General features: G+C 36.4%; 2 protein-coding genes across 4 annotated transcripts; both read left to right on the top strand.

Moving 5' to 3' along the window:
- The first annotated feature begins 7,894 nt into the window (after window positions 1-7,894).
- LOC115980952 (exopolygalacturonase-like) lies at window positions 7,895-9,997 on the top strand. Its single transcript, XM_031103146.1, has 4 exons — window positions 7,895-8,014; window positions 8,218-8,526; window positions 9,142-9,657; window positions 9,761-9,997. Exons 1-4 carry the CDS (start codon window positions 7,895-7,897, stop codon window positions 9,995-9,997), a joined length of 1,182 nt encoding a protein of 393 aa, XP_030959006.1.
- A 20,743-nt stretch (window positions 9,998-30,740) lies between these two features.
- Window positions 30,741-96,332, top strand: LOC115981886 (importin-9). 3 transcript variants are annotated; one of them, XM_031104310.1, is made up of 33 exons: window positions 30,744-31,054; window positions 33,021-33,082; window positions 33,724-33,816; window positions 35,860-36,031; window positions 46,591-46,706; window positions 59,393-59,479; window positions 59,580-59,696; window positions 59,793-59,856; window positions 59,986-60,128; window positions 63,134-63,181; window positions 63,262-63,330; window positions 68,210-68,285; window positions 68,821-68,951; window positions 70,028-70,087; window positions 70,257-70,326; window positions 70,425-70,489; window positions 70,570-70,631; window positions 70,713-70,836; window positions 70,913-70,970; window positions 71,218-71,330; window positions 74,598-74,675; window positions 74,773-74,835; window positions 74,980-75,075; window positions 75,171-75,280; window positions 77,000-77,189; window positions 77,644-77,758; window positions 93,179-93,291; window positions 93,417-93,494; window positions 95,049-95,114; window positions 95,197-95,328; window positions 95,447-95,503; window positions 95,595-95,675; window positions 95,795-96,332. In XM_031104310.1, exons 1-33 carry the CDS (start codon window positions 30,931-30,933, stop codon window positions 95,843-95,845), a joined length of 3,084 nt encoding a protein of 1,027 aa, XP_030960170.1. In that variant the 5' UTR covers window positions 30,744-30,930; the 3' UTR covers window positions 95,846-96,332. The 3 variants fall into 3 exon arrangements, with proteins under 3 accessions (XP_030960172.1, XP_030960170.1, XP_030960171.1); XM_031104311.1 differs by lacking the exon at window positions 59,793-59,856 and having other exon boundaries at window positions 59,580-59,733; XM_031104312.1 differs by lacking the exons at window positions 95,049-95,114; window positions 95,197-95,328; window positions 95,447-95,503; window positions 95,595-95,675; window positions 95,795-96,332 and adding an exon at window positions 93,899-93,990 and having other exon boundaries at window positions 30,741-31,054.
- The last annotated feature ends 47,847 nt before the right edge of the window (window positions 96,333-144,179 follow it).

Raw genomic sequence — 144,179 nt, forward strand, 5'->3', positions numbered from 1 at the left:
GTTTCAATTCTTCCCCCTCACCGCCGGATCAAGGGTTTGCTAAATGGAAAGGTTCTTCCAAGGTGTGGACGGAAAAAGGCTCCAAGTGATTTAGTCATTTTTTCTCTCTCTCCCCTTCTTGTTTTTGTTTTTGTTTTTGCATTACTTATGTGTTTTTCTCTCATGTTTTGAGTCAGTCTAGTTTTATGCTTTACTTTGTTTAACATGTTTTTTTGTTTATTTTTTCAATTTTGCTTTATTTTGTTCTTCATAAAAATAAAATAAAAAATTGAAAAATCAGAAAAATACAAAAACAATGTGTGTTTGTGTACATTGGTACTTGTGTACCTTGGATGGCCATTGAAATAAAGTTTTCTAAACTTTGTATCTTTTGTAACTTAGATGAGCATTTCTATGCACAACTAAGCAAGTGAGCTTTGTGTCTCGTATTTGTGATGAGTAAGATTAAGTAATCTAAAATCTTGTACTTAACACTTGTATCACTCTTTTTGATGGGAATGGCTAGAATGATATAAATAATATGCATGGTTTGCTTTAAAAAAAATATATATGCAAAGAAAAATAAAAAGCAAAAAGAATCAAAATGCTTTATAGCTGATGAGGAGCTATGAGAGATTAGTCCTTCTCTTGTGGTATGGTGTGTCTTGGTGTGTTGATGAGGAGCTCTATTTATAGCTGAGTTTAAGGGGGTATCTAGCAAAGAATCTTAGCTAAAATCTGTCTCAATTAGCAATAAACCTTTAGAAGATCCATCCTAGGATTTGGCCAAGAATGGTATGTCTAGCTTTAAGAAGTATTTGCTGTTTTAGGCAATATCAACTAGAGGTTCTAACTTAGCACTAAATGTTAGATTGTCCTCAGCCAATGAGATTAGAGCATGTATTATGGCTAGTGATCTTGGTTATCTGCTACTGGTATCAAAGTTCCTAGGGCAGATTGTGTCACCCCAAGTCAGGTGTCAATCTTGGAGCCTCTTGCTAGAAACTCTGCTGGAGATCTCCTTGGTACCCTTCAAACCACATTTCCCTAAGTTTTCCCATTAAGGTTTATGTGTTTGGTTCATGAACCAAATAATACATATTTTTAGCAAGGTAATAAGCTATTTAGCAGTAGTTCTAGAAGCTTCTAAGGTCTGGTTATGGTTTCCCTTAGCCTCTTGATCAAATTTGTTGGAGAAGAGAGAAAAGGTGGTTGACTTCAGCCTTCATGGATCAATATAGCCTTTATGTCTTGTCAAAATCATCAAAAATCAGCTTTCCAAATAAGGGTTTAAGCTCAGCTTGACACATGTCCCCCTCTGACTTGATTTGACAAGCTAAAAGTGATTGTAGTCAGTCCCAGCTGTCAGTCTAGTTGTGCTAAAACTGAATTGTAACCGGCCTAACCATTTTAGTCACCTATATGAGCTTTAGTTGCTGAGATTTGGCATATGGGCTAGACTATTTTGGTTGGGCCTTGTCATTAAGCTCTTGGGCGTGCATGTCCCTATAAAATAAATAGTCTTGCCATGGGTTTGTAAGATACATGGGCTTTTGTAATTGTAATTTCTTATGGAAAAAATAAGTATGATTCTCATAAATTTTGTAAAAGAAATAGTTTTATGAGATGGGTAACATGTCATAAATAATTTATGTTTCCCATGAGTTGGCATATTTGCTAGGGAATTTATCATGTCAAAATATGTTATTGCCAGAGATTATTAACTTTGGACTTTGAGCATAATATAATATTTTTGTCAAATAAAATTTGGGCTTTCATGGGATAATAGTTTGCCCAAAATTAATAGTTTTGGGTTTTTGATAAAATGTTGTCAAAGTTGTATTGGGCTTTTGTAAAATATTACCAAAATAATATTTGGCTTTTTAATAGAATATTGACAAAATAAGAATATGGGCTTTTAATAATATTTTTGGATTTTGATAAATATTGCCAAGTGTTTCTCCTAGGTTTTGTAAGAGGTGTCGTGTAGCAACGGGCTTCATAAAAGGTGTCGTGTAGCAATGGGCTTTGTAATAAAAATTTTGGACTTTTTTTGGGTTTTGCCAAAGATAAATGAGTTCGGGCTTTTATAGAGATGGTATAATTTTGTGGCCCAATTTTGGTAATGATGTGAGAAATATTTGTGTGGGCCCAATTTGGGTAATAATATGGGAAATATTTTTGATGGCCCAATTTGGGTAATAATATGGGAAATATTTTTGATGGCCCAATTTGGGTAATAATATGAGAAATATTTTTGAGGGCCCAATTTGGGTAATAATATGAGAAATACTTGTGAGGGCCCAAAATAATTATGGGTATTTTTTGGTGAGTGGGCAAATGAAATTAGGACATGTGGCATGTGAGAAAAATTGTACCTCAACACTCGGCTACCTGGTAGTTTTCACGTATAGCCAAATTTTTAAGGGGGTTATCATCAAATATCATCTAAATACCACATATAACAAAGAAAGGTGCTTTTGGGATCTCCCACTATGGCAATCCTGAAAACAAATTAATTGGGGTACAGGCCCAATCAACCCAATCCAGCCTAGCGTTTTCAAAACCTTTTAGAGGCTTTTGGACATTCTTAAGGGTTTAGGGTGGCCCAACCCAAAGCTTGAAGCTTTGGGTCCTTAAAAATGAAGATATGACCATAACGCATAATGTGTCCAAACACAGGCTTGCAAAACCCTAAATTTGACTGCACTGCTAGCTTAACTTCAAATGGCCATAACTCACTCATTTTAAATATAAATTACAAAAAATTATGTTCAAATTAAATCTTAGGATGTCTATGTTCAAATGAAACAAAATTCACTCAAATATGATTTGTGGATCAAAAGTCATGGTCAAAATAGTGAGCAATGATCATTGGAAGGAATCAAATCATAATTGAAACTAGAACATAAGAGACAAAAAAGGGAAAGATCTAGGGAGGATTTATACCAAGTGCCGATCAGAACTTGGACCAGATCCCCCAGAATCTCATCCTTTTTTTGCCTGGTTGACTCCTTACTCAAGTTGACTTTGCCCCCTACATTTTTCACTCAAAACACTCTATTTTTCTAAGTCTCACATTGTCCAAAGACTTATCCCTGGCTCCTTAACATCCAATATAAATACCCCCCCTCCATCAATAGCTCAAAGCACTCCAAAAATCCTCAAAACTTCCTAGTAAACTAAGATCTCTCTCTCTCTCTCTCTCTCTCTCTCTCTCTCTGTTCTTACTCTTTAGAGTTAGTAGTAGTAAGGAGCCTTTGGTGCCTTGGAGCTCCTGGTTCCAATTCACTAGAGGAGATAGCTTGGACCTCCTAGTCTTGAGCTACCAACTTCATATTCATAAATCCTCTTCAAGAGAACTCTATCCCTATTCTCTATAGTTAGTAGTAGGAAGGTGCCTTTGGTGTCTTAGACCTCCTGGTTTCAAGTCACTAGAAGGGATAGTTTGGATCTCATGGTCTTAGGCTACCAAATTTCTACTTACAAATCCCTTTATAGAGAAACTTTTTTGCTGCGAGTGCTTGTAAAGCTCAGGAGTGCTAGTGCATGCAGGTAAGGTTTCTAAACCTCTTCCTTTTTTAATTAGGCCCTAGCTTTTAGATTCAAACATGTTTTATTTTCATCTTCTTAGTTAGTTCCTATTTGTTTAGCATGCAAGATATAGGTTTTTCTTAGTTTTTCCTACTTTTCATGTTTTTAGGGTTCTTAATTCAAATATTATGTTCACGTGTTTAGAATTAGGATTTTTCCTAGTTATAAATGTGTTTCCATACTTTTGAGTTAAAATACTAGAATCATGCAAGTATATTAGATCTAGGATTTTTTTTTTAATTAAAGTTAGGTTCATAGATCCAGTTTGTTAAAAAGATCTTATAGAAAACTATTTTTCTACATTATTCACTACACTATTTTTCTACATAAAATTTTGCACTATTTTTTGCATTAAAAAAACTGTACTATTTTAAATAACTTCCTACATTAAATATTTTTCAGCATCAAAATATTTTTTTAGCACCCATGATGAAAACAGTTTTCTGTTTAGGGTGCATTTGTTTCGCTTGAAAACACTTTCAAGAAATTATTTTACACCCTTGTGTGTGTTTGGCAGCTACGGAAAATACGGTCAACAGAAAATCATTTACGCTTTGACCGGAAAATAAGTCACTTTGAGCGTAAAATCATTTACGCTTTGATTTTACCCTAAAAAAATTTCCGAAAATCACACCTGAATAGAGAAAGCTCGAGCACACACCTCACACAGTCCAAAACCCATATCCAAGCTCACCTCAGCCAAGCTTCGACCAGCCCAGATCGTGCTGCCCCACGGTCCAAAACCCATCTCCAAGCTTACCTTCAAACCATTTCTAGAAGAAAAAAAAAAGGACTGAACCAAGAGCAATAAGAGAGAGTAGAGCTAGCGAGATCGTGCACACCACAACCCCAGATCGCACCACCGCATCCAACCCCAGCGTGCACCACAACCCCATATTGCACCACCGCATCTAACCCCAGATTGCACCACCGCACCCAACCCCAGATCGCACCACCGCACCCAACCCCAGATCACACCGGTCTCGTCGCACCCCAGCACTGACGAGATCGCATCCCCAGCACCGACAAGATCGCACCCATGACCTACCCATGCCTGATCTCTCTCTTTCTCGATCTACCTCTCCTTTTCCCTCAATTGTTGATCACTCTCTCTTCCTCCCTCTCTCTCTGTTTCACCAATTTTTTTAGTTCAATGAATGTTTTGTTCTGATTTTTGTTTCTTTTAAGTTTATTATTGAAATTTTCTATTATGAAATTTGTTTGGAAGCTGAGAAAATGTGAGAAACTAGTAGGAAAATAACATTTTCAGAATGCAACCAAACACTTGAAAATATTTTCTAAAATTATATCCATAATGCAACCAAACACTTGAAAATATTTTCTTTTCCCGAAAATATTTTCACCTGAAAATATTTTACACCCGGAAAATATTTTACACTGAAACAAATGCACCCTTAGTTTCAAGAATATCTTTTTGATCTAAAATTCTCAAACCTATTTTTAAGATTAAAATATTTTTCAAAATCAAAACTTCTTTTAAAAATGAAATCTCTTTGCAAATCCCATGATCTTTTTCCAAAATAAAAACTGTTTTCAAAATTTATTTGGATCTATGAATTAATCTTAGTTTCTAATTTAATTCTAGCTCTAGGAACTTAATATATGCTCACATGCTCTTCGATTAGGGTTTATCACACATCACACATACATTCACCATGTATTTCAATTCTTTCAATATCAACTCTTTGAATGCCTAGAATAGGGTTTCATCACGCTTTTGCTTGTTTTAATATCTTTGCAGTCATATATTGGCCACCAAAGTCTGGAAGACTGATTTCACCAGAAAAGTTGGGTGCCTAACACCTTCCCAATCCTATAACCTAGCTTCTGAACTTAGATAAAGAGTTCTAGATTAATTCATTTCCATGCAATTTCATCTTTGTAGAAAGTAAACCAAAGTCATGTAATATTTAGTTACTTCACAAAGGTATACAATTTCAATTCATCAATAAAAATGCACTTTTCAATTCTTTTGGCTTTCTTATTTTTCCAATTAAATAAGTGGTGACTCTATTGAAAAACTCTTGACCTAGAAGGGGAGATAACATCAGTAAAGCCGCCACTCTTAAGAGGCAATTACAAGACTCCACCCATTCATGTGGCTTATGCGAAAACCTTTTAACTTGAAGGCTAGGCTAGTGGTGCAGTCTTTCACAATATGAGGGAGAGAGACATAATTAATGGGAGATAGAGTTAGGTCTAAGCATTTGCGCTTACTTATTAAAAAGAAAAGCATTTACATTTGGCTTAGTTGGTTTATTATTACTTATACTATTGAAATTTGAGAAACCGATAATTGCATCAAACAAAGTTTCTCTCCAAACTAGTTTTTAGAGAAACCCTTCAAAGTACTCATATATCTCTATATTGAGTGTGAATTTTGAAAATCTAACCATTGGTTGCATGTTCTTATTATATCCTTCATGCTTACGAAATTTCAAGAAAATCAAAGATTAATTACTATGTCATCAAACAAATGTTAAAATTTCAAGTTTTTGTGATCTAAAATTTTGTACAAAAATTGGTTGATTGATCAAATAGTAAATAACATTCAATTTGATATGCATGTTAAGAACATAAGGAACATGAAATTCAACAGTTAGATTTTCAAAATTCACACCCAAAAAAGAGATATATAAGAAGTTTGAAGAATTTCTCTCCAAACTAGTTTGGAGAGAAACTTTATTCAATTGCATCATTTTTTGTTTTCTTATTTTCTGATAGTAAAACCTTACTCAAAATTTGATTCTCAGCCTAAAAAGGCTAAGTCTTCGACTTAAAATCACAACTCCAATAGCTTGTTGGAAGTTGAGCTTAGTACTTTTTGTTCTTGAGTTTGAGAGAAAATAAATGACTAAGAGATTTTCTTTGTGTTTGGTTGCTAAGAAAGTGAGAGAAAAGAAAATATGATTTAAGAAAAAAACCTTGATGTGACATTTTTTTTAGAGATTAAATCTGTAAAGATGTGTTATAAAACTGAAGTTTTATACCTTTAATCCCAAAATACCACCACATCATCTTATTACATATTAAAAAATAAACACAACCACACCCAACCAATTCTGATACCCATTTTGAAAATCCAACCAAATTGGGAGTTTATTGAGATGCTATTCGGTGTGGTAGGATGTATTCAATCTCTTATTAGATGGTGTAAAACATGGGTATTACACCCCTATCCTTACCATATTCGGATTCTTTTTAATGTTTATTAAAACAAATTTGTTATTATTTTATTAGCCACGTAAACTTTGGTGCGCGTCATTTATCACATGAGTCCGAATTTGATAAGGACGTGGTGTAAACCCCACCTGATCCCTAACCCATTCACCCAATCAAATCAAGTTAAGCGGTGGTTCATCCCCAATACTAGGGGTATCAAATGGGTAGGTTTGGGGAGGGCTGTTGGTTTGGTTAAAACTCATTTACTCATTTAGTACCCATATAACTAATTACTTCTAACCCAATCCCAACCTAAACCAATTATTATGGGTAAACCCCAACCCACCCAATTACCTAATAATCTTAATTACCAAAATGCCCCTTAAACTTGAAAATGACTAAAGTACTCCTAAAATCCTTTAAAATTTCCAAAATACCCTCCAAACCTAAAGAAAGACCAAATATGCTAAAAAAACACCACTTAAAATTACCAAAATACCCTCAGAACTTATAAAATGACCAAAATAACCCTAAAACCTAAAAATGGAACAAAACATCCCCCCTAAACCAAAAAAATGACATAAATACATCTCAAAACCTAAAAAATGATATAAATACCCCCCCCCCAAAAAAAACAAATAAATTTACCAAAATACATCGAAAACTAATAAATGAGCAAAATATTGGTGGGTTTCATAATTTGCTATTGTAAAGCGTAGACAACCATGCTGCCTATGCTAATTTTGGACAATTTTGGTAGATTTTACTAGACTTTTCCCCCCTTACTAACGGAAGTATTCACTTTGCTTACATGATAAAATGAACATATTTCAGGTTGCTAACAGCGTGCCATTTAAAGCAAAGAAGTTAAGATGATATACAAAAGTAAAATAATCTTACCTTATACAATAACAAATGATAATTAATTAGTGGAGGAGAAAGCACAAAAACTAATAATAGTACAGAAGTTGAAGTATATACATGAGAGTTCTTAGCAACCTTAAATTAGTTAATATTAGTTGAGTAGTTTCAATGGTGTAGAATTCAGGTATTGAAGTATAAATAGCTTCAAACCAAATGGGGTTACCATCATTTCATACAACAAACTGGTAATAGAAAGAAAATAAAGAACAATAAGATGGGAAAGAATTTAAGCATTGCAACAATTTTGTTGCTATTGGTGTTGGCATCCACCAAAGCCCAACAGGTCTTTGATGTTAAATCATATGGAGCACAACCTAATGCTGATATAACCCAGGTATAAATACGCAATTGACAAGAAGAGTGTGTTCTAGTTAACATCACTAGTAAAGCCTTTTAACTTTAACAAGAGAACTTAGGTTCAAACTCCGTTTACACTAGAAACGGATCGATGTCATGACCAAATGATAAAACATTAACATGCAAAATGATTATTATATACTGATCTTGATTTTTTTTTTTTTTTTACAATGTGTTTAGGCTTTGACAAAAGCTTGGAAAGCTGCGTGCGCAGTAGCAGGAAGTAAAGTTGTGATTTCAGCAGGGGTATACAAACTAGGTTTTGTGAATTTGTTGGGTCCATGCAAAGGTGCAATTGAGTTTAACCTTCAGGGAACCCTACAAGCCCCATTAGATGTTGCCTCCCTCAACGGTAAAGATGGTTGGGTTGTTTTTGAACATATCGACGGTCTCACTGTGTCAGGTGGTGGAGTTTTTGATGGCAAAGGACAACAAGCATGGCAAAAAAATAAGTGTGACAAAGACAAAAACTGCAACGTACTTCCTATTGTAAGATTTCAATCTTAATTAATTAGCATTTATATTCCATCATTTTCTATTAGATATACATAGACACTACAACTTTACAAAATTTACCCGTTAAAAAAAAATTCAAACATTTATATGTTAAATGATGTTTTACTAATAATTTGACAAGTTTTGTATAGTGATGTGTCACAACTCAAAAAAGAATTAATTTTAAAATTTTTATATGAGAAAGTTTATGGAGTACTTTTTGTGCCACAACACTAACATGTGCGACTAAAAGCGATATAGAAAAAACAATGGTTAAATATAAAAACAATAATTCACCAATTACAATTGCACATGTAATCTTTTGACAAAGCTTGTGGTCTCTGAAGAATTGTTTATATAATATAATATTATTGAAGTAGTACCAACCACGTTCACAGAAACATTAGTTTGTAAGTTTTTATGTAATAATATTTGCTACAACTTTACCATTTTTTTTTTATATTGATTTAATGATCACGTTCGTTTCCAAACAATTTTTTTTATATATTTTTGTATAATTCGAAGAATCGTTACCATTTTACTAATTAAAATGAAACTCGAGCGCTCATATTTAGCATTTTAATTTATCTAACTTGTAAACGTGAACAGAATATAAGGTTCGATAAAGTCACAAATTCAATAGTCCAAGACATTACATCGAAGGACAGCAAATATTTCCACATCAACCTTTTGCAATGCACGAAGTTGCAATTCCAACATGTTACCATAACTGCACCTGCAAATAGCCCCAACACCGATGGAATCCACGTGGGACATTCATCTCAGATCACCATTACCAATGCCAATATTGGAACAGGTGATGATTGCATCTCCTTTGGTGCTGGAGCCCAAGATATTACTGTTAACCAAGTAACTTGTGGACCTGGCCATGGTATCAGTGTTGGAAGTCTTGGAAAGTACCAAAACGAAGAACCTGTTTCAGGAATCAGAGTTACTGGTGCCACACTCAGCAATACAGATAATGGTGTTAGAATCAAAACATGGCCTGCTTCCTCTTCTGGAGCTGCTACTGATATACATTTCGAGGATGTTGTCATGAACAATGTTGCCAATCCTATCATCATTGATCAAAACTACTGCCCAAACAGTCAATGCTCAAACCAGGTTATTATAAACATCACAAATATATACACAAATTTTGATGTTAAAAAAAAAGTAAAACTACTAATATCGAATTCTTGGGTGCGCTTTTTTGTTTTGTTTTCAGTCTCCCTCTAAAGTTAAGATCAGCAATGTTAGCTTCAAGAAAATTAGTGGCAGTTCTTCGACACAGGAAGCTGTGAATCTTATTTGCAGTAAGAGTGTACCATGCCAACAAGTGGTGCTTTCTGACATTGATCTCACATACAAGGGAAGTGGAGGATCTGCTACTTCCACTTGTACTAACGTCCAGCCTGCAGTTTCGGGCAAGCTGAACCCTCCTGCTTGTGCCAATAAAAATTAATGAAATGCTTCCCAAGCTGTTAAAACTAATGTAGAATGAACAAATACAATTTGCAGATACGTTATCGGAGTTCTATTCTAAATAGAATCCCATCTAACATGTTCCCTTTTTCTTTATTTAAATGAAACTGGGGAATTTTTTAGTTATTTTTTGAGTTGTTTAAGTTCAGCCTTTTGTTGAAATCTGCTATGATCTGTAGTGTTGTTGTAGATAGTAATTGTTCTATTATTGCAATTGAGATCATTCTTAATAAAAATAAAAAAATTTATTCATCTCTTCCTAAATGCTTTTTGTTCTTAAGTAATATTGTCCACCAATATTGTTAAGCATCTACTACCAATCCAATTTAGTACACAATCGGGTAAGTAAACAAAAACAAAATGAGCAAAATTTTAGGTTTCAATAGAATTTTGACCGTTTTTTAGGTTCCGGGGGTATTTTGGTCATTTTTGGGTTTTAGAGGTATTTCGTTCAATTTTTAGGTTTAGGGGGGTACTTTGGTTTTTTTTAGGTTTTGAGGGTATTTCGGTCATTTGATGGGTTTAGGGAGTATTTTGGTCATTTTAATGTTTTAGAGGTATTTTGGTCATTTTTTAGATTTAGGGGGTATTTCGGTCATTTTAAGATTTCGGGGGGTATTTATTTCATTTTTAGGTTTAGGATGTATTTTGGTAATTTTGGAGGTTTTATGGGTATTTTGGTCTTTTTAGTGGTTTTGAGGTACTTTAGAGTTTGGTGATTTGTAGAAATGATATTTAGGCTTAATTGGGTACCTAGTTAAAACCCAATTAACGTTAGTTATAATTGGGTCTAATTGGGTTACTACCCATTTAACCCAATTAATAATTGGGTGGGTTTAGGTCATATTTTAGTTGGTGGGTTTGCATGGGAAAATGGGCATGGGTTGATTTTGCCAACTCGACTCGACCCATGGATAGCCCTGGACATCACCATCATCAACCAAAACCAAAAGCCCATTCAATTGTATCTCTTTCACAGAGTCACTAAATTACATGCCAATCCTTCTGTAAAAAAAATATTTTGAGGCTGCTAGATTTATCCATTTAGCTTGGTACTTACACACCTAACACGTATCTATAGTACTATTTAAAGATATTGCCCTGTTTGGGATCGTCTATTTAGATGCCCAAAATACCCTCAAATTCATCTGTTTCTAAGGCTTAAATCATAGGGTTAGACATGTAAAATTAGTACTTCAAAACCACCTAATTTTTGGCCAACTTAAAAAAAAATAAAAAATAAAAAGTTTTTTCTCCCAGCTCCACATTTCTCTCTCACATTTGTTGTCAAGTACTAATACAACTTCTTCTTTTAGAAAAAATAAAAAATAAAAAATAAAATTTTTTTTTCCTTTTTCCACAAACGTACCATTTTTTTTATCACTGAACTGTTTTTATCCCACCTCCACATTTCTCTCTCGCATTAGTAGTCAAGTACTAATACAACTTCTTAAAACAAAAAATAAAATAAAGCTCCCATGAGTAAAACGTGTGGACCCAAAAAATAAAAAATGAAAAGCATCATCGCACATGTAAAGCACATGTGATGAGGCTAGTTACTTTTAATCAAGCTTATGAGAATCATTTCTAACTTAAAGAGTAAAGACTTTAGAGTTTCTTTATCCGCAGCAATCCTAGAGTTTTCAGTTATCACAGACTTTAGGCAATGCCTCCAACACGGAACTAGAAGGAGTTTGCAACAGCTAGGCTTTTCCCCTCTAAGAATAGGCTTTTCATAGGAGAACTGAAATCAAGTAAAGAGTTGGTAACACTATCAAAATGCTAAAAAAAGGTTTAAGAGATTGGATGTAGTTAAATTAGTCTACTTTTGTGACAAAATGAATCATATTTATCAAATTATGAAGCACTGACGGTTATTGGGAAATATTTATTTTTATAAATATACTCGTTTAGAATACCATGATTATAACTTTTAGCATCTACTCCAAGAAACTAGCAAATTAGGTATAATAGGAGATATATAGGACACATACAAACTTCCAAGATAGTAAGGAAAATGATAGAAGTCTTATCATCATAACCTTCTTTCGCTCTAGATATATGGTAGTTTCAATGATATGATTTGGAGTAGCAGTGCATTCTAAGCCTAACAAATAAGGTGGTTCAAAAGAGGTGGTGATACTAAGCGAAAACCCAACCTAAAGGTGGTTCAAAAGTAGACTATCTGCATGGAAGAACTATGCCCCTAAGAGAGTCATGGCAATAGAAGGGGCTATAAGTACAATGTCTAAAGATGATGACTTGAAATCTTCAGTCCTTCTAGTGTACAACAATGGTCTACGCTCAAGTACTCGATTAGTGGAAGTTGAGAAAAATGATTGTGGAACCACTTCTCTGTTATGTTTGGTGCACTAACTTTTAACATTCTCAGATTATTACAAGGGAGCAGATTGACCTCACATTGTTCAGGCTAATGTGTAATTACAAGACAAAGATTTGATGCTTTCAACTCAACTCTCACAAGATCATCGTTGAGTTCCACCTCAATCAACTTGGCTTTAATAAGACCGGAGAACTTTATACTTTCCAATTCATGGCACTTCATAAATTTCATTTCTTCTATCACATGACTCCCAGCAACTAGTTTTTGAATAGTTTATCATCTGCATCAATGCAAGCTAAAGACAGTGTTTTCAAAGAGGATAAGTTTATATTACCACAGTTTGTGTCCAACTTACACCAACATAGAGTCAACACAGTTATGGATTCTGCATCCAAAACACTTTGAGGTAATTGATACCTTTCATAATAGTAATCTTGATCAAATATACAGTATCCAGGAACAAAGATTGGGGATAGCTTTTGACATCACTCTTAACCACATAGTTAATCCAACGATCAACAAGAGAAAATGATTTGCGATTATCAAAGTAGTGAATAAGTGAAAATTCCTTTATACTTAGCCTCCTTACAATGCCTTCCTAAAGTTCTTTCCCCCAAGATATAAAATTCCCATAACTTTCTCTAGATATCCATATTTTTCATCACCTCGAAAGAACCAAACAAGGTTGTGTGAACTTTTAGAACTGGGATTGCAGTCCACACATGTTTCCATCTCTTAAATAGTATAGAGGATTGAAAAACTTCATTGATGGAAAGCTAAGACAGAATATGTTGTTGAAGATAGTCTAGTAGTTCAAACACCCTGTCCACATCTATGTTGTTCTTGTGATCCATAACGTGGGAAGCTTCCTTTGCATGTATTAACAAAGAATACAATATTTTCTTTTGTGTTTACCAATGAAATAGGAATAGGATTCCTATACCTATAGGAAATAAAATAGATTTTGTCAATGGTTGTTTGTTTGTTTGTTTGTTTGTTTGTCTGTTTTTTTTTTTTTTTTTTGGTGTCAATGCTTCATTTTTTTAATACACTAATTTTCAATTCAGGTAACATTTAATTTTTTTTTTTCCATACAATTACTATATATTTTAAAAGTCATGTGTCGGGTCATAGATTGAACCCGATTAATTAATTCAATTACCCAAGTTGATTGATTAGGTCAAATTACATGCCAAATCATGGAAGTGCACACAAATCATCAAATAAACTAAAGTGCAGCGGAAATTAAATTATCATGGTCATTTGTTGACTAATGGGAAAAACCTCTCGCAAGGCAAAAACCCTATCGGGTGATTTTCAGGTTGCCACTCTCAAGAATCCACTAATCAATAATCAATCAGTTACAAGTATAAGGAATCTTACCACTACCATGGCCTATCCCAAAATACCAACTTACAATTGACCTTTACTCCAATATGCAATTGGACCTAATCTTGTAGAGACTTATTTCCTTTTTCATGGATCACAGTACGTGACTAACTTCCCAGCAATTGATGTTTGTTGTTGAATGCAATGTTCTTCACTTCAAAGCACGTTGAAGATCTAGAAGCACTCGGTTACAAAAACCTAAGGAGCACAAGAACGCAGTAGCTTCTCCAAAAGCATATGAGTTCTTTAATGAAAAATACAGATTTTGTTTCGTTGAAGAAAAAAATTCTAATCTATATTTTAATGAAAGATACAGATTTGGTTTTTGTTAAAGGAAAAAAATTCAAATCTGAATTTTAATGAAAAATACAGATCTAGTTTTGCTAAAGTGAAAAAATTCAGATCTATATTCTAATGAAAAACACAGATCTTGTTTTGTTAAAGAAAAAAATTTAAATTTGTATTCTAATGAAAAATACAGATTTGGTTTTGTTAAAGAAAAAAATTCAGATTTGTATTTTAATGAAAAATACAGATCTGGTTTTGTTAAAAGAAAAAAAAAAAAAATCAGATCTATATTTTAATGAAAAATATAGATTTGATTTTTATTATAGAAAAACGACTGAAGCTTTCAAAATAAATTTCTTGCCAATCTAAAAACCTTAAAAAGAAAATTAACCCTAGATCTATGTTAATCAATTAATGTATTAGAACCTAAACTATGCATGTGAATTTAAAAGAAAGGATAGAGGGAAAGTATACAAAAACAATTTAAGAACATGACTAGGTGAATAATGAAAGATACAAAACACACATTCATAAGAAAAAATCAAAACAAACAAGAACATGTTTATGAAAAGAAAACAAAAACAAGATAAAATTGTGAAAGAAAGAAACAAAGTAAGAAAATACCTGCATGAATGTATTCTACAAGAGGGGAGTATTTTAGAGATCTAAAATATTATCACTTACAGAAAATAAATTCCTAAAGTAGAGCTTCTAGAATTTCTTTAACGTAAGGGGAGAGAGGGGTGCTGAATTTTAGATTTTCTCCTTTATTTATAAAGGCGTGTTTGCTTAAAAAACAAGTTATGGTTGCCTAGAAAATTGGCAAATACAAAGTGCCGATCGGCACTATTGGAGTGCTGATTGGCACTCCTCAGTGTTCAGCCCAGTTTCCTCTTCTAGTTCGTTTTGGACTCTTTTTTGGGTTGGGATTTGTACTTGGACGCTTTTCAAACTTATATTCTAAATAAAATTCATTTCAATTTGATAATTAAGTCCTCAAAAGAATAATTATTTGAAAGATAATTACTTCTAAAAGCCTAATTATGAATAATTCCCACATTATCAGATTATCCCTTTTATTCCTATGCAACCAAACTCATTTTAACCTATTCAACAACCAATCTCATAAATTATTTAATTAATTTTAATTATTGACTAATCAAAATTAATTTCAATTAATCATGAAAGCTCGAATATGTGTTAAAACACAAGAGCTGTTTAGACCCCCAAAATAAAAATTACGGCTAGATTGCTTTTACTCTAACTTATCTAAGTGCGGAAACAAGAGTAAATAAAATGCAATCAACCGATACTACTCTAGTGCATAAACAAGAACAGTAAACAATACAAGTAAAGCACAAGAGTAAGGGAAGAGAGAATGCAAACACAAGATAACATCCTGATGTGTTATCGAAGAGGAAACCGAAGAACTTGGCGAAAAACCTCTTCGCCGTCATCCAAGCGGTAAATTGATCCACTAGACAATAAGTTGGGATACACGAATAGCAAGAAACCCTCCAAGCCTAATCAACCCAATGTACCTAAGCCCTCCAAGTTCTTACTCCAACAAGGCTTCTCGGAACCGTGTCTTGTCTAGCTTTCCGGATCCCGCAATACGCCCGATTACATCCGCCAAGCCTCACCGACTTCTTTTGGCTTAGTCCCCAAAGCTTCCCAAGCTCCAAAACACTCTCTACGCTCTGAAAATGTGTGAGTTGTGTTTGGGTACAAATCTCCTCTCAAGGTATGACAATGGGAGAGGGAAGGAGAAGAGGCTAGAATGATTTCTCACTAAGGATGAGTAGCTCTCTCTCTAAAAGATGGGTGTGTGTGTTGTAGAAAACCTATCTAGGGTTTTTCTCTCTTAATGGCCTCTTTTACTTTTGTGGGTAATGAGGGTATATCTAGTATGGGTGAAGGGTAAAAAAGTCACACTTAAAATTCCTCCAGACAGAGAGTTTCGCGGCTACCTTGTAGGAAGGCCTTACCTGCGAGACACTTGCAAAACTGACAGCCTGACATGACTCTTCAGCTTCCAGTCATGTGCTTCTCATGTGGCTACTTCACAGGTTGGCTTCTTGCGAGCTTCTCACGAAATCCACTTGATCTTCAATTAAGCTTGAGTCTTCACCAACTTAATACTAAACCCAATACAATAAAATCCCACAAAATACAAGGAACAAAATTAAAGCGATTACAACACTTTTTGTCATGGAATAAGCCAACATTAAAACGTAGTTGCAAATTACAACTTTACAAATCACATGTGATCGGTTTCACCCAAATGAAATGCATTCAAACTGTGAAAACTTGATCTCGTGATACCTTTCAATTCAATGGTCAGATTTGAGAACCGGACATATTGGTCACAATCGTTAGAATCTCAAGATCATTTTTATAATATGTGATGAAAGATTTGATGCATGAAATGCATTTATAATTTTTGGGGTACTTAGAATGATCATTTCAATCATCTTCTAAAATTAAATTAAGAGCGCAAAATTTAGTGTCTACATATATATATATATATATATATAATAAAATAAAAAACACACACACACAAAATCATGGTTTCATACCAGCTGAAACTTCAATTTTGGCTGGAATTCACCGAAACAGTCTGGAATGACCCAGAATTTCATCCGAGGTGGAACAAGCTTATTCTGGTTTGCATACCGAAATGGTATTTTCCTGCCATTTAGACTGAAATGGAATGAAATTAAGGACATTGCTAAAATAAGAACAAAATATAAAAAATCTGTAATCATGTTAAGACATCAAACAAAGATCATAATAATCATTGAACAAATATGAATATTCAAACTAACATCACACCAAGAACATGTTAATCTAACATAAGAACAAAATAAAGACACAAATAAATAGAACATATTATATCAACCCAAGATCATATTAATACATATCAAAATGAATAAAAATCATAAAGCATATCATATATAACAATTAGAAAAACTATGTTAAGAAACTCATGTGAATCTAATTAAACAAAGAAAGAATTCATGGAAAGAATACTCACCTTGCTTGGGATCACGAGTTTGAGATTGTTTAACTGGCCCCTTAGTGCCTACAATATTGAAATTAGATTGAGATTGGAAGAGAAAATAAAGAACACAATAGCACTTCGTTAATCACAACTCAAGAACAAGATTATAATTGAAAAGGTTTTAGAAAACGATTTGAAAAACTAGTTACTGCCTTAGAAATCTACTTAAGAGATGTTTTTAATACATTAAAAATGTGCTAGTGTGTTGTGTATGAGTTTAGAAAATTTGACCTAGGGTTTTAGAAAAGATGGAGGCAAAAAATAAACTTTCTCTAGCTAGGGTTTTCATTAGAGACATAATATGAGTGTCTGTGTGTGTGGGGGAGCTTGGTTTGTTGTCAAGCCAGGCCAAGCTTGCCCGAGGTTAACCAGGCCTAGCCCAATCCATACTGACTAGATGGGTGCTCGGGGTTAACTAGGCCCAGCCCAATCCATACTGACTAAATGGATATCTGAACACAACTAAAGGGATAACCCACCTCAAAGGAACATACTGAGGATGATTTTCCCTGCCTAGGACATAAAGCATTGCCTTAGGAGGATTTGCCTGCCAAGCATGAGATTTGACATCAGACATAAGTTACTAGAAGATCTTTTCAATAATAGAGTTCTGAGCCCCACCTCTGGCAAATGATTTGACATGACAGAACAATAACATAGACCTAGAGATCCACTCAGGTCCCAAAAGTGGAGGCACCCACACACATGTAGGATATTCCACCATTATAAGGGCTCCACTAAGAGAAGGGTATAAAAAGAGGAGGGGAAATTGAAATAGGGGTTAGAACCTAATTAAAGGGAGAGAAACATGAGAGAAAAGAGTGAGTGAAAAGCATAGTCTCAGTGTTAAAGGAGTCCGGCTCGGACCTCAGAAAGGGATACTCGGTGTCAGGGGAGAAAGTTTTCCTTCCGACAAATGTGTGGTAATTGGGTGGGGGCCAAACCAAGACTCGATGATGGGCTTGAAGCACAACCTAAAGGCTATTAGTGAAACCTGTAAGAGATTCCCTTTTTTTTTTAATGCTCTTTTCCTAGGTTAGGCCCGACAAGGATTATGGGAAGGCCTAAAACATTTCCTGCAGCAAACAAATTAGCACAAATGGAAAAGTCCATTGCAACAAAGAAACGTCCCAGGAATAAAAGAAAACAGAATTGTATAAACTTCTAGCAATTAGTGATTTCATAAATTGAGCAAAGTGTCTACATCTCCAAAGTCATTATCGGAGGGACCCATTAAGAGAGAGTCCCCATTATAACAACATGAGGGAAAAATTCTATAGTCATAAATATATTATAGCCTTCAGTTGTATGGGATCCATTATGACAAATGATGGAGAAAGCTTAATATGAGATGAAGGGAGAGAGATTCCAGCTAGAACAGCAAGATCACTTTTATGCTAGGGTATGCTCATAATAGTTGTATGTGTAGTGAGTAGTAGGGGTCATTTTGGTAGTATGAATGAGTAGTGAGAGAATATTTAGCTATGTTGCTTGGATTTTCTATTGGAGGTTGGATAAGCATTTATGAGTAGTAGTGTGAGGTGTATTTATGAGCCAAAAACTGAAGAGCTTAGTTAATAATTTGAGAACTAAGAACTCAGGAGCTCAGAACCTCATTAAAGAGCTAAGAAGATAATTAGAGCAAAAGAGTTAGTAGAGAAGCTATGAGAGATTAGTCCTTCTCTTGTGGTATGGTGTGTCTTGGTATGTTGATGAGGAGCTCTATTTATAGCTGAGTTTAAGGGGGTATCTTGCTACTTTTGATACATGTGCAAGTACAATGTGATTTGGCCATCACAAAGAATATGTGTGTTGATGTATGCTCACTAAACTGCCTTAACTTGTTTTTGAAATATAAAATTGGTTAAACTTGTTTAGTGTGTGTGTGTTTTGGATCTCTGTATTTGACATTTTTCTTGTTGAGAGATGATTTTAAGCGCTTTAAATGTTGTTTGGATATTTGGTTGTATAGCATGCTTGATTGCATTCATGTCTGTGTTTTTCCCTTCTTGAAAAACTATTTTTAAGCAACTTCTGGACACCTCTCGACAGCTAGGCTATCTATCGAGCCCTTTCAGCTTCTTTTTATTGCATTCTCGATAGTTTCTCGACAGCTACTTGATCCATCGAGAAACTGTCTAGATGCTCGATAGCTTCTCAATCCATCGAGATCCTTTTGCTATGGACACCTCTCGACAGATCCTCGACAGCTCTTTGACAGCTATTTCATGCGTTTTAAATCTTGACACCTCTCGATCTGTCAAGCTTTATGATTTTCTATATATACATTTCAATGCGATTTTCTCTCATTCCTCCCCGATCTCTCTCGACAGATCTTGTCTCTTCACCTCCCAAAACCTTTCTCTCTCACTCTAAACTTCATTCCCAAGTGATTTTCGGCCTAGATCTTCTTCTTCTTCACTGGTAAAGGTCCTTAATCCTTCATTCTTCATGCATTTTACGCATTAGACCTAGGTTTTTGGGTTTTTGAAAATTTTTTAGGGTTTTTTAAAATTGATGAAGTTTTGGTGAAATTTTTGGGATGGGTTTTGTGTAAATGATCCTAAATGTTCATACATTGCATCACATTTGCATTTTAACTATATGTTCATGCATTTTAGATGTGTGATTACTATGTTAAATTGTTGTGTTCATACATACGTATCTTCAATTCTTTATGTTCTTTTATATTGATTTGTTTGGTGCTTTTTTGCGTGTCTCTCTCTTTCCCTCTTTCTCTTTCTTGCATTAGTTTGCTCTATGGCACCTAAATGCAAATCCACTCCGTCCCAGAACCCTCTTTTGTATGGCTAATCCTTTGACAATATTGAATTGGCTAATCCTTTGACAAAATGCACTTTACTTGTAATTGGGTAGATCTAGGATGTGTTTAATGCTTCAAGGAACAAGGTTTCAAGATTAAGTGTTAAAACCATGCAAGTCTGTCAAAGAAATAAGTGAAGAAATGCTGGATTTTAAAGCTCGACAGCCAGTATCTATCGAGGTTTAAAAAGCTGCTGAAACTCAATGCTCGACAGCTAGCTCAACAAATAAGCTATCTATTGAGGTCTATGAAAGTCAGTTTTTCAAAATTGATTTCACTTCAATCCGTGAATACTTGTTTGGGCTTTCTTTTCTCACAACCCTAAACATATATAAGGATTGTTTTAAGGGCTGTCAAAGGTTGCGCAAGTGTGAAGCAAAGTTGTGTTCATGCAAATTGTGACCGAATATAGAATTTGCCCTAGTTCATCTTTCTCTTGAAGAAGTTACTGTGTTTGTACACCGTAGGGTTTTGTAACCAAGGAGTTTCGTGATTTTTATCGTGTGATGAACTGAAGAACTTTGCAGACAACATCTTCCTCAAGTTGGTGAGTAAGCCACGTACTGAGATCCGCGCATCGAATTGGTTAGTCATGTACTAGGAGCCGTGCATTACAAAGAAAGATTGTCACTGCAGAACAAGTCCAATTGGGTAAAGGTTTAACTGTAGGTTGGTATAAGGTACTGTGATTCCTTTACTTGTAACCACTTTTTGTGATAATAGTGAATTCTCAGGAGAGGTGACCTTAAAATCACCGGGTGGGGTTTTTGCCGTGTAGGTTTTCTCCATTCGTAAACAAATCACCTTGTCAATTTATTTTCCGCTACATTTTAACTTAGTTGGTGATTTGTTTGTACTACCACGCATATTGCATGCTAATTTGAATTAATTAATTAACTTGGCTAATTAATTTGTTAATTCATCATAAGGGGTCAATACATTCTTGGCCTATCAGATGAGATTGTAGTAGATGTTTAGTCCTTTTCAAATAGTCACATTGATGTGGTAGTTGACCAAGGAATGCATGACACTTGGCGTTTCATGGGTTTCTATGGTAACTTTGATACGGGCTTGAAGACTCTCATCCATCTACTATGGAAGCTTTGTATCATAACTCTTTATCTTTTTAATGAATTATATCTAGATCCGTTTAAATAAAAAATAATAATTAAAAAAAAAGGTATCTGAGTCTTGGCTTTTTAAAAAAAAGAGAAGTATATTTTGGATTAGAAGATCTAACAACAACAACAAATTATAATCTAGAGTGAACTGAAGGGAATTTTTTTGCAAAATAACACCATTTTGCTAACAAATTTGTTAGTTAGCACAATTTTCAAACTATTTAGCAAACTAACATCTCGAGTCCAACATACTCATGTTCAGTGTAGCAACTCGAGTCTTGAAGACTCGAGTTCCATGGAACTCGAGTCTGTATGAGATGAAATCCACAAACATTGAGCTTAAATGAAATCAACAAACGCAGAGGCAAAAATACCCAAGCAAATTTAGAAACCCATAATGAAACAAGAAACTCATTTCAACTTTAACTTGTAAACCCAGATTGGATGGCATTGAGAAGAAAACCTCTGCACAAATCTGATTCATGCAATAGAAAGAAGAAGAAGAAAATGAAGGAATTAAAGGAAAACAAAACCTTCTCCTTCATCACCGTCGCCACAAAGGGTTTGGGTCAGGGAGATCTAGGTTCGTGGGGATTTGAGTTAAGGAGATCAAGGGTTTTTGGTTAGGGAAATCTAGGTTTCTTCTTTGTCTTCATTCTTCTTCTTCGTCTCTCTCTCTCTCTACCTTTTTCTTCTTTTTCCTTAGTGCTCTGCATTTCTTCTTCTTTGTTGTTGCTCCCTTTAAGGAAAGACTCAAGTTCTACGTCCAACTCGAGTCTGTTACACTCAAGTTGCTAGGTAAAATCGAGTCTAACAGACTCAAGATGTTAGTTTTCTAAATAGTTTGGAAATGATGCTAACTAACAAAATTGTTAGCAAAATGGTGTTATTTTGCAAAAAAATCCAAACTGAAGGACTGAATTGAATAAAGTTAAAAAAAAAAAAAAATTTAGAAGACTTGAATTGAACCAAATTATAATTATTGATGAGGAACTTTTTAATTAACTCCATAGCTAGTCTTCCCAAATACTCTCCATATCTAGTCTTCTGAAATGAGCTAGTCTTCTCAAATGAGCTAGTCTTCCCAAATGAGCTAGTCTTCCCAAAAGAGCTCCATATCTAGTCTCCCCAAATGAGCTAGTCTTCCCAAATGAACTTGTCTTCTCAAATAAGCTAGTCTTCTCAAATGAGATAGCCTTCCCAAATGAGCTAGTCTTCTGAAAATACCTACCTATCAGAAATGGAAGACTAGATGTAACTAATGCAAGTTATCACAACTACTCCAACAAGATGCACGTCACGTACAAAAGCTGACGAGTAAGCACTTGCAAGCTCGACCTCTACACTTGTCCATCACCATAGGGATAGACGGGTAAAAATGGGCACACTGAGCCCACGTTACAACACTTGCATCATTTAAGACTTTCCTACATTCACACAATTGCCAGTTAAAGGATAACTCTCATCTTCTACAAATCAGTTAAGGGATAACTCCCATCTCTTACAGAATAGCTATGGGATAGTTCACAACTCCTATAATTTAGCTGAGGGATAAACCCATATACCTACAATTCAGGTAAGGTGGTCATCAATAGACCCCTATATAAACACCAAGACACCCCAATTTCGAGGTACACAAAAAAATACTATTTGGAAACTCCTTCTTTAAAGTTCATAGAGATCATTGTGAGTTTCTAACTTAATCTTCGAAGAGTCTTAGGCCAGCACCACATCGGTGCTTTTTGAGGGTATTTCCATTTTTTATAGATTCATTACTCTTCACCTTTCACCAAAGACTGTGAGTTTGGGTGATAGACCTACTGACGATTGTAAGCATCATCAGTTGGCGCCATCTATGGGAATTGAGTGATTAGCCATTGCTTTATCCCTGAGATAAAAGGTCATATTGTCCAAACACGATTAATAGCATCAGTCAACCTAAAAACTAGAAATACCCCTATCGTCGTAGAAAAGCCATACAAATGCACTTAGTCGCTATCGAATGAGCGCAGCTAGTCGTGAATAAGACGAGGCTAAGAACAATGCTGCTAGTCGGCGAACTAGAAGGGAAGACGCACCACCTCGTAGGCTCGAAGCGGGCACCACACGATGGGAGGTTGAGATGAAGGCAATGGATAGAATGAATCTTATGATGAATGCTATGAAGGGATGAATAGCCACACTTAATGGTCTGGTACATTGTACTGACTCTCCCTTTATAGCACGAGTCACATCTTGCCCTTTACTGCCTAAGTTCTGAATGCCATCCTTGGAAACTTATAATGGGACGAAAGACCCACTTGACCATCTTGAATCGTTCAAAACTCTCATGCACCTCCAAGGCATCCCTAACGAGATAACGTGTCAAGCCTTTCCTACCACTTTGAAAGGGCTAGTGTGAGTTTGGTTCAGCAAGATCACGCCAAACTCTATATCAACCTTCAAGGAGTTGAGTTGGCATATCAAACGACAACACAAACCCCTACAGGTGAAACTCCATTTGAACTTGCATTTGGAACCAAAGAGGTAATACTAGTAAAGGTAGGATTTACAAGCTTCAAAGCATATCACTAAAATGAAAAGAAGAATGACAAAAAGCTACATCTCAATCTTTAGTTACTGGACGAAGTAAGAATAGGTGTTGAACAAAGGCTAGCTTCGTATCAAAACCTTATGGCCAGGCATTACAATAAACAGGCGAAGCCAAGACACTTGGACATAGGTGAGTTAGTTTTGAGAAGGGTAATGCTCGCCACCAGGGAATCGGCACATGGAAAGCCAACCAAAACTAGGAAGGACCTTACAAGGTTGTCGACTGCTTCAGGAGAGGTACTTACCACCCAAGGGACACTTGACGGGAAAAAACTACCTCACCCTTGGAACGCCGAGCACTAAAGGGAGTACCACTTGCGATTCGCTTCCCACAACTACGTTTATATTTACTTGGCTTGCATTTCCTTTCCATACATAGCTTATAAGTATCATGTTTTGATGCAACTTACAATTTGATGTTATTTGCTTATTTAAGACTTAACTTATTTTCCTATAAACTTACCATTTGAATAGAAGCATTTTCTCCACAGGTGATTTATTTATGAATGGGGAAAACCACTGAGGCAAAACCCCACCAGGTGAATTTAAGGTTACCACTCCCAAGAATCCACTATTATCAATCGCAAGCAGTTACAAGTAAAAAGGAATCCCAGTACCCAATAACAACCTACAATTGAAGCCTTACCTCAATACCCAATTGGACTTGTATTGTAGCGGCAATCTCTTTGTTCAATGCACGAATCCCAGTATGTGACTAACCAATGATGCACGGATCCTAGTACGTGACTAACACACCAACTTGAGGAAGATGTTGGCTGCAAAGTTCTTCAATTCATCCAACAATGAAAATCAGGAAACTCCTTGGTCATAAAACCCTTAGCGTAAAGATGCAGTAGCTTCTACAAAGAATTTGATGAACTAGAGCAAGTTCTGTCTCCGGTCACAATATGCATGTATTATCACTTTGCATCATCTTGCATCCATGTGACGACTCTTAAAATAATCACCTCTCAAGGAGAACCTCAAAGTGAACATCACCTCTCAAGGAGAACATCACTTCTTAAGGTGGCCCTCACTTCTCATAGTGAACATTACCTTTCAAGGTGAACATCACTTCTCAAGGTGAACTCCATTTGTCAAAGTAGTCCTCACTTCTCAAAGTGAACATCACTTCTCAAAGAGAATCTCACCTCTTAAGGTGACTCTCACTTCTCAAGGAGACTTTCACTTCTTAAAATGACCTAACATCTCTCAAGGTGGTATAAGCCTCCAAGATGAGGGAACACATTTCACTTCTAAAAACGATCATTCAATTCTTAAAGTGACATAAGTTATCCGACATTCCTAAGGATTGAAAGGACAAAGCCCTAAATCTACTTGTTTAACCTAGGCACTCTTCCAAGCAACCTTGCCTAACGAGCATTGGAGCTCTCCTATGAGTGGATGGTCATACACAAGTCATCCTTAAGAAGGAAGGACAAAAAAATTAAGTTTTTCCACCTATGGGCCAAAGCCACCTACAGGTGGACAGTCCAATGTAAAGTCATCCCCAAAAGGGAAGGGCGAACTAAGTCCCTCTACCTACGTGAAGACGTACAACTGAAGCCTCTACCAGGCAAGGGGTCTAACACAAGATAAACCTAAAAGAGAAGAACAAAATTTGAATCTTCCCAATTATTAGAGACAAGACAAGCTAAAGCTTAAATCCCAAAGAATCGTTCTGGTGGCACTCGCTTGATCTAACTCAGATGAGCGAAAAAGACGAACGACCAAAAAGAGACTAGTAAGAGAAAAAAAATCTCATCAAGCCACTCCTAAGACTCATCCACCCAAAAGTGGAAGAACGAGCAAAAGGAAGTGGTGAAATGTGAATTTCGTTAAGTCTTAATTCAGATGAATAAGAAGAGACGAGTCACGCTACCTTCAAGTCTCAATCCAGACGGGTGAGAAGAGACGAGTCAAGCTACCTTCAAGAACCAATTTGGACAAGTGATAAGGTGCAAGACAAGCTACCTTGACTCAACTCGGACAAGTTGAAAACTCAACTACTCCTAGTCCCATAAAACTCGACGAGTAGCACGAGGGTACCCTAAAGTAGACGAGTAAGGGTTAAGCTACTCCTACATTTCGACTTGAACAAGCCAAGCTATTCTACCTTGATTAGGACGACTACGAAACGGCAAGTAAAGCCTCAAGTCCCAAAAATCTGACGAGTGGTTAAACCCAACGAATGTAAAAGTAGACGAATTAAAGAGTTGACAAAAATCCATACATTTGATAAAAGATTATACATGTCCAAAAACAAAGGACCCATTGTCTGAAATAAAAGTATTAAGCATGAATGTATGCAAATGAAAATACATGGAAAATAAACTAAATCTGATGCCCAGTTTAGTCGTCTCCCTTAGTTCCCTCGTCAACAACACTATCCACATCTTGTTCAGCACCATCACTTATCATGGTTGTAGTAGAGACTTCCTCAGTATTAATTTCGATCTAGGAAAAGTTTAAGTCTTTGAAGGCTGTTGAAGCCTAAGCACAGAAGTGTTCAAACCCCTGCACATACTAGATGCCCAAATCGTTAAGGTACTTTTGCAAAGTGGAGTACTTAGCAACATCCCTCATTTCAGCATTACTTAGCTCCCCTTGAAGCTTTCCCAACTCCTTGGAGAGGCATACTTTCTCTTCCTTTGCAGAAATGAAGAGGTTTTCCTGAGGAGAGCATCACTCCTCAAGCTCCTTCACCTTGGCCTCTAATGTAACAACCTTCTCTGTTAGTGGGGAAACAGATTCATGTAACTCTTTGATGATCTCGATGTTATGCTTCTAACACTTCCTGAAACCAGCCAGTTGGTCATCATAATCTCCACACCTCAACTCAAGAGTTTTCATCCATACCATTGCTTGAAAAGCAGATGAGAAGCTAACTCAAAAGTGGACAAATAGAAAATAATCGAATGAATTGGAAAAAGATGAGTGTTACCTTGGCGAGGTCATGTAACCCAAACTCCCTAATGGAGGTTGGGGCGTACTCGTCACAATCATCGATGTCCTCCTCTCTGATGATGGACAAGGCTTGCTTCACCGCAAAAGAAGCGTCATGGATGAGCAAAGGAGGCTTAGGAGGAGGAGTAAAGGGACCTTTTCCCCTACTAGGAGCCCTTGGATGATTTGAAGAAATTGGACGAGTAGTGGACGAAGAGGGACGATTAGAAGTTTCCATCGGATGAGTAACGGTCCCAAAGGTTTGTGGAGAAGTGTCCATAAAGAACTTCCTTTTCTCCCCAGGCCCGGGAAGTTGAAGCTTTCCCTCTCTAATCGCGGTTGCAACAAGGGCAGCTACCTTCTGGACATTCTTTTGCTTTTTATCTGCACCCGCCTCCATCTCTGCAAAGTACTTGTTAGCCAAGGTGGTTAAGAAGAAACAAACAAGTGAAGTAAGAAATACTTACATCTATGAGAGATTCTTTTACAGTGATAAGCAACTACAGAAGGAACAGGTCTAGAATAATACTTATGAATATTATCTACTGTGACCAAAACTCTCTCCAGTTGCATTTAGCAGCAGAGAAGCTTGTAGCCCTTTCCACTCTAGCTAACTGATCTGCGGGCAGCTTCGGTAAAATTTGAGCTGAAAAGCAACCATAAATAAGTTAGATAATATTTTAAGAAGAAAAAGTAGACGAGCAACCTAGACTGACGACTAACCAGACATTGGTAACACCCCTCAAGTACAATCTATAGGTTGCACTCCACTAACTTCCTCTAGATTACATACCCAGTTCGAACCATAAATAAAGAAAAATTTTCTCTTCCAGTCCCTATTGGAAGATGGGACTGTAGACATCAAAATTTTATGATGAATTCACAACCATCCGATTGTTCATGATGAAATATTTGTGATCAAATTAATCTCTAAATGATGACGTGGACGATCAGCAAATGAAATCAAGCCACGTGGCAACATCAAATGAAGAAAGCCATATGGCAACATCAGAAGAAAAGATCTATATGGAAAGTTCTTATAAATGAAATACCAAATTAAATTCATATATAACTCAACTCTCAATAAATGCTGGGAGAAAATTCCAAATTAAATACCATTGAATTTCCTATAAATAAAGGCTTCTCATATGAGAAAAGGAGAACACTTAGAGAGAAAATATTACCGACATTCTGCCAAAATAGAGAGTCATCTCTAAAGTTCACAAGAATTCCATTGTTCATCAAAGCTTATTCCTACTTCTTCAAATCAAAGTGGGGATTCTCCTTTAACCTAGTTCGAGATCAAGCCAACGGCCCTCGCATCAAATCAAGCACGTTCAACTATTCATTCAACTTGGAGACATCAAATCACGATTCAAGATCAAGCTTCATAGCCCCTTTGGATTGTAACGTTTCTTGGAGATTGAATCAAAGGAATTTATTGTACTCTTTCATTGTAAAGATTCATATAGAGAATTGTACTCACACACATATATACAAATCAAATACAAGTTGATTATTTGTTACACTATTTCGTGATCGTGTGATTTATCTTTTACGAAAATTGTGTGTATAGGGACCTCAGTGACTAGCTTACGCTCTTCTTTCCTACACTTAAAGTAATACATACCCTTAACTTTGGGGACTCGAACAGGTCTATAGTAGTATAGAAACTCATTTAAGGAAAGAGTTTCTTGACTTCCACTCATGATTCCCCATAGTACTTGGGCCCCCATAAAAGTATGCCAAGAGTTAGGCGCTAGTTGGGATATTGCTATGCCTAACCTCTATAATAACCTCCTAGTAAGGTGATTCAGTAGGAGCCTTAACCCACTTGTAAAAGAAGCCTCATAAAATCCAACACCCTTGCCATTATGGGAGTAACACTATTCTCCAACCTTGGCTAACCTAGTAGGAACATTGTGGGGGATCTGAAATTTAGACCGTACTTTAAGTAACCTCTTAGTAGAAAGGGAAGAATAATGCCTGTTCACCTTCCAGTCATCAGACAAGATAAAGGGACGATCAAAGCCCTTAAATAAAGAAGAATCATCATCTCCACTTGCTGAAGTGGAGCCTGACGACCTAACTTCTAAACCGGACTTAAAAGACTTAACATCAGACAAATCCTCCCTCGGCTCATCTTTAGACGGGCCAGTATAAGACGACTCTAAAGATAGAACGTTGTCAAGAGATCTGTGCTTACACTTGGAGGCAATCCTCTATCGTCCAGTTTTCTACGTTTGGACGATGGGAAGCTATTGGTGGGTCCAAACTCACTCATTCTTACACCTATAATGATGAAATAAAGCTAAGTCCACTCTACTTGTCTGATTTCACAGACCCTATCCAACAAAGACGATAGAGAAAAGTTAAAGGGACTTATCGATAAAGTTCGAATGTAGTCCGAAGGAGTAACAAAGTTGACGACCATGAGCACTTGAACTTGAAAATTCAGACAAGTAGAAAAGTCGACGACCACAAGCATTTGAACTTGAAAATTCGGACGAGTAGCAAAGTTGAAGACCAAGAGCACTTGAACTTGAAAATCTGGATGAGTAGCAAAGCTAACGACCACGAGCACTTGAACTTGAAAATTTGGATGAGTAGAAAAGCTGACGACCAAGAGAACTTGAACTTGAAAATCTGAAAGAGTAGCAAAGCTGATGACCATGAGCACTTGAACTTAAAATCTAGACGAGTAGAAAAGCTAATGACCACGAGCACATGAGCTTGAAAATTCGGACGAGTAGAAAAGCTGATGACCATGAGCACTTGAGTTGGGAAATTCGGATGAGTGGAAAAGCTGACGAACATGAACCAAGCTTGAAAATTCAATGAGTATAAAGTAGACGAGTATGAAGCGGACGACTAAGAAAGCTCTAAAGATGGTTCAAACGAAAATCTCAGAAATAAGTAAGGTTTGAATTTTTTTTTTGAAATACCAAACAACGTGACTATTAGCCAATCATGAGCCACCACGTGTCACCATTAAAATAATAATAATAATAATAATAAAAAGAGAGTGAAGAACAAAAAAGAAAATTCTGTGGCTCGCCCAAAAAAAAGGTCGAACATGGAATGGGGGGCAGCTGATGAGGAACTTTTTAACTAACTCCATAGCTAGTTTTCCGAAATGAGCTAGTCTTCCCAAAAGAGCTCCATATCTAGTCTTTCGAAATGAGCTAGTCTTCTCAAAAGAGCTAGTCTTCCCAAAAGAGCTAATCTTCCTAAATGAGCTAATCTTTCGAAAATACCTACCTATCAAAAATGGAAGACTAGATGTAACTAATGCAAGTTATTACAACTACTCTAACAAGATGCACGTCATGCACAAAAGCTGACGAGTAAGCACTTGTGAGCTTGACCTCCACACTCGTCTATCACCCATAGGGATAGACAGGTAAAAATGGCATATTGAGCCCACGTTACAACGCTTGCGTCATCTAAGACTCTCTTACATTCACATGATTGCCAGTTAAGGGATAACTCTCATCTCTTACAAATCAGTTAAGAGACAACTCCGATCTCCTACGGATCAGCTATGGGATAGTTCCCAACTTCCACAAGTTAGTTGAGGGATAACCCCATATCCTTACAATTCAGCTAAGGTGGTCATTCATAGACCCCTATATAAATACCCAAACACCCCAATTTTGAGGTACGCAAAAAAATACCATTCGGAAACTCCTTCTTTGAAGTTTATAAAGGTCATTGTGAGTTTTTGACTTAACTTTCGGAGAGTCTTAGGTTGGCACCACATGGTGCTCTCTGAGGGTATTTTTATTTTTTGTAGATTCATTACTCTTCATCTTTCATCGAAGACTGCAAGTTTGGGTGATAGACCTATTAATGATTTTGAGCATCATGAGTTAACGAACTTAATTGAGTTTAAGTCTGCATTTGTGCATTTGGCTGAAAAAATGTGGGTCTTACAACACTGTTTATGGACTTACAAAAGTCATTTAAACACAAATATCAATATAAATTTGAGTCTTACAATATTATTTACATATTTAAAAATTATTTTATTACAGTATTTTTAGTTTTTAATTTTCAGTTTTTAGCAGCATCTAAACACAAGCAAAAAAAAAATTGGGAATGCAGTTAGAAATGGGAAAATTTTTCAAAAGTGCCACTGTTTCAAACAGTACCACTACCTCACCAGATCTCGCCCCCTTATATAACATGTGAGTCCCTTCATCCCTTAAACCCATTTCCGATTTTCACTACAAAGCGGGAAAACTCTTGAGAGAGAGGGAAAACCAAAAGAAAAAGAGAGCGATAAAATAAAAAACTTTTGCAGTAGTAGTTAGGTATTGTTAGGGCATTTTGGTATCTGGCGATGGCGAATGTAATCGATCAAGATCAGCAATGGCTTCTCAACTGTTTGTCCGCCACACTCGACCCTAACCACGAGGTCCGTTCCTTCGCTGAAGCTTCCCTTAATCAGGCCTCTCTTCAACCAGGTTTTACTTCAAATTCCTCTCTCTCTCTCTCTCTCGCTATTTTTCGACTGAGCTCTTAATTTTTCCTGTATTAACACTGATCTGAATCTTCCTTTGTGATTTAATCAAATTAATTTGGTTATAAAAACCACATTCTCATATTCAATTATACATTTTAGTATTGATTTGAATGCTGTGTTGTCTGGAATAATAATGTGGTTATCATAATTAATTTAGCTTCAATTAGTTGGTTGAGATGGAATGTTAGTGATACAGATACGAGTGAAATGACTGGCTTAAAGCTCTATGTTGGAAACTCTCTTCCCTGGAAGTCTTTGTGGAAATTGAAAGTTCCAACAAATGTCATTGTTTTTCCTTTGGACCGTGGTGTTGGGGAGAATTTTAACTGTTGATAATTTGTGGAGGGCGTTCTCACTTTTTGGGGTACATTGGGTGTTAAGGGGCCTCATGTGGGGTATTTGGAGTGAGAGATTGATTCATGACTTGAAGCTTTCTTTTTTCCATACTTTGTTTGAGTGGACAAATGCTTTGGAAGTTTTTACTTTTACTTCATTGCCTGATTTACTAGATAATTGTACTTTCCATACATCATAGTTTTTTTTTTTTTTTTTTGGCTTCTACTCCTTATAGCACATTTGCCTGTGTGCTTTGGGCCTTTGGCTCATTGTATTCACTCATCTATTTTTTTTTGGAATTAAGTGTTCTGTTCTGTGCTATGTAACTTGAGTTTGTGTTGTTTCTTCATTGGAGGCCGAAATCAGGACTGACTGCTAAAAATTAGGGGTTGGATAGGGTTTGGGTTGCCACAGGCAAGAGATTCCAAAGTCACTTAGGATGTGCCTGATGTAAATTCTATTTCCTTTGAATGTTAAGAAAGTTAGTCCCTATGTATAGAAAGATTTACTATTAAATGGATGATTTGAAACTTTTTGTAATGTGATAGAAAAGCCCTTTGTTTTGAGCCTTAATGAGCATCCTAGTGAAATTATGGTCATGAATGACAGAGATACAAGAAGAAGTGCATTCTATAAATGATCATTAATCAGTCACTCGATGTTCCTATTGTTTACCAAAAGAAAGAAAAGAGCTTCAGGTTGAACCAGGGATGAGAGGAATGCCGAAAAGCAGGTAGACAGGGAGAGGCTGAATGGAATGTGGATTAATACAGAAACAAAGTCTATGTTAGTGTAGGACTTAATTGAGGATATGTCCTTTGACTTATATATAAAAAAAGAGAGGATATGGTCTTTGTGGATGGAGAAGTTGAACAGCTGTTGCTGACTCCAGATAATTTGGTGTAATTGAAATGCTGTTCTTATATATAAAAGATTCTGTTGTTTGCTAGCCAAAAAAGATTCTGTTGTTGACTTGAGTATAAAATTTATTGTTGATATAATTCCACATCATTGAAAACAAAAAGCTTTTTTCATATAAAAAAAGAAAAAAGGAAAAAAAAGAGAAAATTTATACACATATTTTTCCCCTTTTTTCTTTCAAGGTTTCAAACTGTAAAAGCTTGTATTGCTTCACGGAGAAATAGGGTGGACTATGAAGAGAAAAATATACATATTATGTCTAGGACTCAAGATTCAAATGAAATATACCACAGTGTTTCTTTGAAGCTAATCCTCAATGGTATACATTGCAGTTACACCAATATGTTTTGTTGTGGCTGCTGATAAAAATTCTGATCATTTACAGAGTAATTCTACGTAATCTTTCTGGCAGTTTTAGCTGATCCATTTTACAATGGGTGCGGCTGTAATTTGTTCTTATTATGTTTTCTGCACATAAATATTGTTGTTTGCCACTTGCCTCACCCTGATTCTAGGTTCTCATAATGGAAGTGGATTGTCATGCCCATGGAACAAAGGGATTTACATTCATTATCTTCTTTTCTATTCATTCAAGGATGGTAACTGTGGTACATGTAAACTAATTGATGATTCTATGATTGTCCATGAAGGTTTTGGAAGTGCACTATCCAAAGTTGCTGCCAATAGGGAGCTTCCACTAGGGTTACGCCAGATATCCTTTTTTTTTTTTTTTTTTTTTTTTTTACAATCAAACTCATGCCATTATCTTTTGTTTTTTTTCATCCCCCTTGCTGGTTAAAGAAAAGAATCATTGTTTTGTGCTGGTCAAATATTCTTCTTTATTTAGATAAGAAGACAGAATGCTAGTTTCTTGTTCTCTTGTTCTCATTATAACGGAAAAGTGTACTGAAGCTAAATTTTGAATCTTGATCCTCTTGAAAATTCTCTTATGTTGTATATGTACAGAGTTTTTTTCTCCTGTTGGAAATGAAGTTACAAACTTCAAAAGTGACCCTTGAATATTGTATTTTTTGTTTCTTTTTTGTTTTATTTTAAAAGTGGGCCATCTAGAATCCGCAAATTCTGTGGGAGAGCATTTGGTGTAGTAAGGTCCCTCAATGTGTTATGCGGATTAATATGTTATTGAGATTAATTCTTTTTGTTTTATTTTAATTATTGTACTACAATTAGGGGTATCTTGTAATTCTATAGTAGATTTCATGAATCTCTTAGACCAGATTCTTTCTTTAGGAGACTGCCATTTAGAGTTCTTCTTTATTTAATAAAACCCGCTATTACTTATACAAAAAAGTACAGAGAATTTTTATATTGTAAGATTTGACATACTTTCACCTAGCTGCCGTCCTTCTGAAGCAGTTTGTTAAGAAACACTGGCAGGAGGGTGAGGATTCTTTTGAACATCCTGCTGTTTCAAGTGATGAAAAGGTATATATGAAAATTCACCATTGTAGATCGCATTTGTGTATCTTTGTTAGCTTTTATACACCTTGCATTTTCATTAATTTAGTTTTTTAATCCTACTTGCACATTTCATAAAAGGTTCCCTATATAATGGAACATTGAATTTGTTGTGTTCTTTTTACATCATTTCTCTACTTTATTGGTGATTACCTTTTGAGATTTTAATCCTTTTGTTTTATTGTCCCTGAAGTTCTCTGTACTGCATTTCTGCACCACCAATGTTGTTCAATGGACAATTTAAAAGTCATAGGTCCTGAAGATTGTTTCTTGAGTTTAGTCCACAAAAGCAGGAGTAATTTCCAAGTAAAGTAGATTTTGGGTTGCAGTGCCTCCGTTGCATGTCCTCCTTTGCTTGACATGCACTACAAAATATTGTACTTGCATTTGTTTGTTAACATCACAAAATCTATAATTATTTGAAACCACATTATGGGTAAGTGGAGATTAGATTTTCCACATTGCTTTTGCTCGCGCTATATATTTGCATGGATGAAGACCATGTGATTGTCTTCTTAGTTGGTATCACGTTACTAAGTGCACTACGGAATGTGAGATATGTTGATTCTATTCTTATTCATACTTATTGTTCTGAATAAAGGTTTTTTTTTTTTTTTTTTTTTTTTTTTAATAATTTAAATTTTTTTTTAAAGAAAGGAAAGCTCAATTAGGAGAGCTTCCTAATTAACTACACACTCAAGTTCACGGGTCATAAAAATCAACTTACCAAAACTGCCCCCCCCTCCCCCCCAAAAAAAAAAGAAAAGAAAAAGAAAAAGAAATACTCACAACCCAAATGTAGTCTACCATTTAAATAGAAGATGTAAAGTCTAGACTTAGGTTCATGATTGATCTCTCCATGCCTTTGAAAGTACAGTTATTCCACTCTGTTCAAATCAAGTCACATTTCACGTTGCTATTGCTGTACTTCCCATGCAACCCTTGCCAACACAAGTAGACATCTATGATCTAACACGGATGCCTATTCTCCCCTCTTACACCCACAAATGAAGATACTAAAGCATCTTTGTCATCTACAATCAAATACAAATCTAGATACATCTTTAAAGCCTGTGCACCACACATCATGCCAAAATATTGTCGTCCTACCATCCTTGCTTTAAAAAGATATGAGAATATGTAACTTATTCCAACCAGCTCTAATTCCATTCCAAAGACTACTCCTGTACGGTGGTTGCACAACTTAAGAAGTTCATTCCGTCCATTCAATGTCAAAATTTCACACACGTGTGATCACACACACACACTCCCACCAGCTAGGAAGCACGGGTGCGGCAATCTGGTTGCTCTTAAATTGATATATGTTTACCATTATATGAAAAAAATACTTAGCAATATATAGAAAATATAAATAAAAATATATTTAATTATTAATTAATAAACGTGTCCCGCTGCATGTGTCCTATTTTTTCAAAAATTGCCATGTCGCCACACTCGCACCCGAATCCGTGCAGTTGCTTCCTAGCCCACCAGCCATACTCTTAACTTAATTTTGCCACTGACTGAAAAGAATCAGTTTAGCTCATGCTCTCTAGAACTTTTATCACATATTACTAAATATAATTGTACAGACCAAAAGCCCAAAAGACAACTTCAATTGTGATATATATTCTCAGGGTCTTGGACAAGCTTTAGCGACCTTAGTCATTTGTTTGGTTGTCCATGATGCACAATATATTCTATTATTTTTGTACACAATGCACAGAATATTCTATTAGGATCCTTAATGATTAGATTGACATGCATGGTCATGGTTTTGACTGATAACATTTCCGTTAAATGATGTATCAGTGATTAAGTCATACATGTGGTAACTGTTAACCAAAATTTGTTTCTAATTCCTTTTTATGTTGTAATAATTAGTTGTCTATCATTGTAGACCATTCTTATTTACTACTTTTCCAACACAACAGCTCACTCTTGTAAAGAGTCTTATTTTTAATATGCTTTTCTTTTGTATGTCTAATGAAATTATGGTAACATTATCAGGCAGTCATACGCATACTTCTTTTAATGTCATTGGATGATCCTCAGAGAAAAATTTGCACGGCAATTAGTATGGCTGTGGCATCCATTGCCGTCTATGACTGGCCAGAGGAGTGGCCTGACTTATTGCCTTTCCTACTAAAGTTGATAAGCGATCAAACTAATATGAATGGAGGTGAGTCTTCCATACATTTGTGTAACACTCAACCTAATGCCAATTTATTTATTTTAGCTTTGTATAGGTCTTCATATAATTAGTTTATTAGATTTCCTTCAAGAAACTTTATCCCTTATCCCTTTGTTTACATTTTTGAAACTTTTACTTATCAAATAAATACATTGTTGAAACCTTTCCTGATTAAATGGTATTAATAAAGTCAGATATTATTGTTTAGATTGTTAAAGACCTAAGAGTCACTTGTTATTTTTATATTAGTTTGTTATTTTGTTATTTTTATATTAGTTTGTTATTTTATATCAACAGTAAAGGTATTCTTGTAATTATGCCATATCACTCTAAATATTGGCGACGATGAGGGACTGCTTAACATAGCCCTAAACCTAATTGCCTTATATTAAAAAAAATGCCCTAAGCCTTTTTATGTATACTCTCTCTCTCTCTCTCTTCTGCCCTTCTCTTTCTCTCCCAAACAATATGATGTTTAATGGGAAGTAAATTAGAGAAGTAAGATAAATACCAGATATATGTTTGTTAGCACCTGAGCCTATGACCTAGGATGGAGGGGAATCAGCCACACATGCAACATTACTTGAATCATCTAATGTAGCAATAGAAGAGGAAGTGCAGTGCACAATTGCTGAACAAGCTTGGTAAGCTGAGTAGTGAGTGCATCATGAGAACCAGAAGTAGAAGTGTGCCTAGGTGGAGTAGAAGTTGGTTGTGGCTGTGCACCACCATCAATGATCTGATTCCTATGGCTACCCATATTTCACCCAACAGTAGGGTTCAGTATGATTAAACCACAACAATGTTTACACTTGTCACCATGATCACTGGTATGGCCACCACCATGAAAACCATGGCCTACACTACCGCCACAGAAACCACAAGAAGAATTACCATGAGCTTCACTACTTGAGATTAAAGCAGAGGACTTCAAGGAAGTGACAGTGGAGTTTTGTCCCAATGATGAGCACTATAGTTGAGATTAGGCATGAACGTACCTTTGAAGGGAATGAAAGATCGATTCGTGAGTTGAAGCTTTCCTTCTTTTAGACTTTGTTTGAATGGGAAAATACTTCAGGTGTTCTTACTTTTAAATCTCTACCTAATTTGCTTCATTTTTTGTACTTTCATTGTTATTTAGTTTATATTTTATGTTGTCTCTATCGAACACTGCCTGTGTGCCTTGTTTTCATTGTATTTTCTTATTTCAACTTTCAATGAAGATTTTTACTTATAAAATAAAAAAAGCTTGGGATTAGGCATTAGCAGTAGTAGGTAAGGTCTCACTGGATAGAAAATAAGCAATCAGTTGTAAGAGGCCGATACTATAATAATTGTTCCCATAAATTTTTAAAAGAACTATAATACTTTAACAACGGCTCCCAGATTGCTTAGTAGTGAAATTTTCATGACTTTAAAAACCGGACCTGACTGACTGGTTCAATTGGGAGGCCTCAATCTAGTCCAATTCTCTTTGAAAACCGGAAATGCTGAAAAAGGAAAAACAAAAAACGGAAACAGCAGATTCAACCATCCAAACCAGAAACCAGAACAGTTATTGAGCGGTTTGGTTATGATGCCAAAATGCGGCTGTGTTTGGCAAAATTTTCTCATTCTGTCCTCTCTCATCTCAAGTCACAGTTGTTGAAGTAGTCAGAGGCACTTTTGTTCTTGTTTTATCTTATTTTATTTTATTTTTCACTCCTAAAATAATTTTTAATAGAAAGAAAAAGAAGTTTTAGTTGCAGCAGTCATAGCAGATCTGCAAATGTGGAGAGAGAGAGAGAGAGAGAGAGAGAGGTGGGGGTTAGATTTGGTTTGAGTGATTGGGCTGCACTTAGCACTTGCTTATGGTATATCTTAGCATTTATAGGGGCATTCAATTTAGGGCTGTGGAGGATTTTTAATTTTATTATTTTTAGGGAAACGTTTGTCATGGTCTGTGGAGGTCCTGGAGGATTGTTTTGGACCTTTGGTAAAGTAGCAAAAGCAAGTCACTGAGGGGGTGTTTGGATTTTGTGTTTTTTATCACTCATTACTCTAAACTCATCACTCAAAAATTGGTGGGTCCCACGCATGCGATGAGTTTTCATTTTTTGTTTCCATCACCCAAAACTCACCAAATTGAGTTATGAGTTAGTGAGAATAAAAAAAAAAAAAAAAGGTGTTTTTGAGTTATGGAAATAGAGTTACAATGGCACTTTCGTAATTTCACTAAACTAATGGGCCCTATGTTTTGTGTGTTGTCAAATCCATGCCAACCCACTCCTCAACAGCTCTCTTCTCTCTCATTACTAGACTTCTTCTTTTTTGCTTTGTTCTTTGATTTTCTTTGCTCTTCTTCTTCCCAAGCCACACATCATAACTTCGTCTCTCTCTTCTTCTTCTTCTTATTTTTTTTTTTTTTCATATTGGGTTTTTGGGTTTGGTTTCTATTATTATTTTTTTTCCCTATTTTCTTTCCTTTTCACTGGGTTTCTAGGCTTGGTTTTTCTTTTCTTTCCATGGGTGCTGGGTTTGAGTGGATGAGGATGGAGGCGATGAGAGCTTCTGGTTTTGGTGAGTGGATGAGGATGGAGGCGATTCAAGCTCCACGGTTTGGTGAGTTTGAGGAAGGAGGCGATTCAAGCTCCATGGTTCGATGAGATGATGAGAATGGAGTCAATTCAAGCTCCATGGTTCGATGATTTTGGGTATTGGGGGTGAAGAAACAAATTGGTAATAACAAAGTAGAGAGCACTGGAGGGGTTCCTTTCCACACACGGGTAGCCATTCTGTTTTCATTGCACCAAATCAGTTCGTGGGTCCCACAAAAAGTTGAGATTTTTGAGTTTTTAGAATGAAAACTCAATTGGGTTTAAGGGTCAAACAGAGCTGGGGATAAGTTGAGGATTCTCAAGTGATAAAAAATGAGTTATAGGGTGATGAGTTTTGAGTGATGATTTTTGGGTGATGAGTGATGAGATATCATTCACTCACCATCCAAACAAGGCTTGACTCACGTGACTTTAGCTTCTATTTTTTTTTTCCTAAAATGATTATTTTTATATTAATTAAATGAAAAAAAATTTAAAATCTACTTAATTTTTCTTTAAAATGAATTCATAAAAAATCAACTGCTATCTACTTAATTTTTCTTTAAAATGAATTCATAATATAATTTTTTTGAGTTCATTGAGGAGCTTAATTTGATAGATTTGCCGTTGGAAGGAGGGAGTTATACTTGGTCTAGTGGCTCGGATCAGCATTCGATGTCCAGGATAGACAAGGCTCTGGTTTCTCATGATTGGGAGGATCACTATCCGGATGTGATCCAGCGGGTTTTACCTCGTCCTATTTCAGACCAATTCCCTATATTAGTGGAGGCCGGGAGGATGTTGAGGGGTAAGAGTCCTTTTAGGTTTAAGAACATGTGGTTAAAGATAGATGGGTTCACAGAGAGGGATCATTCTTGGTGGAATCAATACTCCTTCTCAGGTACTCCCAGTTTTGTACTTGCCAAGAAGCTGAAGGCTTTGAAAGGAGACATTATTCAGTGGAACCAAAGTGTGTTTGGAAACGTAGGTCGTCAAAAGAAAGAATTGTTGGAAACCTTGAAATTATTGGATGCTAAGGAAGGGGAGTATGGCCTTTTTGAAGTGGAGATAGGTGAGAGGGCTGTGATGAGATCTCAAATACAGAACCTTCTTTCTTTGGTAGAAGTTTCGTGAAGGCAGAAATCGAGGATGCTTTGCATTGAGGAAGGAGACAACAATACCAAATTCTTCCATAATGTGGCTAATTCCCAGAGAAGGTATAATCATATTAGTATGTTGGAGGTGGATGGGGTTATTTATGAGGACGAATTAGAGATGGCGGACCAAGTAGTTTAGTTTTATAAAAACTTGTACAAGGAGACAAAGGAGTGGAGGTCTTTTGTGGAAGGATTGGAGTTTGATCAGATTGAGGGGTTGGAGAGGGACTGGCTTGAACGGAGGTTTGAAAAGGAGGAAATTCTTCGAGTTGTCAAAGAGTTGGAAGGAGATAAAGTTCCAGATCCTGATGGTTTTTGTATGGCTTTCTATCATCACTGTTGGGGAGTTGTGGAAAGGGATGTTTTAGCTGTGTTTGAAGAGTTTTATTAACACAGTAAGTTTGAAAAATCTCTTAATGCAACTTTTATAGCCCTAATCCCCAAGAAGAATGGTGCCTCCAATATTGGAGATTTCAGACCTATTAGTTTGGTGGGGAGAGTATACAAGATCTTAGCTAAGGCTCTAGCAAACCGCTTGAAAGAGGTTTTAGATCAACTGATATCTGAGGCTCGGAATAGTTTTGTGGGCGGTAGATAGATACTTGACTTAGTTCTTATTGCTAATGAGTGTTGATAGTAGGGTGAAGAGTAAAATTTGAGGGGTTATTTGTAAGTTGGACATTGAGAATGTCTATGATCATGTGAATTGGGGGGCTCTTCTAGATTTGTTGAAGAGAATGGGATTTGGGGTGAGGTGGTGTAGGTGGATCCGTACGTGTATATTTACAGTCCAGTTCTCTGTCTTGGTTAATGGGTTTCCAGCTGAGTTTTTTGGGAGTTCGAGGGGATTGAGACAAGGGGACCTGCTATCTTCTATGTTGTTTTTGGTTATGATGGAGGTTTTCAGTAAGATGATGAAAAGAGCTGAAGGTGCTGGTTTACTTTGAGGTTTCAGGGTTGATTGTAGACGGGGCGGAGGCGTATGTGTCTCGCATCTTTTGTTTGCGAATGATAAGATTCTATTTTGTGATGCAGATGTGGAGTAGATTCTACATGTTCGGATGCTCCTTTGTTTCCAGGATGTGACAGGATTAAAGGTTAATGTCTTGAAGAGTGAGATGGTTCCCATTGGGTAGGTTTCTAATATCCATGTCTTGGTAGAGATTTTGCCGGATTGGGTCTTTACCTATGACCTATCTTGGTATGCCACCGGGGGTGTCCCATAAATCCCCTACTATTTGGAATCCTATCTTGGAGAAAATTGAGCGTAAGTTGGCTGGGTGGAAAAAGATGTATTTGTTAAAAGGTGGAAGACTGACATTGCTTAAAAGCACATTATCTAGTCTTCTGACTTACTTTTTATCTCTTTTTACTATCCCTACGCATGTGGCCAATAAAATTGAGAGGTTGCAAAGGGATTTCTTGTGGCCATTCCAAGACACATTTGGTGGGATGGGATAAGGTGTGTGCACCTCTGGAAAATGGTGGGTTAGGAGTAAGGAAATTAAGTACTTTTAATAAAGCCTTATTAGGGAAATGGCTATGGTGGTTTGGGGATGAGAAGACAAGGCTTTGGAGAAGGGTTGTAGCTCTAAAGTATGGGGAAGAATGGGGGGATGGACCTCCAAGCTAGATAGAGGAGTACATGGATGTGGTTTGTGGAGAAGCATTCAAATGGGTTGGGAGGTTTTTAGTAAAAATATTCGGTTTGAGGTAGGGGTGGGGGATAGAGTGAAGTTTTTGGACAGATCAATAGTGTGGGGATTCTCCACTTCAATTGACCTTTCCAATTGTGTATGGGATTGCCACCAATAAAGAGGCATTAGTGGCTTTTCTCTTGAATGGTGGGGGATAAGAGAATGGAGAAGCTGGGATGTCTGTTTCAGTTGGAGACCAAATGATTGGGAAATGGGTGTTGTGGATGAATTTCTCTGTACTTTGGATTCTAATTTACTTCCAACTGAGAATGGAGACTGTTTGCGTTGGAAGTTGACGAAGAATGGGGATTTTGATATTTGATCGTTTTATAATAAGTTAAGAGATCCCTTGCCCATTATCTTTCCTTGGAAAGGTGTTTGGAAGGTTAAGGCCCCTTGGCGTGTTTCTTTTTTTGTGTGGACGGCTGTATGGGATAAGATACTTACAGGGGACAATTTGAGGGGTAGAGGGATGGACTTTGTTGACTGGTGCATTATGTGTCGTTGTAATGTGGAGACTGTGGATCATTTGCTATTGCATTGTGGTAAGGCTTATTGGTTGTGGAGTTTGGTGTTTAGATCATTTGGGATTGCACGGGTTTTGCCAAGATCAGTTGTGGATACTCTCTTTGGTTGGTGGAATTGGCTTGGAAAGCATTTGTCTAGAGTTTGGAATTTAGCTCCGCTTTGCTTAATGTGGTGTCTTTGGAGGGAACGAAATTGGAGGACATTTGAGGATATGGAAAGTTTTGACGACCAGCTATTGGCTTCGTTCAGTGGCTCCCTTTTTGACTGGTTTAGGGCTTAGGGGTTCACCTCTAGTAATTCTCTACCTATGTTCCTTAGCTCTCTCCTTTGTAATTAGTATATTTTCTTTCTGTTTTTTTATCTTCTTTCTTTGTATTTTTTTAACTCTACCTTATGACTTTCTGCATGAGGTAGTGTTCTTGAATATACATCTTTATTACTTATAAAAAAAAAGAAAATAAAGAATTCTTTACAAGTTTTCAAGATGTTTAGTGAATTCCAACTTTTTTATAGTGATGGCCGTATAATGCACTAAAAAAGAAGGCTAGGCCACCAATTGTTTAGAGGGTGATATGGTAATATTAATATGTTTAGTTACATTTTCTTTTTAATGTGTGTGTGTGTGTGTATATATATATATATATAAAAGAGATGAAAATCACTTAATTTTCTTAAAAATTATTTAATTAGATATTATTATATATAAACTTATTATATATTCGTATAAGTTTAAAATTATTTATTTATTTATTTATGATGTCACTGGTTCGACAACTAGAAAATTAGTAACCACTCTTTTCCAGTACTTCGATTGGTCCAGTTTTCAAAACCATAAAAAATTTTCTCATAAATCTCATACACCAGAGAAACATTGCTTTGATGGGAAAAAGATTCTGCAAGAGTCTTAAATCTTCTTCGAAGAGTCACAAAATTCTTCTGTAGTAGCAATGTGGGGTTCCATACTATGCCATAGCCATCCCAAAGCAATAGAATCCTCACTCACCAATCCTCATAATTTAAAGCCCCAACATTAGGAGGTTTATCGGTCAAATATTTCAATTTCTTTTTCCATTTAAGAAAACTTTCACATGAACCTAAGCTAAATAATTCAAACCATTCAACTTCTTGAGGTAATTGATTGAGACATATCATCCTCTTTAATTAGTGATGGTTTGTCCTTAGTCATGATAACAACTTTTTCTTAACTCATACCAAACTCAAATTAGAATAGTAAGGTAAAAGTAGCTGTTCCCCTCAAAACACCAAAAACAATTCGAATCCTCAACTAATCAACAAAAGAGCCTCATCCAATCCGTGCTAAGGCTTATTCAGCACCTACAGAGAGATGCTTGTCAAAAAATGCTGTCAGAAAGCACCAGAAAAACAGATCTGAAAATGGGTGCTAAAATTCAAAATAAAATCCTTGAAAAATTCAAAAACCACATCAGATGGCTTCAAAAAATTATGGAAAAATCATCAAAAAGATCCGGGGAGGCTGATGATTTGAAATATGTGGTTGCCAGATTTTGATTATTGTATCGATGCTCATATTAGCGCTAATGATGTCGTATAGACATTGACATTAGTGCTGATGTCATCGTACAAATGCTGACATTAGCGCCCGCGTCATTGTACAAATGCTTATGTCATCATACCTCTGTCATTTGAGGATGATCTCTTAGCTGTTCTAGGACATTTTAAGTTCGGATTGGGATATGCCCTGATACCAAGTTGAATAGTAAAATATGAAATTTTAGGATTTGAAATTGAGAGGGAAGAAGAGAAGCAGAAAGAGAGAGAGTGAGACACAGAGAATAGAAGAAAAGGTTTAGAGCTTGATCATTTAGGTCCCGCCTTAGCATATATTTCTAATGTGATTTATAGCATGTTTACAAAAATAACCTTATAAGTATGCTTATATAAAAAATAACTAGAAGTAACTCTAATATCTATTTTGAATTTTGAATGTGGTTGGTGACTCATTTGTTGAATTTGATTTTTTTTTTTTTTGGATAAGTAAGAAAGATGTATATTCAAAAGGCTACTTTATGCATGAAAAGCACAAAGCAAACCAAAATTTACAAAGAAAAGAAAGAAATAAAGAAGAAAAGAAAACAAAGAAGAAAGTTAACTACAATAGAGGATAGAGCAAAGGAAAGGGAGAGAGAATCACTAGATGTGAGTCCCCAAGCCTGAGACTAGTCGAATAGAGATCCACTTAAAGGAGCAAGCAACTGATCTTCGGAGCTATCCAAGTCCTCAAAAGTCTGCCTATTACGCTACTTCCACAGACACCAAATTTGATTCTTATTATGCTTTGAACATGCTGGTATGTTGGGTTGTGTTCTTGTCCTAGTTTGAGCTAGTTTGAGTTGGTTATGTTCATTATGATTGAGGAAAAATGTATTTCATGGTTGGGTAAAAACAATCACTTATTAAGAATGATGATATGCCTAAATTGATTTCCTCTGAGTCAAATGGTTTAAATTATCTAGTTTGGGCATGAGTGAGTCCTTGTGTGAGAAGTTGAAATTAAAATATTTGACATATAATCCCCTTGATGTGGGGGATCTGTCTTATAAGGATTGGATAAGTGAGGATTATGTTGTTATGGGATGGTTGTGGCGTAGTGTGGAACCCCACATTTCAGCTACAATTGGATTTATCATTCTTCTAAAAAGATTTGGACTGTGATGGACTGTTTTTTGCATCCAAGTTATGTGTCTTGGGTTTATGAGATATACGAGAAGATTTTAACTACTAAGTGAATTGGGTAATCATTGTTAGAGTTCTATGGCACTTTTTTGAATGTGTAATCAATTTCTCTAGTATTGGACTTTTACTAATGATTTGGAGAAACATAAACAACATTAGGAAAAATTTATGATTGTTAGTTTGTTATCTTGTTTATACTATAATCTATTGGGTTCAAGGATTAGATTCTTGCTGGTGAGACCTTATCTTCAGTTGCTAATGCTTATTATCGTTTATTGTGCTCATCCTTGGGACATGGCTCTAATGTTCTTTCTTTAGAGTTTTCAGCTTTAGTTTCTAAAATTTGATGCTTGTCGGTTCTTGTGGTGGTCGTGGTTTTCAAGGTATTGGTTGTAAGCGTGGATGTTGTAACAAGAAGTGTAATCACGGTTCTTGAAAAACCTATAGTAACATGACTCTCCTTTTTTTGTAGCTCAATTAGTTGGCACCTCTTGTTGTTTTCAACAGAGACATCTAGGGTCAAATCCCCCACCTGCAACTATTGAATTATCAAAAACAAGAAGTGTGATCACGGTGGTGATATCAATCATATTGATCCTCTTTGTTGGGTGAAATATGGAAAGCCAAATTATGTTTATTAGGTCATTGATGCTATTAGACAATCAAAACATACTTTTATTTCTTATGATGCACTCCCTACCTACTCAGCTTAATGAGCTCGTTCAAAAAATTGCATATTGCTCTTGTCCTTGGTGTTCTTCATCCCACTAAGTTGTTATATTTACCATCAAGTCTATATGTCCTTCATTGTCTTTTTAATTTTCTTTTTGCTAGTCAACTGATTAAAGCCTTACGCTATTCTATAACTTTAGAACCCACTTGTGTCTTTCAGGACCTCAAGACAAAAAAGTGGGAGTTTTGTGCATTGGTATTACATTGGTTTGAGCCCAATTTTGTGGTGGGTATACTAACTTCTTCAGGTGGGAATTTTGGTAGTGGGAAGAGTTAGCTTGAAAGAGTGTGATCTAGTTCTATATAGAGTATATACTTGGAGAAGAATTGTAGGGACTTTGGTGACCATGTCAAAGGGAGTGATCAAACCTATTTTTCATGGACTTCTTTGATTGGGTTTATTCATACTTTGTTTGGCTCATTGATCTCCTATTTTAGTGATGCTCTTAGTTTTGGGGTTTGATTTATATCATTTTCTTCTCCCTTTTCATTCTTTCTCCCCCTTTGTTGGTGCTAGTTTGCATGCTTGGGTTGCACCCTCGTTGAACCATCTTAATGGATTTTTCACTGATATAAAAAAAAGGGTAACATTTATTTTTCAAGACGAAAAGATATCAGCTTTAGAGTGCTGAAATTCCAGTCATTCAGTGAAGTGGACCTATGATAAGGGCTTAGTTTGGAAGGAATGTGTTATTTATCAATGGATATAGGCTGTAAATGCGTAGCTCAACAAAGTTAAAGGTTCTAAAAAGCCAAAGGGGTGAAAAATACTGCAATTGCTTGTTATAGACTAAGGCATACTGGACAAAGAAACGTACTTGCTATCAATAGTGGCATTAGGCTTAAAAGTAAATCAAATTCTATGCGATTTAGTCACTTTTTGTGTAAGCCATTAAAACATTTATAATTATTTCTCATAGGTGTTATCAAAAGAGTTGAAATAATCCTATATGCTTGATTGATTTTAATAGAGATGGAAGTTTGTTAATGAGTAGTAACATTCACATTTCCAATTAAGAATGTTGGGAATGTGAACGTGCTAACTTTTTCCTATGATTATTTTTGTGCGTGTTTTGTGCTGGTGATGGTGGTGACTTTTGCATTTTGCTTCGAATGATCAAATGTGTACAAAAATTTTCTAGTGCATGGAGCTCTAAGGTGCTTAGCTCTTTTGTCGGGAGACTTGGATGATAAGACGGTGCCAGCACTAGTTCCTGTTTTGTTCCCTTGTTTGCTTACAATTGTTTCATCTCCGCAGGTTAGTTCTAATTAGTTTTCTTTACAATTTTGTCATTACTTGTAAAAGCTTCACATATTATTTTTTTTTTCATAAATATATTTTTCGTCCAATATTTTGTTTGATAGATTATTGTTTTTCCTTTTTTGTTTGATAAGAAATAAAACTTTATTGAAAAAAAATCAAGAACACAGGATCCTAAGTACATAGGCCTTGTACTAAGGAAACAATGTACTCAAAAGATGCACAAAAAGTAAAATCAAAGTAAATTAGGAAAATAAACAGAAGTAAAAGCACTCGAAGCATTTATCCACTCAAACAAAGTATTGAGGAATAAAAGCTTCAAATCATGAATTAGTCTCTCATTCCCTTTGAAAATCCAAGCTTTCCTCTGCTGCCAAATACCCCATATAAGACAATGGGGAATCATACTCCAAATCACCGCATTTCTATGCCTACTAGACATGACTGACCAAGTAGCAATAGGCTCCGCAACCTTTCTTGGCATAACCCAATTAATCTTGAATTGTGAAAAAACCATGTTCCACAACTCACTATTGATAGGGCAGTGAAGGAGTAAATGATTTGTAGTTTCCCCACTCCTCTTACACATACAATACCAGTCATTCACAACAACTTGACACCTCCGCAAGTTATCAATAGTCAAAATTTTCCCAATGCCACCCTCTAGAGGAAGAAACTAACCTTTGTTGGCTCCTTAGGTTTCCACAAATTCTTCCATGGAAAAGGAGGTCGACTATGCAACACCTTGTAGTAAGATCTAACTTCAAATACGTCAGGATAAGTAACTAAGGATTTTATTAATAGAAACCAAACTAAGTACACCGATTAGTGCAACATGGTAGATAGTAGGCAATTTTGAGAAACGTTAAATTTTTTTTTTTTTTGACTTATGGGGGTTCCATCTTTATCTTCATTGAATCGAAGGCTTTTGAATTATCAATAGAGGAAGGGGGTTCTGTTTTCATTCTCCAGATTTACAAGCAAGGTAGAGACTCAATATGGTCGGTTTTAATGGGCAAAGAGTGTGCTAAGCGATTGTTGTTACATGTTGAAGGGTTAATGTCAAATCAGTCACCCGATCCTTTTGTGAGAACATTTAGGGAGGGGATGAGGTCTTCATTTTCCAGCTATGGAGCCTTTTTACGGATTATAGAGCTGATAAATGGCCATCACAGGGGTTCTATAGTTGTTTTGGAGGGTAAGTTGGGCTGTGGGTGGAGAGGTTTTGGATTTCATTTGAGAAAAGTTATCGCATCAGATTTAGTTCAGTTGCAGTCTATACTCACCAAAAGAGGCCTTTTGGTCTCATCAAGAACAGCAAAGATATGTCTTATATGGCAGTGGTGGCAGAGCTAGAAAGCACGGGCATGACATTTTGCTCGCCGTGCTCGTGTCGGACACATACCAGACACAGGGTATGCATTGGTGTCCTAGTCGTTATTTATTTTTTTTATTTTAAATTGTCAGAGACTGCCTATGCCAAAAAGAGTGATGCAGGGCATTTCAAGTTGTTGCATCCTAATCCTATTGTGAATAGTTAGTTAGTTAGTTAGATGATTGCTTAAGCAATAGCCAATAGGATTTAGACACTTGTCAAGCATCTAGAAAGCTCCAATGCCAAACAAATAGTATAAGTACCACATTGTAGTTACTTTGTGATTAGTTTTTGAATGCAATTACATAGATTAGCCTAGTGCTATTTTCAAGAGATGGATTTCTCTTAAGAAGGTTTTGTCACACCTTGTTCATTGTTCTAAGCAACTCTCATTTTCCTTAATCAATTCTAAGCCTAAACAGCAGCCCCCTTAGAATCCCTGCATCAAATTGGTATCAGAGCTTGAGATCCTTAGGATTTAAGTTCTTGTATTGTTTCTCATTTTCTGTCATCAAGAACCTGTCAAGATCCTATCTTGATTTCATTCCCAGCCTTAATACCTTACCTTTATCAAAATAGAAGCCTTCAATTGTGCTGGCAAGATTCTCCAGTGGTGAAAGATGGTGTTTGAGAAGGAAAGGAAGGACAAAGGGATGAAAGTAGTGGTTCAAGAGGCAGCCTTGGAGACTCATGCAGCCAATAATCCAGAAGTTTTGGAGCTGCACTTTGCCTTAGAACATGAAGTGGAAGCATTGAGGAGGCAAATCCATGCCTTGACTGAGCAGATTCGAAGAGACGAAGTACAGCAGCCAAACAACCACGATTATCATGGAAGTGAGGCATCAAATGAAGAAAGCAAGAGGATCCTTTTGCCTACAACCCAAGGATACGACATGGAAGGCAAATTCCTGTTCTGCAACCAAGGGATCATGAGCAAAAGTGGGAATCCAACTTCAAGATTGAGTTATCTGAGTTCTATGGTAGCTTTAATCTGAAGAATTCATGGACTGGCTCAACCAAGTGGAAAGAATCTTTGATTTCCATGAGGTACCAGACTACAAGAAGGTGAAATTGGTAGTAAATAAACTCAAGGGCAGGGCATTTGTTTGGTGAAGGCAGTTGCAGGTCCAAAGAGTGAGAATGGGAAAAGGAAAGGTGCAAGAATGGTTCAAAATGAAGAGACAATTACAAAAGCAATTCCTGCCTTTCAACTGCTTGCAAACTATCTTCCAAAATTTGCATAGGAAGTCATTGCAATCTGAAGCCTCAAGAAACCAAGTACCAGCAAGTGCAAGTCCTTGGCAGCAATCTTGGCCAACCAAGAATGATTATTGGCAGACCAAGAAGGACAAGGGAAATGGAGCAGAGTGTTTTTCTGTTAATGCAGTACCTGGTCTATCAAAGGCAGCCATTGCATGCAAGCATGGTGCAAGCAATGGAATTTTCAAGTGTTACAATTGTGGAGGGCAAATCTATGAAACCCCTAACAAATGGAAGTCAGCCATGAAGTTGGAAGGAAAATCCTTGATGGCGGAAGGGATTAAAGAAGAAGGTATAACTTTGATCCTTGATAATACCTTGCAAGCACCCAAAGAAGATATGCTAATGAATGCACCCATGTAGAAGTCAGTGATAGCATATTGCTGATTGAAAACAATAAAGTGAAGGAATGCATTCTAGAACCCTTATATGATCCATTTGTGGAAGAAGTAGATGCTAATATAGAGCAAGGAGGTGAAGTTAGAGTTTCAAGAGGGTGCTTGGGGTTCTTATCAATCAATAGCTTTCAAGATTGTGTTCTTTATGATAAGAAGACCATGAATGTTTGTCATCTCTTACTTGCAAGTGGAAGGCCATGTCAACATGATAGGAAAACCATCCATGGTAGAAGGTGTAGCACACACATTATGTACAAGATGGTACGCCCCTACTATTTGCAACCAAAGAACAGGAAAGTGAACCCCAAGCCAATGGTCAAGATGAAGGTTGGTTCAGTTGTGGGACTTTGCTGTGCAGAAGCAGCAGCCTTTGGTGTGCTGCCAAGAGTAGAAACTCATTACACAATGCAACTACATCATCCTAGAAGGCTAGAAATTCATACAAATCTTGTGGCAATCAAGAGCACTTGAGGTCAAGTGCATCTTAAGAGGGAGAGTCCTGATGTAGGGCATTTCAAGTTGTTGCATCCTAATCCTCTTGTGAATAGTTAGTTAGTTAGATGATTGCTTAAGCAATAGCCAATAGGATTTAGACATTTGTCAAGCATCTAGAAGGCTCCAGTGCCAAACAAATAGTATAAGTACCACATTGTAGTTACTTTGTGATTAGTTTTTGAATGCAATTACATAGATTAGCCTAGTGCTATTTTCAAGAGATGGATTTCTCTTAAGAAGGTTTTGTCACACCTTGTTTACTGTTCTAAGCAACTCTCATTTCCCTTAATCAATTCTAAGCCTAAACAGCAGCCCTCTTAGAATCCCTGCGTCAAAAAGAAAGAAAAAATGAGGGAAAAAAGAGAGATCTGTAACCTTGCATCTCCATCTTTAGTCTTCCTCATGCTTTTCAGTTTCTCCCATTCTGTGTCTCTTCATCTTTAACTCTCTCTCATTTTTTGTTTTCAAAACTAACTTTTTTTTTTTGAGAGTTGTGGCTGACTGCCTCCTCTTTTTCAATTTGACTTTTAAGAGGCTAGTTAGCCACTTCCCCTCTCTCATTCACGCCTCCCTTCATTTTTTTTTTTTTTTTTTTTTTCAATTCACATATCAGGATGGCACTCAAATAAAGGGCTTTAATATAATTGGGACGTGGACTTAAATATAATTAGTACATAGGCTTAAATTATTAAGGGAAGTAATATTTTAGATCTTTATTATATATATATACACACACCCTTAAAACTTTTAAAATGGCCAAAATTTCCTCTAAAACTTCTAAAATAGCAAAAATACCCCTTAAACCTCTAATACGATATTAGCTCTAAATTGGACAAAATACCACTGAAAACTTATAAAATGACCATAATACCCCAAAAAACCTCCAAAGTGGCCCCCATAAAACCTTTAAAATGACCAAAATACTCAAAAATTTTAAAATGGCCAAAATACCCCTTCAAATATCTAACCCAAAATGTCCTTTAAATCTTCTAAAATGGCCAAAATACCCTTTAGAACCTAGAAAACCTCTAAAACGGCCGTAATACCCCTTAAAACCTCTAAAATGGCCAAAATACACCGTAAAACATCTAAAATGGCCTAAATATCTCTAAAAACCTCTAAAATAGCCAAAATATCCTTAATATGTCTAATATGGACATACAACTCTAAAAAATCTTTTTCCAGATCTGTATGCTTGTTCTCGGTCCAAAGGAACTTGGATTTTTGACTTGATTTTTTCTGCATCCGAAGGGGGAGAGAGGAGTTGGAATTTACAGTTCTGGAGAGCTCCTCATGTTTGGGAGTTGGAGGTCGTAGATTCTTTTTTTGAGCTTCTTTACTCCTGTATGCCTAGAGGTGCTCAGGTGAGGGGGGAGGATAAGCTATCTTGGAAGTTGACTCCAAATGGTGTGTTTGATATGTGCTTTTATGATTGGTTGTTTGGTGATCTTACTGTTATTTTTCCTTGGAAGAGCATTTGATGTGTAAAGTTGCCTAAAATGGTGTCATTCTTTTTATGGATAGAAGCCAAGGATGGGATACTTGCCATTGATAATCTTGTTAAGAGAGGTTTGCCCCTTGTTAATTGGTGTTGCATGTGTCGGTGTGATGGGGAAACTGTGGGCCATCTCTTACTTCATTGTAAGTTGGCTCATGCTTTATGGTGTGAAGTTTTCAAGTGTTTGAAGTCCATTGGGTAATGCCGAAGACGGTTATCTCTTTTTTTTGCCGAAGATGATTCTAACTCTAAATCTTGAACTAGTCTAACAAAAATGACATTCCAATGGTACTTGCCCTTGAAAAGATATTAGCTCTACCACTGAAGTGTCCCTCTCGTGTGCAATACTAGATAGTTTGGGGAAATTCTCTTTCAAAGGAAGCCTCCCACACCATGAATTGTGCTAGAACTTAACAGAAGAGCCATCTCCCACCTTATAACTAACAAACGAATTAAAAGTGTCCCAGCCTTTATTGATATTCTTCCTCAAGCATACCCCATATTTTCCATTGCCCTTCTCCAAAAGCATCCCTCTCAACTACATAATGCCAGTCATTTCCCCAATAAAGCTTGATTAAATAATACTAAGTCTTTTTTTTTTTGATAATTAAGAAAGATGTATAATCAAGAAACTACCCCATGAAAACATAAGGTAGGACAAAGAGTACAGAGAGAGAAACAAAAAGAAGAAAGAAAAAAGACAAGAAAACAAACGGAAAACAACAAAGAGCTAATTACAAAGGAGAGAACTAAGGAACAAAGGGAGAGAGTCACTAGAGGTGAGTCCCCAAGCCCTAGACCAATCAAAGAGAGAACCACAAAAATAAGCAAGCAATTGGTCATTGGATTTGTCCCTGTCCTCAGAAGTCCGCCAATTTCGCTCCCTCCAAATACACCACATCAGGCACATCGGCGCTAAATTCCAAATGCTAGAAGAGTGCTTTCCAAACCAATTCCACCAACCGAAAAGCATATCTGCAACCGATCTAGGCATGACCCAAGAAATCCCAAAAGATCTAAACACCAAGCTCCACAACTGATAAGCTTTTTCACAATGGAGAAGCAAATGATTTACCGTCTCCCCATTACGACGACACATAATGCACTAGTCAACAAAATCAAAGCCTTTACATCGCAGAATGTCCCTTGTAAGAATCTTCTCTCAAGTTGCAGTCCAAACAAAGAAAGAGATGTGCGTAGGAGCCTTAACCTTCCAAATACCTTTCCAAGGAAGATAATAGGCAAGGGGCTTCGAAGCCTATCGTAGAATGAGCGGATGTTAAAATCTCCTTTCTTCGACAATTTCCATATCATACGGTCACCTTGCTCAGATTGAGGTAAATTAGAACCCAAGGTGTGAAGGAAATCATCCACATCTCCCATCTCCCAATCATTAGGATCCCTCAGTAAAAGAACCTTCCAGCTTCTCCGAGCCTCGGTCCCTAATCGTTCGAGAGATGAGGCCACAGATGCCTCTCTATTAGTGGCAATCCCATACACTACCGGGAAGGATAGGTGGAGTGGTAAGTCCCCACACCACTGATCTGTCCAAAACTTCACTCTATTCCCCACCCCTACCTCAAACCAGATATATTTGCTAAAAACCTCCCAACCTTTTCGGATACTTCTTCATAAACCACATCCATGAACACCCCTACCTAGCTTGGAAGACCATCCCCCCCACTCTTCCCCGAACTTCAAAGCTATGACCCTCCTCCAAAGACGAGTCTCCTCAACCCCAAACCGCCATAACCATTTTCCTAATAAGGCTCTATTAAAAGTAGTCAACTTCCTTATCCCCAAACCTCCATTAGCCTTAGGAGCACACACCTTATCCACCCCACCAAATGAACCTTCGAATCCCCCCACAGGAAGTCCCTTTGAATCTACTCAATCTTATTAGCCACATGCGAAGGGATAGTAAAAAGAGATAAATAGTAAGTAGAAAGACTAGAAAGCGTACTCTTAAGAAGCGTCAGTCTACCTTCTTTTGACAAATACAACTTCTTCCACCCGGCCAACTTCCTATTAATTTTCTCCAAGATAGGATTCCAAATAGAAGGGGACTTATGGGAAGCCCCTAACGGCATACCAAGATAGGTCATAGGCAAAGACCCAATCCGACAACCAAGAATCTCTGCCAAAGTATGAACATTATTAACCTCCTCTATTAGAACCATCTCACTCTTCAAGGCATTAACCTTCAAACCTATCACAGCCTGAAAACAAAGGAGAAGCATCTGCACATGAAGGATCTGCTCTATTTCCGCATCACAGAACAGAATGGTATCATCCACAAATAGAAGATGCGAGACACATTCCCCTTCACCCCGTCTCCCATCAGCCTTAAAACCCTTGATCAAGCCAGCACCTTCAACTTTTTTCAACATCCTACTTAAGACCTCCATCATGACCAAAAACGACATTGGAGAAAGTGGATCCCCTTGTCTCAGTCCCCTCAAACTCCCAAAAAAATCAGCTGGAGCTTCATTAATCAAAATAGAAAACTGTACAGTAGAAATACAAGTGCGAATCCATCTATATTTCTCCCCAAAGCCCATTCTCTTCAAAAGATCTAGAAGGGCCTCCCAATTCACATGATCGTAAGCTTTCTCAATGTTTAGCTTACAAATAACCCCTGCGATCTTACTCTTCACTCTACTGTCAACACACTCATTGGCAATAAGAACTGAGTCGAGAATCTGTCTACCTCCCACAAAACTATTCTGAGACTCAGAGATCAATTGATCTAAAACTAGTTTCAAACGATTTGCCAAAACCTTAGAAAAGATCTTGTACAAGCTCCCTACCAAGCTAATAGGCCTGAAATCTCGAATATTAGAAGCATCATTCTTCTTAGGAATAAGAGCTAAAAAGGTAGCGTTCAAAGACTTCTCAAACTTACTATGATGATAGAACTCCTCAAAAACTGCTAGAACATCACTTTCCATCACTCTCCAACAATGATGGAAAAAAGCCATAGAAAAACCATCTGGACCTGGAGCTTTATCTCCAGCCAGCTCATTAACAGCTAAAAGAATCTCCTCCTTCTCAAATCTCCTTTCAAGCCAACCCCTCTCTGACCCATCTATTTGATCAAACTCCAAACCTTCCACAAAAGGCCTCCACTCCTCTGTCTCCTGATACAAATTTTTATAAAAATTTACTACTTGAGCAGCCACCTCGGATTCCTCCTCATAAATCACCCCATCCACCTCCAAAATACTCAGATGATTAAACCTTCTACGGGAATTAGCCACCTTATGGAAGAATTTAGTATTATTATCTCCTTCCTTAATCCATAGCATCCTTGATTTCTGTCTCCATGAAATTTCCTCCAAGGAGAGAAGTTTCTCTACTTCAGATCTCACCGCAACTCTTTCACATGTCTCTGCATCAGAGAGGCCAAACTCCCCTTCCTTGGCATCTAATAACTTCAAAGCCTCTAATAGTTGAGTCTTTTTGCGTCCGACTTGACCAAACTCCAAACGATTCCACTGAACGATGTCTTCTTTCAAAGCCTTCAGCTTTTTGGCAAACACAAAACTAGGAGTACTAGAGAAAGAATGCCGATTCCACCAAGAATGCACTCTATCAGTAAACCCTTCCGTCTTTAGCCACATATTCTCAAACCTAAAAGGGTTTTTCCCCCTTGCCATTCTCCCTACCTCCACTAGAATTGGGAAATGGTCTGAAATAGGGCGAGGTAAAATCCGTTGAATCACATCCGGATAATGCTCCTCCCAATCAGGAGACACCAAAACTCTGTCTAACCTAGACATCGAAGGCTGATTTGATCTGCTAGACCAAGTATAGCTCCCTCCCTCCAAAGGCAAGTTTATCAAATTAAGATCCTCAATGAACTCCGAAAACAATTCCATAGCCGGAGTAAGACGAGAATTACCCAACCGTTCACTAGGGAAACGAACAATATTAAAATTCCCGATACAACACCAAGGGACGTTCCAGTAATGTTGAACACCAACCAACTCCTCTCACATTAGCCCCCTCGCATTGTTATCAACTGGGCCATAGATCCCAGAACACGCCTAACTGAAGCCGTCTCCCAACCCTTGCCACCGAACAGACACAGAAAAAGAACCCACCAAAAACTCCAACCTCTCTAAAACCCTACTATCCCACATCAACAACACCCCACCGGTCGTCTGGACAGCATCTAAAGCCACCCAATCCACAAAAGGACAACTCCACAGGTTGCCAACCATCTGTCTGTCCAGACCAGAAAGCTTAGTTTCTTGAAGGCAGATTACATCACACTTCCACTCACGCAATAAATTTTTCATTATCGAACGTTTCCGACAGTCATTCAGTCCCCTAACATTCCAAGAAAGAATTTTTAAATACATAAAGACATGAATTCCCCAACTGAAAAATTAGCTCAGCAGCCAGCACACTACCTACAATCATAATTAATCGAAGATTGCAAATTCCTCAGCTCTCTCTTCCCCTTATCCTTATCGATGACAACTTTTCTAGAAGCTGTAACTTTCCTATTCAACACTTTGGCAGCCTCCGTCTCCCTCTCAATCTTTTGTAACAAAGCAATGCATAACTCCTCATGTCGGCTCAAAGGCAGCCCCACCAATTTACTAAAACTAGGAAGCCTGTTCTTTACCCATCTAGAAATATCCAACATATTCTCACACTCCACAGTCTCATTACCACAATCCAATTTAGTTGACGAAGGTAATCCAAAGGGAGTGTTAGACAACAGAGGTAAAGATAAACTTTCCTTTCCACCCAAACCCATGTCTGGACTAATCAATCCTTCCTCCGCCAAAGCACTCACCCCAGGGACAACACACAGTGTCTTCGAGGGTATCACTGCTAGATTGGGTTTCACAAGATCAAGGACAGCTTCCGTCCTAACAATGGCACAACTGTCCCAGCCACCTTTATCCCCATCATTGTTACCAAAAACCACAAGCCAAGCCCGGTATAAGCTCAAAAAGAAATCAGCTAAAAAGCATTCAATCGGTGACCGCGAAAACCCCTTAATTGACTTACCCAGTGTCACCATGGGATCATCGGAGCTATTTCCAACGGAGAAGGGACCGGCGGCCTTGCCCGGTGGTTACGAAGGCACGACGGCGCTAGTTCCGGCAGCGGAGGAGTCATCGGCCTTACCCGGAGGCAACCAGGGCTCGTCGGAGCTGATACCGGCGGAGAATGGGCCGTCGGCCACCAATGGGACCTCTGCGCACTGGACCGACACTTCTGGCTCGAGATCGAAAGACTGGGAGAAGACCTTGGGGTGCGCCAGTGTCAATGGGTTCTGGGCTGATAATCCATCTCCAGTCAGAGAACTCTCACCCACTTCAAATAGACTTGGGCCTGAGAAAACTGAATGAAAATGGCCCACACCTGCTTCGGTCAACACTGGGCTTATACCTAGGCCCAAAGCTGGGTTAATTCCAGCCTGGTTGGTTCCCTGTGGAACCCATTTAAGGGTCTTAGAAGCTTCTTTATTGCATTCCCATTCTCCTGCCCGTGAATCCCCTCTGATCTTCATATCTCCTCTTTTCTTTCTAACCCAGAAAACCCGCCTCCTCCCTGTCACATCAACCTCCACGACAAGACCTCTCCCTGTCCAGCAAGATCTCCTAACTTCACTCCTTCTCCCCTTTTCATAATCTTTTGAATTCAAACACAGACTTGGACTTGGGAAACAAATCCTATCTGCTAGATTTTGCTCACCTACCTCTACCACCTCATTAATACGTTGCTCCCTCCTCACCCCTCCCACCACCTCCATCTTATCAGACTTACCCACCGGAAAATCCCCTGCTTTTGCCCCTGCAATTCTCAGATTCAACCCCATCTTCTTCTCTCCTAACTGAGTAATCTTCCCCTTGGCTGTTAATCCTAGTTGCTTTAGCTGCTTTCTATCCTCTGTTCTTCCATGAAAACCTTGCACAACTTTAGCAAAAGTTCTAGAATTTTGAGCCTCCAAGTTATGCCTCCGCACCTGAGGAATGAACTTAGGAAGACCTTTTCCATCCACCACATAATGAGAAGGATTCAACAATTTTCTTAGTTCCAGACCAAAAGCCCTCCAACCATTTCTCTCTTTGCCTTCCGGTATAATAAGCGACCTCCTAGGCCCACCAGCTTTGAGTTCAGTCAACAGCAATAACTGACCAGAGGAGTTAGAGCTCCATTGAAGAGTAAAAGCAGTGTCACCTTCTCTAAAAGTAAAAAACTGTTTGGAGTTCTCCCCAACGACAAGGTGTTCAATGTTAAACATCAGCCATTGTGCTGCATTCTTGCCCATAAAAACAGATCTCATAAAGAATTTACCCTTCTCAAAAATCCTTAACAAGAAATAACGACCCCCTTCCTCTACTACTAATTGAAAAAATTTGGACTCAATGAAGAAACTACGAACCCCCCCCCCCCCCCCCATGCAGAAAGGATGAAGAGAAAAGCTACACTGCTTATCCCACAAAAAGCTACCAACAAAAATATCACTGACTTTGAAAAATCAAAATATTGATGGTAAAATTCAAGCTATCCTCCCTATAGTATTCAGGTTTGTTTATAACATTTTGTTTAACATTTGAAGAGGATAAGGATCTACTGGTTGAAATTTACATGGAATGGTCAGGAAAGAAGAGACTTTGAATCCAAGGTTTACTTGAGCTCTCAATGATAGAGAGTTGAGAATATACCAATTCTTAAATTCCTATCCCCCCACTTTGGCTTGGTTCACATACATTTTTTCAATTAACCAAGTGATACTTAGCCCTTATTCCCCAGCCCACCCGACAGAAAGTCCCTTTGTATTTTTTCAATATGTGGGCAATGCTCATCGGGATAGGAAACAAAGAGAGGTATTAGATGAGAAGGCTGGATAAAGTACTCTTTATCAATGTATGACTCCCCCCCTTAGAAAGGGTCACACATTTCCAACCCGCCAAATGCCTCTCCATTCATTCTAGAATACCATTCCAAATAGCCATTGCTTTTGAAAGTGGATCCTAAGGGAAGACCCAAGTACGTCATGGGAAGCCGAGTTACCTTGCATCTCAGGAATACCATCTAGAGCTTCAACATCCAACACTCACCAACAGGACTAGCTTGGATTTCCCTAACTTTACCTTCAGGTCAGAAATAGCTTGAAACCACATGAAAACTGCCTTCAAATGCCACAGTTGCTCTGGATCTGCCCCACAAAAATATCAATGTATCATCTGCAAAGAGAAGAAGTGAAATCATTTACTGATTAGTGGCTGGACCACCGACTGAGAACCCTGAAATATAATTGCATTCCTCATCCTCTCCAACATCCCACCAAGAGCCTCCATCACAAGAAAGAACAATAAAGAGGACAAAGGATTTCCTTGTCGCAGTCCTCTTGAGCTCTGAAAAAAGCCTCACATGTTGCCATTTACTAGCAAATACATGAGCAAATCCACTTACTCCATCTATAGGACCAAACCCACATCTTCACATAGGAAAACAATCCATTTTTTTGGCAGAATTTTTCCCTTTTCAGTTCATCTTGTGCATGTGTAATTGTACATTTATTTGAATGATGATATTTTCCCATTGCATTTTTGATCTTGTATTTAAAGGATCATATTTCTCTTGTTTACGCTGCTTATGCAATTATTTCTGGGTCTTTTATGTTCAGGTATATGAAAAATACATACGCACTAAAGCACTTTCGATAGTTTATTATTGCACCTCTATGCTGGTGGCAATGAGTGGTGTATATAAGGTATGTTCTTGACACTAGATCTTCGTTGTGCATATTTTTGGAGTGTGGTCGGATTTAGCTTGTTTTATTATGATTAACAGATCAAGATGTTTATGTCCAGACAGAAACCACTGCATTAATAGGACCTATGCTTAAACCATGGATGGATCAATTCTCTATTATATTAGAACATCCAGTGCAATCTGAAGATCCTAATGATTGGAGCATCAGAATGGAGGTTGGTGTGGTGCTTTTATCAAAATCTGCATCAAAATGTGAGTACTCGTTGTACATCAGTAAGAATTAGTAATTGAATATCGCTCGTTGCCATTAGGTTTTGAAGTGTTTGAATCAGTTTGTTCAGAATCTCCCTGGTCTTACTGAAAGTGAATTTATGGGTAAGTCAGCTGCTGTGTATTAGTCGATGTTGAAACTAATAATTTACTTATTTTATTTTTAAGTTCTTCTCATTATATTTGTGAAAGGTATGTATGTATGTATGTATCTAACACACTTTCTCTTGCCAGTAATTATCAGACCATTGTGGAAAACATTTGTATCATCTCTTGGAGTGTATGTGAGGTCATCTATTGAAGGTACAGAAGATTCATTTGAGGGTAGATATGACTCTGATGGTGCAGAGAAGAGCCTTGATTCATATGTTATCCAGGTGACAATAATGACGCATCTTGCAGGCAGCAACTTCTATAAATATTTCATATTAAGTTTTTTTTTGATAAGTAATAAGATATATTGATATAAAGGGGACACCCTAGTGCATAGGGAGTGTACAAGGGAAAAGAAATCAAATACAAAAGCAATAAATCTTTTTAAGAAGTGCTTCATAGGAGGGTGGAAGCCAAATACATAGTGACTATATGAAAGGGCATAGGAAAAAAAATGAAAGCTATAGTGAATATATGATAGGGCATAGGAAAAAAATGAAAGCTATTAAAGCAAGAGAAAGTAGTAACAAATCAAATCGTAAAATTTAAATGTCAATAAAAGCTGAAAAAGAACTTGAATATCCTAAAGTTCGATGAATAGCAACCAATCATACAAGACCATAAAAAAGCCCATTTGATCTCTCCTATGGACTTCTCCTTGCCTTAAAAAGCCATATATTTCTTCTCCAACCTCTTTAAGCAATTAAGGCTTTTCCACTGCTGACAGTCCAACTTTCTGCTCCAACACTCCAAAATATTGATTACTGAACTCAGCTTACCCAAGCAATTTTTTTTTTGATAGGTAAGAAAAATATATTAAAGACACTACAGTATGCTGGAAAAGCACAAAGTAGTCAAAAAGTACATGAAGAAGAAGGGAAAAAAAAGAAGAAAGAAAACTAGTTAAAAAAAAAAAAGAACAAAGGGATGGAGTGACAAGATGTGAGTCTCCAAGCCTAGGAACAATCAAAACAAATACCATTGAACGAAGCAAGCAACCGCATCCTCAAACATATGACGATTACGCTCCCTCCATATTCACCACATCAAACACAATGGTCCTAAATTCTAAATGTTTGACGAGTGTTTCCTCAGCCAATTCCTCCAACCAAAAAGAAGATCAAACACCGTTTTTGCTTTTTTGGTAAGACCTAGGAAACCCCAAAAGATCGAAAGGCAAAACACCATAATTGTTGAGCCCTCTCACAATGAATCAACAAATGATCCATAGTCTCCCCACAACAGCGACACACGCAACACCAATCAACAAAATCAAATCTCAACTATTCTCCAGAGAAAGATATGTTTAGCTGAACAATACAGCCTCTGTTGGAATTTGTTTTTGGGCAATGATCTCTAGCTGAAATGGCACTTCCTTCAACAAGGCTGGGTGGGGTGAGATTGTGGGTTCAAAACCACTGGCCTATTGTAATTCCCATGCATGATTTCTTTACCAACGCTACGTTTTGCACCTCATATAGCAGTCAAGAAAGAGCATTTAGCTCCAGATCCCAATATTGAACTGGCTGAATAAGAATCAACTTCCAATGTGACACATTTCCTAAAAAACTATGTAACTGGCCTTGTTTCTCACTTTTTGGAGCAGCAGAAAATATTTGGAAATTGTGTACTGTGCAATGCAACATTGCATCTCCATAACATAGGATAAAGGAGAACACAGTCAATTCAGATTTAGAATTCCTAGGTAAGGTCTGGAAGTTCTTGGATAGTTGATATTTTGAGTAAGTTAGGGTCATTTCAGATTTAAAATTCCTAGGTCAGGTCTGGTAGTTCTTGGGCAGTTAATATTTTGAGTAATTTAGGTTTAGGTTTTGGTGGGAACAAAGGCTGGAAAAGAATAAGGTATATAGGGCTTTAATGTTGAAAAGGAATTGTAGGATTTGGGGTTAAAATAAAGGGGAAACGCCAAAGTCCGGGTTGCTGTTCCTGGGCGATAACTGTGAACATTGTTTTGGCTTTTATGGGGTATTTATAGCTATTTGATGGATGAGTGGTTTAGGGTTTTGAACTTTTATATTTTAGGGTTTAAAAGGCGACAAACATATGTGTGTTTGCATGGTTTTAAGTTGCTAGGGAATCTAAGAACGAAAAAGAAAAATAATAAACTTCTAGGCGTCACACTTTAGATTTTTGGCACACACATCTAAGAAGTTGTATCACACAAACCTCAAACAAAGCTTCATAGCCACTGAAAATTTAGAGAACTTATGCTTCTCCTCAATAGAAAACATTGCTTCCATATAAATATATTTTATATATGACTGATAACTTACCCTAGTAGGACTTGGATTCCTTGATATTTGATAACTTAGTTCACGCTAAATAACTAAACTCACAAATGAAACCCAATAAAACAAACAAATCCCAAAATATGACCCAATGGACCAATAGTACACGCCTTGCCCAGAAACAGTGGAAGCTTCCTTGGTTAAGCCCCCTAGGAGAGTGGCTTTCTTTTTGTGGATAGAAGTGTGGGGTAAAATTCTCACTATTGCCAACTCCAGTAAGAGGGGTTTCTCTTTAGTGGGCTGGTGTCATTTATGTCGCTATAGCAGGGAAATAATGGACCATTTATTGCTCCATTGTGATGTTGTTTTTCTGTAGTGGAGTAAAGTCTTTCGGATGTTTGGGGTTCACTAGGTGATGATCCAACAGTTGTGTCACTACTTAGTAGTCGGAGGAATTGGTTTGGAAAATACTTCAGGCGTTTCGAATATGGTGCTGTTTTGTTTGATGTGGCTAGTGTGGAAGGCATGAAATTCTCGCACGTTTGAAGACACCGAGAAATCACTAGAGCAATTGAAATCCTCTTTCCTATGCACCTTGTTTGAGTGGGCTTGGGTTTGGGGATTCACTCATTATACTTCCATTTTTGAATTCAGAATTCTCTTTTTTTTTTTTTTTTGTTTGATTATTTGTAATTTCTAGGTAACTTTGTGTTCTTTCATTGTGAACATGAAGTAGATCTTTTTCTCAATAAAGTTATCACTTATCAAAAAAAAAAAAAACCCACGCCCAGAAACTAGAAAATTACAAAATTTCCACACTTAAAAAAAAAAAAAAACTAAAATTAAAATGAAATTGGCTTCTTGCAGCCTGCGTCAATCTCCAACTGCATATTAATCCATTACAAGTGATGCATTTGGTTTTCATGCCATATTGATTATTTTGTATTAGTTCAAAAGATTGATTTCTTATGCATGTACAGCTGTTTGAGTTTCTGTTGACCATCATGGGTAGTGCAAAATTGGCAAAGGTATGGTTATGTTTTGAAACCTGATTGTGCTTCATCTTTATTTCTCTTTCTCTATTATAAATCAAACATTGCTGATGTAGGTTGTTGCAAATAATATCACGGAGTTGGTGTATTATACCATTGCCTTTCTGCAAATGACTGAACAGCAGGTAATTCTGTGTATTATACTAGTAAACCACATTTCCATAGACATAATTGTTTTGATTTGCAGCAATGTTTACATTTGTTAAGGTTCATAAAAAAATATTCAATGAACTCCCATCATAATTTGCTCGTAAACAGAATATGACAGTATATGACTTTCCCAAACCATTATTACCTTATGCACAATGGTTAGGCTTTACATGAAAAATACTAACAAGTTGTTTGATTTGCCACAAACCTAATGTCCGGGGGGTTAATTGTTCAAGTCAAAAGTCAATGGGCCAAATTGACACTCACATCAAAGTCTAAGGGTGATATTTGTAAAATTTTGAGCTTACAGTGCAACTGACCTTGTAGGATAGAGGACTGCTCATTTTTAATGTTTAGGATAGGATTGCAATTGACTTTATAGCTTGTGATCCCCACATGCACACAACCAAAAAAGAAAAGAAAAGAAGAAAAAATAGAACCCACACACCAAAACACACTCCTTTTTTTCATAGGTTTTGAGTGTTCTGGCCCTTGCTGCAAATTGTGGAAAAATAGTCTGTTTTGTTCAGAATGTTTTTAAATTGTAATTTAAGGATTTCTGTTTAGTGACTACCGTTACAAAATAAAAACATACAGGGGTGGTAAACGGTCTGGTCTGGTCCAGTTTTTGCATTTTTTTGGTACCAGACTGATCTGTCTAGTTCCATAATAGCCTGGACCAAATCTGACTGGACAAGTGACTGGTCTCAACAGGTCCCGGATCCAATTGGTCCTGGTCAGTCTGGTCTGGATTTCGGTCCTGGGCTTGCACTGTTGGTCTTCCAATTTTTTGGGCTTTTGCTAATAATTTTGGTTTTTTTAAATTAAAAAAAAAAACTAATTGATTCAAAAAGCTCAAATATATTTTCCATTGTATTAGAATAGAATGAGAGGAGAGAATGGGAGAGGTAGGTTATAGAGTTTCCAATAAATAAAAGATAAAGATAAACAAGTAACTAAAAGATAAAGATAAACAACTAATCCTAGTTGAACTCAAATACTAATCCAAATAATAAACTAATCCTTATCTAAGAACATGAAATTTAGTCCATATCATAACTCAAACTAAACAAATAAAAACTTAAAATATAAAATTATCCAATGAAAATCCAAAATTAGATATTGAAATAATTTCTGGTTGCACTCCTGCATCAATTGGTTTATTGTAATATATATATATATATATATATATTTAAAAATGATGATCTGAATGTGTGCTTCTCTATTTATTTATTTTTTTGTTTTGATAATTCGATAATTACAACAAGGTAGGAGGGATTTGAACCTAGATGTGTCTGTTGGTTGGAAATACTAGGAGGTGCCAACTAGCTACAAGGCTCTTGGCAACGTTTATATGCAAAAATGAAAAAATAGTCTATTTTGTTTACAATTTGGGTGCTTCTCTATGTTGTTATGAAAAACTGAACAAATTTTTCATTTTTTATTTATTTTATAAGTAATAAGATTTATTGATATAAAAAAGGAGACACCTAAGTACACAGGATGTGTATAGGGGGTAAACAAATCAAGTACGAAAATTACATAAATTAGGTAAATCTAGAATAGACGATAAGAATTGGTTTTGCAAAGTTGACAACCAATCCAATAAGGATCTAAAGAAAAATAACTAGAGGTCTGGCATGGATCTCACGTTATCTTCAAAGCACCTACTATTTCTTCCCTCCAAAGACACCCCAGCAAACCATGGGGAACAACTATCCATATATGTCCAATTTGAGGACGACTAAACCAACCTTGCCAACGAGCTAGGAGCTCAACAACAAAATTAGACATAACCCAACTTGCTCTAAATAAACTCAAAACTGTAGACCACATATCTATAGCAACTGGACAATGAAAGAAAAGATGGTCAACCTATTCACCATTACACTTGCACATATAACACCAATCCAAAATCCAAACCCTCTTTTTTCTTAAATTGTCGAATGTCGGACATTTTCCCAAAGTAGTAGTCCATAAAAAAAAAAACCACTTGAGAAGGGATCTTCAACTTCCATATGCTTTTCTGAGGAAAAAAAGATCACTTGGGCCAACTAAAATACGATAATAAGCACTATCCATAAACCCCTTATTCCTATTTGGGTTCTAGCACATTTTATCCACCTTAATCCCCCTTATAGAAGATCCTTAAACGGTATCCTTGAAGCTTGACAAAGCCTCCAATTCCCAATCATGAACAACCCTAAAAAAAACTTACATCCTAATAAAGGACCCCATTGTGAACTTCATAAGCTTAGCCACACTTACCTCCTTGTCTCGGAAAATTCTGAATAATTCAGGATAACTAACAGCCAAAGATGTCTCCCCACACCACTGGTTTTGCAAAAATTCACCCTTAACCCATTGCCAATATCATACAGAATACAATGAGACAAAGAAGGCCAACCCTAGCTAATATGTTTCCACAAACTAACACCATAGGGACCAAAAACTGAACTAGTACACTAGTCACCCCGTACACATCCATACTTCACCTTTATCACTTGCCACCAAAGAGCATCCCTTTCAAGTCCAAATCTCCGCAACCTCCCTAGCAAAGCTTCATTAAAAAGTCTCAAATTCCTAATTTCCAAACCACCTGAAGAAAGAGGAGCAAATAGTAGCCCATTTAACTAGGTGAAATTTAGGTTTATCCCCCAGACTACCCCATAAAAAGTTCTGTTGAAGTTTTGCAGTTTTGGAATTCGATTAGCCACAAAAGCAAGGATAGGGAATAAGGATAGAAAATAAGTAGGTAGATTTGATAGAGTACTTTTAATTAAAGTGAATCTACTTCCCTTGGATAAGTACTAACATTTCCATCCCGCTAATCTCCTTTCCACCTTTTCCATATTTTCTTATCCTTGAATTTTGCACCCAAAGGAAGACTCAAATATTTCATTGCAAGAGTACCTCACTTACAGCTAAGGACATTCACCAGTAACTCGATGTTATGAACCTCTCCCACAGGTACCAATTTGGACTTACCCAAATTTATTTTTAGACCAGAAGCTGCCTCAAACCAAATGAGCACCATGCGGAGAATCAAATTCTGATCAAGGTCGGCATCACAAAAAAGTAGAGTGTTGTCAGCAAAGAGAAGATGAGAAACCACCAAAGATCTTCCCTCTAAATCACCCACTCGAAAACCTAACAAGCGAACCTACATGGACAGCTTTATCCAACATTCTACCAACGGCTTCCATGACCAAAGCTAATAACAAGGGAGACAAATGATCGCCTTGTCTCAACCCTCTAGAGCCCTTGAAAAAGCCGTAGGGAGAACCATTAATAAGAATTGCGAATGGTAGAAAAAAGAAAAAGAAAATCCACCTCCTCCTAACAAGGTTGATAGGATGGAAATCCTTGACTTCCACTTTTGCAGTTTTTTTGTTTTTTTTTTTGGAATGAGGAATGAAGGTTGCATTCAAACTTTTTTCAAATTGACCTTTAGCATAAAAATGGTGGAGCACAGCCAAAAGAGCTGATTTGAGAACCTTCTAGCAGATTGGAAAATTGCCATGGGAAAATCATTTGGCCCAGGTGATTTATTGTCATTAAAATCCTTGATTACTTCAAAGATCTCTATCTCTTTAAAAGGTCTCTCTAACCAGTCCGCTTTAGCTCCTGATATCCTTGGAAATTCCAACACATCTAGGAAAGGCTGATCAACTCGCTGCTCAGTGTATAAGTTCATGTAGAATTGAGTTATACAATCAGCAATCATATCTTGATTGGAAGACAAAATCCCATTAACCATAAGATTCCTCAATACTGTTATTTCTTCTATTAGAATTGGCCATCTTGTGAAAAAATCTTATATTGGAATCCCCCTCCCCCAAGTATAGCACTCTAGATTTTTGTCTCCAACTAATCTCTTCTAATAAAGTGGTCTTCTTTATTTCTGTATGGAGTTATACTTGTTCTAAATTTTCCTTAGTTGTTAGAGGGTGAGTCTCCCTTCTAACATCTAAAGCATTCAAATTACTCCTTGGATGCTGCTTCTTAACCGTGACATTACCAAACTCCGTTTCATTCCATTTTTTTAAATCCAAAACGGCTAACTTCTTTGACACTATGTAACTAGGAGTTCCCTGAAAATGATAAGCTGCCCGCCAAGCCTTCACTTTGTCTACAAACCGCTCCCTGCCTTCAACCACATATTTTCAAAACGAAAAGGAATTCAACCTCTATGTTGACTCCCACCCTCCAACAAAATATGAAAGTGATTTGATAAAACTCTAGGCAACCGTTTTTGGGTGAAGTGTGTGAAATAATCTGCCAAAATTGGAGAGAATAGAAACTGATTTATTCTAGATGCTGAGGAAGAATTAGGCCAAGTGTAAAGGTCCCCCTCCAAAGGGATATCAATCAACTCATGAAGAGAGATACAGTCAGAAAATTCATACCTAGAACGAGTATAACTTTCAGCCCCTAACCTGTCTTTGATGGAAAGTGGATTACATTAAAGTCTCCTCCCAAACACCATGTCAAATTCCACCAATGATAAGTTTTGCCAGTTCCTCCCACATTGTTTCACGCTTCTTGTAAAGAATGAATAGATATTTTATGAAAAATTTTCCAATCAAATCATTTGCTTTCTCATTGTCTCATTTTAAATAACCGGCTAATCATACCCTTCTATAGATGCCAATAGCAATAATAATGAAATTAATAGTAAGAGGAAAATCCATTACTTTTGAATATTCTACCAGTTTGGAGTGGATGTTTTTATGAAATCTCCTATTTTCTAGATGTATCTAATCGAATCTGAGTCAATATTTAAATTTTCAATTTGAGTTTGCTTTTTATAGAATTTTTCTTTCTTTTTTTTTCCAAATAACTTGTCATTAGGTACATACTTGGTCAGTGGATGCTAACCAATTTGTCGCTGATGAGGATGATGTCACTTATAGCTGTCGTGTTTCGGGTAAGAATTGTCGTGATATTTAATTGTTCTATATATATATATATATATATATATATGTCTATGTAGACTGAAATAAGGGTTTTAATATATTGATCTAATTGGATATGTTAATTATTATTTTGTTAAGACTGTTGTGATCATTTTGGGTATGGAGACAAGATGAACACAAATTTGGTAAGCTATAAAATCTATTATAAATTGTTGAAATCATGGACAATGTAGAATTATCATGAAAGTGACGCATGATGTTCTTTTGAACAATCTCATGGACATATACATCTTTTGAAGGTTGCCAAGAGCCTTGTAGCTCAATTGTTGAATTTCGAAAATAAACTTGACTCTTAAGACATTAAATAAGAAACTAATAACCTCACTATCTAAATAACACCTAAAATAATATCCAATGGAATAACGGTAATAATACAATTTACTTCTAAAAATAAATATACCTAAACTAGAATGAAATTGTCTTCATGCTCCCTTATGGCATGAGCTTTCGTGGAAGTTTTTTTGTATAAGATATTGCTTCTTACAGGTGCACTTTTACTGGAAGAGGTTGTCAATGCTTATGGTAGAGAAGGAATTGATGCCATCATGAATGGTGCAAAACAACACTTCAGGGAGTCTCAACAAGAAAAAGTTTCTGGCTCCACAGTTTGGTGGAGGGTAAGTGAAATGTATTTGTCTGTGTATATGTTAACAGTTAGGAAATTATCCTGTAGTAGGGCATTGCCAAAGACCTCTAATAGGATTCATAAGTAGACTATGCCGATATACACTATTTTGATATCAATATTGGGTCGTTAATCAAGATTTTGCATAGTAATTAAGAAATGCTGCCACCAGATCTGCTTAATAAAGTTTAGTAACCAAGGATCTATTTCCACCTTATGTTGTCAGAGCTTTATTAGAATATGGTTTCTTGATTTCACTGGCCGTTTATCCCCTCTGTGCAATCTTCTTAAAGGTTTAAATTCCATTAAAATAGATGCTGTATTGAGTCTTTTCCAGTCTATTATGCTTATGATTCTCTCGGAAGAATGTGTTTTCCAAGGTATTAGTGGCAGAGCCTGTACTCTCTTGTAATACTTATGGACTTTAGAGAACTTTTGAATATTTCATTATAAAGATAAAATGGTATAGTCCAACTGCCAATTCAAAACAGTATGCAGAATTTAAAAAACAAAAAGAATAAAACTAAAATTTGAAATTACAAATATCCAAACACTTAAAGACATATAAGCTCATGTATTTGGAATCCCTGTAACTACAGCAAAGGGTCAAAAGGGTAACGCCTGCATTTGTGCCTTTGTCAAGCCCCTTCCCCTTATTTCCCTTCTCAAAGGGGGATGCTAACAAAAGGTAAAAAATGCTATCCAACTTCTTGTGATTTGAGACTTGGGGGAATATATACCATTCAAACTGGGGGATGAAAGAGGCAAATTGCGGTATTAGATCCGCCTTATTCTTTTGCAAACCTTTAATCTGAATTTGGAATTTCATTTCCTTCAAACGTCCCAGTGTTCCTCTCATTTCAAATACCCTACATGAGGGATGAAGCTATGGCTTTCCACGTGATATTACTCTGACTTTGGCCTAACACAGGGTATCCCAAATAAATACTAGCAATTATAGCCATATAAATCTGTGTATGTATTTATATGTATATGTATGTATTATATTTTAATGTGTTAATTTTAGGCTTCTCTCTTTAACTCAATTTTGCTTGGTATATTGCTCAGATGAGGGAAGCTACTCTATTTGCATTAGCATCTCTTTCAGAACAATTGGTTGATTTAGAGGTTTGTGCCTTTTACTTTATACCTCTAACATATGGTAGGTTTTGTAATGTGGTTGGGTTCTAATGTGTGTAGCTACTACCATCTTTCACTTTTGATAATATGATTTTTTGTTCTTGGTGGGATCTGCTTCATATATTTTATTGATATATTTATTTAACATACTTGTCAGGTATCAGGACCGAGCAGAGTTGATGTTGGAAAGCTTGTGGAGCAAATAATCACTGAAGACATTGGAATTGGTGAACTCTCTTGTCTCCCCCCTCTTCTCCCTATTTCAGTACTGGATTCAAATTGTGCATCAGTGAACACAATTAGTTGTTATTGTTCTGTTGTGCAGGGGTACATGAATATCCCTTTCTTTATGCCCGTATATTTACATCAGTTGCTAAGTTCTCCCCTCTGGTAAATATTAAAATACTTCCTTCCCTTCTTGAAGCTCATGTATTCTAGAATATTCCTATGAAATTTATGATCTTGTATAGATTAGCCATGGAGTTCTTGAGCACATCCTGTACGCTGCTATCAAGGCAATTGGCATGGATGTGTAAGCATTCAGACCTCCTTTTTAATATGTAAATTATTGAGAGAGAGAAATTAAGCTATGGTGATGGTATTCTTTTCACAGGCCCCCACCTGTTAAAGTAGGTGCCTGCAGGGCACTTTCCCAGCTCCTACCTGAAGCAAACAAAGAACTTATTCGATCCCAAATGATGGGTTTATTTTCATCACTTACAGATCTTCTTAACCAAGTAATGTACCTCCATTATATCCTTGTTTGATTTGGTTGAAGTGCCATTTACTATTAGTTCTAATGCTGCTTTTTAGGCATCTGATGAAACCTTACACCTAGTGCTTGAAACACTGCAAGCTGCGATTAAGGCAGGTGGGTTTAAGTATATGGCAAATCTTTTAATTTCATGGCGAATATGGCAATTTCGTTTTAGGCTGGTATAACAAATTTCATATTCTTTCTGGTTAAGTACCGATTTCTTTCATTTTAAGTATGAGTAGTATCATGTTTTCTTAATTCCATGGCAAATATGGTAATCTAGTTTTAGGCTGGTGTAACAAATTTCATTTTCTTTCTGGTTAACTGTACCCTTTTTTTGTTGTTGTTGTTTCTCATGTAGGCAGTGAAACATCGACTTCTGTGGAGCCCATCATCTCTCCCATAATTCTTAATGTGTGGGCATTGCATATTTCAGATCCTTTTATCAGCATTGATGCACTTGAGGTTCTTGAGGTAAAAATTTTTAGTGTTATTGATGATTGTCATAGTATGATGGGATGCCTACATGCATCTTGTCTGCATGTGCTTGATATGTTTTTAATATACTTCTTTCAGTTTGTTACCGATTGGGGGTATAAGGTTCTGTTAGTGGATGTATTAAAGATTCATATAAGCACCTCTTTTTTACTGGAAATCTACCTCAGCTTTCTATTCATTCCTTATATAAAAAAGGGTAAACACAATAGGACAGGAATATTCATGAAAGGGACAGCTGGTAGGGACAGCTCAGCCCTTATGAAACTTCCGAGCAACTTCCTAGCCCTTTCTTGAAGGGTTCCACGTATACAACAGAAAGTACAACCATATGTATTCCTAATTCTAACACTTGCCTTCAAGTAGGGCTCAAATCCCCCCTCTCCTAACCTTTGAATTATCAACAACAAAATGTGACCTGAAATAATTAACATAATTTTATTACTTAAAAAAAAAAAACACTTTCCCTTAAGCTGGGGAATGTTTGTCATATACGCCCAGCTTGGAACATATCAACTCTAGATGACTTCTACATGATGCCTTAGTAAAGATATTAGCAAGTTGATCTCCCAGAGTTCACATATGTAGTTATATCCTCACTTAGAATCTTGTCTTGGACAAATGACGTTCTACTTCAATGTGCTTGGTCCTTTCATTGAATTCCGGATTGGATGCAATGCATATAGCAGCTTAGAAAACTACAAATTTGGGTGTCTTCAACTCTCCAATCAATATATTTGGGATCGATCGAGGTAGGGGGATTTGACACCAAGTACTGGAATTTTTTTTACCTAGAAAGAAAGCTTCTACTGACTTTGTCAATTGAGCATAATTGCTATTATTTATTTAATTGAGGTCATTAACAACAATTCAGTTGAAAACAATTAATCGCAGTCCAATTTTATCTTTGTTTCCATGATAACAAATAATTAGAGGATCATAAATAGAACCAAACTTTACAAACAACTTAATCGACAACTCACAACTCCATAACTCGATTGACCAATTCAAGAAACAAATGAAACCAACATACATACGCACTTGCTATTGGAATAACACTATTAAATCAGGGGACAAACAGAAGGAAAAGCACTTGAGAAGGTCAACATGTAATCATCTTGGTCAATCCATAAAGAACCCGACCCGTAACAGTGACAGATTCGAGTGGCGATGGGTTTCAATTGAGAAACAATTGGACAATGAACAAGTCTTGCGCTTCTTATTGTGTGATTTATCTTGGGTCTGATGAGGTCAACAGCGGTTGATTTGGGTTTATGGGTCATCGATTTATGGTCAGTGATGGTTGAACGGAAGGTATTCAATGGTAGTTGACTATGACTGGTGGCAATTCGCAGCTTACATCGATGGTTCTGATACTAATTACCATGTAAACTAAAATTTCATATTATGTATTTTGAGTTAAATCAAAATTAACCCTAATACGCATGTAATATTTTTAAGTTCACCTCCATAATACAAATGACCCAATTTACCTTACAACTAAAACAATATTACATGCAACAATTGATATAGGTTAACTGAAGCGAAGATTAGCAAGTTGGAAGCATTTGTATCTATCAAAAGGTGGTAAGGTAACTTTACTTAAAAGCACTCTCTCAACCTTGCCTACTTATTACCTATCTCTCTTTCCTATCCCGGTGGATATTGCAAATCGCATTGAGAAACTCCAGTGGGATTTTTTATGGGGTAGTATTGATGAGTCTCATAAATTGAATCGGGTCAATTGGGCTTAGATGTGTAGCCCTCTTAAGTCTGGTGGGTTGGGTGTGCGGAATTTGAGAAAATTTAACCAAGCTCTGCTTAGTAAATGGTTGTCGAGGTACTTTGGTGGCGGGTTATCGAGATCAAGTATGGGAATATTTGGGGTGGGTGGTGTACAAAAGAAGTGACAACCACTTATGGTGTTAGTTTTTGGAGATCTATAAGACAAGGTTGGCCAGCTTTCTTTAAATCCACCATCTTCAAAGTTGGCAATGGTAATAGAATTAAACTTTGGCATCACTTGTGGTGTGGGGGTTTTACTCTTCGGGAGGTATTTCCAGAACTCTATAGCTTTAGTTGTAACAAGGATTCTTTTCTTGCGGATGTCATGTCCTTTCCTAATCAGAGGCTTTATTGGGATCTTCGATTCTATAGAGAGCCCCAAGATTGGGAGATGAAACAATTTGATATCTTTTGGAAGCTTATACACTCTATGACCTTTACTGGTGAGGGGCATGCCAAACTTTGCTAGATGTCAACAAAGAATAAGGGCTTTAAGGTTAGTGAATACTACTTATCCCTCTTCTTGGCCCCTGACAACCTTTTTTCGTGGAAAGCTGTGTGGTGCTCAAAGATCCCTCCTAGAGTTGCTTTCTTTTCTTGGACTGTTGCCTTAGGCAAGATTTTGACCCTTGATAGGCTATGGAATAAGGGTGTCCCTGTTATGGATTGGTGTTTTATGTGTAAAAGAAGTGGGGAATCGGTAAACCATCTTCTTCTTCATTGTCCCATTGCTTTTGAGCTATGGTCTATGGTTTTGATTCTTTTTGGTGTGATTTGGGTGATGCCTCAAAGTGTTGCAGATTTATTTATTACATCTTGGCGGGGTCCATTCGGTAGACAGTGCAATATAGACCTATTGCGGGCTGTCCCACATTGTGTGTTATGGTGTCTTTGGTGGGAAAGGAACAGTAGGTGCTTTGAGGGAACGGAACGATCGATTCTTGAGATTAAATCTCTCCTCCTCCACTCTTTGTTTGCTTGGTGTTCTGTTTTCTCTTCTTTTTCTTGCTCAACACCTAAAATTAAATAAAGTACGAGAAATTTGACTAGAATTATTCAATTTTTAAAAACATAATAAAATAAAATTTGTAATCTACTAACAAGCCTAATCAAGTTTCTAAGCACCCTTGGCATCATCCGACCTGCCAAATTAATGTTGGGCATTAGTAGTAGCCGTGGGATGCCTTTGATATACCTTAATGGCTGCTGCTGTGGTCTTCTATCAGTTGTGCTGCTCGATGCATCCAATTTTGGTTCTAATGGAACTTGTTTTGTTATTTCCACCTTTTCCAAATGTTCGTGGTGGCATCCACTGCCCTTGAGACTTGAGTTGTGGTGACATTTATGTATAATGTAGAATCTATTTTATTTTTCCTTGTGCCATTTTGCGTTTATAACTTTAGAAAGTCGATGATTTTTAGATTTTGTTCTATTAACTGTTTATTTCATTTTTTATCCCAGGCAATAAAAAATTCTCCCGGTTGTATACATCCACTGACATCCCGGGTTTTACCATATATTGGACCAATCTTAAACAAGGTACAATTTATAAGAGTTATCTCAATGTGAATAATGTCTGGATGTACAACAATCATGAAGGTATGTGTTTCTGATGCATTATGATGGTTATTACCAGCCCCAACAGCAGCCTGATGGATTAGTAGCAGGATCATTGGATCTGGTGACTATGCTATTGAAGGCAAGTTATATTTGGCAAGATGTTTTCTTTTATTTTCCTTTTGCTATTGGTTTTCCATCTTTTCAAAATTTATGCGGAATCATAAATTTATATCATAGTAGTATCCACAATTTGCTAACTATTCTTTGTGATAGCATTTTACAGAATGCTCCAATTGATGTAGTAAAAGCAGTACATGATGTCTGTTTTGATGCTGTTATCTGGATAGTCCTTCATAGTGACGATCATAGCGAGATGCAGGTTATCTAAAATGTTTCAACGCCTTTTCAATTTCCTATTGCTTGTTTTGTATCCAAATGTTGAAACAACTCCTTTGCTTCCTCAATATTGACCAGAATGCAACAGAATGTTTAGCTGCTTTTGTATGTGGTGGAAGAGAAGAAGTGCTAACTTGGAGTGGTGATTCTAGGTTTACTATGCGAAGTTTACTTGATGCTGCTTCAAGGTTAGTTTTTAGTAGTTTACTTTGTTTTACAGTCCCATTGGGAAGCTAGAAAGCTCTTAATTGAGTAAAAATTTGAAAACGTTGTACTGGCCTATTAATTTGGGCTAGTAGAAACTAGATTCTTTTGTTGATTATTAATTACTTGCATGAAGAGATTTATATTTATTTTTTAAAAATTATTGTGATGCTAGGTTCAATAATTTACTCAAAACCACTTGTGATTAGGGGCTTAAAAATGGTCAAACTTTGGTACTAGCTCTATTTATTTAACCACTGCTACGTTTATATCATTTTGTGGGATGTAGATTTTCTGTGTTCTTTATTTTGGGAGCATTTGAATTACAAGTGAAATCTCCATTTTTTTTTGGTTAATTTTGTAAGTGTACAAGGTCCTGATTGATTTTGATAATTGATATGGAAGAATGTATTGAATTGTCTCTACTTTTTATCCTTCAATTTGGTTTCTTATTTGTTGAGTGAGAAATATAGACTTTTCTTTTCCATTTGTAGTTCATGTCTTTTGCCAAATGCTGACCTTTCTAGCAAGCAGTCCTTATCATCATTGCCACTTTGTATGGTTGAGGATGAGGTTCAACCGGAAGCTTAAGGCGTTCAACCGTGGAAGATGACACAACATTCATGCAACTTCCCCTATCAATAATAAGCTTCTTTGCTTGGTTTCCACAACGAACCAACATTTGAAATATTTAAGTTCGCCTCCAATTCTCTCTCTACTTTAGGGGCTGCTAAAATACGTCTCACTACAGATAAAAGAGAAGTATCCACTTCATCCTCCTCCAAGTCATCCATAGCAAAATCTCCATAATCAAATGCACGACCTTCATCTTGCTCACAATCACTCAATATCCCCCTAAGCAATCTCCCTAATCGTGTAGACATGATGCAAAATCCTTGCTCTGATACCAAACTGACGTAGGACAAGGGGGAAGAACAAAATCTGGTTTAGAAAACCAGGGGCAGATCTTGTATAGCTTAGGCTTTGAAGAATTAGGGTTTGGTTTTGGTGGGGAATAGGCTAGAAAATAAGAGGGATAATAGGGTTTCCACTTTCCAAAGGGGACAAGGATTGGTAGAGTTTGGGGATGAAACAAAGGAAAACAATCTAGGTTTGGGTGGCTGTTCCTGCGCTGTGAACAGTGATATGTGAATGGTAAAAAAAAAAAAAAAAAAAAAAGATAAATTGGAGGAATCACACCTAGACTTCCTAAGCATCACACCTAGGGTTCCTTGGCATCACAACGTAGCTCTTAAATTCTGAAAACATTCATCATTAATCAACTCAATAGAAAGTACTACAACTCTTTAAATAGAAAACTAATACCTAATCCTAGTTGAACTAGGATTTCTTAAAACCCTAATAAGACTTGGACTTAGGCTTTTACTACTAAGCCCAACTAAATAACCAAACTTAAAGTAAAGCCCAAAAGAAGATCTAATGGATTGTTAGAGCAACCCATTCCAGAACATTATGAAATTACAAAACTGCCCTTGATACATAAAATCAAATAAATATAATAAATCGGTCTTCCCATTGCCTCCTGTGTGCTTTGGGATGATATTTCTTCTTTCTAAAATGAAATTGTTGCTTGTGGCTTTTCTAGTTGTTCATCCAATTCCTGTTAGTTTTCCATTATCAATATTATATTATAATTTTGACATAGGTTTCTGGATGCTGATATTTGCACAATTTGAATGCAGACTTCTTGACCCTAAATTGGAAAGCTCTGGTTCTCTTTTTGTTGGGAGTTACATCCTGCAGCTTATATTGAATCTGCCATCACAAATGTCACTGCATATACGAGACCTGGTTGCTGCACTTGTTAGACGGATGCAATCTGTTCAAATAGTGGGATTGAAAAGCTCATTGCTACTTATTTTTGCCAGATTAGTAATGTCCTCTAACTTTTTAACTTCATTTAAGTTATGACAGTGTAAACTTTAGAAGGTTTTTTTTTTTTTTTTTTTTTTTTTTTTTATAAATATTTTTTATTTTTATTTATTTTTATTTTAAAGTTGCAAATTGTTTTATTTTATAGTATTCTTGAAAAAATGTGTATATCTCAAAGCGCATGGGAAAATGTTGCATGAGAGAACTTCTATGCTGCAACTTCCTGGTTGTTTGCGCTCAATTCATTCAACATTGGTTCTCTTGGAAAAAGGACTTTTTAAATTGCTTAAATATGATTATATGTTTCATCCTTTTGTGGTTCATACCTTACCTATAGAGTTCCTTGTCAAATTTCTCCAACATTTCCTGATTGTTGGCATGGTCAAGTAGTCAGGCAACCCCACATATTTTTTATGGATAAAGTTTTGAAAGTTTTTCCCCCTTCAAAATGCAGGTTCATATGAGTTCCCCAAATGTTGAACAATTTATTGATTTACTGAGCAGCATCCCAGCCGAAGGCTATGATAATTCCTTCTCTTATGTAATGTCAGAATGGACTAAGCAACAAAGTAAGCATCCCTCATGCACTTGTTTTCTTTTAGCAAGGTATCCAAATGTATTTCAAGTGGCGATATGAGTAATCACACATATCATATTTCATTCAGATTGAGTTTCATAATGTCCTTATTGTATTGCGAACTTACATAATAAAGAGTAATTACATTTTTGCATGGTAGTAAAAGCGCAAACACGGATGAGGTAATTAGAAGATATGTTACTTACCCGTTGGACAAAAGTAACTGTTGTTGAAGTAATAGTGTTGAACTGTTGTTAAAGTAGAAGTATTTAGTGTTTGATGAGTTTGACCCTAACACATAAAATTTTATTTATATATAAAGGAGTATATTGGCATTACTTTTTTTCCCCTAGTTTAAATCCATAATACTCCCCCTCAAGCTGGAGAGTATGTATATCATATAATCCTAGCTTGTTACATAATAAACCCAAACGAGTCTTACATAAAGTTTTGGTAAACATATCAGCAATTTGGACTCTTGTTGAAACATATGGAGTAGCAATTACACCATCTTCTACTTTCTCCTAAGTAATATGACAATCTAGTTCTATATACTTGGTTTTCTCATGGAACACAGGATTGGAGGTAATGCGAATTGCTGCTTGATTATCACAATGCATAGTCGTAGGCACCTTCACAACAAATTTTAATTCCTCAAGTAAATGCTTAATTCACATATGCGCACATGATGTGTGTGCCATAGCTCTATACTCAAGTCTCTACACTAGATCTAGCAACAACAATTTGTTTCTTACTTTTTCAAGTAATCAGGTGTCCTCTTAGAGAAGTGCAATACCCAATAGTGGATTTTCTATCTGACGGTGATCCTGTCCAATCAATATTAGCATAGGCTTCTACTTGTAGGTGATCGTTAGCTTCATACAAAACACCACGGCTTGGATGTGCTTTAAGATATCTCACAATCGGAAGGCGAGGATCTTTCATATATTTGCTCAAAACTCTAATTGCAAATGATATATTTGGGCGAGTAATTGTGATATGATTAGTTTACCAATCAAATAACAATATCTTTCAGGATTAGATAATAGCTCTCCCTAATCTTCATAAAATTTGAAATTAGGATCGATAGGAGTCTCCACTGGTTTAGATCCTAACAAGCCAGTTTCTTCCAAAATCTTTCATCTTGCAGAGGTATGAGAAAACACAAAGTGATCAAAATGGCAATGTTGCAATTCAAACTATAACACTACTTCACTGAATTTACCAAATCAAGCTTTGGGAGATTGTTTAAGACCACAGATGGCCTTATGCAACCTGCACATGTTTCCAGACTCCCTTTGGGCAACAAACCCAGGTGGTTGCTCCATATACACCTTTTCTTTCAAATTGCCATTCAAGAAGGAATTTTTAAAGTCTAACTGAAACAGTTAGCAGCCGAGATCAAAATCCTAACAGAAGAAATTTTAGCAACAGGTGAGAATATCTTTGCATAGTTGACACCATATGTCTAGGTATACCCTTTGGCAACCAAGTGAGCCTTTAAAGGCTCAAAAGAACCATCAGGCAAGTACTTCACAGTATACACCCAACAACAATTAATGGTAGTTTTCTCTTGAGATCTTGAAAGATACAATGAGTGGATAAAAACATAAAAAAAATGGCAGTGCAATTCAAAAGTTTAGTAAGCATGCTAATCGACAAAAGATTAAAATGATTTTTTTTGATTAGTAAGAAAGATGAATATTCAAAAGCCTACTTATGCAGAAAAAAAGCATAAAGCAAACCAAAAATTACAAAGGAAAACAAAAAGAAAAGAAAAGAAAAAATTAATTACAAAAGAGGAAAAAGGAAATAAGGGAGAGAATCACTAGCTGTGAGTCCCCAAGCTTGAGACTAGTCGAATAGTGAACCACCAAGGAAAGCAAGCAATTGATCTTCGAAACTATCCAAATTTTCAAAAGTCTGCTGATTGCATTCCTTCCAAAGAGACCATGACAAGTACAATGGAACTAAATTCCAAATGTCAGACCAGTGCTTTTCCAACCAGTTTTACCATCCAAAAAGTATATTTGGAATTGTTTTTGGTAGGATCCACAAAATACCAAAAGATTTAAAAACAAAACTCCACAACCGATGAGCCTTCACACAATGAAGTAATAAGTGGTCCATAATGCCCAAACTAGAAACTGTAGTGGCTGAACCATCTGCCAAAGTAAGATTGGGAAGACTACTAGAGTGCTCAAGGTCAGAGTGTAGTCATATGATCAGTTGCACTTGTATCAATGACCAAAAGGGTCCGGAGTGGCAAGACAAGCAATGGAAGTACCTTGTTGAGCCAAAGTAATTGTAAAACCAAACCAAGCAGAGTTAGAATGCATAGACAAGAGACGATTGTACTCTTGCTTAGGAGTAGAGACTACTTTGGATGTTGGTAGAAGTGAATATAAAGGCAGTTCCTCAACTTGAATACTAGCTTGGTGAGCCGAGGGTGTACCATACAACTCCCATCAAAAGTCTACTATATGATTCTCACCATAATAATAAATGCACTTACGAAGGCCACATCCTTTACCATGACCCCCTCCCCCTTGGTCACAACCTCCACGGCCTTGACCCCCATAGCCTGACCACCTCTATTACTCCCCATAGAAGTGGCAAAGACAAATTTATGTAATGCATCAGTACTAGAGTCAGATAATGTGGCCTATCTATATCTACCAAAAACTTCACAAGGGAGGTATTGACTAGCTAAAATTTGTGATTTCACTGGATCCAAAATTTTAGGTAATCTAGAGGAAGTGAGCAACATGCATAGAATCTCATTGTTTCTTCATAGTTTTAACATCAAAGGTGATGAGTTGATAACTATTGAGTTCTTCACATATGCCCTTAAACTTGTTTTAATAATCTTCCAAAGACAAGTCATTGAGACTCAAGGAGAGATAAGTTTGATGAAGACCATAAATTTGCTTCAAATTGTTAACACTAGAGTAAAGTTCCTTGGCCTGTTTCTAAACAAGTTAGCAGTTGGTAACAAAACCAAACTACAACTGATCTTAGATTCCATGCTATTCCACAATCAATTCCTAATTTGTGCATCTTTGGCTCTCCAATCGGCATATTTAGAGTCCGTAGATACATGGAGTTCACTAATCATTTAATCAAACTTCTTTCTACCAAGAAGAAACACTTCAACTACCAGGACCCATTGAGTATAATTACTTCCATTAAGACGAATGGAAGGAATTCATAACATATCAAGAGACAATATTTAATTAGGAGATTTGTGTGATATTCCTTGTCATTGTATGAATAGAAACATAATCGCCATTAATCAAAATAATCTCCTTTTGGTAGGAGTACAATCACATCACATCACAATCATATGAAAAGGGGAATCTCTTTGGTTACCTGAAACAGGGTACCTTAGATTCCTTGGGATGCTTTGATGCCTACTCCTCCCCACCCCCCTCCTCCACCCCACCCTCGCCCCCAACTACCACCATCTTTTTTCCCCTTTTTACCACCTTTACACATTCCTCCTCCATCTCCTCTTCCTTTTTGCTTTCCTCCATTGTATGGGTTTTTCCCATATCCTTATCCCCCTCCTCCAAAATTGCCTACTCCATCCCCATCTCCTCAGGGGCCCAACCATGCTTTGCCTAAATAGTCTAACCTTGTACTTGCACCACTAGCCATACCAAATATTCCCACCATAGAAACCTCACAAAATATCTCTCCTACATCTCGATCCTCTGATCATGGGGTCAGTAAGAGGTTGTTTCGTATTGATGCAAAACTTTTTTCTTTCTCTTTTGATGAGGGGTGGTCTAATTCATATGCCTTACATGAGACATTTTGGGATTTAGTTGCGAGGCTTTCAATCCACCTATGTTTGCTTTTTTAGATTTCATTGAGGCTAATTGCCTTGTTGATTTTCCTCTTGAAGGGACTTTGTTCACTTGGTTTAGAGATTTAGGGACAAATTGTATGTCAAGAATTGACAGGACCTTGGCATTGGTGGATTAGGTAGATCATTTCGGGAATGTGTCTCAAAGGGTATTCCCCCGAGTAGTTTTTGATCACTGCTCGCTTTTGGTGGTACCTGGTAGTGTCAATAAAGGTCGAAATGCCTTTAAGTTTGAGAATATGTGGTTGAAAAATGATGATTTTGTGGAGAGTTTGGCAATGGTGGAATGGGTATTGCTTTTTGAGTTCTTTGAGCTTTTTTTTTAGCTCATAATTAAAAGCTCTTAAAAATGATTTGAAAAAGTGGAATAAGGAGGAATTTGGGGATTTGGCGTTTAGGAAGAAAAGCCTTTTATCTGAATTGTTGGGTTTGGATGCTAGAGAGGACTTGTGGGGTCTTTCGCATGAGGAACAAACTCGTCACACTCATATTAAAGGTGATATTGCACATTTAGCTTCTTTGAAGGAGATTTCTTGGAGACAAAAGTCTCGGGTATTGTTTGTGAAGGAGGGTGACAATAATACTCATTTCTTTCACCGCATAGCAAATTCCCATAGAAGAACTAATCATATTAGAGGTATAGAGGTGGGTGGTGTCCTTTATGAGGATAAGGAAGAGGTGTGTTCTAAGGTGGTTCATTTTTATCAGGGCTTGTACACGGAGTCAGATACATGGCGTCCTACTATGGATGGTTTGGAGTTTGCTAGTATTGAGGAGGATAAGCGGCTTTCTCTTGAAAGGGATTTTTCTAAGGAGGAGGTGGTATAGGTCCTCCAAGAGATGGAAGGTGATAAAGCCCCAGGTCCTGACGGCTTCACTATGGCCTTTTTTCATAAATGCTGGAGTGTAGTAGAAAAGGATGTTATGGCCTTCTTTGATCATTTTCTTAGGAGCTCAGAGTTTGAATGGTCTTTGAATGCTTTTTTCCTATCTTTGATTCCCAAGAAAAATAATGCATTGAATGTTAAAGATTTTCGGCCTATTAGCTTAGTGGGCAGTGTGTATAAGCTGTTATCTAAGGTGTTGGCTAACAAATTGAGGATGGTGTTGGACAAACTCATTTTAGAGTTGCAAAATTCTTTTGTTGATGGTAGATAGATTTTGGATTCAGTACTTATTGCTAATGATTGTCTAGATAGTAGACTGAAGTGTCGTACTCTAGGGGTGGTGTTTAAGTTAGACATCGGAAAAGTCTATAATCATGTGAATTGAGACACTGTTCTATCTATTGGAGAGGATGTGTTTTGGGGTTTGATGGAGGAGATGGTTAAAGGCTTGTGTCACTACTGTCCACTTCTCAGTTTTGGTTAATGGATTTCCTGCTAGTTTCTTTGGTAACTCTCGAGGTCTAAGACAAGGTGATCTGTTGTTTCCTCTTCTCTTCCTTTTGATCATGGAGGTTTTAAGTTGGATTCTAAAGAAAATTGAGGAAGGTTGTCTCATTTAGGGTTTTCATGTGGGACCTATTAATACTACTGGTATTCGTACTTCCCATCTATTATTTGTTGATAATACCATTTTTTTCAGCGATGCTTCTAGGGAGCAATTGCTTTCCATTAGGTTGGCTTTGACTTGTTTTCAAGCTTTTACCGATTTGAAGGTGAATGTGGGGAAAATTGAGATTGTCCCTATTGGGGAGGTCAGTAACATTCAAACATTGGCTAACATTTTTCAATGCAAGGTGGGCAGTTTACCTATGATTTATTTGAGAATGCCATTGGGTACTTAGTATAAGACAACCTTTATCTGGAATCCGATTCTGGAAAGGATGGAGAAGCAGCTTTCAGGTTGGAAGCGTCTTTATTTGTCAAAGGGTGGCAAACTCACTTTGTTGAAAAGTACCATTTCAAGCCTTCCAACTTATTATCTCTCCCTTTTTACTATTCCTAAAGCGATGGCTATTAGATTAGAATATATTCAGAGGAATTTTTTGTGGGGTTTCTCAGAGGAGTGCTTCAAATATCCCTTGGTGGCTTGAGAAAAAGTTTTCTTACCGCGTGAGTTAGGTGGTTTGAGAATTCAGAATTTAGTGTCTTTTAATCAGGCTTTATTAGGAAAATGGCTTTGGAGGAATGACCATGAAACTACCCATCTGTGGCGGAGGGTTATTGCCATGAAATATGGGGAAGGGAAACGGGGGTGGAGCACTAGTGAAGGGTGGGAGAGCTTTTCTAAGCACTTGTCTTTTTGTGGTGGGGGATGGTTCTCATATACTTTTTTGGCATGATAAGTGGATTGAGGGTAATTCTCTTAAAACTCTTTATCCTTAGTTATTTGTGTGTTCAGCCAATAAGGAAACTTGTATTTCTAATGTGTTAAGTCTTCTGGTGGGTGAAAATGATAGTGTGCTACTTAGGATTTTATAGGGAATTCAATGATTGGGAGTTAGTAGCTTCTTTCTCCTTTCTTCACTTCATCCAATCTCAGATTCCTAGGGTTGGTGGTTGTGATAGTCTTTGTTGGTGCCTCAATGGAAGTGGGAAGTTTGACATTCAGTCTTTTTATCATAAGATTTGAGCTGTTATTCATTTTACTTTCCCTTGGAAGGGCATTTGGAAAGTAAAGGTTCTTAAAAGGGTGGCATTCTTTATGTGGACAGTAGCTCATGGCCAGATTCTAATTTTGGATAACCTTATGCTTTGTGGTTTCCCTTTGGCGAATCGTTGTTGTATGTGCTGTTGTAATGAGGAATCTATGAATCACCTGTTGATTTTCTGTCCGGTAGCTCATTCTATGTGGATGTATATGCTTCAGTTGTTTGGGATTGATTGGGTCATGTCAAGTTCAATTGCAGACTTATTATTTTGTTGGTATCATTGGCTTGGGAAACATATTTCTGATTGGGGTGTTTACCAAACTGTATAAACCGCAAAAACCGCCTGCAAAATGGCATAACCACACTGCACTCCCTCTATATATTAATATGTTTATTTATTTTTAATATTATATATATTATTAATAGTTTAATAACCCTAGTTTTCCAAAAAAAAGAAAAGAAAAGAAAAAGGTTTAACAACCTTAGCAAGTATTGATTAGGAAAGCCAACCCAAAATAAAGAAAAACTAGTTCAATAGTTTAAAACTTGACCCAAAACAAAGGGAAAAATCAGTCTTGGACTGGGTAGGAAAAGTCCAAAATTTGAAAAGTATACCGGTTTCAAACTATTCAAACTGTATCTTATACATCGCACTGCACATGTGACCTCAGGAATGAGGTGCGGTGCGGTTATGGTTTTGGCTAAACTCTAAATTGCACCAAATCGCATTGCACTGCACATGTTACTGCAAAAATGAGATGTGCGGTTATGATTTTGGCTAAATCGCACTGTAAAGTGCAGTGACAAAAATGGCCCAAAACCACACTATGAACACCCCTAATTCCGATATTTGGAATTTAGTTCTAGGCTGTTTGATGTGGACTACTTGGATCGAACGTAATTGATGTTCTTTTGAAGATACTGAGAAATCTCTGGCTTAGTTTGGTAGAATTTTCAAATATAAATGCAATATTATTGAAGCCCATTCCATTTGAACAAATAGCTTACCTAAAAACAACACCTTTTAATTTATTTTTACATGGATTTTTGAAGAGAAATTTCATGTACTTTTTCTCCATATATATATACATACATATATTTAAATTTATACATATATATATATATATTTAAATTTATACATATATATATATATAAATATAAATTTAACAAAGATAGGTAAAATTGTTACTTTGTTTGGTTGATGGAGGAAAAATGGTGAAAAGGAAAGATGTTTTAGAAAACTAAATTGCGTAGAGAAAAGAAAGAATGAACTAGCTCTCAAGAGACACACTTTTGGAATAATACCTCATAGGTAGATTTCTTGGATTCAAATTCAGCTAGTTACAATGAGAGCAGCCTTGCTTATTTATAGTTACATAAGCATGATGCTGAGTTAGTTACAAGAATCCACCATATGGCTGCCATGTGATTGACCAAAGCCTAACTAACTTCTCTAACTAACTAATAGGTTATTGCACTTATCACTAACAACCTATTAGCTAACTAACTTTTTATTACAAGTGATAGAGGCTATTATAAGTAAAAGGAAATTACTTATCATACAATAGAAGCTAATAACAGGTAGATTTAAAAATGAACTGCATCAAGATTGTCCCTCTTTGGAACACACTTGTCCTCAAGTGTGGCTTGTTGTAAGTTGATTTGTTCATGATAGGGCAGCAAGTGATGTACATTGAACTATTAGAAATGCATAGATGATCAGGTAGCTTGACTTGGTAGGCATTGTCATTGATCTTATGTAGTATAGGACAAGGACCAATCTTCTTTTGTTGCAACTTTGTATAAGGTCCAGTAGGGTTCCTCTCCTTGGTCAGGATCACCCACACTAGGTCACCTTCCTTGAAAATCACTTGCCTTTTCTTCTTGTAAGCTTGTGCCTTGTACTTAGCATTGCTGGCCTCTATTTTCATCTTAATATCTGCATATTGCTGTTGTATGACGTCATCTAATTCAGTGGCTTTCGGATGCTCCTTCTTGGGTAATGGTAAGCTTGACAAGTCAAGAACACTAGCTGGTTGCATCCCATAAACAATCTCAAAGGGAGGGTGTTGAGTTGTTCTATTAGTAGATGAGTTGTAGGCAAACTCTGCTATATGCTATAGGTAAAACATTCTCCCATTCCTTAGGTTTGTCCCTTACAAAACACCTTAGGAGGTTGCCGAAGCTCCTATTGACCACCTCAGTTTGTCCATCCGTCCATCCATTTGAGGATGGAAATTGTTGCTGTACTGTAAGTCAGTACCAATTTTCCTCCACAAAGTCCTCCAGAAATGGGCAAGAAACTTGGCTTCCCTATCAGACAATGCTGGTTGGAACTCCATGTAACTTATAAATCTCCCTGAAAAATAAACCAGCAATATTGGAGGCATCATTAGTCTTTTTGCAAGCCACAAAATGGGCCATCTTGGAGAATCTGTCCACTATCACTGGAATATAGTCTGATCTTCTAGTAGTAGGGGGTAATCCAAGCACAAAGTCCATGCTAATGCTGGTCCAAAGCTTATTAGGCACTGGAAGGGGCAGATACAATCTAGCATTGGTGGCTGTCTCTTTGCTTTGCTGACATATCATGCATCTTTGAACTAGTCTTCCCACATCCTTAAGCATGTCTGGTCAATAGAATTGTTGTTGTAGGAGCTACAGTGTCTTCTCTCTGCCAAAATGGCCTTGGTTATGCACTTCAAGCAGAATCTTGTGCTTGAGAGAACATTTTGGAATACAAAGGAGCAGGCCTTTGAACAAGTAGCCATCTTGTAGGTTGAATCCAGGATAGGCAGCTTTGTTGCCTTGTTGCAAATTCTGCACAATCTGAAACAACTTGGAATCTTCTTTATAATGCTCCCTAAATGCCTCAAAGCCCTCAACTGTGTTGTGCATCTATACTAGTAAGGAAGATCTCCTGCTAAGACCATCTACCACTCTATTAAGGACTCCAACTTTGTGCCTTTAGCTAAAGTTGAACTGTTGTAAGTAGACAGCCCATTTGGCATGCCGTTTGTTGACCTCATGGTCAGTTGGAGTATAAATTCTTTGTAAGCCAAATAGTACTCCCAATGTTTTATTGCTTGTACTATGGCATAGAATTCCACATCATTGGTGTAGTAGTTGAGCTTGGCTTTGAGTTTTTCACTGAAATAGGCCACTGGTTTGCCCTCTTGATTGAGAACACCCCCTATGCCAACTCCAGAAGCATCACAATCCAATTCAAAGATCTTTTCAAAGTCAGGAGCTTGCAATATTGGTGCTACAGTAAGGGCAGCTTTCAAGGACTCAAAACTCTGCTGCTTAGCCTCATCCCACGCAATAGTAGACAGCTTGGGACAGTCAGTGAGTGGTGCTGCAATTGTGCTAAACCCTTTAATAAATCTCCTGTAAAATGTTGCTAACCCATGGAAGCTTCTTACTTCAGCCACATATCTTGGAACAGGCCAATCGAGAATGGCCTTAACCTTCCCCTTAGCCATTGCAATTCCCTTATCAATCACCACATACCCAAGAAAACCTACCTTACTTACTACAAAGGTACATTTCCTGGTATTTGCATAGAACTTGTCCCTTCTTAGTAACTCAAAAATAGATTGCAAATGATTCACATGATCATTCAAAGTCTTGCTATATACCAATATATCATCAAATTAAACTACAACACATACACCAAGCAAAGGTTGCAACATTTGAGTCATTACCCTCATGAAAGTAGCGGATGCATTAGTAAGACCAAAGGGCATGACAAACCACTCATATAGCTCACTATGGGTCTTAAAGGCAGTCTTCCACTCATCCCTTGGCTTAATTCGAATTTGATGATTGCCACTTCTAAGATCTATCTAGGAAAAGATTTTAGAACCAGCTAGACAGTCAAGCATATCATCTAGCCTACGTATAGGAAACCGATATTTGATTGTGATTTTGTTAATGGCTCTATTGTCAACACACATTCTCCAACTACCATCCTTCTTAGGGGTTAAGAGGGTTGGTACAACATATGGACTAATACTTGGCCTAATATATCCCTTGTTCTATAGTTCTTGCACTTGCCTATCAAGTTCATCCTTTTCCATTAGTGTCATCCTATAGGCAGCCCTATTAGGTAATGCAGAACCTAGAATGAAATCAATGGCATGTTGTGTGTCTCTCATAGGAGGCAATTTAGTATGTAATTCATTAGGGAAGACATCCTCAAATGACTTGATCAACTCTTTTAGAGCATCCACAGCAGTGGAGTTAAAAATTTAGCTTTTTAGCTCCACCAAAAGTTACTTTATCTATTTTACCTACATACATACTGCAACAGTGGATCTATTTTAGCTTTTAACACAATAAAATAATATAAACATCACAATAAAATAATATATCTATTACAATAAAATAATATATCCACTACAATAAAATAATATATCTTATACAATAAACAACCACCACAACCACCTTCAACCGCCACTGCCACCGCCGCCACCACCGTCGCTGCTGCTGCTGCCGCCGCCGCCGCCACCGCCACCGTCGCCATCACCGACGACTTTTTTTCCACCGCCGCCGTCGCCGTCGCCGCCGCCACCGCCACCGACGACTCTTTTTCCGCCGCCGCCGCGTGATAGCAAATAATCGTCTAGTGTTATATTTTTTTTTAACCCCAAATTATACTCATACATTTTTTTTTTTTAGTAAAACAATTTTTCAATTATCGTGATAACGTATTATCGTCTCAATTATCCGGAAGCAACCTTGAAATAATGTGAACTATAAATGAAGGAACTTTATAATGTAGTCCATAGATTTATAAGAAAACATAGAAAATAAAATACATATTATAGCAAGAACAATGTAGTCCATAGATTTGCTCACATACATAATTCAAACCAAATTACAATAAAACTCACACACTCGCACAAGTTCCTATGACTCATACTAAACACACATACAAAAAAGAAAATTCCTACGACTCGCCTTGCAATTGCCATAAATGTTCAATAAGGTCCGATTGGAGTTGAAAATTTCCCTGCACACAGAAAATTTCCAAACTAACATTTATATCGACACAACAAATTACATAGATAAATTACACAACAAACTTACATTTATATTACAGAGACATTTATATTACATTTATAGACAAATTACAGAGACCACACAATAAATTACAGTGACCCAATACATTCATGTGGTTTTATGCAACACAGTAATTTACAGAGATCAAGTTTTGTGCAACACAATAATTTACAGAGACCACCCATACAGAGACCACCCATACGTAACTCTGGCTCTGTGCAACACAACAAATTACACTAACAACAAAACATAAAAACTTTCCCGCACAAATTACAGAAATCACATAATCTAGACAAGAAATTTCTGCAAATAGAAAATTCTCAATTCAGAGCCCACATAATCCACACAACCAATTCCTACAAACAGAAAATTCCCAATACAGAGTGCATAGAACCCACACAACAAAATAACAGAAAATTTCCAAAACACAAAATTTCCAATACAAAGAGCACATAATCCACACAACCAATTCCTGCAAACAGAAAATTCCCAATACAGAGAGCACAAAATCCACGCAACAAAATAACAGAAAATTCCTAAACAAAAAATCCCAAAAACAGAGACCACAAAATCACAATAACCTAGAAAAATTAAGCTATGAAAAAATTCACTACAAAAGAAAAGAGAGAGCACTGACCTGAAGTGGATCGGTTGGGACGGCGACGGCGACCGCGTGGGCTGGGCTTGGACGGCGACGGCGTGGAGAGCTTGATGAGTGAGATGAGAGCTTGCGACGGCGACGGACGGCGATGGTGATGAGTGAGGGAGATGAGTGAGGGAGATGCGGCGACGGACGGCGTGGGGTGGGCTGGTCTGGGACGGCGACGGCGTGGGCTGGTTTGGGCTGGATGGCGACGGACGGCGTTGGCGAGGGCTGGTCTGGGACGGTGATGGGTGAGAGAGATGAGTGCGATGGGTGAGAGAGAGGAGTGAGGGAGATGCGGCTGGGACGGTGTGGGTTGGGCTGGGCTGGGCTGGTCTGTGGCGGCGACGGTGATGAGTGAGGCAGGAGTGATTTGGGAGATGAGAGTGAGGGAGAAGGAGATTGAGAGTGACGGTGAAGGAGATAGAAAATAAAAGAATGAAAAAAAAGGGGAAGGAGTGAATATTTTAATCGGGCTGTTCCTTAAAAAATTTTTTTTTTTTTTTAGATGAGTGCTACAGTGCACATCTATAGATAGATGTGCACTGTAGCAAATCAGCCAAATATTTTGGCTTTGGCTCTACTGCTGTGGGTTTGTTTTGCAATATTGGTGGAGCTAAAATAGCATTATAGCTTTTTAGCTCCACTGCTGCAAATGCTCTTATAGATTAAGGCACTATCATAGCATCTAACTCTAATGCAGTCAATAACATGTAAACCACACCAGTTGCTAGAGTTTCTTGTGCAAATTTCTTGACAATAAGCAAAGAATTAGGCTTTGCAGTAGTAGGAGTTTTAAGAATCAACTTTTCTTTCATGGGCAGTAGGGTGTAATGCTGTCTATCCTTGTATAGGTTGTAGGTGTTCTTCCTTCCATCATGGTTGGTGTGCCTATCATATTGCCAAGGCCTTCCCAACAACAAATGGCATGAGTCCATCTTCACTACATCACAAAAAACTGAATCTTGGAACTTCTTCCTGATTGAAAAGGTTACCATGCATATCTTGGAAACTCTTATATCATTGCCTGTCTTAAGCCATGTCAATTTGTAGGGGTGAGGATGATCTTCAGTCTTTAAGCCAAGTTATTAAACAGCTTCTTCAGAAAATACATTTTCACAGCTTTCTCCATCAATAAATAAGTTGCAAATCCTGCCACCAATATTAGAAGTGGTATGAAAAATGTTGCTCCTCAACCAATCCTTCTGCTCCTCATGTTTTGGTGCTAACAAGGTCTTTTTCATTACCAAAGCCAAGCCTTCTTCCTCATCTGATTCACCTATAACAATATCTTCTTCATACATTGGAAATTCTTCATCTTCCGTGTCTTCACAACCTTCAATCATCAAAGCTTTGCCCTTGCCTTGAGCTTTAACTCCCCCTTTCTTGCAATCTGTGGCCTTGTGCCCAACTTCTCCACACTTGTAGCACTTAAATGTAAAACTTTGTACTACTTTGGGGATTGGTTTGCCTGCACCAGAAGTTTAAGGCAAACCTACACTATCAATCTTGAAAGGTTGTGCACTGTTAGTAGTTGGCCTTCCTTGAGCACTAACTTGGGTACTTCTACAATCACCATAAGCTTGAAACTGCATAAAAGCTCTTCTTGCAAGTTGCTTCTCAAACATCAAGGCTCTATTGTAAGCTTCAAATACAGTCCACAGTTGGTGTAAAGATAAGGCATCTTGAATTGGTGGTTTAAGACCACTCAAGAACTTTGCAACTATATGCTCTTCACTCTCATTCAGGTCTATTCGAGCTACCAGTTGATAAAATGCCTCTATATACTCTTCTGCACTGCTATGTTGCTTCAAATTATGCAGTTGTTTGTACAAGGACTGCATATAATTGAAAGGCAGAGACTGGTTTCTCATTTTCTGCTTCATCTTGCACCAATTTTGGATCTTTCTTTTACCCCTCCTAACTCTTTGAACTTGGAGCTGTTCCCACCAGGCTGAAGCTCTCCTTCTCAGCTTGATAAAGATCAATTTCACCTTCTTGGAATCTGGTACCTCATGGAAATCAAAGATTCTTTCCACTTGTTTAAGCCAATCCATGAATTCTTCATGATTCAAGCTACCATAGAACACAAGTAACTCAATCTTGAAGTTTGATTCCCATTTTGGTTTTCCCCTTGGAGGACCAAGCACTTCCTGTGGAACACCTCCTCTAGGCTGACCAATTGGGTTACTAAAGTTGTTGTGACTCAGTTTCAGCATCTTCAGCAAGTGCATCATCATTTCTAGGATGATAACGCCAGATTCTTCTCACTTCCTCAGTCAAGGCAGCAAGCTGCCCCTGTAGCGGCTCCACAGTTTGCTTCAATGTCACCTGGGGTTCTCCTTCTTGGTGCGGTTGTGGCTGCTGCTTGGGATGAACCCGCACCTCAGGTTCATGTGCTGCAAAAGCTTTCTTGTTCCTTCTATTGTAAACTATTGGTGTCATCTTCACAAATTCTTAGGCTTGCTAGTAAAGGATAAGAAAATGAAATCAAGATAGGATCTTGATGACAGAAAATGAAGAAACAAATTGCAAACGAACTTGAATCCTAAGGATCTCAAGCTCTGATACCAAATTATGATGGAGGAAAAATGGTGAAAATGAAAAATGTTTTAGAAAGCTAAGTTACTTAGAGAAAAGAAAGAATGAACTAGCTCTTCAAGAGACACTCTTGGAATAATACCTTATAGTTAGATTTCTTGGATTCAAATTAAAACTAGTTACAATGAAGGCAGCATTGCTTATTTATAGTTACATAAGCAAGATGCTGAGTTAGTTACAAGAACCTACCATGTGGCTGCCATGCGATTGGCCAAAGCCTAACTAACTAATAGGCTATTGCACTTATCACTAACAACTTATCAGCTAACTAACTTTCTGTTACAAGTGATAAAGGCTATTAAAATTAAAAGGAAATTACTTATTATAAAACAGAAGCTAGTAACAGATAGATTTAAAAATGAACTACATCAATGGTCCTGTATAATTTCCTCTCCTTTTTTACTTTGCAATCAAACAAGAACTTACTTCCATTTATTTGTTAAAACATTTGTTCAAAAGAAAAGGATTACTCCCCTCTTTCCATGCTCCCTCCAAACTTCAAGTGATAGTGTAAATGATGACTAGGATAGTTAATTTTTCACAATTAATTGCCTTGTTGATTAACAAAAGACTTGCAAGAGAGGATATTAGCCGACTAAAGTGATGATTTATTCCAATACTTACTTGCATGCAGGTGAAATTCAGGGGGCCTATCAAATTAAAGTCACTACCAGTGCTTTGGCATTGTTGCTTTCCACAAGGCACGCTGAATTGACAAAAACCAACGTCCAAGGTCATCTAGTTAAGGTCTGCATATAATCTTAGATGCATTTTCTTTTTGATGTGCATCTACTTAAGATCTGCATATATATATATATATATATATTTATTTATTTATTTATTTATTTATTTATTTTTTTGGTCGGTAAAAGTTTGCTGCAGGGATAACCACCCGCTCAAAAGCCAAATTAGCTCCAGATCAGTGGACAATGGTGTCGCTTCCTGCAAAGGTATTTCAACATTGCATTTTATCACTTTTAAAATAGGGTAAATTACATATTTGGTCCTTAACCTTTAGGCTGTGTATCAATTTGGTCCCTAACATTTTAACCATATCAATTTGGTCTCTAACCTTATGGTATTGTGTCAAAATGGTCCTTGCTGTTAAGTGTTGGATGGAAAATGTTGACATGGCTAATAGTGATATTAAAATATTGTTTTTGTGCCACCTAAGTTGCCACATGGGCTGCCACATGGAATTTAAAAACATTATAACCAAAAAAAGCAAAAGCTTTATGAAAATTAAAATCACAGACATATTTAGGATTTAAAATTTTAACAGATGAAAATTCTTCAGATTTAATCTTAACGTCTTTGGAGCTGATGGAACTCTTTGGTTGGATTTTCTTTGCAGCTTCCTGATAAAGTTCTTTTGATTTAATTTGCCCATCATCTCCACAGCTAATGGAAGACCCAAAACAGTTATTAATCTCACCTAAAGGCTTCATGAGTTCTCAGAATAAAACAAAAGCGAATCTGAATGTAACGTGTACTGAAACTCATCTAACATATATTCTATCTCTTCTAGAGTTAAGCAGCTGTATTAGTCCTGAGTTGAAACTTTCCACAAACACCTTATGTGTGCCCATGAATAATCATCATTTCTCAAATATCTCTGCTAAAAATCATAGCTTAAAGTACCACAGCAGCACTTCACACACCCATAAATAATTACCCTGGTCATGTTTTTGTTTGCATTTGGAGGCAATAGCTTCTCCATTACTGTCTCAATCATAATACCCACAGAAGAGTTCTTCAAAGCAATAGCTTGTCCATTACTGCACTGCCATGAATTTCTTTTGTCAAACTCTTGCAGCGGAATTACCCAATGAGACAATGACGGTCTCTTGCCACATCACCCTTTGAGAAAAATCTGGAACATCCAGATCCAAGGAACTCTGACAATCCCCATGTCCTCCATTGTCCGATCTCTCTCCCTCATTTCCTTTCTCTCTCTCTTCCTCTCCGCGTTTTCCTGGGGCAGGGACTTCGGTTACGTCGTCATGTTTTGTTGTCCAATTTGATTTTTCAGATCTACCAGTTTTATATTTGGGTTTCTTTGGTCCAATAATTTGAATTTTATTCGTGTGTATTTGTGATTTATTTTTGCTAATTAATACATTTGATTAGCTCAAATAAATTCAATATGGATGAATTTTTAAAAGAAATAAAAAATTAAGGCCACATGCAACTTAAATGGCATAAAAAAAAATATTTTAATATCACCGTAAATCATATCAGCATTTTCCATCTATCACTTAACAGCAGAGACCATTTCATTTTGTTTCAGTCCATCAGGATCACTAGTGCACAATTGTGCTCTTGAGAAGCTTGATATACTGTGCATTATACATGAAACTTGTTGATTATTTTTTTCTGCTTTTTAATAAACCATAGTATGAAGAAAGCTGAAAGCCTGTTCTGTGCCTCTGGAACATTTTTCTTTTTTAAAATTGAAATTGTATGTTTGAATTGAAACGAATTGAATGACCTGGGTGGTGCAGATACTGGCACTGTTGGCTGATGCATTAATTGAAATCCGAGAACAAGATTTGGCTGATGATGATGAGGTAGGTAGTTTATGATTTGCTGTCCAGTCCAGGTCACCCATTTGTAATCAGATCTTTAAGCTTTGAATGAATTGTGTATCAGGATAGTGACTGGGAAGAAATTCAAGCTGGGGATGCAGAGATGGATAAAGATTTGCTTCATTCACTTTCTGCTACATCATCAGGCAGACCCACATATGAACATCTTGAAGCAATGGAAAAAGTATTTAACAAGGTTTGAAAGGAACATGACAATTTTCCTGTCTACCAATTTATGAGTACACTTTTTCTTTTTCTCTTTCTTTGCAATACCTTTTCCTTATTTCTGGTTAAACTTGCTTGAGCATTTCAAGGATCACGAAGATGACTATGAAGCCGACCAACTATGTGCTGCCGATCCACTTAATCAGGTGTTGTCTGGATGCCAAATTTTTGTATTTCCAAGAATGGCCGTGGTCAAGAATTTTTATATTGTTAACTAAACATGATTGCACCTGACAGATTAATCTGGCTTGCTATCTTCGAGATTTCTTAGTGAATTTTTGCCAGAGCAACAGACCACTGTTTGAGAATCTTTGCCAGGTACTTCAAATTCAATCAAGCAGATGAAAGCTTCTATCAATATGAAGTTCGTTTCCTCCCTTTATCGTGCATATGACTAACTTACAATATGTGATGTTTTGTTTTGCTTTTGTTACCAGAGTTTGACGGAGTCTGAACAGGATGCTATCCAGATGGTACTAAATCACTAACAACTTGTATTTGGGTCGAGAATGAATTTTGAGTGCTGTTCCATCCATTGTTGATTGAAAAGGAAATTTCCATCTCTCTAGAGCAGTGAGATGCAAGCCAAAAGCTGAGTTTGTAAAGCAGAAGGTTTTATTATTATTATTATTATTATTATTATTATTGTTAACAGTTAAGACATCAAGCTTTGATGTAATGGCAAGTGTCTTACACCAAAAGCAATAGGTTACAGGTTTGAGTATGAGAATCAGCCTCTCAAGCTGCCTGTTATGACCTTACCTAGACCCTGTAAAAGTAAGAGTTTTGTGCACTAGGTATGGCCGTTTAACGGTTAGAAGCATTGAGACTAGAAATTTTGGATTTATGTTTGATTATTGAATGCTCTGATTGACCAATTTGCTTTCTGGCGTGTAATACTCTTATTAAAATTTTGTTGTAATTTATTAAAAACGTTGATACAAACAAGATGAAAGAAAATAGTTGATTTATTCATTGCATAGAAACCTTCCTGATGAGCTTCATCAACCCATGCTATAGAGTAGTGTGGTCATGGAGGTAGTGTATGCGCTCATGCCTACGCTTGTGTACGCATCATTCGGCTGTCTGATTTATCACCTTAGATTATCCTGGGTATCTTCCCAGGCGGGTGACTGCTCTGCGATAGAGAAAAACTCTTTATTGGTAACAGATTGTATCTATATATTATTATTCATTATTTGGCTTTTTAAAAAAAAAAATATATATATATATATATATAACTATTATTGTGATACAAAAATCATGATCATTATTATTACTAGTTGCTAATCCGTGCTATGCACGGGAATCTACTTATTTGTGAGGTAGACTAAAATAATTTTATAAAATTTTAAATTGATTAAGAAACTATACCATTGCATGATTTAGTCATATATGACTTCAATTTGTGTTACAATTTGATGAAAAAGCCATTGCTTGAATGTGCAATGGCTTACAAAAAATTTGTCAAACAATTTCAAATATTGAAAAAAAATAACTCAAAAATTTAGATATTAAAATTTCAAAAAAGATAGAAAAAAATTAAAAAAGTACGAAAATTACTTCTTAAAAAATACATGAAAAATCATAATATATATATATATATATATATATATATATGAGGTGGGTTCAAGTTACACTTGGTGTAACTTTATAAGAGTTACACCTTTTTTGTACTGTAGATTTCTAATAGATCCAACGGCCAGAAAAATAATATTAAATGATTAATTCTTTCCACCTTATTTACCTAATTAATAATAGTTTTTCTCTATCCTCATTTATTACTTTCTATAGATCTCATTAGATTTTGTTTAATGGTGTCCCTTTCTTCCTAAAATTTCTGTTGTTAGACAACATTTTTTCTTCTTTGTTAGACTTGATTTGTGTTTCAAATGGTTTTGAGGTTTCAGTTTTCCTAATTTCCTAATTCACATACTCTCTTAAAAAAAAATGATAGAAAACTTTATGGGTAGAGGTGACAGCCACAGAGACAAAGAAAACCCTCGTACAAAACATAACTCAAATCACGTACAATATTTGCTCCACCCAAAACACCGGCAGTGACACAAGCAATAGTGGCAGAATCTGTCTCATCTGCAGCAATTCGAGAGCAAATGTGACCTAAAAATTTCTTTCTGGAGGGTCCAATCAACATGGGAGCATGAGAGACACCGAAACTTTTTCTTGCAATCTCGGCACGGATGTTTGGTAATCCCACAAGGATGTCCAAATTATGTTCAGTTTTCTTTGAGAATCCAATTAAAAGTGGTTTGTGGGACTGGTCACAGAGAACCTCTGTCATGGGTATCCTTAATGTGACCCCAGATAGTTTTAGTGATGGAGGAAAGTTTGTCTTTGTGGAGGTTGTAGTTACTCAGGCCCGCTTGATGATTGATTTCTGAAGGGGCTGATATGATCGATATTGGTGCTCAATCTACACGGCCAATGGCCTCTACGATATCCGCTGAAGAAGAATTAGATAGACTAATGCTTGTTTTAGAAGCTATTGCAGTATATTGTACAAGTCGGTGTTTTGGGTGGAGCAAATATTGTACAAGTAAAATTCATAAAAAAAATCATTTTGTTTTATCTTTTCCAGTGGCGACTCTAGGAATTTTGTCCAAGGTGTTCCTATTTCACTTTGAAAAAATTTTAAGTCATTTCGGTCTATTTCGGGTGTTTCGAGACGTTTTGATAAATACCGGCCGAAATTCAAAATTTGGCCGGCATGAAGTTTGTGCTTAAAAAAAAAAAAAAAAAAAAAAAAAAAAAGTTCTTAAAACCAAAACAAATTTGCATTTTGCACACCGAAAAACCTCAAAAAGAAAAAAAAAATGAAATGAAATGAAATGAACAAAGGTACCTATACAATAAACTATAAGTTCATTTGACAAATTAATAAAATTATTAATTATTGTTGTTTAGTTGTTTCATTAATTTGTTTGTCTTTTATAAATTATAATTTGTTGTATTGTTATTTCATTAATTATTAAATTATTAATTATTTTTTAGTCTAACATAATTTAATTTGTTTGTTTTTTATAATGTATTGGTTAATTAAATTATTAATTATTTTTTTCCTCAATTAATTAAATTTCCCCAATTACAAGAATCAGTTGCCAATCAAAAAACTTCACAATCAAAATATACATTACACTAAAAAGACAATTAATAATTTAATATCTTACCAACACAAACACACACCAACACTAACCAACACCAACAGATAAGATATTAAGATAAAGACAAATTTAAAAAGTCAAAAAATCAGCCAAATATTAATAAAGATAAAGTTAAAGCTTAGCAATTCAGTGGCTCAATCACATAATCAGATAAAGACAAAATATTAAAATTAGTATTAAAGAGTAAAGAGAGAGACAGAGAGAGTCATAATTTTCATTTCAGAAAAAGTCATTCAGATAGAGAAAGAGAGTGAGAGAGTGAGAGAGAGTCAGAGAGGGAAGGAGCACCTGCACCGGAGCAGCCAAGCATTGGAGCAGCTGAGCAGGGAGGCCTGAAGGCTGAGGCCGCTGAGGCAGTGACGAGGTCACGAGGCGACGAGCGATCTCCGATGAGGCCAGTGGCGAGTGACGAGGGGCGAGCGAGCCGAGCGACGATGACGATCTGGACTGGACCGATCTCCGTGACTTTGGCTGTTGTCAGTTGGCTTGAGCCTGAGGCGTTGCTTTGAGGGACTGAGGAAGTGAGGCGTTGCTCTGAGGGACTGAGGCAGTGAGGCATTGCTTGCTCTGTCTGAGTTGCCGTGGGCTTTCCTCTGTTACCAAATTTTATTTTGGGCTTTCTTCATTTATTTATTTATTTTTTTTTTTTTGCTTGAAAGCAAAACAATTATTATTATTTTTTTTTTAATTCGAGGGTGTTCCTATAATACAGAGCAAGTATAAAAAAATTTGTAAAAAATTTTATTTTTTCAGGTTTTTTTTCAAGTCAGGGTGTTCCTGGGAACACCCTGACTTGCATGTGGCGCCGCCACTGATCTTTTCTTCCTCTACTCAGATCACAATGAAAGAAAGCAGAGAATTTTGTTTTTTATTGGGTAAGCAAGAGAGAGAAAATAGGTGAGACCGTGAGAGAGAGAAGAAGAGAATTTCTTTTTATATTGGGCAAGAAAGAGAGAGAAAAAAAGGATAGAATTAATTTGTCATAAATAAGGAAGAGAAACAAAATAATCATTTAATACTATTTTTCCAACCATTGGATCTATTAGAAATCTACGGTACAAAAAAGGTGTAACTTTTATGGAGTTACACCTGGTGTAACTTGAACTCATCTCTCTCTCTCTCTCTACATATATATATATATATATATATTAACAAAGTAGAGGAGAAGAAAATAACATAAGAATAGCTCATATCTCTGTTCAGTTTTAAAAAAAATATATTAGGGTTTGCATTACTTTTATGGTGTTCATGATTAATCTCACAAATTTGGAGATAAATTATTAACGTTTGAGTTTGAGTTTAAGTTAGGCTTGTTAGAGAGAGAATTTTACTCCTTATTAAGGTTTTTTTTTTTTTTTTTTTTTTTCCCCCCGAGAGCCACTCTTTGTTAAGTTTGGACTAAACAAAATAATTTTATTTAAATATTGTGCTAACATAGAAAATTGTGAGAGTTTTAGAGGTTTCAGTTTTATATATATACTAGTCGTTAACTCGTGCTATATATGGGAACTTATCTATTTATGAGGTAGACTAAAATATTTTTATTAAAAATTAAAGAAATTATATAATTGCATGATTTTCTCTTTTATGACTTTAATTTGTGTTACAATTTGTTGAAAAAGTCGTTGCAGGGTATTTGCCCAATGATCTTCATGATTTAAAATTGGGCCAAGAATCACAGGTTTCAACTTTCAAGTACAATTCGTAAAGTGGAGAAGACCTGGGCTATTGAGCCAATTTTGTGAAGTGAAGAAGAATAGTTGGGGTTTTAGAGCCCATTTCATGAAGTGAAAATTTGGGCTTTACAAATTGCCTTAAAAAACACACGAGTTTGTTGTCTTGTTCTACATATGACACATCACTCATACACACACTAACTCTGTCTCGGGCCAAACTATTATTATTATTTTTTCATGTCAAACTTCTTCTAAAAAGTTAAAAAAAGTTTCAAGTCAAACTATATAATTTTTTTTTTTTTAAGATGATGATTTTCTCCAATGCAAAGTAGATGAAACCTAACCTAACCGGATTGATATAGGTTTCTAAGATAGAGAAACGGTACAAATTTTGAGTTTGCGTTTAAGTTGGACTTGTTAGAGAGATAGTTTCACTCCTTGTTAAGTTTGGACTAAATAAAAATAATTTTATTTAAATAAAATGATAATTTTATTTAAATATTGTGCTGACGTGGAAAATTGTGAGAGGTTTAAAGGCTTTGGTTATATATATAAACTAGTATTATTCCCGTGCGTTGCATGGTTTTGACTATAAACTTTTATAATAATTTTATTGAGAAATAATAAATTAATAATCACTTGAGTCTAGATCATATAAATTGTATATAAAATATTGTTATTAAAGGTATCAAGCAATCACACAACATATTTATATAAGGGGGAAAAAAAATTCTCTTCTAACTTATTGATTGTCTTATAAGACATTTGTGGTTACATCTAAATTGTGTGCATAGCCTACATGATATTTTTTTCAAACATTTATTTAGGCTTTGTTTTGATACACTAATGGCATCTTTTATCTAAACGGGATCTCCTTAAAGATTAGTGGAGAGTTGTGAAAATTTAAAATTAAAGTAGTCCTAAGGAAGAACAAGGATATAGACAATTGTTAAAAAAAATTATTAGTTCAAGGAAAAATGCAAGATCATATTGAGGTGTGGATTCTTTTCTTGATGTAGATTTAATATTCCTTGGTTATAGCAATCTTGTGAAGGAATGTGTTGTTGACATTCATAACATGCTGAGTATTAGATTTGTTTTTCAAATGTCTTGTGGGTGCTATATATAGGTATGAATATTGACATATGTAAAAACCAAATAATAATAATAATATTAATTACAGTGAAATTTTACAAGCTCATAATGTTGGCCAATCACTTCTATACAAATATGATATTACTAATAACAAAAATAAAAATGGGAAATAGTAACATAAAAATTTTACTATTCAAGAAAATTAATTTAATCTAATAACACACATATAAACATAACACAAATACAACCCATAAATAAATATGAAACCCTATATAATGGATTTAAAATTGCCTTTATAGAGTAATACCCACTTGTAATAGTGTGGATGGTATGTTTGATAGAGCATTCTATTATGGATTTCACAAATGTCGAATTGCCTAAGTTATAAGAAAAAAAAGAAAACAAAAAGAGAGTTAGATTTCTAATCAACATATAGAAATGATAAAAGAAGGAGAATTATTGATAATGGAGGACAGATAAAAAAAAAGGTTAGAACAATAAGTAGTGTTTCTATATATATATATATATATATATAACACAAAGAAGAAGCCATAAAAAGAAGAAGAAGTTGTGCATAGGAATATATAAAAAAAAGGGTATATATAGAGAATTTTCAATTGTGAGGAAGTTATGCATATTTTGTTATTTTATCCAAATAAACAAAAAAGAAGTTGATATGAACAAAACGTAGGTGGCATATTTTGTTAAAACATTTATTATTATTTTATCTAAAGAAATTGATAAAAACAAATATACCGTCGTTTTTATCTAAAAAAAGAAAAAAGAAAAAAGAAAAAGAAAACTCAAGCCTAGGTTGATAGTTTGATACAGAATAGACTAATTCTTTCTTATTTACTTCTTCTTTGTCTTTTGTTTATTTATTTATTTTATCTTATTGCTTTTACGTTTTGTGATACACAATGTATATTTGTTCTTATCTAAAAATAATAAAAAGAAAAAGAAAACTCAAATGTAGGTTGATACTTGGATATGCAATAGACTAATTCTATCTTATTTACTTCTTTTTTGTTTTTTTAATTAATAGTTTTTAATAAAAGATTAGATGAAGAATTGGGATTGTAATAAAATTAAGATAGAATTTGGATTGTAATCAAATTAAGATTTTTTATGAACTTAGAAATTATAGGGAAAGAAAAATTGTATCTATTTTTTCTTAAAATCTATAAAATTTTTTGCAATTTGGTGAAGCCACTTGGCATAACTACGATTTCTAGGCCCAACTTTTATTATATAGTATACTAATCGCTAACCCGTGCAATGCATGAGAAAGTTCTTAGAAATACTAAAATTTTCCAATTAAAGAGTAGTCAATTCAATGAGAAAATGAATGTCACTATTAACATTTTTGGAGGGTTGAGAGAAATTTAGTTAATATAAATAGACCTTTTTGCTATGGATTTTAAGGAATAAGTCACAAAAATAGTTAATTACGACACTAATATTCAAAGAAATACACATAATTCATTAAAATGTAAAGGATTTGAGTTGGTCAGTCAGGGTGTGTGGGGGTGTGTGTGTGTGTGTATAGTGATCTCGTCTCATATTTCTTAGTCTACTGACAAAATTTTGAAAAATAATATGATGTTTAAACATTGGTTATTGCCTGCACAACAAAAAGGGTAAAATTTCAAATCAAAATATTACATATCACATCTAAAAGAAACACTAACAAAAAGTAAAAATATAGGACATGCACTAATAAAAAAAATTTATAATATTTGAAGAGTTTTACAAATCAACTCAATGAAATCTTATTAAATTGGTCAGGTGAAACTTCACTAACTATATTTTATCAATATAAATAACCTTCTTCATAAGACTTTTGCTTAAATTATCATACTAAATATGAGAAAATAGGTGCAAGCATATTGTTGTTGACTCTACACTGTATCCCAAAGAGTTTCTCTTGGATTGCTTCGTTCTTCTCTCTGGCTTTATTGCTAAAGCTCCCCCATCATAACATTCCTACCGTGTAAAACTTTACAGACAAAAGCAGAATCACTCCACCTTTGTTTATCTCTCAATAATTAAGGTAGATAGCTAACTTACACATTTCTAGAATTTTCATTTTCTACTTTTAAAGCCCCAAAAAAAAGTTGTCCTGATTTTATCAAAAGCTTGCCTGCCATTAGTATTAAAATTCTTAGTATATACACCATTAGCATAGATACAAATTAATTCAAGAGTAGCCTTGTTTTAAAAAGGTCATAAAGCTCAAATATCACCAGCAACCAAATAAATGAAATCATTACTCAGTACTAATAGTAAAATTCTCATTAATCTAGTGCAATATAGAACAAATGTAGATTTTATAAAAATATCCTATAATACATTACAATATATCTTACTCCCATATTCATATGCTAAATGGTTTTGCTTTAATATATAACATAATAAGGATTTGTGTCAATACTAATATGCTACAAACCTAACGTAGATTTTGCTCTCATATATTCTATGCCTTAGTGACAAAATTCACAAAAGTCTCATCTAGTATTTTAGGCTATTATTTCCATGTTTTGAAAAATGGAACTTGGTATTTATTGAAAAAGGAATGAAATAAAAAAATAATTAAAAATCACAAAATGAAGAACCAAAAATCAAGAACATAGAGGGAGATTGTTGGAAGCAGAATTAACGAACCTAGCATGAATTGTGAAGAGTCAGTTGGTAAGATTTTAGACTCGATTAGAAAGGAAGCAACACTAAAAGTTGAAGCTTGCCAAGCTCTCTTGCATTGTTTTTGTACCTCCTGAGGTAGGGTTACCAAGGGTTAGCCATTTCCTCTGTTAAAATTGTCTACTTTGGTCCATCCTATCTATTTTTTTTCATTCAGTCCAGTTCACTCTATTTGGTCCATTTGGCCCATTCGTTCAATTTCATCCTATTTCGGTCCGTTATGGTCCAGTTCCATCCAATTAGGTCATTTGGTCTACTTTGGTTCACTTTAGTTCATTTGGTTAATTTTGGTCCACTTTGGTGCACTTACTTAAGAATGGAAAAAGTAAGGTTTTGGTTGTAGGTACTTATTCTAAATCCATATTTATTAAAAAAATATAGATGACAAAAAGTAATATTATTATTTTTAATTGTTTGTTATAATGATTTGTGGTTTATCCTTTTTTTATTTTTATTTTTTATGTTCCTTTTCCCCCTTTGCTAATATTAGTACTTTGATTTATGAGTGAATTACACAATTTTGTGTTTTGATATCATATAATGTTGAATTTGAAGACCAATTGGGAGGATGATTTTTTTTTTTAAATAAAAAATAAAAAGGGATAAGAAATTTGAAGATTTATAATATTATAGGTTTGGTATCAGTTCAACTGAGTCCATTTCAACTGAGTCTTCACATAACTTGCTTAATTGTGTTGTTCCAATGTTGAAACCATTATGAACCAATTAGTTTTGAATTTAAATAATTTGAGAGAGAGACCTAAGCAAACCTGAATTTCTTGATGTAATCAGAGTGAAAGATTTTGGACAAATTGGTTTGTAATGCATAATGCATATTCAAGATAAATTGAAATGTAGTGCTTTGCTGGGATAAGGAAATGGTAATTATATATAACTGTATGTGGCTAATCTCATTTCAAATTTGAATCCAACTTGTACGCAGTTGATCCCCATTTTGAATTCAATTGCAGGAGGGTGGGTTAATGGTATTGGCAATGATGGTGGGTTTGAAAGATTGATTATGGTCAGGTTTTTTTTTTTTTTTTTTTTTTTTTTTTTTTTTTTTGAATTTGAATTCGATTCTTGTACAATTGTATGTGCCTCTGTGGGTTTTTAACGTTTTCAATGTGTAATGCCATCACTGAGCACTATCTTTGTGAAAAATAATAATCATGAATCTGAGTTTGAGGATAATCCAATAATAGCCTAAACGAATAGTTTTGTGTACCTAAAAACAATAAGTAAAAATATTCAACCATTATTAGAACAATTAAAAACCAAAGAAAAAAAAATTTCTTTCAAACTAAATAATCAGCCTTTTGGAATTGCAGTAGCCAAAGAAGTAACAAGAAAAGCTTTCTAGAAACTAATTATAAATCAAAACCTTAATTAAAACAAAATGTATCCCATAAGAAAACAATAATTAACTGCCACTAACACCCAGAAGTCTATAAAATATTTAGAACCTTATTGTTAAGCTTGGAATAAATGAACACAATTTGAAAACCAATGTGCATGCCAAATTGGATCCAAAAACCACAAATTCAAGTTGTAACTTATTTGACCTGAAATTGCAGAGACATTTTGTGCAATCTAGGCATGTAATTGTTCATTAATAGTAGCTACATCTTGTGCAGTCCAGGCATCATAAAAGTACACAACTCACATCTTGTGCTATTTGCAAAGACATGAGAAATACAAAAGAAGTTGATCAAGAACGCTTAACCCCCAAATATCAAAAGAATGAAAATTAGACAATCTTAAGCTAAACTATGGTCTTTCAATCAAATGAATGCAATAGTAATAATTATAAAAGAAAGAGAGGTAAACATTGGGTTATTGTCAAAATAAAACCTTGTCTTGTAGGTAAACCTATCAAATGTATGTGATAGCAAACATACACATGAACTATTCACTTGATATTCCTAATAAATGAAAAATAAATTCTAAACTTAAACTGCCCCTATGAAAATTCTTAATTCATGCAATCAAAAAATTTTGTTGGCACCTTAAGTAATCAACAAATTTCTTTTATTCTATTAACATAAACGAATTTTGAGCCTCCTTTAAAGCTACATCTTTTCTTCTAAATGAAAATCCAAATCAAAAAATTTTTATTTCCCTAGAACATGAAATTTATTCCTCCATTGAGTCGTTTAATATTCCTCAAAATGGAAAGTCATATTTCTCATATGTATTCATGGAAGGAGTTGATAAAAACTCTCTAAACCCAGCATATTATATAGTCTATTGTCAACTGGATAGAGATATATTCTCCTAGAGATCAAGTATATGATGAAAAAATACCATAGCCCGCTTCTGTTACGATGTTGGAACTGCTAGCAGCTAGGCGAGTTGCCATTTTCATCCATGAAGTAGGTCTCCGCAATTCCGTCTTGGAAGGAGATTCGGAAACTGTCATCAAGGCTCTTCAAAATGGTGATAAGTTTCAGACTGCTTTTGGTCATATTTGTCGAGATATTTATTGTATGTTAAAGCTTTGCAGAGTTTTAATTTCTCTCATACTCATAGGCAAGGTAACTGTGTAGCGGATGCTTTGGCCAAAAAAGCTAGATATTGCTCATCTTTAACGGTTTGGATGGAGTCTGTTCCTCCAGACATTAGTTGTCTTGTATTGGCGGAAAAGCCACTTTCTTGATTAATGAAATTTCCCACGGAATGGATTCTCAAAAAAAAAAAAGTATATGATGAAAAAGGAAAACTATTATCAAATTTAAGGGAAAAGAAAATGAATTTCATAACCACCTTATACAAAACTAAAAAGAAACATTTTTTTTTCTTAATGAAAATCTATGGCATGAGCCTAAGACGGGATAGTCATGCATAATTTACATGATATGCTACAACTTGAAAATGCATAAAATAATCCTCTTACTAATTAGCCAAAAAGGTCATATCAACAAATTTTAAGGTACTAAGGTGGTACTACATATACATAAAGATCAAAAGTGTTGTCAGTCAAATCATTTGGAGTACAAATATAATTGTAATACTATTAACCACTATTCAATTGGCAAAACTAAAAGTTGTTTTAGGACTTTAATCAAATAGTCTGGACTTAAGGAGAATCTACCAATTAGGAACAGCTACCACATCAAATTCAGATCTGAATCCCATTGATGTAAAGTTGTTTTGTTTCATCAAGCTAATTTCTTCTTCATCAACTGCTTTCATTATATATTTTTTGTAATAGACTTTTATCTATAATGAAAGCATAAAAAATTTTTAAAATACCAAGACAAAGGAAAAGGTACAATGGAATAAAAAAGTGAAGTTATAGACTTTAGATAAAATAAGACAGACATTAGTTATCTTATGATTGGCACACCTTGGAGGATCATTGTGATTAAAAAAGAAATAAATGTTTTTGTTTAAGATGTTTGCCTTAGAACTCATTGCTAGACCCTTTCTTTGGTGGATATTGGTGATATCATGGTGCAATTTGTATTATGCTTATATTGAGCATGCTGTGGGTAGTAATTAATTTGTTATCCAAAATATCTATTCATTTCTTTATTGTTACTATCATTATTCCAGAAAGTATGCTTCAAACATGGATGAAACTCTTTCCCACAAGAATTCGATATATTTTGAAGAAAAATAGCCTTTTACCTTCCACAGCCTTAGGGTGTAATCTTTAGAAGCAGCAGCCACAATGATACTTCAATACCTGTATATAGAGAACAACTTTAATATTGATAGTGTAAAGAAGTAGAGCAAATAAAACATTTACCATTTGAAAGAAATAGATAATGGCATACAAAGAATAGATGAAAAAATATCTTCAGAAACTAAGTAGGATTAAAAAATGAAAATTATTACTAAATTGCTTTAGTCATACAAAGTTCTTAAACAATTCAAGCCATATAGGTCCCACGTTTAAGTGAAACAGTTATTTTTGGCATTTCTGGGAAGTAAGAATGGGTAAAGAAATACCCTTTCTTTATCTCAGATTTAGGCTTCTTATAAACTTCATTTTCCTCTTTTTCTAACAATGACAACACCACCTTAAGAAAAAACAGTTCCCGTGAATCAGAATTCCTAAGCAAATCTAAATATCCCTATAAGCAGAGCACTCAACAATAGGAGTATAGGACTGTTATATTAATAGGAAATATTTTCCTCAAAGTGAAAGCTTATTTGAAAAAATTCAGTGAACCCTTCACATTGAAGTTAAGATTCAAAATAACTTTCAGTAAGGATGAAAAGTTTTCTATTATATTTTTTACCTTGTACTTCCCAAGTGATGGAAAGTTTGGTTTAGGCATTTTTAAAAACACTTTGGGGAGCAAATAACACAGTCACCAACCAAAATCTTCAACTTGTAGTACAACTTTAAACAAAATACAAATGTATAGATAGTTACTAAGTATTTAACATCTAAGCACTGTTATTTATCACACACACACAATGAAGTATACAAAAAATTTCCAATAACAAGAGCAATATAAACAAAGAGAAAGTAAGAAAAACACAGAAAGGACACTCACAATGTGATTCATGTAGGTGTGAGAGATGCAAAGGAAGTCTTGTTGTATCGCCTGCTAGGGACAATGACCAATATTGAAAGCCAAATTAAGAGTATGCAAACTTATGCAGATTTTGTGGCCTGCGATTGATAGATCCTTCACCAGTTACTTTGTTTTATATTCATAACACTCTCAGCTTTGTGACTCAATCGAGGAGAACAAACCACCATCTAAAAAATACACATGGTTTAGTAAATTGACACGATTAAAATAGAAAGGAAGGAAACATCCACATTAAATAGAGGCCCAAGAAGGCCAGTAAATAAATAAAATTTACTAAAATTAACAACAATTTATAGCATAATAACATATTACTAGTAAATTTTATTTATTTCAATCAACCTATGCAAATAAAGAGCAATAAAATTATGGTATATAACACCAATAACCTCGAGGTCAGAGGTTAGTTCGTGCTTTTTGTTTTTCAGTGAAAATATGGAGAGGCTGAGAGAGAGTTGAAGAAGAAGCAGATATCTTCGATTTTGCACGGGTTCAACCTTAATAAAAACCAATTATCCAAATACCTAAATTAAAGAAAATCAAACCAGTAATCCAAATACCTAAATCTAAGATAACAAAAATTAAATCATATACAACACCAGTTTTCTTGTTTAAAAATTCTTGCACTGGTCGCGGCTTTGGCGGTATAAGGTCAACTATCTCTACGAAACCTAATGAATATATCAAAAATTTTAAAACCAAAACATTCCCATAAAACCACAATACACAGTTTAGTTGCAAACAGAATGTAATAAACCATTTAAAAACAAAGACCCAATACAAAATTTTCTCAGTTGAGTCTAATTTTACAAATTTTGAAAGCCAAAATGACATAAAAAGCATATTAAGATCCATTTAACAGAAAAAAAAAGCAATTGAAAGATCTAAACTTATATGTATGTATATTATAACTAAAACCCAAAGAGACAACTGTTAGGTTCTAAATGTTTAGAACAATTGGCAAATCATGAACACAAACTTGTCTAGATATAGATTTTAGAGTCTATAGGTTTTATTAGACAATGCTCAATGTGATGCAAGTCAAGATTCAAGAACATACAAGCTGCAGGAAGAAGATTTCATAATCTGTCTGGCTCGACCGATCGAAAGACAGGCTCGATCGATCGAAAGTCGTATCTGCAGAATTTTAATTAAGCCCAAACAGCAGTTCAAGCCCATTTAGGGTTAGGGTTTCTAATCTACTTCTCCCAGTATATAAAGGAAACCCTAAGCACGCTTTTACATGGCTTTTCAGAGAGAAAAGAGTGTGCCTCTTTTGTATTTAGGGTTTTGTTCCTAAAAAGCTCTCTTATGTTTTCTACCGGTATTATTCCTTGAAGAATCTCAAGATCCGGTATTGTAGAAGTTGCTACCTTCTCTTGTCATCAAAGGTGTTGATGATCTAAACCTCAAGGGTGGTCTTGGAGTCACAAACAGGAGTGTTTGTGTTGCTAAACCTTTGAGTGGGATCTCAAAGTCACAAACAGGGGTGTTTGTGTTTTGTAAAAGCCAAAGAAAGAAGGAGTCCGTGGATTCGGAGCTTGCACGTGGTCATGTCAGTAAGTTCTACTGGTTGGTAGCATTAGGAAGTCGAGTGGGGGTGCTTGTAAGTCCTTTTGTATGAACTTCGATTCTTTCTAGTGGATTTGCTTTTTACCTTGAGGATAGCTAGGTTAAATCCTCCACAGGTTTTTTACCGGTTTGGTTTTCCTGGGTGATCATATCATTGTCTTATTTATTTTCCGCTGCTTTGCATGATTTGATCTTTATTATTGTGATAACCTAGACTTGTTTAATTGGACTAAGTAACAACTTGGCTAATTACCTAGGTTTAATCAATTGTTTAAGGGGTCTAAAAACTAACAACAACAAAAACAGGGGTAGGTATATAAGAGAGAGAATCAAATCAAATATGTATTTCTATTTTTGCTTACTTTGAGATTGAACTCCAAGACTAAAACTTAAAATCTAGAATTCCAACAACAAAAACACACAAAACCTCTCTATTTAATAGATCAGAAAGTAGAAAATCAAAATTTTTGTATATAAATCAGAATTTTTGTTTTTTTTTTTATAGAGTAGGGTTTTGATTGCATACCATTGCCGGGAAGAGATTGTCTCAAATGGTAGTGAGACAAAGGAGATGGATTTGCATCTAGGGTTTTTAGTTTTGGGGTTTCCTGTGTATTCATCCGGTTTTGTTTTTGAGTGAAAAGAGTTTTTAATTTTAGTTTTTAAATATTGTGCTGATGTGGAAAATTGTGGAAGTTTTAGAGGCTTCGGTTTTCTATAGATATATAGATTATTATTATTTTTCTCTTTTTGCTAACATCTTACTAGAAGTGTTACTATGTTGGTGGCTCAGCACAAACATACTTCACATTGTCAATGTTGGATTTCGACCTTGATCCCCAACCCCTTTTTAGTCATTTTGCGGCCTTGGTCACAGGATTTTTTATAACTCAAGAAATGTGTGATATTTGGAGTGATGTGTGTGTATGAGTGCCATTTGAGGAAGTTGACTCCATCCATTAGGATTTTTATTTTTGGTAAAAAAAGAAATAGGGAACAAATTGAAAAGCAACACTCTAGCAAAGTATGAAAGAAATAAGACTTGGTTTCTAGAATAGACCGTTCACACTCCTCAAAGGTTCTAGTATTATGTTTCACCAAAGACACCACATTATGCAATGCGGCACAACACTCCAAAATGCAATGTTTTGTTGCCTACCAAAAGAACATTGCCATATTGCAACAAATCAAAAACCCATTGTGGTGTAACACATTGAATACTGAATGACACTACATTATTGTTCTCTCTTCAAAACCCTAACTCTTAGTTGGCTTCCAACAAAGTTTATCAAGCTTCTCACCCCACATTGACTTAGAATAGATTAAGTCCAAAAAAGCAACCAAAGACTCCAATTCCCAATCTTGGGCTAATTTTGAAATGAACATCACAATGAATTATTCCATTACAAAATTACTTAACCTCTACTACATAAGATTGCTTATCATGACTAATACTATATAACTTCGGGAAGGCCTTTAAGTGGGCAATTACCATACTCCTCTATGACCTTCCTCCAAAGAAGATATTTTTTAGTCTCACATCTCCATAACCATTTTCCTAATAATGCTTGATTACATTTCTCAAAGTGGGAAAACTTGAAAGAGTACTTTTAATCAAAGTTACCTTACACCCTTCAGATAATTATAATCACTTCCACCCCTCTTGTCTTTGCTCTAATTTCTTGAGAATAGGATTCCAGAAAATTGACACAATTTCGAAATCTAACTAGGTTTAGCATTGCAGAGAATTGAGGTTTCATTTGCCTACAATAGATGAGACACCATAATCAAGATATTAGATGAGGTGCTAACTGAAAGCCTAAAATCATTATTAAGTGCATCCAACGTACAACTCAGGGCTTCCATGACAATAGTAGAAGGAAGATAGGATCCCTTTGTTACACCCCCTAGAACTCCCAAAAAAGCCACAAGGGCTTCCATTAATCAAAATGAAAAATCTTACAGTTGATATGCAAAAAATGTCTAGTTCCTCCATCTCTCTGAGAACCCATCGCTGTAGATACTGTATTTTGTCTGCCCTTGATTTATGTGCCAAACCCCAAAAATCTCAAAAAATATTAACTTCTCTCCAAGGGGCAATGGAAGCATCTAAATTGACGTGGTGCAACCCGTTTGGGCATCAGAGCACTCGAAGTGCCATTTCAGGTCAAATTGACCAAAATGCCCCTAGTCAACCCTAGGTTGACCGAAAGTCAAAGTCGGTCAAAATTATCCCAAAATGACATTTTCATGTTTCCACATCAAACCTAAGCTACTCAGTGATTTTCGTTAACTTTGATTAAGTTTGACTTGACGTTGACTCCTAAGGGCACCAGAAACTCTAATTTTGATCCGACCATTAGAATGGGTTGGGACTAGTGCCATTGCGAAGATTATCAAATTCCCTTTCCACTGATTATTCATGGGTCGAAATTGGAGTTAAAACGTTGAGATATCTAGAAAACCGTGAAAAGTGCGTCAGTACACTTCTTGAGGACATAACTTTTGATCTGACTGTTGAATTTTCAATTTCTTTAGTGTTCTGGAAACTAGACATTTAGAGCTTTTCGTGGACACCAATATCAGCTCAATCCGATTTCGGGAAGACCTTCAAATATGTGAAAGAAGCTGGCCAAGAAAAGGCCAAAACTATTGATGTTAGCAAGGTGGTCGGTGGCCCTACGATGGCTGGTGGCCCTGCAAGGTGCGCGGGAAGCCGAAGGGTCTCTTTTCAGCTATAAAAGCTTCTAGAACCCTCATTTTGTAAAGAAAAAGAAAAAAGGTTTTAGGTAGTTTCTGGGTTGATTCTCTCTCTCCTCTCTCTCTAGTTTCTCTCCCAAACACATCCAAACACATCATAACACCTTCAAAAACCTTAGATTCTCCTATGTTCTCTACAATCATTAAGGTAGTATTCTTGCACCCAATCTTCCTCTCCTTGGTTCCATACCTTGGATTTGAGGTTTAGGGGTGTGGATGAAGCTTTTTAGCTACAATCCACATCCTTTTCTCTTTATAGCTTTTCCTAACTTAATAAAATGCTTTTTGTACGTTTTTAGACCCCTTAAAACACAAGTTGTTTAACCTAGTTATTTAGCCAATTGATTATTTAGATAAATTATTGTGATTATTTAGATAAATTATTCAGATTTAGGTTAACACATTCAAATCATATCATGTAAGTAATGCGGAAATATAAAGAACACACAATATGATAACCCAGGAAAACCAAACTGGTAAAAAACCTTGGGATGATTTAACCTAACTATCCTCAAAATAAAACAAATCCATTATGAAAGAATTGAAGTTTGTACAATAAGACTTAGACCACTAACATCCTATGATATCTCGAGGTGAAAACTTACTACCACGACCACGTGACAGCTTCGAGTCCACAGACTACTTCTTTCTTTGATCCACAACAACCACAAGTACTCCCACTTGTGACTTTGAGACTCCACTCAAAGGTTTCAGACCTTCTTTAAATTCTTTATGCAGCAACTGAAGCGATCACCAAGTTCTTGACATGAATCTTGATCTTGATAACCCTAAGTGTGTATGAAGGTAAACACCTCTAGATCTTACAAGAGATTCAACACACAACACATCAAAGACTTCTAAAACGTAGCTAGGGTTTTTCCTTTTATACTTGGAGTAAAACATAAAACCCTACACGTCAAACGGGCTTAGGATAAGTTGGGAATTCTGCAGAAAAATTAATCTGCACGAGGTTCGATCGATCGAGTATAATTTTCTATCGATCGAGCCTTGCAGATTTAGTCCAATAAATTTTGCAATCACTCGATTCCAACTTTACAAATAAACACACTTTGAGCAAACTTAAACCTAGACTCAATGTTTTGATCATGGATTGCCAACACATTACAAATTGAAGTTCTAATACATTTAGTTTCTAAAGTCTTAGAACCTAACACTTTTATTGCTTTTCCTAGCATGTTCTTGCTTCCTAGCATGTCTTTATAGTTTTTCTAACATGTTTCCTTGCTTATGCCATGATTTATCACTTTGAAGTTGTTGGCCTAGCCTTCTTGGGCTAGGATATGTCTAAATTTAATGTTTGTGCTTAGATCCACATGATTTTATGCTCCTTGCCATGTTTATGCTTAGATCTATATGCGTATGTGTTATTTGCCATGTTTTTGCTTTGATCTACATGTTTGTGCTTAGATTTACATTTTTATGCTTAGATCTATGTGTTTATGTGCTCCGTGCCATGCTTGTGTGCTCAAATCTATGTTGGTTGCCATGCCATGTGCTTCTATAGCCTTTTTTTTCCCCCTTGATATTTGTTTTTCTTGTGTTTTGGCCCTTTCAGTAAGGTGTAGATCTAGATCTTGTGGTCTAGGCCTACATATTTACATGTCTATGTTTGCTTGCTTACTTTTATGCTTTATCTCCATGTCAGCCTCTCTAGATCTAGGTTTTGCCATTTTTTGTGCCCTCTGTGGGCTTGTGCTTGTGTGGTCGTACCCATCCCTCCTAGGGATTGATTGGGTGCAACCACTTCTGAGATATGCCTCCGTGGTGTTGGTGTGCTCGATTCACACCTTTATCCATTCTGTGTGATGTTGATATGCTTGCCTTGCTTGCTTTGTGCCGCCCGTTTGGCTTTCTTTGCTACTTTGCATCTTTGTATGCTTGCCTACATGTTCATACATGAGTTTGTGTCATCCATACTCCAATCCAATGGAATTGTGGACACTCGATCCAAACCTACATTTGTCCTCCTAGGACACTCTCTTTTGTTTGATAACATGCTTGTTTGCCCTCTTCGTGTCCTTGACATGTTTCTTTGCCTCTTCGTGTGCTTCACATGTTTGTTTGCCCTCGTTTGACATTTTTTCCTAGCTTGTCTTTAGCATGTTTTTCCTTCCATTTGTTTCTTTGCTTGTTTGCTGGTTTGTTTCTTTTGTCTCTACATGTACACGAATGGAGCGAGTACGCATGTGAGCAAGGGTGCGACCTCTTGGGTGCGAGCAAAAAGGGCAAAGATGCAAGCCCACAAATGGCAATGTTCAGTAGATTAGGGGACCTAGCCTTTCTAGAGTGGCCTTCTCTCTCTCTCTCTCTCTCTAAGCCTCTTCTTTAGAGCATGTATTAGGGTTCCCCCTCTCCTTGTACCCATTTACTTTTCCTGCTCCTTGCTTGGGCTGCATTCCCTAGGTATGGCAATATCTATTTTACATTACTTGTACATTGCTGGGCCATAACCTTGGAACGCTGGAAATGTCTAATTTACTTTCCTGCTTTGTGTGGTTGTGTTGTGCATGATGTATGTATATATATATATATATATATATGCCTGCGTGTGTGTGGGTGGTTATGCACTTTATATGACAGACTTTTGTGGTACGTGAGTGACCTTCTCTAGTCATGAGAGCTCTTGACCTTGTAGTGTAGGTGTGTGCCTAAGGCGACTGTTGTAGGTTCATATTTATGCTATATTGTATGCACGATCATCGCGGTGTGATTGTCTTGATCCATGTCACCAAGTGACATTGATTTCCCCGTGTATGCAACATGTATCAACATGCTTGATGCTTTAAAGGGCTTTGACTCATCACAGTATGAGCATGTCGATGTGCTTCATATACACAGATACGAAACCCTACCGGTGCGCCACAGCTCACCAAATGCGAAACGTTGCCGGATTTTCGCCGTGAAAATGGGTTATCCCTATTGCCATATTCTCACATTGAAAGCTTGGAGAGAATAATGTTTTGTGTGCTATGATGCATCTGAGGCGAAGCTTTGCTGGATTTCCACCACAAAAATAAGGTGAAATGCTACTAGATTTTCACCATGGAAATTTGGCAACAATTCCAAACGCACTTGGAAAGCATCGATCAAGACCACACCCATTCCAAAACCAAACCTCAAAGCCTTACACATTTAAAGCCTCGAAAGCTAATGTGAATAGCTTGTTTTCAACTGCCAATTTCCTTAAATTATGATTTTACAAAAGCAAAGGACTGTCCTTGGATAGGTGTTGTGGGGTGCCTAACACCTTTAGGTATCCTATCATGGCGATGCTCAAATGCCTTTCATCTACCTCGGCCTCTGTGTGAGAGATGATGGTATGGAGGTGTGTCGTACCTTGGGTGTGTGACTGGAATATGAGTCGATTTTATGGAAATTACTAAGGGTAAGTGAAGTCGCCACCAATCATTGGGTTTTTCTAGGTGTGATTGGTCACCTGACTCTATTTGATTTGAATCTTGTTTATAAAATCTTATCTGTATTTTGTTTATAAAATTTTTTCTGTATTTTATTTATAAAATCTTATCTAAATTTTTTTCACAAAAACCTGATCTATATTTTCTTAATATGAAACTAGATCTATATTTTTCATAAGAAAACTTTAAATTTTCATAAAGAAATCAGTTTTCTCTCATATTTAAATTTCAAACCAAATCTGAATTTTTATTAAAAATTCACTCTTTTTCTTTTATGGAAACTTAGATTTAAATTTTTCATCAAGAATTCTCATCAAACCTTTTTCTACAAAATAAAGTTGTAGATCTAAGGTTCTTAAATAGCATTTTAACCCTAGGTCCAAGTTTTGACATGACATTTGTTGTATATCATTTCATACTTTGAATATGGGTACTTAATGGTCATTTAAAGTTTATAAGACCATATTTTGTCTGGGCAAGGTGGGTGCCTGACACCTTCCCATCCTATAGCCCAGCCCTCGAACATTAGAATCTTAGGTTGGTAGATTTAGTGTGTTATTTTATTTTGGGTAGATTGTAACTAGGAAACAAAGCTTTGTATTTTCCTTTTTTCTACTAGATTGTACCTAGGAATCAAAGAATGTAAAGTTCTTTCTACCAAGATGTAATTATTTCTAATTAATGAGAATGCATACGATTCAAGATATGTTATAGTTTGTAAAATTTTCTTATTTTACTCATAAAATAAATGGCAACTCTGTATGATCCTAAAAAGGGAAGGTGCCGATGCCTTAACCCCTTTTTTGAGAGCCAAGTTTTCTAGTATCTCATAGTGGCAACTCCACTGGGGATGTCGAGGGCTAACCTTCACATTAGACTTTGAAAGACCAATTAAATACCATTGTGTTTGTATGATATTTTTTACTTGTCTGATATTGCTTATGTCTATATATTTTTTGTATAATATTTTGTTTGAAATGCCATGTTGGTTGTTAAAAGCTTTCCCTAACTGTCATTGTGTGTGCCATCAAACAAGAAATATGTATGCACCCATCTCAACATTTGGTGGTAGTAACCATGGATCACCGGTCTTCATTAGATTCAGGTTCTCAGTGGTGAACTCACCAACTCATAGCTCGAAGTCATTGGATCATTTCTTGTTGACTGAAAAGGATAGACCATGCCATTTGGACCAACGTAATGTTCATTACATTACAAGTTAAGAGGTGTAACGTCCTAGCTGTGAGAAAGAATAAAACAACAAACCCACTCTACAATGTAATGACTTATAACCTGTCCTTAGGCCGGTCCATGTTAAAATTGCATTGCCTCCTGTGTGTGTTTGTTTGGTTTAGTAGATTGAAATAGATGGGGACCTAGCCTTGATTGACCCTACTAAACCTTTTCTCAGGGGAGAATTTGGTCAAGAGTTGAGGGAGGACTCCAAAGAGAATCCAAGAGCAATAGCCAAGCCAGTTTTAGTTCCAGTTCCAAGCCTATCACAGTATTGAAGCCCTTGTGTATAGAAGGCACCCTGCAGTTATGTGTTTGGCTTGCAAGACAGCCTAAGGCACAAGAGATCTAAAGACTCTATCACCATGGTAGAATGAGAGGAACACCAAAACGTGGAAGAGCAAATGAGTAATCAAGAGTTGCTAGACACAATGGTGGCTAGCCAAATCCAATTAATGGAAGATATGAATCTCATGGTGTAACAGTTTTAGAATTTGAAGAACAGTAAAGAAGGAGACAAGATTGATCAGACTTCCCCTATCTCGGAGAGTGAGAAGAATATTAATTAGAAGATGAGCAAGATGGAGGAGATGATCAAGAGGGAACGTAGAATGGATGGTCTCATGGATTATCAATTGCTCTCCCTTTTCCTAGACGTAAGGCTACCTCCAAAGTTCAAGATGCTAGTCTTGGACAAATTTGATGGCATTGGCTGCCCTAAGTCTCACTTGAAGATGTACATGAGGGCTTTGTAGCCTTTGGGAGCTACTGAAGAGATGTTGGCACAAATGTTCCAAAATACCTTGACTGGAGCCGCCCTCAGATGGTTCCTTAACATGGAAGATAATAGAGCTCGAAACTAGGAGGACATATGTAAGGAGTTCCACAACCATTACAAGTAAAACATAGAGGTGGACGTGACGAGAAGAGACTTAGAGACTACCAAGCAAGAGTTAAAGGAGTCCTTTTTAGCCTTCATAACCAAATGGAGGTCCAAAGCCACCCAGATGATGAATTGACCAAATGAAGAAGAACAACTGACAATGGTTGTAAAAACTTTGTTGCCTATATACCATAAATAATGATTTGCTCAATACTTTCCAAATTTTAAGGCCTTAATAGCTGCTGGGACTCAAATTAAGGATGCAATAAATAATGGGACCAGAATAAATGAGGATGCACCTAAATTTAAAAGGAGTTTTAGGTCTTTTAGCTCTAAAACTGTAGAAGTGTCTAATATATACAAAATTGATCCAACTTATTGCCCCAGTGCAAATATCACAAGGACCGCATCTAAGGCCTAGAAGAGAATTTCATGAACTTTATATGCTGATGAGTCAAGTGTTTGAAAAGCTAAAAGCAAAAGGTTTACTAAAACCCTTAGACCCAAAACCAGTCCTAAACCTATTACTTGCAAAGTCTGATGTGTGTAAAAGGTGGGCCTACCATCAAGGCCGAGGCCATAACACTAACAGGTGTTGTAATCTTTATGATGCAATTCAAGATTAAATAGACACTAAGGTGATTGCACCGCCGACAAGGCTTAATATCACCAACAATCCCTTGCCTAATCACAACTTTCGGAGAGGACCAAGGATCAACTGTTTGATTTTTGAGGAAAAAGGAGTAGAGGACCCGTTTAAGTTGATTTATGACCTACCCGAATGCTTTATGATGACTTGGGAAGAGCTAATGGGCATGACGTCTGCAACATGATATGACATATGGAGTGAGGATACTGCATAAATCCTAAACTACCTAGCACCCATATATGGAGGGAGACTTTAAACCCCACTTAGATAATCCAACACCCACATATGGGGGGAGACACTTCAAACCCCACTTTGGCAACCCAACATCCACATGCGGGGGGAGACACTTCAAACCCCTCTCAAATAATCCGACACCCACATATGGGGGGAGAGACTTCAAACCCCAAGACATTTAATCGAGTGACCCATCAAAAATTGCCCACATCACAAGGGGGGGAGACACTTCAAACCCCCACATTTAGAGACAAACAACCTAGTAGAAGCCCTGAACAAAGAAACCTAATAAACACCTAATGAAGAAGATGAAGTTCTTAGGTTGCTGCAGAAGACGCAAGCCAACATATCCTTATGGAGTTTACTCGTGGCCTCCTACAAACATCGCCAGAATCTGGTGTTCCTTCTTAATCAAATCTAACTCCCTACAACCACTACTTCTCAAGATTTGAATGCTATGATTGAGTCTATAATTAGGGAGCTTACTATTTCCTTCTCTGATAAAGATACTAGAAAGAGGAAGCATCATAATGATCCCTTGCACATTACTATAGATGCCAAGGGCAAGAGGATATCATGGCCTTAATTGATGATGGAAGTTCTTTGAATGTGTGTCCTTTAAAAACCACATGTTTCCTGGGCTTGAGTATTGTAGATTTTGTGCCATCTAATCAGCATGTGAGAGCATATGATAACAGTAGAAGGGAGGTTTTAGGGACATTGATGTTGGAGCTCACCATAGGGCCTATGATAAAAAAAGTGGAATTTCAAGTATTAAACATAGTTTCATGCTTCAACATGCTTCTTGGGCGACCATGGATTCATGATACAGAGGTCGTACCTTTATCCTTGTACCAAAAGGTTTGGTTTCCACATGAGGGAGCCATAGTGTGTGGCTTGGAGTGGGACCAAAAGGGACAAATAATGCTCTAGCTCCAATGGAATTTGGACTTATTTGTCAATTTTTGACAAGCCCAAAGTTGCCAATAATTATACTTAATACCACTATATAAATATAATTGCACTCTATGCCTTATTAATAAATTATATCCCAAGGCTTTATTAAACATTTAACCCCTTCATGAAAATATTTGTTGTAATACAAAGTCATAATGTGTAATTGTCACTTTGTAAATTACTACCTCTTGATCCTTGAGTACCCGGTTTAATCCTTAAAGTTATTCACACACATATTTATATATATATATATATTATGAAATCTAAATTCATAAATATAAACTTTAGTAACTCTTTACTAAAGTGGTTAGGCCTAACACTCTGAATAATCAAACTTATTAAACTTATCTTAAGGGAATATTATTTATCACTATAAAGAGACTATGAATTCCATCTTGAGAATATGTGTTCCTTCAATATTATGTGTGGTTGCCCAACATATTGAGGTTTTGACCGTTTGTCTAGATCTCACTTCTGATATATTAAAGCAACTCACATTTCATGATCGGGTTCACTATTCCCTCAGGATTAAGAGTTTACGTAAATGAGAAGTCGTGAGATTTATTATTCGTTTGACAGTTGTTGATAGAATAATAAATTTCACAGCTATCCAGTTTGATATGTTTTATAGACTTAAAACATATTAACATATCAACTAGAAGTCTCCATTTCCATGTTCAAGACAAATCATCTTAATTGATATGTTTTAGTCTTCGCAGATGAAATGCCCAATTTTATCACCGACTACGAACTAAGATTTTGAGTTTACAATGAACTTGTGATTTATATCTTCTGTGACTAAATCACATACCATGCATCTCAAGGACTATATGATAACATCCAAACGTTCATGCTACCATTATTTTAAATAATAATAAAACAAGTTTATTACATAGAACATAATGTCATACATAATGTCAGACATGGAATACAATAGGATTTTAGGGCACTAATCCTAACAACTTCCTAGCCCCTCAGAACCTTTAAAGCCATACACTACTACACTGAATGGGAAATTTGTTAAAGCCGGAGATAGCCAGCATTACTGGGGATTTCCTAAATCGAGATATGATCCTGAGTCAAAAAGAGTGTTGCCTGGATTTGAATTATTCCTTTATTGTGACACTAAGCTTCTAGAAGTGAAGGAGGAAAATATAGATTGGGTCCCGACTGATGGGGTAGATTACATGGATCCTGATGAAATGACTACACTATTAGGAGGCCTACCAACACGCATTGAAGAATCCTTATGAAGCAAGAACGGATGATGAAAATCATGAAGGGGGAGAAGCCCCTAGTGATGATGATGAAGGCAGTGGCAACGAAGATAATAATAGTGACAGTGAAGATAGTGATAGTGATGATAGCAGGGATGGTGACGGTGGAGACAATAACAGTGATGACAGTGATAGTGAAGGAAGTAACAGTGAAGACTATGGTAGCCGAGATAGCGGTGATGATAGGGGTGAACCCCCTAGTGATAAAGAGGATGAAGATGTGGGAGCCTTCTATGAAGACAACTCTTATGATGAGGTGGACTATTGTAATGAAAACATAGAAGATGATGCATAAGTTGTAGGGGGAGATTATGATGAATACCTTTATGGGCGACCTTCAGATTGGAGTTGCATTACGGATGTTAGTCCAAAATTAGGCCCCCGATATGATAAGTATGGTAGGGAGATTCCTGAGCCCGATTTATTTCATGATTCAGAGTTTGGCTCATTGACTATATACACTGACGAAGAAGATGATATAGATGCAAGATTGGCGTTACTTTATAGAAATCTAATGATCCACAGCTTCAAAAACTTAACCTTGGAAAATCTTGAAGATGAAGATGAGAGAATGGAAGGAAGCGAATCAGAGTACTTCCCTCAATATGTCTGCCCAAGCAACAAAGGGAGACAAGCTTTATTTGGGGAGCGGATAGACAACATAGAGCGCTTGGATGGAGACACTAGAGTATTGATGCTGAAGGAAGAAAGAACTCACTAGGAGCTAGCTACCGTTGTCGAGGCCATGACTGAGTTGAGGAATTGGGCATGGGAGGTAGCTTCCCACCCCATGGAAGACCCACTAGAGAAGACCAAGAGCACCAAGCCATTTACTACTACTAAAAAATTGTATTTATCCCCTTGAGTCTATTTCTACTAGTATTGCTATTCTTGTTGAGTCTATTAAAAACTCTACCCTCTATAGTATAATTTTCGATTTTTCTTATTTGTTGGCTTTGAATGTTTTTATTTCGAAAATTAGTAAAAAAAAACTTTTAATATTGAGGAATTAAAACAAGGACATGTAGAACCTATAAAAGAAGAAACCCAATCTGTTAATCTAGGAACTAATGATGAACCTAAGATGGTCCAAATTGGTAACACCTTAACTTCCTTTGAGAATTTGAGAAGTATGCATTAGTCACACTACTAAAGGAATTCAAAGAGGTGTTTGCATGGTCATATGAGGATATGCCTGGGATTGATATAGATATAGTGTAACATTGCATTCCTACAGACCCAACCATGAAGCCTGTCAAGCAGAAGTTGAGAAGGATGAAGCCAATGTGGACTATCAAAATCAAGGAAGAAGTTGAGAAAGAGTACAATGCGGGATTCTTGAGGTTGGTAAACTACTTAGAATGGTTAGCTAATGTGGTTCTAGTGCCGAAGAAGGACGGGAATGTGAGGATGTGTGTGGACTTCAAAGACCTTAATAAGGCCAGCCTAAAGGATGATTTTCCCTTGCCTCATATTGATATTCTAGTTGATAATATGGCGGGACTTGCATTTCCATTATTCATGGATTGCTTTTCGAGATACAATCAGATAAAAAAGGTTCCAAAAGATATGGTAAAGACATCTTTCATTACTCCATAGGGTACCTATTGCAATAGGTCATGCCATTTGGCCTTAAGAATGCTGGTGCCACTTATCAGTAGGCAGCCATTACTCTGTTGCATGATTTAATACACAAATAAGTAGAACTTTATGTGGATGACATGATAGTGAATTCCAAAGACGGTGAAGGGCACATCTCGGCTTTACGGAAGTTCTTTGAGAGAATTTGATTTTATAAGTTGTGGTTGAATCCGAAGAAGTGCACTTTCGGTATGGCATCGGGAAAATTGTTGGGGTTTATGGTAAGGAAGAGAGGAATTGAGGTAGATCCTGAGAAGATCAAAGAAATTATAGAAATGAAGCCTCCAAGGACTGAAAAAGATATCTGAGGGTTTTTAGGGAGGATACAATACATAAGGAGGTTCATAGCCCAGCTCACCATGACATGTGAACCACTTTTTCGATTGCTCAAGAAGGAAGTTCCCACAATATGGAATGAACGATGCCAAGAAGCCTTTGAAGAGATTAAGAGTTATTTGATGAAGCCACCGATACTGGTTCCACTGGTACCCGAAAAGCCATTATTGCTATATCTCACAACCACAAATACAACAATGGAGGCTTTGCTTGCTCAATATCTAGAGGAGTCTAGAAAGAAAATTGCAATTTATTATATTGGCAAGAAGATGATGGATTATGAAGAAAAGTGTAAGGTTGAATTTAATCAACCATGTGTTGGCTTTATTCCGTGACAAATTTACTTGTAATACAGCACTTAGAAACCCTGTATTTAGGTGGAGATCATGTAAGGGTAGTGTGTGAGAGAGTGTGAAGAAATGCTCAAGACTATGCAGTGAAGCAGGGACTCGCGGCTTGATCTCGCGGGAAGCTCGCGGCTTGCAAGTCGCCAAAAGTCGCACACGCGTAGAGCATGCAGGGGAGCTGAACAGTCATGCCACCTGGAGCACTACAGGTCAAAAATTCAGACTGGCCATTAAGTTTGCTCGCGGCTTGAACTCGCGACTTAGTCAAGTCGCGAGGTCAAGTCACCAGCCAGCCTTATTTTTGGAAAAACTGACTCTTCGCATTCCATTCTTACACCAGTATAAATACCCCTCATTTTCACAAAATATGTGTGGCCATTCAGAAAGAAAAACCCGAAGAGAGGTTTCTTCAAAACACCCACCCAATTAGAGAGAGCTACTCATTCTTAGAGAGAAATCTTTGTAGTCTCTTCTCATTCCCTCTCTCATTGTCATACCTATTGAGAGGAGATTTCTATCCAAACACTACCCACAACCATTTAGAGTGTTGAGTGCTTTTGGAGTTTTGGGAAACATTGGAAGATGCCAAGGATGGTGGATGCTATGGATTATAGCGGAATCCGGTAAGTTAGAAAAGAAAAAGGTTCGGCGCAACCTCGTTGGAGCAAGAAGCTTGGAGGGCTTAGGTACATCGGGTAGATTAGGCTTGGAGGGTCTATTGCTGTTCATGTATCCCAACTACATTTTCTAGTGGATTATTGACCGCTTGGAGGGCGGCGGAGAGGTTTTACGCCGAGGGCTTCGGTTTCCTCTTCGATAACACATCGTGTGTTGTCCTTGTGTTTGCATCTCTCTTCCCTTTATCTTTGCCTCTTATTTTCTGCTGTGGATGTGATTTTAATTGGCTTAGATTGTTTACCAATTCTATATTAAGCTTTTATTCATGTTCCGCACATTAATTGTTTGATATAAAGCTTGAATTGGTAATTTGTAAATTGGGGGTCTAAACGTTCAAGGGTGTTTATACACATATTTGAAATTTCAATTGGTATCAGAGCGGGTACACTTGTGGTGGTTTAAATACCTAAGTATGATCCTTGACCCCTTGTGTTTATTTGCCATGAATTGTGCTTTGTATGCCTCTTTGCATGATTTGGTTGGTGATGAATGTAACATGCCACATGTTTGTGAAAATGCCTCTATAAGTGTTAATCCTCATAAGTGTGATGATATGTTACTTGAATCTATGGGTGTTGTTGACAAACTCTTGAAGAAAAATGCTAAGAAGTTTCAAAAGAATTTAAGCAAGTTGTTTTGTGAAAAGGATGATTTGATTGCTAAGCTCAATGAATCCGACAAATTGGTTGAGAAATATAAAAAACTTGCTGAAGATTCTCTTGAAAAGCTAAAAGAGTTTGAATGTTTGAATATGGACTTGGATGCTAAACTTGTTTTGTCTAACAAACTTATTGATGAGTTAAAATGTGAAAATGAATCTCTTAAGATGCATGCCAAGTGTTTGATTGCTGAACCCATTGATAAAAGGGATGATAATATTTCTTGCAATCATATTGTGGTATCCGATCTTGTACCTATTGTGTGTTCTACCTCTAAGGACAAATCGGTGTACATTCCTCCACATAAAAGAAATCAAATGGTGGAGAGAAAGGCTGTTAAGTCAAAGCCTCTATTTAGGTCTCAACCTTAGGTTTTGAATGGGTCTAAGTTTGTTCCAACTTGCCACCATTGTGGTGTGATCGGTCATAGAAGACCTTAATGCTCCAAGTTGAAAAGGGAACAAAACAATGTCGCTAGATCTCTTCCTAAAAAGCCTAGTAGACCTAAACGCATTGTTTGTCACCATTGTGGTGCCTTTGGTCATCTAAGACCTCAATGCTCTAAGTTTCATGCTTTTAAAAGAATTAAAAGAAAAGAGAAACTTGAGCTTCATGGAAATTGTGCTAAAAAGAGTAAACCGGTTTTTAGTGAAAATAGCATGTTGTTAAAGAAAATGTTTAATGCTTTTAACTCCTTGACTGTGTGCATCTCCGGTTCTCATTCTTCCAACCCTCGTCTTGCTTCTCTTGAGACACTCATTCCAAACAATCGTTCCGTTTGGATGAGGAAGGGTTCATATGGTTGAGCTTTTGCACTTTTTGGTCCTTGATCTAATTCTTTCGATCTTTATAGGACCCTTCATGCATTAAATGTCATATTTTCATGCGTTTTGTGCATCTTGCATTTTTTTGTATGCATTGTTTTGTTTTTGATCTTACTTTTATATTTCAGTTTTGTGTGAGTAAAAAATCTAAAATCACATAAAAAGTGAAAAATTTAAAAAGTTTGATCGTATATGTTTAAGCACATATCACATGTGAGTTTGGCTTTGTACCTTTGTACAAATGGCTTTGTGCATTTACGAGCTTAGCTTGTTATTTTTGCACTTGTATTTTTGTGGGAAAAATCTTGACATCTTTGTGTGATTGTTGTAAATCGATCTTCAAGCTTGTCATGAATGATTAGTCAATAGTCATGTTGGTTTTGATACTTGCATAGACTTGTGCTTATATCTCTTCCCACTCTTTTATTTTTATTGCTTAAAGAGCTCAATAAATGTAAATCTCAAAATGAAAAGAGATAATGAGCTGCAAAAGCCGTTGCACATACTAGTATTCGACTAGGAAAAAGGGAAAGCGACTTATATGAAAATGTATGATGCCCAAAAAGCCAAAGGCTTGTTCATCAAATTGAAATATCAAAAATTTCAGGCGTCAATCTCAAAAATGAGATGTTTTGCTCAAAATGAGTTGTATTGATTCAAAATGATAAAATGATATGAATTGTAAGAAGCCAAATGAAAAGCTTCAGTCTTATGTAATCATTTTCTTGTGGGAGGTCATATATGTTCATTTCTATAATTGAGATAGACAGCTTGACTTAGTACTAATTGTGTATGACTTGATTGAATTGATCATTGAAGCTTCACTCTAGACTAAGGACTATTCCACATTTGATACACACACACAACACATTTGCCTAATGTTCAATGAATGTCTTATTCATTTGTTAGATTGTACTTGTCTAAATGTGATGTGCATGTGCTCAATCTTATATGGATTAATCCAAAAATATTTTTGATCATTTTATATGTTTTTGGAAGTGATTTTTATCACTTTTTGTGTTTATGTTTAGTGCTTACTTTTTTTTTTTTTCAATGTTTAAACATGTTCTATTTTGAAAAACAAGTGTCAGAATTTTTGTCCACTCATTTTGGCTACTTGCGTGAGCTGCCAGTTTTGGCTACTCGGTTTGGCGGCTTGCAAGCTGTGAGTTTAAGCTGCGAGTTCATACAGAGAGGTTTCGTGGCTCACTCGCGACTTGGCTCGCGACTCGCCAGTCGTGAGACGCCCAGAATCAGCTTTTTAAAGAGCTTTTTCGTGGGAAACTTGTTTTAAACCTCTCCCATCCTCTAAAACCCCTCTTTCAATATTTTTACATCAAAACCCAACCAATTTGAATGGTTTTTCATTCCATTAATATTTCTAAGGTAATTATAAACTCTTTTCATTAATTTTGATCCTTAGATTATGTTTTGGAGAGTTTTGTGCTCTTGGTTGGGATTTTCATCATAGGGGTTGGGAAAACTTAATTTTTGTCAAATTTTTTCATGGGTTTGGTTTCTTTTGCTGATTTGCATTGGATGTTGGCCCCTTGTGGCAGATAGAACATGTATTAAGGGTGGATTTCATGATGTTCATGCATTGTTTCACATTATTGTTCATTGTGTGCATGCTAGGTGTTTGATAAAATGCCTCTTAGACATTTTCTCGCTTGTTTGGACTCCGATAAGTACCAAACTTTGGGGTTTCCCATGTTTCCTCATTAAGAACATGTTTGGTTCATTGGTTGTGTATTTAACACACCTTACCCCACATGTGCATTTTTCATGCATTGGTCATGCATTGCACACAACCATCTCTTGCACACACCTTTGCTACCCTTGTCATGCATTGGTCTAGACCTTGCTTATTCATCCTAGCATGTCATGTCTACCTTATGCTCTGTAGCATTTTACATTGTCTTAGATTTGAGCTTCATTTTCTCATTCATCTCGCATACCTCATGCATCATTAGCATTGTTCGTTCCTTCTTCTCTTGCCCTTGTTTCTCCTTGGCCCTTTGTCTATTCCTGACAAAAAGGGGGAGAGTATACTCTAGAGAGTATACCGGAGTGGTTTGTCATTTTTATATGACTCTTGTACACATCCTTAGGGGGAGAAATTCTATTTCTCATGCACATTTGTAGGGGGAGATATTTTCCATAGTGGAGATGCATATACCAAGGGGGAGAAGACATTAAGATCATAAGAAAACTTTGTTCTGTTTGTTTTCTTGTTGGTTTTATGGTGCTTTGAGTTATGCTTTGTGGTTCTCATCGCATCATGTTTTTGTTTTGGACATGCATATATCCCTATGTTATTGTGCTTCATTGAATGCATGTTCGGATGATCATTTGCTTTGCTATGTGATCTTTGTAGTCATTTCTATATGACTGTTTTGGTGTATGATCAAGTTGCTCACATGTTTCACATCATGTTTACTTGATCGCAATTTACTTGTTACATTATACTTGTCATTTTATTACTTGCTTTACCTTGAGGGTCTAATGTGTTTTGTGCAAGTGTTTCAGGCTACAAGTAAATATGCTCCAAGTGCATCACAGCCTCTCATCACTTTGAAGGAGAGAAACTTTAAGCACTTTTAGTTTATATTGTTTAAGTTTATATTCAGTATTTTGTGTTTTGTACCCATGTGCTTATGTAAGCTTTTAGGGTTAATATTTTTATGCATAATCTGAAGGCTTTATGGTTTGTACCTTACTTAATGTAGTCTTTTATGCTATGTTGAAATCAGTACTTCTATCTAAATGTCTTGCATTTTGATTTATGTACTGTCACTCTTGTGCCCTTGTAGGATTGTTCCTAGATGCATATATTTTGTGTATTATGCATTGGTTGAGTGTTGGGCATACAAGTAACTTGCATTGAGCTTGTTAGCTTGTATGTCCAAGTGTTCATTCCAAGTGTGAATGAGCATTGTGATCACCACCTTGTAGTGATTGCTTGTTTGATCAAGCCATGGTTTGTTTCTTAACTCCATCTTTACTTGATCACATATTGCTGGCTTCATATACATTTTATGCTTTTCTGCATACAATGATCATGGTGTATTGTTGTGTTTCAGGAGATTCATATATATGATTCAAGAGCTGCACAGTTTCTAGATTTAGGTGTGAGTGAGTTTTGCTATTGTTCCCAAACTCACGTTTAAGTCTAGAGTCTGTTTTAGGGTGGTGGTAGTATGAAGAATGGCCATGTTGAAGTGGTTGTAGATTATTTAATTTTTCTTTCTTAGGTTCATCAAAAAAAAAAAATTGATTGAAAACCAAAAAGGGCGATCTACTCAAAAGGAGAGTAACAAAAAAAAAAAAAAAAAAGGAGTGAGAAAGCCTGCTAGGTTGAAAACTCAAAAAGGAGGCCTAGGCAAAAATTAAGGCAAATAAAGTGAACTATGTGATGACCTGATCCTTCTACCAAGGAGGTACGTAGGCAACCATATATTGGTCCGGTTACAACTTACCCAAACCCACCATTCACCCATCAAGTATTTAAGAAAAAAAATTTGCCAGATCAAACAAATCCATCAACACAAACCATGCCATTTCATAAACCAAACCTTAAACAAAGCATAAACCCTAAACAAAACCATGAAATTGAAAGTCCTAAATAATTCCTAAAGCTAAAAGTTTCAAACTAAGTGTGTGTTAGGGAAGCAATAAAAATTATAAATTATTTCACTATTCAGCTTATTTTTGCTACTATTCATTGACCCCACTGCACTTTTTGGTACTATTCATGAGCCCCATTGTACTATTTCAACTAAATTTTACCTTCATCTACAGTACTTTCAGCAATAAGTTTTCAGTTTCAGCAAAATAAGCATTATCGAAACAGACCCTAACTTCTTAAATAAACATGTTCAAAGCTAAAATTAAAAGAATTAGGCCGTCTTGAGCTTTTTCTCCTTCGATTGCTCATTAGTTCCATTTGTAGCAACATCTCTATTCATTCTTTTGAACTCATAGTTGTTATCCTTTTGCTTGCCTTTGATATCTTCAAGAAATTATTTTCTTATAGAAGCCATGTTGGTCTCTTTATCCCTAATCTTGCCCACCAGCCAGTTGGAGTATTCCACGATCATCTTGTAAAAGTAAACTTTAACAAAAGATTGATCTACTCAGTCAGCCATGTCCAAGCCCAACAACATATTCCTTATAGAAGTAGAAGTTGTGTCCACAAGGGTAAATGGTTTTCTTCCTCTACCGCCAAGCATCCCATGCTCATGCTACGATTGTCTCAAGAGTCTATCAGCCTTATAGAAAGTTGCCTTCCTTAAGCCAACCAAGAAGATATGATCTAATCCCAGAGATCGTAATAAATGAGGTGGGCACTTCCACCAATAACATTTCCAATGAATTGAGATATTGGATTTCTTGTCCAAAAAATGTCACCCAATTACTTTCAATCTGACACTTGGTCTTGAGGATAGCCCAGCTAGGGAAATTACTAGGACCATAATTGGCATTAGTAGGTGTAGCTATCATGTCCAGTCTTTCCATCAACCATATCTGAAAAGTCAAGGAACTCTCAAGGAATTGTTGTGATTCTCCACCAAGAAATACAAAGTCCAACCCTAAAAGAATTTCTGCCAAGATCAAAGAAGTAGGATTATCACCATCCCTAACTTGACCCACAATTCCTATGGCTCGAGCATCTACAAAGCCAGGTCTTCCAGAGCAAAGCACGAACACTCCTATGAAGCAAAAAGCTAAACCAAAATTTTTCTACATGTTGTCAGACAGAACATGAGTACGTCGATCAATAATCCTTGTAACAACTACATGAAGATTCACCATGTGATCTTCAATCATGCTACTGGAAACTGAAGTAGAAAGGCCTATGGTGTTAGATAAAATCTCCCTGTGCTTAGGATCACAAGAAACTACTAGAGATTTTTTGTCAAACTCATTACCCAGAATGGTAGAAAATTCTTCGATATTAGGACAAATTTCAACGGTATTAAACTGGAATACATGATCTTCGGTATCCTAGAACTTGACAGTGGCACAGCGAAAATCCCACTTAATCTTGACATTCCTTAGAACTTGATCCCTTCTAGCTTGAAGGCAATGAAATTGGTCTTGGTAACAAAATCAAAGCTATGAACCCATCTATTGATATCATGTGTGATTGAATGAAAAGGATTTTGATTGTTGGCCATGAATAATTCTTGTATATGATTGTTGTTTCTTGATTGTTTTGATGTAGAGATTGTTTGTAGATTTAATGCTAAGATAGGTTTTTCTAATCTCGAACCATGTTTAAATAAGTTTAGAAAGTTTGAAGTTGACTGGGAAAGTGTTTCATAGTCTAGAACAGATAAAAAGTTCTTTGAAAAAAGAAAAAAAAATGCGTCAAAAATGTGAAAAGTCGTGGTAAAATTAGGTGAGCTAATCGTCACCTCAAAGTGCCAATTGGCACTCTTAAGAGTGCCGATCAGCACTCCTATTGGCACTTCTTGAGTGCCGGTTGGTGCTCCACAAGTGCTGATTAGCACTCAATCCTATCATGGACGGATCGACTTATTTCACATTTCGAGGCACGTTTTTGGTCCATTTTGGCTCCAATTTCACTCCAATAAAGGTAGTTATGCAATAAAATTTCTTAAAAATTTACATTGATTATCAAACTGGGGCATTTGGCCATGCCTCATTCATTTTTCAAAAAGAAAAACATCATCATCATCATTTGCTTCAAAAAAAAGGAGGGAAAGTCAACAAAATCAAGATTTTTCGAAATCATGCATCCATGTTCTAAACTAGGGGCACTTAGCCATGCCTCATCCCCTTTTCTAAAAATCCCAAAGTCAATCATCTTTGTTCAAAGAGGATTTTATTTATTTATTTATTTTAATTTTAAGAAGAAATCACCATGCATAAACTTCCAAACTAGGGGCATTCGATTGTGCCTCAACTAGGTAAGCATAATCATGTTAAGAATGGTTAGATAAGTCCAAATTGTGCACTATAAAGCTTCATCAGGTGAATTCTAAACTTGTCTCATCTAAATCTTAGCAAGACTAAAGTCATCTAAGGATAAGGAGCTAATGGTGAAAATTAGTACAAATTATTTGACTAGAGAGTATTTTGTCTCTTGTAGGAAAATCAAAATACAAGTCAAGCATCATTTGGACTTCGAGTCTGCCAGTTTGAAGATCTTCTAGGCCCACCTCTAGAAGAACCACCCTCCGTGTCCCTTTGCCGCTCTTGACTTGTATAAAACTGAGGTTCTTGCCGCCTATTCTGAAATTCAAGGTTCCTGATTCTTTCTTCCAAAACTCTTGTATTGGCTTTAGCATTCACCATTCGATTGCTCTGAAAAATCATCAAAGATAGGCGTTAAGTCCATTACTATGAATCTTAAGCAAAAGTCTGCAGGGGAGTGTCATCTTTTACCAATTCACTTTGTGGAGCACATATTGAGAAGATTGTGTGCATGCTACTAGCTGTAATCCCCCAATCATTTGCATGCTTTCCTCCACGAGGTCGATGCCAACTTGGAACACAAAGCCTCAAATTTAGTAACAGCTGAATAGAAAAAGAACATGAGACAAAAGTCCAAAGGGTTTGGAAATGTACCGGGCTAGTCCAAGGGATATTCGAGGTATATTCTAGCCATTTTAGATCCACAAAGCTATAAGATTCATCAAAATTCATTATTTCAATTGCCATGCTGGAAAATTGGGATATGTCTCCACGAAAGAAGCAAAAGGACCACCAGCATTGCTAGGAGGAGGATTCTTAGCTCTAGAAGATGGACCCTAAAGATGCAACATTCAGACATTTTCACAAAGGGCAAAATTACAAAAAAAAAAAAAAAAATGATGCAAGTCGTGATGCAAATTAATTTAAAAAGAAAGAAGTTCACTGATGCTCCGAGGTATCAATTAAACAACCTTGAGGTATTTGCAAAGCTTGTAAAGAATGCTTGGGGGGGGGGGGGCGTCGACAGACAGTACTTAGCCATCCAATCAAGGAACCTCCGAAATACATCATCAATATCTTCCAAAAGTTGTGGACCAACCCCAAAATATTCGTACATCCAAACTTGTAAAAAAAGAAAAAAAGAAAAAAAAAAGGAAGTCAACAAACATCAACAACAACACAAATAACCTTTGCAAAATAAACTTGACAAAAAATTTAAATTTTACTTGTCAAACGAATGGTTCACCTCTTAAGCTCGAAAGACTACTTCGAGAAAGCTGAGTCATAAAGTGTAAGAGAATCGCATAAGCCATACTGCCCCAATCATAATATTTGATCCGATTGATGTCCTTCAAACTCCACAGGTAACGTAAACTCACCGTACTCCCCAAGTTTGGACACAAGAGGGTCCCAATGAGAAGGAGCATAAACATTCGGGTGACAGTTGCCACAGTCTTACACTTGTCAATGTTAGAATACAGCCACATCAAGGATACATTTTTACTACTAACTTGTGGAGGGTTCACACCCAAATAACTCTTATCTTCTGCTGGTGAAATGGAGTCATCACTTTCAATTCTCTCACCGCCCAATTTTAAGCCAGTAATGGCTGAGAAGTCATATGGTGTCAACATAACCTTGCCAATGCTTGGATAATGAAAGGTACAAATGGTATCCCAGAATCACTTAGACAACGCGACAAGTAATTAAAGATCCTTTTACTCAGTGGAATCGTGATCCAAAAGAGCTTGGAAAAAGGTTTTGAAGCCAGCTTTGTTGATGACATTTCTAATGTCTGGGATAGCACTGCCCACCTTTGTCTTAATAACTGAAGACTACCCCGACTCTTGAGATTCTACAATGAACAAGAATACCCCACATGAAAATACCAAACAACAAAAAAACAAAAAAAACAAAAAAAAAAAAAAAACTTTGCCAATCATCATGATATCCACAAAAATACCCTATTCCAAAAATACTTACTCAAAATCCCAACAAACAAATAAAGATACCCCTCACAAAAAGTAGCCACACCCAAATGCCATTTTAAAAATTTAAATTCAACAACATCCTAACAATATCCCAATCAACAAAAAAAAAACCCTTTATCTTAATAAATTCATTCAACAATGCCCCAAACATATATCCAACCCAAAGGAAAAAAATTTCCATACCCACGAAACATAATCCCTAAACATCTACCCCAAAGATTTCCCTGCCCATCAAAAATGAACTTACTCAATGTTGCCTACACACCGAATTCCCATAATCAATCAAAATTCGTCCAACAATGTCCAAAACCTCATCCAACACAAAGCTCAACCAATGACCAACATTATCCAAACTTGACAATACCAAACAACTTAACAATCCAAAAATGCCCAAACAAAAGAGATCAACATGCCCACACATTAATTTCCATCCAAATCATACAACATCCAAGAACTCCCACAAGAGCAAATGACAACAAACAATAACAATGCCTCACTATAAATTTCCCAATCAACCAAGAAATCAACAATTTAACCAACAAAAAAAAATGAGCTCACCTTGAAGTCTTTGTTGGGTGGGTGTGGAGCATGAGTGTTTGGGTCTTGAAGAAGTCCCTCCTCATCGTTCCATTCTATGGATGGGTTGTACTTCTTCCCATTAAATGTAAGGAACTTAGGTGGTGCAAGGGGAAATGTCATAGAAGTTGGAGGATGAAGAATCGAAAATGGGTTTCAAAAAATGGGGTTTTCAAAGGTGCTCAAGAACTCAAAGATCTGAAGAAATATTCAAGGGGATGATAGAAATCAAGTTTAGAAGCTTGAAGAAGTGATTTTCTAAGCAAGAAATGGTGTGGAAGAAGAGGAAATGCAAGGGGAAGAAAGCTTGGAATAGTAACAATGGAGGAAGAGGAAGAAAGAAGAAGAAGAAGTGAAAATAAAAAATGAAGTGGAAGAAAAGGGCGCCAAAAATTTCAGCCCCCCTTGTTGTGGTCACGTGAGTTGTTGAGTGACTCAGGTTTGATTGAGTTGACTTGGTCAAACTCGAGTTAACTCACACATAAAAAAAGAAAAAAAAGAAAAGAAAAGAAAAGATGGGCAGAAATTTTTTGATTTTAAGAATGAAAGGAAGAAAGAACAAAAAGGGAGAAGAAAAATGTTTTTTTTTTTTATTTAAATTTTGCAGAAATATTTCTAAAATCTATGTCATCAATTTTGTTTAAAAAAAAGAAAGAAAAAGAAAGAGAAGATTTTCAAAAAAAAAAAAAAAAGACTCAAATTTCAAAGTTAAAAAAAAAAAAGAGATAAAAAGAAAGAGATTTTACAAGAATTTTTAAATTTTTTTTTTTTTTTTTTTTTTTTTTCACAAGGATAAAAGTGATTATTTTGGTGAAACAAAAAGGAATGGAAAATTGCCTAAATTGAGTGGATAAAGTCTCAATCATCAAAATTCTAATTTGAATTTTTTTTTACAGGGAGGTTAGATTGGGTGAATAGAGTTCTTAGTCAACTTCCAAATCGGGCGAAAACAGTTCTTGGTCACCTTATTTCAAATTGGGTGTATAAAGTTCTCAATCATTCTAAGTCAGATTGGGTGAATAAAGTTCTCAATCGACTTCCAGATCAGGTAAATACAGTTCCTGATCACCTTATTCTAGATTGGGCGTATAAAGTTCTCAATCATTCCAAGTTAGATTTTTCAAATAGAGTTCTCAATTGACTTTCAGATCGGGCGAATACAGTTCCTGGCCACATTATTCCAGATTGGGTGTATAAAGTTCTCAATCATTCTAAGATTGATTGGGCGAATAGAGTTTTCAGTCAGCTTCCAGATTGGGCGGATACAGTTCCTAGTCACCTTATTCCAAATTGGGTGTATAAAGTTCTCAATCATTCTAAGTCAGATTGGGTGAATAAAGTTCTCAATCGACTTCCAGATTAGGTAAATACAGTTCCTGATCACCTTATTCTAGATTGGGTGTATAAAGTTCTCAATCATTCCAAGTCAGATTTGGCAAATAGAGTTCTCAATTGACTTTCAGATCGGGCGAATACAGTTCCTGGCCACATTATTCCAGATTGAGTGTATAAAATTCTCAATCATTCCAAGTTAGATTGGGTGAATAGAGTTTTCAGTCAGCTTCCAGATTGGGCGGATACAGTTCCTAGTCACCTTATTCCAAATTGGGTGTATAAAGTTCTCAATCATTCCAAGTTAGATTGGGCGTATAGAGTTCTTTGTCAGCTTCCAAATAGGGCGGATATAGTTCTCGGTTACCTCATTTCAAATCAGGCGAATACAGTTCTCGATTACCTCATCAGCATTCAAGATTCTACCTAGGTTCATCAATTATCAAGTAGATTAGATGTCCATATTTCTCATTTTTTTTGTAAGACAATAAAACACTAGTTCTATGTCCCAAGGTTTTAGGTTCTAGGTTTAGGAAATCATTGAAAAATAAACCTCAATTAAATCATAGTTGCTAAAATCAGTGTCTTTGTTTTACATTGACATTCGCTTTTCAAGCTCTATTAATGAGGGGCATTCTGTAGATTCTCAATTTTGCACCCATAATTTAATCTTAGAAGTTGACTGAAATGATCATTTCAAGTACTCAAAAAATTATAGTTGCATTAAATCATTCATCGCATATCATAAAAATGATCTTGAGATTCTAACGGTCATAACGATATGCTCGATTCTCAAATCGGACCGTTGGATTGAAAGATATCACAAGATCAATTTTTCACGGTTTGTATGCATTGTATGTGGGTGAAGCTAATCAAATGTGATTAATTGAAATTAGGAAGAATTATAGTAAACCCACTTGTGGTTAGGCCCGTTTTCACTTTGCCTACTCGTGGTTCAAAACTTAACACTTTGCCCACCTGAGGTAACTTCTTTTAGGGATCTGTTACCCACCTCTCCCTTTGCCATTAGAAAAACATATTTTTAGGGAAAAAAAAACATAAAAAATAAAAAAAGTTAGAGTTTTTGATTGCTTAAGAACTTTATCCAAAGACTTTTCATTATCTATTAAATCCACCTTATTGAAGGACTTTTCATCATATGTTAAATCCACTTCATCCAAAGACTTACCATGGCTACTCTCTTCCACATGTTCATCAACAAAATTTTGTTAATTAGAAACCCCCTGAGATCGTCTATGCCCTACAACTTCTTCAACATACCATTCAATTTTGAAGCCTCCCTCAACCAAGAACTCAAATTCCCACTACTACTCAACCCAACATCAGATTTCCTTGTTTGCATAAAAACCCATCTAATCAAGACCTTGGCCTTAGCATATTGCCGAAGAGCAATGCCAATGTTTCTAAGGGATTGTGTGTAAGAGACATGAGCAGCTGCTAGAGCATAGCTTGAATCAATGGCCTGCTTGATGAATCTCTCCTGTTCTTTACAGAGATGCAGAGCTTCATTTTTATCAATTTTGGAGTTAGCGCAACCCATTTTCTCAAAATCGAAACACTACCCCCACCACAATTGAACAAAAATCACTACATCAATAAGACTACCAAAAGCCATGGAAATCTAGTCCTTTAAACAAACCACATTATCAGAGCCTTCACAGTGAAATGAATCATTCAAAAAAAATATTAAAAACCCACTTGAACAAAAGCTAGTGAAACTAAAAATATGGACAATGAATATGTTAAATTTGAAATTTCACTGCAATAGAACCACCAAGAGGCTTAAAAAACCCAACTTTCCTCCCACTTCATGAAACTAATAAAAGTGAAGCTCTGCATCTTTGTTAAGTTGGGATTTTTCGTGTTTCTAGGGCTCGTAAGGAAAATTTTCAATGATTCGTGTTTTTGATCCATGTTATGTTTTGATTTGTATTAAAAAGGTGTTTTTCTAACGTCTGAGGGTGAGATGGGTAACGAAGAGCAAACAAATTGAAGTTCAGGTGGGCATAGTGTTAAGTTTTAAACCACAGGTAGGCAAAGTAAAAACGGACCAAACCACAGGTGGGTTTACTGTAATTTCCCCTTGAAATTAATTCTAATTGGTCAATAATTAAAATTGATTAAGTAATTTATGTGATTGGCTGTTGCTTTCTATCAGAATTAAGCTTGGTTGAATAGGAATAAAATGGATAATCAGATAACAAGGGAATTGCTGATAATTAAGTGTTTTTAGAATATTTATCTATTAGATAATTATTATATTAAGGACTTGATTATCAAATAAAAGGGATTTATATTGGAATATAAGTTGAAAATACGTCCAACTGCAAATCCCGACTTAGAAAACCCCTAAAAAAAGAGTTCAGATTAGACCAAAAAAGGAGATTCGGATTGGCACATGGCAAGTGCCGATTGGCACAACTCTGAGGCTCGGCTCAGAAACGACTAGATCAAGCCAAGGCACATCAAATTCATTTTTTAGGGATAAAAATTTGACATAATTCATATCTGATCAAACCTAGCTTATTTTCTAAGCACCAAACCTCTATAAATAGGGAATAAAAATAAGAAATCAGGTTCTCTCTCCCCTTACAATAAAGAAATTCTGGAAGATTTTTTTAGGAATTTCTTTTCTTTCAAGTGACATTATCTTAGATCTCTAAAAAATTCATTCTCCTTGATTTCTGAAATAATACTCTCTTTATGGAATACGTTCACACAGGTATGTTCTAATTTTACTTTACATAACATGATTTTGTTTTTATTTTAGTTTAAAAAAATGCTCTCATCTATGCTTTATGTTCTATGAATGTGACTTAGTTTCTTGTGTTTATATAACCTTGTTTGTAATATGTTATGGCATGCTTGTTGACACCATATTTTATCCACCCTTGATTTGCATGTCGGACCCTGAAAAATCTCAAAATATTATTTTCTCTTCATGGGGCCGTAAGAACATACAGAATGATGCGGTGCAACCCATTTGGGCATTGGAGCACCCAAAGTGCATCTTTCAGCTAAAATGACCAAAATGCCCCTGGTCAAAACCCACACAAAATAAAATTTTATATATTTTTATATCAAACCCAAGCTTCTCAGAGAGTTTTAATAACTTTGACCAAGTTTGACATAAAGTCGATCCCAAGTGGGCCCAAAAACCCTAATTTTGATCCAGTTGTCAAAACTTGGTTGAGACCAATGCCCTTGCAAAGATTATCAAATTCTCATTCCAATGACTGTTCATGGGTTGGAATCGGAGTTAGAACGGTCGAGATGTCACGAAAACTGGGATAATGCACCGATTGATGCACCCCTAATTTTTGAGAGCCATAACTTTTGATCCAACTGTTGGATTTTCAAGATCCATACCTTTTCAGAAACAGGAAGTCAAGACCTTTCCAAACATGTCAAGATCAACCCTATCAGAGGAGGTTTTAGGCTGGCGGCCCTTGAAAGGCCATCGGCGGCCACCTCAAAATTCATGTCTGGGCTATAAAAAGTCCCAGGCACCCTTCATACTGGGGGAGGATCATTTTTTTTTTTCCTGAGTTTTGCTCTTTGCCTAGTTTTTCTACACATTTTTCACCTCTCTCAAATGTAAAAAACACACAAAAAACACCTAAAAAACACCCAAAAAATACATAAAAACTTCTTTATTCTTCTCTCTTCACCAAAAACACAAAGTATTGTTCTTATACCCAATCTTCTTTTCCTTGGTTCTACTCTTTGGATTTGGGGTTTAGGAGTGTGGAAGTAGCTTTTTAGCCACCAACCACAACCTTAACCTTCTAAATATTTTTCTAGCATTTATTTTGCTCTTTGCCTTAATAACATGATTTATTGCTTTCTCAAGCATGTTTCTTGCCTTATTTGTGTTTTTTTTTTTATCTTAAATCTCTTTGCTTTTACGCTTTTTACCATGTTATATGTTTAGATCTACATCCTTACATGCTTATATGTTTAGCTCTACATGCTTTAGGCTTTATGCCTTGTTTTCCTATGTTTTGCGCCTCTTTTTGTTCTAGGTTGACATTAGGGTTACATGCTCATATGCTTGTATGATGTTGGTGGCTATGCCTTGCTTGGATTTATGCATTTCATGTGTTTATTTCCATGCTATATGGTTAGATCCTTGTCATCACATGCTTCTATGCTTGGATCCATGTTCTTCCATGTTTATGTGTTAAGTTTCTACATGTTCACATGCGTGTTTCTATGCCTATATTTTCAGATCTATGTTTCCACATGCTTGTGTGCTTGGATCTATGTTCTCTACATGTTTTATGTTATCTACCATGTACTTGCGTGCTTCATGCCATGTTTATGAGCTTAGGCCTAGACCTTGTTTATCATGTCATGTGCTATTGTAGCCTTTTTGTTCCTTTTATCACATTTTCTTACATTTTGGCCTAATGGTTTGGACCCAATCTAGACCCTATGGTCTTTGTTATTGTTCGTACACCTTGGCCCACATCAATGGGTTTGGATCACCCTTATTTGCATGTCTATGCTTTCTTGCTTCTATGCTTTATGCTTGTAGTAGCCTTTCCTGTTCTAGGCTTTGCCACGCTTGATGGCCTTAGCGGGTTTGGTGGTTGCGTGGTTATGTCCAACGCCCATGAGGCCTTGTTTGGATGTGACAATTTGGGATGCATCACCATGATGCCGATTGCTTCGTGCATACCTTTCCCCTTCTCCGCTCCGTGCGATGATATGCTTGCCATGCATCACCATGAGTCTTGCTTGCTGGTGTTTCATCCATACTTCAACATAATGAAGCTATGGACACTCGATCCAAACCTACATCCGTCCTTCACAGACACCACCTTTTGCTTGCTTTCTTGCTTCTTTGCTTGCCATGCCTATCATGTTTATCCGCTTTATGCCTCTTCATATGCTTTGCATCTTTTCCTTCCATGGCTTGTCTGCTGGTTTCTTGTCTTTGCCTTTGCATGGACACACATGGAGCGGACACTTGGAGCTAGGGCACAATCTCCCATGTGCAAGCAAAACAGGCACGGATGCAAGCTTGTCAATATAAGCCACGCGGCATGTTTAGTAGATTTAGGAGTTTAGCCTTTCCTTTTTGGTTATGTACTCTTTTAAACCCCCTTCCTCCTCCCTCCTTTCTCTCTTAGATGGGTTGTATTAGCTATATCTTGCCATGTTCCATTCGTCCTCATCTTTAGAGTATGGCGACCCCTATTTACTTTCCTACACCTATATTTTGTGCCATGCTCTAGGGATGTAGGCACTTAGTTTCCTACTCTGTGTGCTCGCATTGTGCATGATGTATGTATATATATACCTGCTCCCCCCTTCCGGTGTGATTGTCACCGTCCATGTCACATAAGGCAAAGCGATGCCTAATTTCCACCATGAAAGTAAGGTGACGTCTCGCCGGATTTTTGTTGTGGAAATTTGGCACTTTGCTTGAATGCCTTAGAAAAGTATAGATTAGGACCACACCCATTCAAAAGCCAAACCTCAAAGCCCCCATGCATGCTGAGCCCCGAAAGCCAATGCCAAAGTCATGTTTTTTATTGCCAATCTCCGAAAATTAAGATTTTATCAAAACAGAGTATTATCCTTGGATAGGTGTTATGGGGTGCTTAACACCTTTCTAACACGTAACCAAACTTCCGGACCTAAGAATCAAGATTTCTTTTGCCATCCACATTAGATTAGGAAAAATACCCTTTTTCTTAGCCTAGGATTGGTAATAAAATCAACTAAAAACAAGTGACCAATCACACCTTAGAAAAACCCAATGGTTGGTGGCGACTCTACTCACCTTTAGTAATCCCTTAAAATTTGGCCCAGATTCCTGCCATAACACCAAAGGTAGGCCTACCTTCCTTCATTAAGAGAGAGAGCACCTGAATCCCGTGTAAACTACGCCACACACCACACACGCACACACGTGCATCATCATTCACTCAGGAGGGGCCTCCAATGGGCCCCTGTGCACACAAGAGCCACGGCAGGTGGTTGAACGAAGGCCCACGACGACGGTGGTAGTTTTTCCGCTACCGTTTTTCGAGGCTGAGCGTTGACATACTAGTGACTCCATTGGAGATCGATGAGATTTTAGCCTTTAAAGCTTTTGATAAAACCATAATCTTTGGACATTAGCTTTCAAAAACACAGAAATTGGCATTGGCCTCCGGGGCTTTCCTTTTAAAAAAGGCTTTTACTATATCCTAGTAGACCATTTTCAAAAGAGCAAAAAAAAAAAAAAAAAAAAAAAAAAAAAAAATCTAAAATCCTTCTCCCGAAAAAGGAGGCTTTGAGGTATTTTTACATGGGGCTTTTCTGCTTTCCTCACATGCTTTATGGCTTTCCTTCACATGCAAACATAGGGTAGAAAAATTTAATTTCCACTACACTGTTATTTGCTTTCATATATATATATATATATATATATATTTGCTATGCTTTGAAAAAGTCTTTCCCCTTCATTAAGGATTGCATGACATATACACCCTTTTTTAGTCAAAATCAGGCTCTACATTGCTGGCGTAGTCACATCTCTTTGGGGATTTCATGACCCCATCTGTAGATGCCCAGAGACACAATCATCAGTTGTGTTACCCATAGTTAGATCTGAGGCTGACTTTGTAGGCACTTCTAGGTTCATGGGTGGACAGGCGTAGTTGAAAAAGCCCCCTCGATGCTTCCCGCCCCACAACTTCCATGAAGGGAGGGGTATGGCGATTGAGTCCCCTTAAGATAGGAACAACCTATCAACTAAGCCTTTGCATATAGTTGGCCTAGTTATGTCAAACCCGTGAGGACTAGATCAAGCCTAGAGCCCATCAAGACTAAGTAAAGCCCAAAGAGTGAACATTCGAGCCTAGGAAAGGGTACCCTTATAGGACTAGAGGTCAGGGGAAAGTGTCTTGTAATAGGTGCGCCCTTTTTGCTTGCATCAAAGAAATTGTGCTCTACTCTAGGTTCTTTCTATCCTGTTTGCACAATATCCATGATTAAACCCCTAAGGAAAGCAACCCCGTTGCTTGTACATGCTAGATCATACCCTATCCCTAAGGGTTTACAACCCTACAAGGGCATTCACGCATACACTAAATGGTCTTGTCACCTAATTGTGCAAAGATAAAATTCGTGGCAAGTAGCCGAAACTCCATTCAAGGGGGGGGGGGGGGATGTTGCCGAAAAATTGTCAAGAATCTCAGGATATCATGAGTCTAAGCATTCCTCTAAGGAAGATCCAAGAAAGATTGCCCAGAAGCTTAAATCATCAAAGAGATCACAAGATGTCAAAGTGGCCAAGAGGGTCCAAGATCCAAATTGCCAAGATGGCAAGATTGCCAAAGGTCCTAGATGTCAAGAATCCAAGAGCTCCCTCAAGTGATCCAAAGGTCCAAGGGATCCATGCTGTCCAAGTTACCTGATAGGCCAAGAATGTATTGACCCCTTGTGATAAATTAACCAATTAACTAGCCAAGTGAATTAATTAAGTTAATTTACATGCAATACACGTGGTAGCACAAACAAATCACTAACTAAGTTAATATGTAACGGAAAATAAAGTTGACATGGTGATTTGTTTACGAATGGGGAAAATCTCTAAGGCAAAAACCCCACCGGGTGATTTTAAGGTCACCAGTCCCGAGAATCCACTATTGTCACAACAAGCGGTTACAAGTAAAGGAATCCTAGTACCTTATACCAACCTATAATTGAACCCTTACCCCAATATCCAATTGGACTTGTTCTGTAGTGACAATCTCTCCTTTTAATGCGCGGCTCCCAGTATGTGACTAACTAATTGATGCACAGATCCAAGTATGTGACTAACTACTAACTTGAGAAGGATGTTGGCTGCAAAGTTCTTCAGTTCGTCAACACGATGTAGATCACGAAGCTCCTTGGTTATAGAACCCTACGGTGCACAAACACAGCAGCTTCTTGAAAAGGAAGATGAACTAGGGCAAAATATCTCTGGTCACAATATGCTTGTGAAAAACCTTTGCATCAAGTTGCACTCACTTGCATCAGCTGCGACAACTCTTAAAATATTCCTTATATATATTTGGGGTTGTGAGAAACGAAAGCCTAAACATGTATACACAGATTGGAGTGGAATCAGATCTGAAAAACTGATTTTCTTAAATCTTGATAGATAGGCTATCTATCGAGCAGCTGTTGAGCATCGAGTAAAAGCTACCTTTTAAACCTCAATAGATGCTATCTATCGAGCTAGTTGTCTAGCTTTAAAATCTAGCACTTCTTCACTTGATTCTTG

This window comes from Quercus lobata, chromosome 3, assembly GCF_001633185.2.
Source record: "Quercus lobata isolate SW786 chromosome 3, ValleyOak3.0 Primary Assembly, whole genome shotgun sequence".
Classification (NCBI taxonomy): domain Eukaryota; kingdom Viridiplantae; phylum Streptophyta; class Magnoliopsida; order Fagales; family Fagaceae; genus Quercus; species Quercus lobata.

Coding starts and splice junctions, on each gene's coding strand:
- LOC115980952 (XM_031103146.1), top strand. CDS start 7,895: ATGGGAAAGAATTTAAGCATTGCAACAATTTTGTTGCTATTGGTGTTG. Junction 8,527..9,141: donor ACTGCAACGTACTTCCTATT/GTAAGATTTCAA, acceptor AAACGTGAACAG/AATATAAGGTTCGATAAAGT. Junction 9,658..9,760: donor ACAGTCAATGCTCAAACCAG/GTTATTATAAAC, acceptor TTTTGTTTTCAG/TCTCCCTCTAAAGTTAAGAT.
- LOC115981886 (XM_031104310.1), top strand. CDS start 30,931: ATGGCGAATGTAATCGATCAAGATCAGCAATGGCTTCTCAACTGTTTG. Junction 71,331..74,597: donor ATGCACTTGAGGTTCTTGAG/GTAAAAATTTTT, acceptor TTTTTATCCCAG/GCAATAAAAAATTCTCCCGG. Junction 77,190..77,643: donor TACTTATTTTTGCCAGATTA/GTAATGTCCTCT, acceptor TTCAAAATGCAG/GTTCATATGAGTTCCCCAAA.